This window comes from Coregonus lavaretus (assembly GCF_964263955.1).
Source record: "Coregonus lavaretus genome assembly, chromosome: 15".
Classification (NCBI taxonomy): Eukaryota; Metazoa; Chordata; class Actinopteri; order Salmoniformes; family Salmonidae; genus Coregonus; species Coregonus lavaretus.
Window position 1 is genome coordinate 34,196,625 of NC_140002.1, and position 121,896 is coordinate 34,318,520.

The window sequence follows — 121,896 nt, forward strand, 5'->3', positions numbered from 1 at the left end:
TGCAGGTTGACTGTAGTAAACCAGTCGCCTGGACGAATAAAGCGAGACAGCACATTGTGCGTGAGCACACGAAACATATATTTTCTCAAATAACTGTTGAGGACCCTTAGATCCAGAATGGGACGCTTTCTTTGGGACCGGGAAATACCATGAGTAGAACAATAGTTGGCTCTCTCAACTCGGTTTTTCCCCGATAGCCACTTTGCTCAATAGAGATTTCTCGTTCTCTAGTATTTGAGCTGAGACGCCACTGGCTATTAAAACCCCAATTTAAATTGAGTGGTTTTATAGCGAATTGAAGCCAGTAATCCCTTGTGACTGTGGACAAGATGTAGGGATGAACTGTGCATGCGAGACAGTTTTCTGCTTTTGAGGCAAGTTTTTCCACAGGTTTGATGACTCACACTCATCAGAGGTGCCATAATGCTAGGGCTGGGCAATATATATAATTAATTCAAATAATTTGAATATACAGTACCAGTCAAAAGTTAATTTTACTATTTACTACATTGTATGAAATAATAATAATAATAATAATAATAAGCCATTTAGCAGACGCTTTTATCCAAAGCGACTTACAGTCATGCGTGCATACATTTTTGTGTATGGGTGGTCCCGGGGATCGAACCCACTACCTTGGCGTTACAAGCGCCGTGCTCTACCAGCTGAGCTACAGAGGACCAAATAACACATATGGAATCATGTATTAACCAAAAAAGTGTTAAACAAATCAAAGAGATTCTTCAAATAGCCACCCTTTGCCTTGATGACAGCTTTGCACACTCTTGGCATTCTCTCAACCAGCTTCATGAGGTAGTCACCTGGAATGCATTTCAATTAACAGGTGTGCCTTCTTAATGCGTTTGAGCCAATCAGTTGTGTTGTGACAAGGTAGGGGGGGGTATACAGAAGATAGCCCTATTTGGTAAAAGACCAAGTCCATATTATGTCAAGAACAGCTCCAATAAGCAAAGAGAAACAACAGTCCCTCATTACTTTAAGACATGAAGGTCAGTCAATCCGGAAAAAGTCAAGAACTTTGAAAGTTTCTTCAAGTGCAGTCACAAAAACCTTCAAGCGCTATGATGAAACTGGCTCTCATGAGGACCGCCACAAGATTGGAAGACCCAGAGATACCTCTGCTGCAGAGGATAAATTCATTAGAGTTACCAGCCTCAGAAATTGCAGCCTGAATAATTGCTTCACAGAGTTCAAGTAACAGACACATCTCAACATCAACTGTTCAAAGGAGACTGTGTGAATCAGGCCTTCATGGTTGAATTGCTGCAAAGAAACCACTACTAAAGGACACCAGTAAGAAGAAAAGACTGGCTTGGGCCAAGAAACACGAGCAATGGACATTAGACCAGTGGAAATTTGTCCAAATTTGAGATTTTTGGTTCCAACCGCCGTGTCTTTATGAGACGCGGTGTGGGTGAACGGATGATCTCCGCGTGTGTATTTCCCACCGTAAAGCGTGGAGGAGGAGGTGTTATGGTGTGGGGTACAAAATGTTCTCAAATTTATTTAAAAAAAAATACTTAAATACCTTATTTACATAAGTATTCAGACCCTTGGCTATGAGACGCAAAATTGAGCTCAGGTGCATCCTGTTTCCATTGATCATCTTTGAGATGTTTCTACAACTTGATTGGAGTCCACCTGTGGTAAATTCAATTGATTGGACATGATTTTGAAAGGCACACACCTGTCTATATAAAGGTCCCACGGTTGACAGTGCATGTCAGAGCAAAAACCAAGCCATGAGGTCAAAGGAATTGTCAGTAGAGCTCCGAGAAAGGTTTGTGTCGAGGCACAGATCTGGGGAAGGGTACCAAAAAATTTCTGCAGCATTGACAGTCCCCAAGAACACATTGGCCTCAATCATTCTTAAATGAAAGAAGTTTGGAACCACCAAGACTCTTCCTAGAGCTGGCCGCCTGGCCAAACTGAGCAATCGGGGGAGAAGGGCCTTGGTCAGGGAGGTGACAAAGAACCCAATGGTTACTCTGAGAGACCTCCAGAGTTCCTCTGTGGAGATGGGAGAACCTTCCAGAAGGACAATTATCTCTGCAGCACTCCACCAATCAGGCCTTTACAGTAGAGTGGCCAGACAGAAGCCATTCCTCAGTAAAAGGCACATGACAGCCCAATTGGAGACTCTCAGACCATGAGAAACAAGATTCTCTTGTCTGATGAAACCAAGATTGAAGTCATTGGCCTGAATGCCAATTGTCACGTCTGGAGGAAACCTGCCACCATCTCTACGGTGAAGCATGGTGGTGGCAGCATCCTGATGTGGGGATGTTCTTCAGCGGCAGGGACTGGGAGACTAGTCAGGATCAAGGGAAAGATGAACCCGATCGAACATCTCTGGAGAGACCTGAAAATAGCTGTGCAGCAACGCTCCCCATCCAACCTGACAGAGCTTGAGAGGATCTGCAGAGAAAAATGGGAGAAACTCCCCAAATACAGGTGTGCCAAGCTTGTAGCGTCATATCCAAGAAGACTCGAGGCTGTAATCACTGCCAAAGGTGCTTCAACAAAATACTGAGTAAAGTGTCTGAATATTTATGTAAATGTGATATTACCGTTTTCTTTTTTTTTATACATTTGCAAACATTTATAAAAACCTGTTTTTGTTTTGTCATTATGGGGTATTCTGTGTAGATTGATGAGGGGAAACAAATATTTAATCCATTTTTGAATAAGGCTGTAACAAAATGTGGAAAAAGTCAAGGGGTCTGAATACTTTCCGAATGCACTGTATATAGAGAATTAATAGTACAGATTATTGTATGGGACAATATACAAACGTTTTTGAAAAATAATATGAGTGAAGAAAAATATAAACGCACCATGTAAAGTGTTGGTACCATGTTTCATGAGCTGAAATAAAAGATCCAAGAAATGTTCAATACGCACGAAAATTGTATTTCTCTTAAATTTTTTCACAAATTTGTTTACATCCGTGTTAGTTAGCATTTCTCCTTTGCCAAGATAATCCATCCACCTGACAGGTGTGGCATATCAAGAAGCTGATTAAACAGCATGATCATTACACAGGTGCACCTTGTTCAGGAGGCGCAACTTTGGTTTTTATAAGTGGGGGAGGGGGGGGAAGCTAATTTCCTGCATTTTTACTAGGCCTTTCCCCGACTAAAAAAAGTATTGGTCCACCAAGCGTAGTCTTTTCTTTTGACCAATTGATTGGTTGAAATGTTAAAACATCTATTTCTCCATTGACCTATATAGACACACCCTATGTGTTTGAACTTTTACTGAACTTGTCTGATGCTTTAAGCACGCTGTTTGATTAAATAATGAAGACACACTAATGACTCGAGGGAGCCAGAGATCAAGATAGCCTATCCAGAAGAAAAAACCTGTTCCCGACCCGTCTTTTCCCACTGCTGCTGGCCTGCCATTATGCTCCTGAAGTTGCTACACCAGCGGTCGGCAATCTTTTCCATTTGGAGTGCCAATTTATCTTACCATTTCTACCAATCTGCATGCCAGTAATGATTTTCATATGCACATTTTCATTGAACAGTTTCATTTCATTTGTAGAAATCTTTGTATGTCTCAAAATCATTGTCTGTGGTTAATCTACATTCTATCTAAATCTAAATGAAAATTATACAAATCTAAAAGTAACTTGTATTGCCATTGCCAACTATGAAATAATATCCTACATAAAGCCAACACAAAAACATTGCATCCTGCAGGTAGAAAATATCCGGATAAAAATAAATATCCTATAAATCACATTGGCTACGCATGGCCTGTCTGCAACGATCTTGAAACATTGTATCAACTATCAACTGGGTCGCCACAAAACTTGCGCTAGCAAACTTGAAACATTGTATTGAATATTCTGTGGAAGGGATAAGAAGTAATGAGGTATTTTATGACGTTTCCACTGGATCAGAGCATTACATTTTTCCCTTTCATGCCGAGTGGTTATCGAAAGGGAGAGAGCTGGAAATGTTGTTCAAATACTTTGAGGAACTATTATAATTCTTAATTGATTCTAAAAACAGACTTTGTTTACTTGATGTTTGGGGTGAAGATGAATTACTTTGAGAAGCTCAACAGCTCATTAGTGGTGGTGAGTTAAGACAATCAGAAATACTATCAGACATCCCCAAATGGGGACATTTCATAGGCCTACATTTGCGCGCAGACCAGGTAGACTAGTCCTGCTTCTGTATGCGTAATCAGGTGCGCATACTTACTCAACATCGACAGGAGCGTTTAAAACAAAAGACGATCAATAAATTGATAAAACTCTGACATAACTCGTAAATGGAATGAAATAAAAAACAATTTGTTTTTCACACGTGTAGCATAGGTTGTGAGTTCTGTAAAACACATGTCCACTCTGACAATGAGAATGGTCAATTATTGTAATAATAATATATTGAATGCATTAACAGAAATTACCATAACCAAACAAACATTGCAGATTAGAAATTATGGGAATTAATGGATAAATGTAGGCTACTACTGGTGATACAGTTGAAGTCGGAAGTTTCCATACACCTTAACCAAATACATTTAAACTCAGTTTTTCACAATTCCTGACATTTAATCCTAGTAATAATTCCCTGTTTTAGGTCAGTTAGGATCACCACTTTATTTTAAGAATGTGAAATGTCAGAATAATAGTAGAGAGAATGATTTATTTCAGCTTTTATTTCTTTCATCACATTCCCAGTGGGTCAGAAGTTTACATACACTCAATTCGTATTTGGTAGCATTGCCTTTAAATTGTTTAACTTGGGTCAAACGTTTCGGGTAACCTTCCACAAGCTTCCCACAATAAGTTGGGTGAATTTTGGCCCATTCCTCCTGACATAGCTTGTGTAACTGAATCAGGTTTGTAGGCCTCCTTTCTCGGACACACTTTTTCAGTTCTGCCCACACATTTTCTATAGGATTGAGGTCAGGGCTTTGTGATGGCCGCTCCAATACCTTGACTTTGTTGTCCTTAGCCATTTTGCCACAACTTTGGAAGTATGCTTGGGGATATTGTCCATTTGGAAGACCCATTTGCAACCAAGCTTTAACTTCCTCACTGATGTCTTGAGATGTTGCTTCAATATATCCACATAATTTTCCTTCCTCATCATGCCATCTATTGTGTGAAGTGCACCAGTCCCTCCTGCAGCAAAGCACCCCCACAGCATGATGCTGCCACCTCCGTTCTTCACGGTTGGGATGGTGTTCTTTGGCTTGCAAGCAACCCCCTTTTTCCTCCAAACATAAAGATGGTCATTATGGCCAAACAGTTCTATTTTTGTTTCATCAGACCAGAGGACATTTCTCCAAAAAGTACGATCTTTGTCCCCATGTGCAGTTGCAAACCGTAGTCTGGCTTTTTTATGGCGGTTTTGGAGCAGTGGCTTCTTCCTTGCTGAGCGGCCTTTCAGGTTATGTCGATATAGGACTTGTTTTACTGTGGATATAGATACTTTTGTACCTGTTTCCTCCAGCATCTTCACAAGGTCCTTTGCTTTTGTTCTGGGATTGATTTGCACTTTTCGCACCAAAGTACGTTCATCTCTAGGAGACAGAATGTGTCTCCTTCCTTAGTGGTATGACGGCTGTGTGGTCCCATGGTGTTTATACTTGCGTACTATTGTTTGTACAGATGAACGTGGTACCTTCAGGCGTTTGGAAATTGCTCCCAAGGATGAACCAGACTTGTGGAGGTCTACAATCTTTTTTCTGAGGTCTTGGCTGATTTATTTTGATTTTCCCATGATGTCAAGCAAAGAGGCACTGAGTTTGAAGGTAGGCCTTGAAATACATCCACCATTACACCTCCAATTGACTAAAATGATGTCAATTAGCCGTGACATCATTTTCTGGAATTTTCCAAGCTGTTTAAAGGCACAGTCAACTTAGTGTATGTAAACTTCTGACCCACTGGAATTGTGATACAGTGAATTATAAGTGAAATAATCTGTCTTTAAACAATTGTTGGAAAAATTACTTGTGTCATGCAAAAAGTAAATGTCTTAACCGACTTGCCAAAACTATAGTTTGTTAACAAGAAATTTGTGGAGTGGTTGAAAAACGAGTTTTAATGACTCCAACCTAAGTGTATGTAAACTTCCAACTTCAACTGTATCTAATGGGGAATTGATAGACACAGTAAACAATGCACACAATGAAGTTATGAAACAATGAATACACACAAAATGGCGGGAGAGAGCGCATTCTGGAGAGAGACGTGCCTTATGCATCTGAGCCACAATCCCCATATTTTTGGACCATGGCACCCCACGGTCTCCTCAATGGATTAGTCCACTGAGACAGGCGCAAACCACACAGGTGTCTCGTGTGCCATGAAAAAAAAAACATTTCTACATTGCGCTGTCAAAATATATCTGTTTTCATCGTTTGATTCAGGTCTACTGTAGTGTGATTAAGGCAAAAATAATTTTAGTGAGTGAGCTAGCTAGCTAACGTTAGCCAACTTTTGGCTAGCTCTAATGGTAGGTACATCAACTGGCGAAAACTAGCCAAGTTAATTTACTTCTGTTGAAATGGGATGAAAAGGCTACAAAACATTTCCATACACACAACAGCTGTTAGATACTGCTATCTGACAGATACAGTGGGGAAAAAAAGTATTTAGTCAGCCACCAATTGTGCAAGTTCTCCCACTTAAAAAGATGAGAGAGGCCTGTAATTTTCATCATAGGTACACGTCAACTATGACAGACAACTTGAGAAAAAAATATCCAGAAAATCACAATGTAGAATTTTAAATGAATTTATTTGCAAATTATGGTGGAAAATAAGTATTTGGTCAATAACAAAAGTTTCTCAATACTTTGTTATATACCCTTTGTTGGCAATGACACAGGTCAAACGTTTTCTGTAAGTCTTCACAAGGTTTTCACACACTGTTGCTGGTATTTTGGCCCATTCCTCCATGCAGATCTCCTCTAGAGCAGTGATATTTTGGGGCTGTCGCTGGGCAACACGGACTTTCAACTCCCTCCAAAGATTTTCTATGGGGTTGAGATCTGGAGACTGGCTAGGCCACTCCAGGACCTTGAAATGCTTCTTACGAAGCCACTCCTTCGTTGCCCGGGCGGTGTGTTTGGGATCATTGTCATGCTGAAAGACCCAGCCACGTTTCATCTTCAATGCCCTTGCTGATGGAAGGAGGTTTTCACTCAAAATCTCACGATACATGGCCCCATTCATTCTTTCCTTTACACGGATCAGTCGTCCTGGTCCCTTTGCAGAAAAACAGCCCCAAAGCATGATGTTTCCACCCCCATTCTTCACAGTAGGTATGGTGTTCTTTGGATGCAACTCAGCATTCTTTGTCCTCCAAACACGACGAGTTGAGTTTTTAACAAAAAGTTCTATTTTGGTTTCATCTGACTACATGACATTCTCCCAATCCTCTTCTGGATCATCCAAATGCACTCTAGCAAACTTCAGACGGGCCTGGACATGTACTGGCTTAAGCAGGGGGACACGTCTTGCACTGCAGGATTTGAGTCCCTGGCGGCGTAGTGTGTTACTGATGGTAGGCTTTGTTACTTTGGTCCCAGCTCTCTGCAGGTTCATTCACTAGGTCCCCCCGTGTGTTTCTGGGATTTTTGCTCACCGTTCTTGTGATCATTTTGACCCCACGGGGTGAGATCTTGCGTGGAGCCCCAGATCGAGGGAGATTATCAGTGGTCTTGTATGTCTTCCATTTCCTAATAATTGCTCCCACAGTTGATTTCTTCAAACCAAGCTGCTTACCTATTGCAGATTCAGTCTTCCCAGCCTGGTGCAGGTCTACAATTTTGTTTCTGGTGTCCTTTGACAGCTCTTTGGTCTTGGCCATAGGGGAGTTTGGAGTGTGACTGTTTGAGGTTGTGGACAGGTGTCTTTTATACTGATAACAAGTTCAAACAGGTACCATTAATACAGGTAACGAGTGGAGGACAGAGGAGCCTCTTAAAGAAGAAGTTACAGGTCTGTGAGAGCCAGACATCTTGCTTGTTTGTAGGTGACCAAATACTTTTTTTCCACCATAATTTGCAAATAAATTCATAAAAAATCCTACAATGTGATTTTCTGGATTTTTTTCTTCTCAATTTGTATGTCATAGTTGACGTGTACCTATGATGAAAATTACAGGCCTCTCTCATCTTTTTAAGTGGGAGAACTTGCACAATTGGTGGCTGACTAAATACTTTTTTCCCCCACTGTAGCTAGAGCTGAACTGGCTGTGGTAGCTAGTAGCTAGCTAGCTAGTTCATTCTCATCAGACAGAACTTCAGTTGAGAGGAGATTAAACATTAGTTAACGTTACATGTCAGTTACACTACTAGCTCAGCACTGGGAATAAATATAATTTTTTCTGTTAAGTCAAACAGCAGTTACCTTGCCAGCTACATCAGTCAAATAAAGAGTAGCCAGAAAGATATGGCATATAGAAGCAAACCGGATGGACATCATGAAAATGATCTGAGAGGTTGAGTGTAGAAGAAGTTCAGGAGAAAGAACAAACAAAATGTATTTACTGTAAAATTGACTGTGTCCAAAATGTAGATAGTGGGTATGGGCTGGAAGTAGAGGCCTAGGCGTTGTTGTTCACTAGTTTACTCCAAGTGAGGAAATGGTGGCGGGGTTGGAAAGTAATAAAGGGGAATATATATATTTTTTTAAAGGATATGTATGTGTGTATATGTGTGTATGTGTATGTATATATATATATATATATATATATATATATATATATATATATATATATATATATATATATATATATATAACATGGGGGATTGGAAGTGATGCAGACAATTACATTGATGGAAGTTACAATCTATCTGCAATATTAAGCTGATCTACAGACAACAGCTGCAGACAGCAGCACCGTGCTGGTCAGAAGCTTTGCCTTCACACAGCCTGTCCGCATGCTCTGTAGTGTCCCAGCAGTCCTAAATCCAGCCGGCTGAAACCACCAAACAGCCTACCCGACCGCTTTGAGGCGTCCGCATGGACCTAAAGCAAACCGATGCTGCTTTTTTTGTATCACAGTGCAATTATAAAACTGGTGGGGACAAAAATGCAATTTAGAATGTGGGGGGGTCATGTCCTCCCCGTCCCCAGTGAAAGTTGAGCCCCTGAAAAAAGTTAACTTCTCTACCATAAGCCGCCTCCAACGTCGTTTTAGAGAATTTGGGAGTATGTCCAACTGGCCTCACAAACGCAGACCATGTGTAACAATGCCAGCCCTGGACCGCTGGAGAAGTGTGCTCTTCACAAATCAATCCCGGTTTCAACTGCACCGGGCAGACAGCGGTTTGCTGATGTCAACGTTGCGAACAGAGCACCCTATGGTGGCGGTGGGGTTATGGTACGGACAACGAACTCAATTGCATTTTATCGATGGCAATTTGAATGCACAGAGATACCGTGGCGAGATCCTGAGGCCCATTGTTGTGCCATTCATCCGCCGCCATCACCTCATGTTTCAGTATGATAATGCACAGCCCCATGTCGCAAGGATCTGTACACAATTCCTGGTAGCTGAAAATGTCCCAGTTCTTCCATGGCCTGCATACTCACCAGACATGTCACCCATTGAGCATGTTCGGGATGCTCTGGATCGACGTGTACGACAGCATGTTCCAGTATCCAGCAACTTCGCACAGCCATTGAAGAAGAGTGGGACAACATTCCACAGGCCACAATCAATAGCCTGATCAACTCTATGCGAAGGAGATGTGTAGCGCTGCATGAGGTAAATGGTGGTCACACCAGATACTGACTGGTTTTCTGATCCACGCCCCTACTTCTTTTAAGGTGTCTGTGACCAACAGATGCATATCTGTATTCCCAGTCATGTGAAATCCATAGATTTGGGCTGATTGATTGATTTCCTTATATGAACTGTTACTCAGTAAAATCTTTGAAATTGTTATGTTTTGTTCAGTGTCTTCATTGGTTTCTTTTCACTTTGATAAGAGATTAAAATGTTATTTGTTGATGTAAAAATCGAAATGTACTGATTTGAAGGTTCTGTCATTAGATATGGGGTGGGGTTGCATGAAATTCTTGGGGAAAAACATGGGGTCCCCGTAGAAAAAGTATGAATACCACTGGTGTAAGAGCTTTTTGAAAACAAAACCTTGAATTTGAGCCTGTTCTGGTGGGGGGGTTTGGCATGACAGAACCTGATCTGATTATACTGAACATTAACCAATCACCTTTTATTTGCATATGTATCCTCCTACTTTGAAGGGGTAAGTGGGGTAGGCTCTAGAGTCTAGATGATCCTATCCGCCAATCAGGGCTGTGTATATATATTTACATTTGTATCAACACGCCCACACAATCAGACTGAGTATTTCAATGGCAAAAGGAGGCTCGGAAATAAATGATACAAATATATTTGGAGTTATTTTCATGAAATAAACACACACACTGATTTATTAGACATACTGTGATGATTTCAAAATACAATTAAAAAGACTGCATGGGGGCTTTAACAAGAACTTCCTACAACAACAGATGTTTAGTGGACTTGATGCACCATGTTATTATCAACATCAGGGCTTTTCCTGAAACCTAGCTATCTCCCTCTCTAGCTACATGTTATTGTGCATGGAAATATCTGATGAAAGCCTATTTTGAAATAACACTGATACTTCTAAAGCACATTAATTACCAGTTCATTACAAACAATACACTCTGAAGAAAATATTATTTTCCTGGAAGCACTGTAAAAAGGGATAGCACTATTGCAAGCAGACAAAAGAGAAAGCAGAGAAACGACCCCTGTCTCTGTGTTCACACTTCTGCCCATCACTCTGAGTGAGTCATCTATTGGCAACTGACAAACCAACAAGGAAGAGACAGGGCAAAACTAAGGCATCTGTTGCTCTTAATCTTATCTGTCTCTCTACTCTGGCTGCTGACTGGAAACCTCTCAATCAGGAACGATTGAGCACTGCATTATCCTGTAAGACTACTCAGGTAGTATAGTCATGCAGAGGGGGGGAATTTATCACCTAATGTTATAATGTTCAAGATCATCTAAATGCCACACAACATGATCTTGTGATCATTTAAATCAGAGAAGTTGACCCATCAGAAGGTCCTGATCAATTTATCTGGCTCATGCCAGTTATTCGCTTTTCAACAATAAGGTGTTCCTTGGACTCCAGTGAGACTTGGTCTCTCTGATTAAGCAGATGTGAAATGTTTAAGACAGCTGTATACTGGGCCATTTCCACCCCATTTATACATGGTTAATTGCTTCACCTCACTATTACTCAGAAGGAGCCCTGCAGTTGCAAAAGAGCTGCAGGGTAGGCCCATTGTCACCTCACCCCTTTAGCCATGAGAATAGATTTGAGAGAGAGAGAGAGCGAGAGAGAGAGAGAGCTCTTATAGCAGGACCTTCTATCCCCCCCAGTGATGAGAACTTATTTGGGAAAGAGAGAGCTCTTATAGTCTTCAATAATATATTACTATATCATACAGTATAGCCTTTTGTCCCAAAAGGGACTATATGGGGTAGCTAAGTGGATTCTAGATTCACTATAGGTCAGAAATACTGGAAAACAGATCTACTAAAGCTACTGCTGGACAGTACTGCGCCATAATATACTTGACGATATCGCTTGTCGATGTCTCAACTGTGTTGGACTGAAACTGGACTATATTTTGTACCAACTGAGTGTGATCTGAGGAATTTATTTGACTTATCTGTGGTTCAGATAAGCAACCTCCCCTTAGCAACAAGCTATACCTATTGCTTTCCACCTGGCTACCCCTACCCCGGCCACCAGCTCTGCACCCTCCGCTGCAACTTGCCCATGCCCCCCCGCTTCTCCTTCACCCAAATTCAGACAGCTGATGTTCTGAAAGAGCTGCAAAATCTGGACCCCTACAAATCAGCTGGGCTAGACAATCTGGACCCTTTCTTTCTAAAATTAGCCGCCGAAATTGTCGCAATCCTATTACTAGCCTGTTCAACCTCTCTTTCGTATCGTCTGAGATCCCCAGAGATTTGAAAGCTTCCGCGGTCATCTCTCTCTTCAAAGGGTGTGACACTCTAGATTCAAACTGTTACAGACCTATATCCATCCTGCCCTGCCTTTCGAAAGTATTTGAAAGCAAAGTTAACAAACAGATCACCGACCATTTCGAATCCCACCGTACCTTCTCTGCTATGCAATCTGGTTTCCGAGCTGGTCATGGGTGCACCTCAGCCACGCTCAAGGTCCTAAACGATATTATAACCGCGATCGATAAAAGACAGTACTGTGCAGCCGTCTTCATCGACCTGGCCAAGGCTTTCGACTCTGTCAATCACCGCATTCTTATTGGCAGACTAAATAGCCTTGGTTTCTCAAATGACTGCCTCGCCTGGTTCACCAACTACTTCTCAGATAGAGTTCAATGTGTCAAATCGGAGGGCCTGTTGTCTTTACCTCTGGCAGTCTCTATGGGGGTGCCACAGGGTTCAATTATCGGGCAGACTCTTTTCTCTGTGTATATCAATGATGTCGCTCTTTCTGCTGGTGACTCTCAGATCCACCTCTAAACAGACGACACCATTTTGTATACATCTGGCCCTTCATTGGACACTGTGTTAACAAACCTCCAAACGAGCTTCAATGCCATACAACACTCCTTCCGTAGCCTCCAACTGCTCTTAAACACTAGTAAAACTAAATGCATGCTCTTCAATCGAACGCTGCTTGCACTCGCCCGCCCGACTAGAATCACTACTCTCGGGGGTCTGACTTAGAATATGTGGACAACTACAAATACCTAGGTGTCTGGTTAGACCGTAAACTCTCCTTCCAGACTCACATTAAGCATTACCAATCCAAAGTTAAATCTAGAATCGGCTTCTTATTTCGCAACAAAGCCTCCTTCACTCATGCTGCCAAACATGCCCTTGTAAAACTGACTATCCTACCGATGTCATTTACAAAATAGCCTCCAACACTCTACTCAGCAAATTGGATGTAGTCTATCACAGTGCCATCCGTTTTGTCACCAAAGCCCCATATACTACCCACCATTGCGACCTGTACGCCATAGTCCCGTGTAGCTCAGTTGGTAGAGCATGGCGATTGCAATGCCAGGGTTGTGGGTTCGATTCCACGGGGACCAGTATGAAAATGTATGCACTCACTAACTGTAAGTCGCTCTGGATAAGAGCGTCTGCTAAATGACTAAAATGTAAATGTAAATGTACGCTCTCGTTGGCTGGCCCTCACTACACTACATAGCAACACCCACCCGTAGTATGCGCTCCAGCAGGTATATCTCACTGGTCATCCCCAAAGCCAACACCTCCATTGGCCGCCATTCCTTCCAGTTCTCTGCTGCCAAGGACTGGAATGAACTGCAAATATCTCTGAAGCTGGAGACTCTTATCTCCCTCACTAACTTCAAGCATCAGTTGTCAGAGCAGCTTACCGATCACTGCACCTGTACACAGCCCATCTGTAATTAGCCCACCCAACTACCTCATCCCCATATTGTTATTTATTTTTCTCATTTGCACCCCAGTATCTCTATTTGCACATCATCTTCTGCACATCTATCACTCCAGTGTTAATACTAAATTGTAATTATTTTGCACTATGGCCTATTTATTGCCTTACCTCCATAACTTACTACATTTGCACACACTGTATATAGATTTTCTATTGTGTTATTGACTGTACGTTTTGTTTATCCCATATGTAACTCTGTGTTGTTGTTGTTTTTATAGCAACAAGCTATACCTATTGATTAAACAGCAAGCTAGGTGCACCACAGACAAGTGATATGCATTTTTTTCTCATAGCTAAAAGGATAGGAAAAATAAAATAGTAGAAGATTGAATAGGCAATACTATAATAAGCTGTATGTAACTTGAATACAACACACTCACAATGCTAGGAATTTCAAAACTTGTTTCGGCAACTCCAAGCAAACCTTTGAGGCTTATGCTGTTAACTTGCTCTCTGCTCTTTTCCTGAGCTGTGCATAATGACAGGTTTTACTGTGTAGTGGCGGGAGTGGAGAGGAGAGGCACTCATACTGGTTCTTTCACAGAGATGAATTAGCATGACCACTGCATATGTTTGAAGAAAATAAATGAGTCATGAGTTGTATGATTGAAATTGACTAAATTAAAGACCCCTAGAGTAAATTTCCACTCCCGTGCGGAAACTAATTAGCATAATAAAAAAATCCCCATCAAAATCCATCTGTTTAAGCTATAGATGTATGTTTGCTACAGCGGTGTTTGTCAGACCAGAAAACATCTGTAGCGTCTGAACAGTTTGGGCTACACACTAATTGTCACGTTCGTTGAATGACGGGTCAGACCAAGGCGCAGCGTGATAAGCATACATGTTTATTTTAACTATTAAACACCACGACAAAACAATAAACGAAACGTGAAGTCCAAGGTAGCACACACAACATACCTTACAAGGAACAAGATCCCACAACTAGACAGTGCCAATAGGCTGCTTAAGTATGGTCCCCAATCAGAGACAACGAGCGACAGCTGCCTCTGATTGGGAACCACACTGGCCAACATAGAACTAGACATACTAGATCCTAAACATAGACAAAGCACAACAAGGAATATACACACCCTGACTCAACATATAAGCGTCCCCTGAATCAGGGCGTGACACTAATATCGAAAGGTGAGACTCTAACAAACACATACATGTCAGTTGTTTCACTCTAGGACGCCCACAAGCCTCACAAGACTTGTCTGAAAGTAGCCCGGTAAAAAAAAATTAAAATATGGAAGTATGCACCGAGTGCACAAAACATTAAGAACACCTTCCTATTTTCAGTTGCACCCCTCCTTTTGCCCTCAGAACAGCCCCAATTAATCAGGGCATGGACTCTACAAAGTGTCGAAAGTATTCCACAGTGCTGTTGGCCCATGTTGACTCCAATGCTTCCCACAGTTGTGTCAAGTTGGCTGGATGTCCTTTGGGTGGTGGGCCATTCTTGATAAACACAGGAAACTGTTGAGCGTGAAAAACCCAGCAGCTTTGCAGTTCTTGACACAAACCTGGCACCATACCCCGTTCAAAGGCACTTCAATATTTTGTCTTGCCCATTCACCCTCTGAATGGCACACATACACAATCCATGTCTCAATTGTCTCAATGCTTAAAAATACTTATTTAACCTGTCTCTTTCCCTTCATCTACACTGATTGAAGTGGATTTAACAATTGACATCAATAAGGGATCATAGATTTAATCTGGATTCACCTGGTCAGTCTATGTCATGGAAAGAGATCTTTCTAATATCGCTCAGATATAGGACTGACACTTCAAAACTATATATTTTGCCATGTATGAATATATTATTAAATGGGCTAATAGCAGTAAGGCCAAATACACCCCCCCCCCCCCCCCCCCCCCCTGAAAGGCTTAGACTTTTAGGGTTAAAAGTTACTGAATGTGAAAGGGTGTCACGCCCTGGCTCTGGGGACTTGTATATGTTGAGCCAGGGTGTTAGTTTCTATGTGTTCGTTTCTGGGTGTTAGGTTCTATGTTTCGTTTTCTATGTTCTTGTTCTAGTTGATGTGTTTCTATGTTGGCCGGGGTGGTTCCCAATTAGAGACAGCTGTGGCTCGTTGTCTCTGATTGGGAACCATACTTAGGCAGCCTGTTGTGCACTTGTCTTTTGTGGGATCTTGTTCCGTGTAGGTTTGTGTTTATGACCGAGGACTTCACGTTTCGTTTTGTTGTTTTGTATTTGTGTAAGTACTCATTAAAAGATGTACGCATTTCACGCTGAGCCTTGGTCCACTCATTACGACGATCGTGACAGAAGATCCCACCATACAAGGACCAAGCAGCGTGTGCAGGAGCAAACGCCAGGTAAGGAGCTGGAGAGGTTGGCGATGGCCCAGGTGGGCCAATGGTGGTCCTGGGAGGACATGTTCGCGGGCAAAGGGCCATGGGCTAAAGTTAAAGCCCTGGCGAGAGAGGAGGTACGGCGCCAACAGTGTCGTCGTCGGACAGGCGAGAGGCAACCCCAATACATTTTTTGGGGGGGGCACACGGCATGGACGACGGGGCTGCTGGAGGCAGCTACAGGGCGAGATTGTGGACTAGGAGAGAAGGCCACCAGGTTACGGGGGCCATTGGTCATTAGAGGGAAGGAGAGTGTAGAGGCACGGCGAGAGGTACTGGGGTGTGTTACCAGTCCGGTCCGGCCCGTTCCTGATCCCCGCACAAGGCCAGTGGTGTGTGTTCCCAGTACGGCCCGGCCTGTTCCTGCCCCTCGCACCAAGCCTGTGGTTCGCGTCGCCAGCCCGGCCCGGCCTGTTCCTGCCCCTCGCACCAAGCCTGGGGTGCGTGTCGCCAGCCCGGCCCGGCTTGTTCCTGCCCCTCGCACCAAGCCTGGGGTGCGCGTCGCCAGCCCGGCCCGGCCTGTTCCTGCCCCTCGCACCAAGCCTGTGGTGCGCGTCGCCAGCCCGGCCCGGCCTGTTCCTGTCCCTCGCACCAAGACTGTGGTGCGCGTCGCCTGCCCGGCCCGGCCTGTTCCTCCCCCTCGCACCAAGCCTGTGGTGCGCGTCGCCAGCCCGGCCCGGCCTGTTCCTGTCCCTCGCACCAAGCCTGTGGTGCGCGTCGTCAGCCCGGTCCGGCCTGTTCCTGCTCCCCGCACCAAGCCAGTGGTGCGCGTCGCCAGCCCAGTCCGGCCTGTCCTGCTCCCCGCACCAAGCCTGTGGTGCGCGTCGCCAGCCCGGCCCGGCCTGTTCCTGTCCCTCGCACCAAGCCTGTGGTGCGCGTCGTCAGCCCGGTCCGGCCTGTTCCTGCTCCCCGCACCAAGCCAGTGGTGCGCGTCGTCAGCCCGGTCCGGCCCGTTCCTGCTCCCCGCACCAAGCCAGTGGTGCGCGTCGTCAGCCTGGTCCGACCCGTTCCTGCTCCCCGCACCAAGCCAGTGGTGCGCGTCGTCACCCCGGTCCGGCCCGTTCCTGCGCCCCGCACCAAGCCAGTGGTGCGCGTCGCCAGCCCGGTCCGGCTTGTTCCTGCTCCCCGCACCAAGCCAGTGGTGCGCGTCGTCAGTCCGGCACAGCCCGTGCCTGCTCCACCGGTGCCTGGTCATGCACCGCTCAGCTGCTCCACACCGGAGCCTGAGCAATCTGCTCCACCGGTGTCCAGTCCAGCTCCGGCCAGCGGGGTCCGGACCAGACCAGGGGCGCTAAGGGGGGTTAGTTAGAGGGTGGTGGTCATGCCCGGAGCCGGATCCGCCTCCGAGGCGGAATGCCCACCCGGCCCCTCCCCTGTTGGGTTTAGTTGGCGCGGTCGCAGTCCGCGCCTTTGGGGGGGGTACTGTCACGCCCTGGCTCTGGGTACTTTTATATGTTGAGCCAGGGTGTTAGTTTCTATGTGTTAGTTTCTGGGTGTTAGGTTCTATGTTTCGTTTTCTATGTTCTTGTTCTAGTTGATGGGTTTCTATGTTGGCCGGGGTGGTTCCCAATTAGAGACAGCTGTGGCTCGTTGTCTCTGATTGGGAACCATACTTAGGCAGCCTGTTGTGCACTTGTCTTTTGTGGGATCTTGTTCCGTGTAGGTTTGTGTTTATGACCGAGGACTTCACGTTTCGTTTTGTTGTTTTGTATTTGTGTAAGTACTCATTAAAAGATGTACGCATTTCACGCTGCGCCTTGATCCACTCATTACGACGATCGTGACAAAGGGCATGTTTTGCTTTGCCTTGCTGTGACCTGTTTATTCCAGCATTGAGGTATAGTTTTGGTCTTATCTTGGGAAGAAATTATTGCAAATCACATCTGCTCTGAGAGATGTTAAGGCTGGCTGCTGAATGTATTTATTTGTATTTAATGGATCCCCATTAGCTGCTGCCAAGGCAGCAGCTACTCTTTCTGGGGTCCAGCAACATTAAAGCAGTTATACAATTTAAAATATTACATGACATTACATTTCATAACACTTTTCACAACACATTGTGTGTGCACTCAGGCCACTACTCTACTATCACATATTTACAATACAACATCCATGTGTACGTGTGTGTGGAGTGGTTGTCTTACCATGTGAATGTGTGTCTGTGTGTGTGTCTCTTCACAGACCCCGCTGTTCCATAAGGTGTATTTTTTATCCGTTTTTCTTATCTGATTCTACTGCTTGCATCAGTTACCTGATGTGGAATAAAGTTCCATGTAGCCATGGCTCTATGTAGTACTGTGTGCCTCCCATAGTCTGTTCTTAACTTGGGGATTGTGAAGAGACCTCTGGTGGCATGTCTTGTGGGGTATGCATGGGTGTCCGAGCTGTGTGCTAGTAGTTTAAACAGACACCTCGGTACATTCAGCATGTCAACACTTCTTACAAAAACAAGTAGTGATGAAGTCAATCTCTCCTCCACTTTAAGCCATGAGAGATTTACATGCATATTATTAATGTTAGCTCTCAGTGTACATTTAAGGGCCAGCCGTGCTACCCTGTTCTGAGCCAATTGTAATTTTCCAAGGTCCCTCCACCATAGACTGGCTCCACCATAGAACTAACTCTAATCTGATCTTTTTTCCCCATTGGTCTTTTGACCAATCTGATCTGAAAAATATCTGCTGTGATTTGTCAAAAGACCAATTAGTGGAAAGAATATCAGAATTTGGCTGTCTGTGTAAATGCAGCCTAAAAGGTTCATGGTTAGATACCTGCTTAACACCATACTTAACGAGGTGATTAAAACAGTGCAGACATACACTATATATACAAACGTATGTGGACACCCCTTCAAATTAGTGGATTTGGCTATTTCAGCCACACCTGTTGCTGACAGGTGTATAAAATCGAGCACACAGCCATGCAATCTCCATAGACAAAAATTGGTAGTAGAACGGCCTTACTGAAGAGCTTAGTGACTTTCAATGTGGCACCGTCATAGGATGCCACCTTTCCAACAAGTCAGTTCGTCAAATTTCTGCCCTGCTAGAGCTGCTCCGGTCAACTGTAAGTGCTGTTATTGTGAAGTGGAAATGTCTAGGAACAACAACGGCTCAGCCGCAAAGTGGTAGGCCACACAAGCTCACAGAACGGGACCGCCAAGTGCTGAAGCGCGTAGCACATAAAAATCGTCTGTCCTCTGTTGCAACACTCACTACCAAGTTCCGAACTGCCTCTGGAAGCAATGTCAGCACAAGAACGGTTAGTCGGGAGCTTCATGAAATGGGTTTCCATGGCCGAGCAGCCGCACACATTCCTAAAATCACCATGTGCAATGCCAAGCATCGGCTGGAGTGGTGTAAAGCTCGCCACCATTGGACTCTGGAGCAGTGGAACTCATTCTCTGGAGTGATGAATCACGCTTCACCATCTGGCAGTCCGACGGACGAATCTGGATTTGGCGGATGCCAGGAGAACGCCACCTGCCCGAATGCATAGTGCTAGCATAGTGCCAACTGTAAAGTTTTGTGGAGGAGGAATAATGGTCTGGGGCTGTTTTTCATGGTTGGGCTAGGCCCCTTAGTTCCAGTGAAGGGAAATCTTAGCGCTACAGCATACAATGACATTCTAGACGATTCTGTGCTTCTAACTTTGTGGCAACAGTTTGGGGAAGGCCCTTTCCTGTTTCAGCATGACAATGCCCCCGTGCACAAAGCGAGGTCCATACAGAAATGCTTTGTCGAGATTGGTGTGGAAGAACTAGACTGGCCTGCGCAGAGCCCTGACCTTAACCCCATCCCCATGGGATGAATTGAACATAGACTGCGAGCCAGGCCTAATCGCCCAACATCAGTGCCCGTCCTCACTAATGCTCTTGTGGCTGAATGGAAGCAAGTCCCCTCAGTTATGTCCCGACATCTAGTGGAAAGCCTTCCCAGAAAAGTGGAGGCTGTTATAGCAGCAAAGAGGGGACCAACTCCATATTAATGCCCATGATTTTGGAACGAGATGTTCGACTAGTAGGTGTCCACATACTTTTGGTCCTGTTGTGTATTTTGCTTTAATTTAATCTGCTCTGGATGCTTTTCTCCAGCATCACTTTAAGTCCTGGCCGAATATAGGACCTGCAGCAGACAGCGTCAATATGACTCATTACATTCTACCTCCACCTTTACATACTAGAAGCTTGCTGCATACGCAAGACCGCCATGACACATTCTTAATGGGCTAACATTAAACACTATGTACATGTACAAGAAGCCTACTACGACATCATGAGAAGTACTGTAGGACTGGTAGAGGGCTTCTTTTCACTGTGTCTCTTATGACTTTCTATTGCGCTCTTGAAGCATCAGTGATCTCATGCAGTTGACTGTCTCCAGCCTGTTCAAGTTGCCCTGTGCTGTACTGTGCTGTGTGTCTGTCTGCGGGGCCGGGCATCGAGCCAACTCATTGGTTAGCAGGCCCACATTCAGAGCCAGGCAAGCAGCTAACACTCCTTAGTCTGAGACCCACACAAAGCCAGGTTGTCAGGTTAGCACACTCTGCTCTCCTTGAGTCTTTCACAGAGCACATTCAAAGCCAAGCTAGCGTTTAGCACTTCTAGTAGACAGGCTATCACCTATATGTAGAACATAATTGTATGATTTGGGCTTTGGGTTTGTGGATCATAATGTACTCAATGTCTATTTGACCAAGAATTCAATAAATCTGATGCTGTCACTCGGGAAAGCCCTCTCAATTAATTACACTGCTCTATAACATTACTGATTGCTTTCTGACTATTACAACTGCTCACATCAAACTCACTAAAGATGGAGGTTGAAGAAAGTTTTATTTAAGGTAATTTATTATGATTAGAGAAAAAACATGGATTTGTGATTCTTCTCATTTCTAGGAATTATTTTAAATTATTGGATTGTAAACAGGAAATTATTTTTTATTGTCCTGAGAACCAGCAATTCATTTTTGTCCACTCTTATGGACATTGGTTTTTCGTCTGTATCTTTTGAAGCCATTCATGCCACTGTGGTAATTAATTCCTGTTGTGCCTTTGAGAGGACATTCTGGGCTTTTCAATGATATCATGTTTGAGGGTGTGACCTGGATAACTTTCTCTTCCTGGTTTTTCAGAATGGCTGCCAAACACAATTAGTACATTTTATGGTATGAGAAAGGTTAGTGTGTGTAATTGTGTAATTATAATTTTTGTTAAGTTTGATATTCAAATTGCTTCTAGTAAGTAAATATCTCATGAATAGTTTGGTGAGTTGTCAGATCAGTGTAATAATTTTTTCACATTAAATAAATAAGAACTTGTTTATAAATGTCCTCTGTAGTGGACATTAGGATGCGCCAACTATGGTTTTTACCTACTGAACCCATTTATTGTGATGTTATATTAAATGTTTCATATTTACTATCAACCGATTCCTACATACAATAAAAAATGTATACAAATATTTGTTCACATGTTTTTCTTTGTAAAATGTTTTTTTCACCCCAAACACTTATGTGATGTAAAACAAAGTAGTTACTTTTTTTTACTGGGTCTCAGGAGGATATGACAACTAACAGCCATGCTGTATGCCAGGGTTCTTCAATTCCAGTCCTGGAGGGCCGAAACACTTCTGTTTTTTATTTCTACCTGGTAGTTAATTGCACTCACCTGGTGTCCCAGGTCTGAATTAGCCCCTGATTAGAAGGAGAGGATGAAAAACAGAGGTGTCTCGGCCCTCCAGGACCGGAATTGAAGAACCCTGCTGTATGCGATTTATGGAGACGCAAAACATGGTTTCAGTGTAGCAGTGAGGACATCTGCTGGTGAAAAGAATACTACAGACAACTTTTGCTTTGACTAAAAGACTACTGCAGTGTGTCCAACTACAGTGTGCCTAAAGCAGTGCCCAAAGAAGTCAAATCAAAACACACATTTTATAGAACTTCCCATGTCACACCGTGTGGTCTCTAACTGTGGAGAGGATAGCCGTGTGGAAGACAGGCTCGGTTTTAACTGTGTTGTCGACTGACTGGGGATGCCCAGGGCTGACTTTTTAATAGGCCTCATGAAAGGAAGACAGACCCATGATGTCATGAGAAAATCCATGGAAAGGTCGTTAAAAAGCAGGCATTTCCTTTGTCTTCTCTGCATCATTATACCCATATTCCTACAGAAGAGTAAAGATATTAGCTAGAAAAGTAGACTTCATCCAACTGTGTGCAGCACTTAAAGTTGATTCTGTTGTGTTTTTGTTCTCTGTGCAGTTTGTTTGGAGCCCACTGAAAATAGGTCTATGGCGGCATCAATCAAACTGGCCTAGACACAGTGTTGGCAGTGATCTCAGTGGTGGACATAGGTGGCCTTTAAAGTTTACTGTATGTCTCAGTTTATCATTGTGAAGTCAACTTACCCTTGCTAGATTGAAGTTTTCCAGATGCATCATCCAACATCTCCAAGTGCTAAAATGCTCCAGACGTTTATCCACGTTGAAAAGATAAACGTGTCTTGCGGTCGGGGAGGCAGGCATGGATAGGCTAAGGATAAGAAGAGGAAAAATATGTGATTTCATTCACAAATCAAATTGATGGTAGAGGTGGTTAGAATAAATATAATGTCAGCAAAATAAATCAAATCAAATTGTATTGGTCACGTACACATATTTTGCAGATGTTATCGCAGGTGCAGTGAAATGCGTATGTTTCTAGCTCCAACAGTGGAGTAATACCTAACAGTACAAAACAATACACAGAAATCCAAAAACAATAAAAATTAAGAATTTAAGAAATAAGCTAAAGTACTTATAAAAACAAACAAACGATGAACCCCATTTGACAGGATCAAAGATATCAAAATCTAATCTAAAATAATCCATACTGATTGCTGTATTTTATTTTGGGTAAAACAATTTGTACAGTTTAAAGGTAGAGTCAGCGAAATTACGTTGCATGAGCAGCACCACAGATATTGCGATGAGTAAGATGCTAAACTTCGCTCTCACACGGTCACACATAGTATCTGCGCATGTGCATGGGTTCGCTTCATGCTCTTGCAATGTGGTAGCCACGGAACCAAAACAGTGGAGAAGTTTAGCCTCGCGCTCCAACGCTCTTAGTTGTTGCGGAAATTGACCCTCTATGCTGTTTACTTTTGCATTTAAGTCAGAGGTACTCAACTACTATTTGAGAAGGTCCGGTCACACACATTTCCTAGGTGGCAAATGTCCGGAGGGATATTGTCATTTATCAGCATAGTACATAGAGATAGATAGAGAACTCATCTTTGTATCTGTGCTATTATAGCATCTATGACAGCCTCAATGGCGCTCTGGTACCGCTTGCGTGCGGTAGCAAAGAGAACAGTCTATGACTAGGGTGGTTGGAGTCTTTGACAATTTTTAGGGCCTTCCTCTGACACCGCCTGGTATAGAGGTCCTGGATGGTAGGAAGCTTGGCCCCAGTGATGTACTGGGCCGTACGCACTACCCTCTGTAGTGCTTTGCGGTCGGAGGCCGAGCAGTTGCCATACCAGGCGGTGATGCAACCAGTCAGGATGCTCTCGATGGTGCAGCTGTAGAACTTTTTGAAGATCTGAGGACCCATGCCAAATCTTTTCAGTCTCCTGAGGGGGAATAGGCTTTGTCGTGCCCTCTTCACGACTGTCTTGGTGTGTTTGGACCATGATAGTTTGTTGGTGATGTGGACACCAAGGAACTTGAAGCGCTCAACCTATTCCACTACAGCCCCGTCGATGAGAATGGGGGCGTGCTCAGTCCTCTTTTTTTTCCTGTAGTCCACAATCATCTCCTTTGTCTTGATCACGTTGAGGGAGAGGTTGTTATCCTGGTACCACACGGCCAGGTCTCTGACCTCCTCCCTTAGGCTGTCTCATCGTTGTCGGTGATCAGGCCTACCACTGTTGTGTCGTCGGCAAACTTAATGATGGTGTTGGAGTCGTGCCTGGCCATGCAGTCATGGGTGAACAGGGAGTACAGGAGGGGACTGAGCACGCACCCGAGGGAGCCCCGTGTTGAGGATCAGCGTGGCAGATGTGTTGTTACCTACCCTTACCACCTGGGGGCGACCCGTCAGGAAGTCCAGGATCCAGTTGCAGAGGGAGGTGTTTAGTCCCAGGGTCCTTAGCTTAGTGATGAGCTTTGAGGGCACTATGGTGTTGAACGCTGAGCTGTAGTCAATGAATAGCATTCTCACGTAGGTGTTCCTCTTGTCCAGGTGGGAAAGGGCAGTGTGGAGTGCAATAGAGATTGCATCATCTGTGGATCTGTTGGGGCGGTATGCAAATTGGAGTGGGTCTAGGGTTTCTGGGATAATGGTGTTGATGTGAGCCATGACCAAACTTTCAAAGCACTTCATGGCTACAGACGTGAGTGCTACGGGTCGGTAAAGGTGGTCTAGAGTTTTTTTCCTCTGGTTGTACATTTAACATGCTGGTAGAAATTAGGTAAAACTGATTTAAGTTTCCCTGCGTTAAAGTCCCCAGCCACTAGGAGCGCTGCCTCTGGATGAGCGTTTTCCTGTTTGCTTATGGCCTTAAACAGCTCACTGAGTGCAATCTTAATGTCTGCATTGGTTTGTGGTGGTAAATACAGCTACGAAAAATATAGATGAAAACTCTCTTGGTAAATAGTGTGGTCTACAGCTTATCATGAGATACTCTACCTCAGGCGAGCAAAACTTTGAGACTTCTTTAGTATTAGATTTCGTGCACCAGCTGTTGTTTACAAATGTACACAGACCGCCACCCCTTGTCTTACCGGAGTCAGCCGTTCTTTCCTGCCGATGTAGCGTATATCCCGCCAGCTGTATGTTATCCATGTCATCATTCAGCCACGACTCAGTGAAACATAAGATATTACAGTTTTTAATATCCCGTTGGTAGGATATTCTTGATCTTAGGTTGTCCATTTTGTTTTCCAATGATTGTACGTTGGCTAATAAGATTGATGGAAGAGGCAGATTACTCACTCGCCATCGGATCCTTACAAGGCACCCCGACCTACGTCCACGATACATCCGTCTCTTTCTTATGCGAATGACGGGGATTTGGGCCTTGTCGGGTGTCTGTAGAATGTTCTTCGCGTCTGACTCGTTGAAGAAAAAATCTTTGTTCAATACGAGGTGAGTAATCGCTGTCCTGATATCCAGAAGCTCTTTTTGGTCATAGGAGACGGTGGCAGAAACATTATGTACAGAATAAATGACAAATAATGCGAAAAAACACACATAATAGCACAATTGGTTAGGGGGCCGTAAAACGGCAGCCATCTCCTCCGGTGCCATTTTCTATACAATTTGTATACATTTTTTTATTTCACCTTTATTTAACCAGGTAAGCCAGTTGAGAACAAGTTCTCATTTACAACTGCGACCTGGCCAAGATAAAGCAAAGCAGTGCGATAAAAAACAACAACACAGAGTTACATATGGGGTAAAACAAAACATTGATTTTTGCAATTCGTTCCAGTCATTGGCAGCAGATAACTGGAAGGAATGGCGGCCTAAGGAGGTGTTGGCTTTGGGGATGACCAGTGAGAGATACCTGCTGGAACGCATACTACGGGTGGGTGTTGCAATGGTGACCAATGAGCTAAAATAAGGCGGGGATTTGCCTAGCAGTGATTTATAGATGGCCTGGAGCCAGTGGGTTTGGCGACGAATATGTAGTGAGGACCAGCCAACAAGAGCGTACAGATCACAGTGTTGGGTAGTATATGGGGCTTTGGTGACAAAATGGATGGCACTGTGATGGACTACATCCAATTTGCTGAGTAGAGTGTTGGAGGCTATTTTGTAAATGACATCGCCGAAGTCAAGGATCGGTAGGATAGTCAGTTTTACGAGGGCATGTTTGGCAGCATGAGTGAAGGAGGCTTTGTTGCGAAATAGGAAGCCGATTCTAGATTTAACTTTGGATTGGAGATGCTTAATGTGAGTCTGGAAGGAGAGTTTACAGTCTAACCAGACACCTAGGTATTTGTAGTTGTCCACATACTCTAGGTCAGACCCGTCGAGAGTAGTGATTCTAGTCGGGTGGGCGGGTGCCAGCAGCGTTCGATTGAAGCATTATGTTTGGTACAAATTCGACACCACACATCACTGAGTACCACTCTTCATATTTTAATCCATGGTGGTGACTGCGTTATGTCAGGGGTATGCTTGTCATCTACAAGGACTAGGGGGAGTTTTTTAAATAATAAAAATAAACAGAATAGAGCTAAGCACAGGCTAAATCCTAGAGGAAAACCTGGTTCAGTCTGCTTTCCAACAGACACTGCGAGACAAATACATCTTCCAGCAGGACAATAACCTAAAACACAAGGTCAAATATACACTGGAATTGCTTACCAAGACGACATTGAATGTTCTTGAGTGGCGTAATTACAGTTTTGACTTAAAATCGGCTTGAGAATCTATGGCAAGACTTGAAAATGGTTGTCTAGCAATGATCAACAACCAACTTGACAGAGCTTGTGCAAATATTGTACATTCCAGATTTGCAAAGTTCTTAGACTTACCCAGGAAGACTCACCCCTGTAATCGCTGCCAAAGGTGATTCTAACATGTATTGACTCAGGGGGTTGAATACTTATGTAATCAAGATATATTAGTGTTTTATTTTTCATAATTTTTCACAAACTTTAGAAATTCTCTTCACTTTGACATTAAATAGTATTTTGTGTAGACCATTGACAAAAAATTACAATTAAATTCATTTGAATCCCACTTTGTACCACAACAAAATGTGGAAAAAGTCAAGGGGTGTGAATACTTTCTGAAGGAAATGTAGCAGACTCTTTTCCAAAGTGATTTACAGTCATGTGTGCATACATTTTACTTACGGGTGGTCCCAAGGATCAAACCTACTATCCTGCCGTTGCAAGCGCCATGCTCTACCAACTGAGCTACAGAGGACTACTACACGCACACTGTTACCCTGTGCTTTTTAGTAACATTCCATGCTAAACATGTCAGATACTAATGTTGGAATATTATTCATGATTTCTTCCTTAGAGGAAGAAAGTAGGCCTACTGTTGAAAATTGGGTAAGAATGGATTAGATATCTTGTGCAGTAGGCTACACCATTATTATTCTATTCACTGATCTAATCGCCTCATCTCTTTTAAGTATTTTATTTTGTATTGCAGGATTAATATTGTGTTGCAATAGGTTGTACATACAAAACAGCCTCTAGCTCTTTTTTATTTTCTTACTCTGCTCAAGTGTCTTGTAAAACATGATGTTTGATAACATCTTATGTTACAGAGTCACCTTCTGTGGTTTTAAGTTATTTAATCAGATGGGTTCAGTTCTCTAAGGCCCCTTGTTCATGTGGATGTTGCTGAGTTCCTTGATGGACTTTGTCATTCTGGAAACACAATTCCAGCAACATACTGCAGGTTAATGTGTATGGAAATGTAGTCAGGGAGTTCCTCTCTCATCTCTGTCTCTCTCAGGAGTGAGTGAGGTTTGTAATTGAAAGGTGAACAGAGAAAGCACGCAGAGGGAGACACAGAACATTGGACAAAGTTGTAATATACTGTAGTGTGTAATGTAGTGTGTTGTAATTGTGCAAGAAAATAATTGAGTATCTGTACTTGTTGCAGCAGACATCCTCCTTCTTTACAATGTTTACTTTTGGTGGGGCTGACTCGTTTTTAGAATTGTATTATCATTATTATGTTTTACGATGTAAGTTGATTGAGAACACATTCTCATTTACAGCAACGACCTGGGGAATAGTTACAGAGGAGAGGAGGGGGATGAATGAGCTAATTAGAAACTGGTGATAGTTAGGTGGCCATGATGGTATGAGGGACAGAAATTTAGCCAGGACATCAGGTTTAACACTCTTACTCATACGATAAGTGCCATGGGATCTTTAGTGACAACAGAGAGTCAGGACACCCGTTTTAACGTCCCATCCGAAAGACGGCACCCTACACAGGGCAATGTCTCCCATCACTGCCCTGGGGCATTGGGATATTTATTTTAGAGCAGAGGAAAGAGTGCCTCCTACTAGCCCTCCAACACTACTCCCAGCAGCATCTAGTCTCCCATCCAGGGACCGACCAGTACCTACCCTTATCCTGTTGTGAATAGAGCAAAGACGGGTTGTAGTGTTGTGTGTAGTGATGGGAGGCTGACCACATGATAAATCTAATGGCTATGAAAGTCTCTCATCCTGCTGCCATGACAGCAGTAGCCTTTGGCTCCACAGCAGAGCGAGGTGAAGAAACTGCTGTGTTCCTCTGTCTACATCACTGCTGCCCTGTTTCCTGTGCCTCTGTCTGTGGAGGGCTGCTGCTGCTGCCTTGCTCATATTAACAGCTATATTTATCTCTCTTACTTAATCAAACACAGGGCCTGGTGGAGAGCTTCCTGAGTAGGATGAAGATATAGTCCCGTGTAGCTCAGTTGGTAGAGCATGGCGCTTGCAACGCCAGGGTTGTGGGTTTGATTCCCACGGGGGACCAGTATGAAAAAATATATGCACTCACTAACTGTAAGTCGCTCTGGATAAGAGCGTCTGCTAAATGACTAAAATGTCAATGTAAGATATACCCTGGCTCTCCTTTCGCTACATTGTACTGTACTCCAGTTCACTGGTCCCAGTGCTTGTCTTACAGTGATTTATTGTGCATTACCACAGTGGCTGACTCAGTCAATTTTACTATAGGGTTCCATGGCTATAGCCCTGAATAAAATCAAAGTTTATTGGTTGCATACAGATTTGCAGGTGTTATAGCAGCTGCAGCGAAATACTTGTTACTAGCTCCAACAGTGCAGTAGAATGTCTCGCAAATAAAATACAAATACACAATAATCAAAACAAGAAATCAAGAAATGACAGAACGAGTCCAGGTAACAATCCAGAGTAGATTGTATTAGTAAGCATGTGTCAGAAAGAATCCAGAATATAAATATGTGGTGTGTATAGACAGTATATAATTTGGAAAGAAAATTGTATGTACAGTATTAGGTACCCTACCAGTCAAAAGTTTGGACACACCTACTCATTCAAGGGTTTTTCTTAATTTTTACTATTTTCTACATTGTAGAATAATAGTGAAGACATCAAAACTATGAAATAACACATATGGAATCATGTAGTAACCAAAAAAGTGTTAAACAAATCAAAATATATTTTATATTTGAGATTCTTCAAATAGCCACCCTTTGCCTTGATGACAGCTTTGCACACTCTTGGCATTCTCTCAACCAGCTTCATGAGGTAGTCATCTAGAATGCATTTCAATTAACAGGTGTGCCTTCTTAAAAGTGAATGTGTTTGAGCCAATCAGTTGTGTTGTGACAAGGTAGGGGGGTATACAGAAGATAGCCCTATTTGGTAGAAGACCAAGTCCATATTATGGCAAGGACAGCTCAAATAAGCAAAGAGAAACAACAGTCCATCATTACTTTAAGACATGAAGGTCAGTCAATCCGGAAAATGTCAACAACTTTGAACGTTTCAAGTGCTGTCGCAAAAACCATCAAGCCCTGTGATGACACTGGCTCTCATGAGGACCGCCACAGGAAAGGAAGACCCAGAGTTACCTCTGCTGCTGAGGATAAGTTCATTAGAGTTACCAGCCTCAGAAATTGCAGCACAAATAAATGATTCACAGAGTTCAAGTAACAGACACATCTCAACATCAACTGTTCAGAGGTGACTACGTGAATCAGGCCTTCATGGACAAATTGCTGCAAAGAAACCACTCCTAAAGGACACCAATAAGAAGAAGAGACTTGCTTGGGCCAAGAAACATGAGCAATGGACATTAGACTGGTGGAAATCTGTCCTTTGGTCTGAGGAGTCCAAATTTGAGATGTTTGGTTTCAACCCGTGTCTTTGTGAGACGCAGAGTAGGTGAGCGGATGATCTCTGCATGTGTGGTTCCCACCGTCAGTCAATACAAAAAAGTTCAAGAACCATCAAGCGCTATAATGAAACTGGCTCTCATTAGGACCGACACAGGAATGGAAGACCCAGAGTTACCTCTGCTGCAGAGGATAAGTTCATTAGAGTTACCAGCTTCAGTTTCTTGCCAATTTCTCGCATTGAATAGCCTTCATTTCTCAGAACAAGAATAGACTGACGAGTTTTAGAAGAAAGTTATTTGTTTCTGGCCATTTTGAGCCTGTAATCAAACCCACAATTGCTGATGCTCCAGATACTCAACTAGTCTCAAGAAAGCCAGTTGTATTGCTTTTTTAATCAGCACAACAGTTTTCAGCTGTGCTAACATAATTGCAAAAGGGTTTTCTAATGATCAATTAGCCTTTTAAAATGATAAACTTGGATTAGCAAACACAACGTGCCATTGAAACACAGGACTGATGGTTGCTGATAATGGGTCTCTGTACGCTTATGTACAATAGCCATTTACAACATTAACAATGTCTACACTGTATTTCTGAACAATTTGATGTTATTTTAATGGACAACAAAAGTGCTTTTCTTTCGAAAACAAGGACATTTCTAAGTGACCCCAAACTTTTGAACGGTAGTGTATATTTATATTAGGATGAGCTATCTCGAGAATACAGTATATACATACACACATACGGTGAGTAAACAACAGTATATAAACAGAATATGAGGTGACCAGCGTTCAATGACTATATACATGGGGTATTAGTATCAAGGCGTAGGACTTTGTTTTGACAAAGTTTTCTATCACTGTAGTCAGCCCAATTTGTATCATCTGTCTCCTTATAGAGTATTCACTATAGCTACCTATTGCCACCTCAGCAGAAAATAGTAGATGTCTGTAGTAGCTGCTGCCCTAATACTGTAGAAATTGTGTTAATGTCCATCAATTAGCCTCAATTACAGCAACTATCACCTCTGACACTGCAATGACAAAAACCTGCTGTGTGTGAAAGCCTCCAGGCGCTGTGCTCTTGTCTTGCAGTCAGTCTACAAAGCCTGGTTATGCTCAGAATACTTCAACGCCACCCAGAGCCAGTGTCACCACAGGATTCCCTGCAAGCAATATTGTCTGGAGGTCCAGACCATGTGCCCCTTTGTGTTACCAGACAATGATGACTTGGTCTACGGAGGACTATCCAGTTTCATCTGTACAGGTACAGTATGATTGGTGCCTTGAGTGACATTTAGTTGTTTTTGTTGTTACCGTTTTTCTCTCAAGCTCATGTATTTTCACAGAAACTGTGGGGCGATTCCACGCCAGGAAGGCCCGAAAATATTTAGGATATCTCAGATATTGGCAATTCTGACATAGAAACTTCATTGGGAGGAAGGATGTTTGTTATGCTTTATTTTTTTTATAAAATCATGACGAAAGTAGCCATTTTAGGCACTTTTTAGACTTATACATGCCTCATGTAAGACCCTATGATCCGCAAACCGTTCATGATACAGACAACATCTTGATGTCATTATACTCCGTATAGTGTGCTCCAAAATATGGAGTATGTCACATGAATCTATTCAACATAAAAAATATGAATATGAATATCTCAAAAGTACCCTTTTTGATTGTGTTTTAGACATATTGTTTTAACAGTGGCTATTGGACCTAAGCCTTCAATGGGGGAACATTTCTTCCAAAACGTTGTACCAAACTCAAAAATCAAGAAAAACACAGAGACAGTACTCGCACTAATGTTACCAGCAACAACAAACACACTGCTTACAAAACCTATGGTAGCCTAACGCCATCACTATCACACTATCACCAAAAGTGACACATCAAAGGATGTGAGTTTGACAGGCTCTTGATGTTGAAAGGACAGCGACCATAATACCTGCACTCTCCATGTAGGAGAGCAGACTTCGTAAAACACATAGGCCGATAGAAAGACAGCAGTCACACACAGCATGATATTAAAGAATAAGCAGCCCTAATAAACCTGTAGGTCCCAATCATAAGAATACAAAAACAACACCATTAGGCTAAGAATTTCCTAATCGAAATGTACAACTATTACTTCCCATTGCAAACATTGTTATCACATTCAGCACACAAAGTAACCAGTGATCGACAGTTTAAATGCAACAATGTTTCACATGCATAATGCATTATTTTCAAAGAGATAGTGAACAACAGCAAGCAAGCTGCAATAAAAAAAAACAGTTCCACTCACCAGATGATGATCATTTGAAACATAACTTCTTGTCGAAAGTTAATCTTGAAAAGGGCGAAGTTAACAAATTAGCATCCTCTTCCATAACATCTGCTACTGCAGCCGCCACCTACAACAAAAACTAATTTGCGTAGACCGTGGGAAAACTACATCTCGCTATAGGCCTTGTTCTTCTTCTATGGTATATTGGCGATCGCACAACATTCCGCCACCTACTGTGTGGGAAGGAAACAGGATTCCCCAAAATGGAACAAAATACCAAGAAAACTACCAAACTACCCCCCAAAAAAATAAAAAATAAAAATCTAACAACCTTTCTTTAAGAAAATATATATATAAATAAATCTGATCCCTACACAGGTTCTAAGGGAACCTGGGAGGGCTGGTCTTCCGGCGCCAGTACCCCTTGCAAGTCTTCAGATGTAAAATCCTTCAGTCCCGAAAACGTTTCTGCCGCAGCCACAATAATGTCCAGTTTCTTAGATTTCTTTGAGACTTGAGCCGTACAGTTTATAACTGTGGCAATGAACGCCACAAAATCCAACTTTTTAACACACAGGGTATCTTTTGACTGGCAGCAAACATTTACTACAGGCTGTGGTGCGTCCACTACCATATTTTCACTAGCATACAGTGGGGAGAACAAGTATTTGATACACTGCCGATTTTGCAGGTTTTCCTACTTACAAAGCATGTAGAGGTCTGAAATTTTTATCATAGGTACACTTCAACTGTGAGAGACGGAATCTAAAACAAAAATCCAGAAAATCACAATGCATGATTTTTAAGTAATTCATTTGCATTTTATTGCATGACATAAGTATTTGAGTACAGACCTCTACACGCTTTGTAAGTAGGAAAACCTGCAAAATCGGCAGTGTATCAAATACTTGTTCTCCCCACTGTAACTTGTTTTCTCAATTATTTTAATCGCCTCCGCATATGAGATTTGATTGACCGCTCTAACTTTTGCCACCTCAATCTCCTTCACCCGTACAGGGCACTCCAGGAACTCGGGATCATGATCCCCACCACAATTGCAACACTGTCGTCCTTCTACACACCGTTCTTCAATATACTCTGTCCGTCTGCACACACTTGAAACATGGCCAAATCCTTTACAATTTTTACACTGCAATGGTTTGGGGACGAAAGCTCTTACAGCGTATCTTACATAACCAAGCTTCACATGCGTAGTTATTTGCTCTTTATAAAAAAACAACAGGACCGACAGACTTTCTTATTTTTCTCCATTCGCTCAGCGGGTCAGACACCGGGCACCAACCACACCAGGAATTCTCTTCAGGGATTCAACCTGAACATCCGTCGTCACCCCTGAGATGACTCCTTTGACGGGTGCTGTACTCCGAAATTCAAAACACAAAACTTCTGTTATCCAGATTATTTTGAGGCTCACTGCAATCTTCCTCTGTTCTTCAGAAATACAATTAATCAAAATAAGACCACTCCTGGTCACTCTGACAGACTCCACTTTTCCCAGTGCATACTTCTCAATTTTCGACACCTCAAATGGGTCTCCCACATATGCATCCTTACTCAACAAACGCATCCCAACAAGAAGCGATTCATTAGCATTCATACACATATCCTCCACTCCAATTTTAGACAATTTCCTTTTTGTTCCAGTTTCGATACTACTGTTGTCCATTCAGAACATTTGTTTTCACCAACTTTGCTCGACGCGCTGCTTGATTCAAACTTATCATCCACTTCCACCATCTTTCCCAAGCACCACCCCGCTATAGACATTTCTCTCACGTGTGGGGGAAGTAATGGCAGCTGCTGTCCACTACGGGCACAGATAGAACAAGGAGCTAGTTATAAAAATCTTTGCTACAGGTGCATCAAAAGTAATTATCCGGTAAAAAATAAACGTAAGTCTTTCTTCTAGATTAAGCTAGAGCTGTTTTTACGGCCATTTTTCTATTGCCTACACTTGATGCTAGCTAGCTAACCTAACGTTTGCAAAGCTAGCTAGTTAGGTAGGTAGCTAAATATTATAACTAAAAAAGCTTAGCTGCTGCCAAATAGCTTGCTAAGACTATGTATTTACAGTTGAAGTCGGAAGTTTAGATACACTTAGGTTGGAGTCATTAAAACTCGTTTTTTCAACCACTCCACAAATTTCTTGTTAACAAACTATAGTTTTGGCAAGTCAGTTAGGACATCTACTTTGTGCATGACACAAGTAATTTTTCCAACAATTGTTTACAGACAGATTATTTCACTTATAATTCACTGTATCACAATTCCAGTGGGTCAGAAGTTGACCAACACCTAGTTGACTGTGCATTTAAACAGCTTGGAAAATTCCAGACAATGATGTCATGGCTTTAGAAGCTTCTGATAGGCTAATTGACATCATTTGAGTCAATTGGAGGTGTATCTGTGGATGTATTTCAAGGCCTACCTTCAAACTCAGTGCCTCTTTGCTTGACATCATGGGAAAATCAAAATTCAGCCAAGACCTCAGAAAAGAAATTGTAGACCTCCACACGCCTGAAGGTACCACGTTCATCTGTACAAACAATAGTACGCAAGTATAAACACCATGGGACCACGCAGCCGTCATACCACTCAGGAAGGAGACTCGTTCTGTCTCCTGGAGATGAACGTACTTTGGTGCGAAAAGTGCAAATCAATCCCCCCAATCCTTGTGAAGATGCTGGAGGAAACAGATACAGAAATATCTATACCACAGTAAAACGAGTCCTATATCGGCATAACCTGAAAGGCCGCTCAGCAAGGAAGAAGCCACTGCTCCAAAACCGCCATAAAAAAAGCCAGACTACAGTTTGCAACAGCACATGGGGACAAAGATCGTACTTTTTGGAGAAATGTCCTCTGGTCTGATGAAACAAAAATAGAACTGTTTGGCCATAATGACCATCGTTATGTTTGGAGGAAAAAGGGGAAGGCTTGCAAGCCTAAGAACACCATCCCAACCGTGAAGCACGGGGGTGGGAGCATCATGCTGTGGGGGTGCTTTGCTGCAGGAGGGACTGGTGCACTTCACAAAATAGATGGCATCATGAGGAAGGAAAATTATGTGGATATATTGAAGCAACATCTCAAGACATCAGTCAGGAAGTTAATGCTTGGTCGCAAATGGGTCTTCCAAATGGAAAATGACCCCAAGCATATTTCCAAACTTGTGGCAAAATGGCTTAAGGAAAACAAAGTCAAGGTATTGGAGTGGCCATCACAAAGCCCTGACCTCAATCCTATAGAAAATTTGTGGGCAGAACTGAAAAGCTTGTGTGAGCAAGGAGGCCTACAAACCTGACGCAGTTACTTTTTTTTATTTTATTTCACCTTTATTTAACCAGGTAAGCCAGTTGAGAACAGGTTCTCATTTACAACTGCGACCTGGCCAAGATAAAGCAAAGCAGTGCAATAAAAACAACACAGAGTTACATATGGGGTAAAAAACATAAAGTCAAAAATACAACAGAAAATATATATACAGTGTGTGCAAATGTAGCAAGTTATGGAGGTAAGGCAATAAATAGGCTATAGTGCAAAATAATTACAATAGTATTAACACTGGAATGCTAGATGTGCAAGAGATTATGTGCAAATAGAGATACTGGGGTGCAAAAGAGCAAAATAAATAACAATATAGGGATGAGGTAGTTGGGTGGAGGAATGGGCCAAAATTCACCCAACTTATTGTGGGAAGCTTGTGGAAGGCTACCCAAAAAGTTTGACCCAAGTTAAACAATTTAAAGGCAATGCTACCAAATACTAATTGAGTGTATGTAAACTTCTGGCCCGCTGGGAATGTGATGAAGGAAATAAAAGCTGAAATAAATAATTCTCTCTACTATTATTCTGACATTTCACATTCTTAAAATGAAGTGGTGATCCTAACTGACCTAAGACATGGATTTTTTACTAGGATTAAATGTCAGAAATTGTGAAAAACTGAGTTTAATTGTGTTTGGCTAAGGTGTATGTAAACTTCCAACTTCAACTGTAAGTGATAATGCCAGAGAAGTTGGTGTTTCAAATCAAATGATATTTGTCACATGCGTCGAATACAACAGGTGTAGACCTTACAGTGAAATGTTTACTTACAAGCCCTTAACCAACAATGTCGTTTTAAGAAATACAGTGGGGAAAAAAAGTATTTAGTCAGCCACCAATTGTGCAAGTTCTCCCACTTAAAAAGACGAGAGAGGCCTGTAATTTTCATCATAGGTACACGTCAACTATGACAGACAAAATGAGAAAAAAAATCCAGAAAATCACATTGTAGGATTTTTTTTGAATTTATTTGCAAATTATGGTGGAAAATAAGTATTTGGTCAATAACAAAAGTTTCTCAATACTTTGTTATATACCCTTTGTTGGCAATGACACAGGTCAAACGTTTTCTGTAAGTCTTCACAAGGTTTTCACAAACTGTTGCTGGAATTTTGGCCCATTCCTCCATGCAGATCTCCTCTAGAGCAGTGATGTTTTGGGGCTGTCGCTGGGCAACACAGACTTTCAACTCCCTCCAAAGATTTTCTATGGGGTTGAGATCTGGAGACTGGCTAGGCCACTCCAGGACCTTGAAATGCTTCTTACGAAGCCACTCCTTCGTTGCCCGGGCGGTGTGTTTGGGATCTTTGTCATGCTGAAAGACCCAGCCACGTTTCATCTTCAATGCCCTTGCTGATGGAAGGAGGTTTTCACTCAAAATCTCACGATACATGGCCCCATTCATTCTTTCCTTTACACGGATCAGTCGTCCTGGTCCCTTTGCAGAAAAACAGCCCCAAAGCATGATGTTTCCACCCCCATGCTTCACAGTAGGTATGGTGTTCTTTGGATGCAACTCAGCATTCTTTGTCCTCCAAACACAACGAGTTGAGTTTTTACCAAAAAGTTATATTTTGGTTTCATCTGACCATATGACATTCTCCCAATCCTCTTCTGGATCATCCAAATGCACTCTAGCAAACTTCAGACGGGCCTGGACATGTACTGGGGGACACGTCTGGCACTGAAGGATTTCAGTCCCTGGCGGTGTAGTGTGTTACTGATGGTAGCCTTTGTTACTTTGGTCCCAGCTCTCTGCAGGTCATTCACTAGGTCCCCCCGTGTGGTTCTGGGATTTTTGCTCACCGTTCTTGTGATAATTTTGACCCCACAGGGTGAGATCTTGCGTGGAGCCCCAGATCGAGGGAGATTATCAGTGGTCTTGTATGTCTTCCATTTCATAATAATTGCTCCCACAGTTGATTTCTTCAAACCAAGCTGCTTACCTATTGCAGATTCAGTCTTCCCAGCCTGGTGCAGGTCTACAATTTTGTTTCTGGTGTCCTTTGACAGCTCTTTGGTCTTGGACATAGTGGAGTTTGGAGTGTGACTGTTTGAGGTTGTGGACAGGTGTCTTTTATACTGATAACAAGTTCAAACAGGTGCCATTAATACAGGTAACGAGTGAAGGACAGAGGAGCCTCTTAAAGAAGAAGTTACAGGTCTGTGAGAGCCAGAAATCTTGCTTGTTTGTAGGTGACCAAATACTTATTTTCCACCATAATTTGCAAATAAATTCATAAAAAATCCTACAATGTGACTTTCTGCATTTTTTTTCCTAAATTTGTCTGTCATAGTTGACGTGTACCTATGATGAAAATTACAGGCCTCTCTCATCTTTTTAAGTGGGAGAACATGCACAATTGGTGGCTGACTAAATACTTTTTTTCCCCACTGTATAAGTGTTAAGTAAAAAATAGATAAGTAAAAAAGAAAAAGAAAAAGAAAAAACAAATAATTAAAGATCAACAGTAAAATAACAGTAGCCAGGCTATATACAGGGGGCACCGTTACAGAGTCAATGTGCGGGGGCACAGGTTAGTTGAGAGGTTGTTATCCTGGCACCACACGGCCAGGTCTCTGACCTCCTCCCTATAGGCTGTCTCATCGTTGTCGGTGATCAGGCCTACCACTGTTGTGTCGTCGGCAAACGTAATGATAGTGTTGGAGTCGTGCCTGGCCATGCAGTCATGGGTGAACAGGGAGTACAGGAGGGGACTGAGAAAGTACCCCTGAGGGGCCCCCGTGTTGAAGATCAGCGTGGCAGATGTGTTGTTACCTACACTTACCACCTGTGGGCGACCCGCCAGGAAGACCAGGATCCAGTTGCAGAGGGAGGTGTTTAGTCCCAGGGTCCTTAGCTTAGTGATGAGCTTTGATGGCACTATGGTGTTGAACGCTGAGCTGTAGTCAATGAATAGCATTCTCACGTAGATGTTATTTTTGTCCAGGTGGGAAAGGGCAGTGTGGAGTTCAATAGAGATTGCAGATCTGTGGATCTGTTGGGGCGGTATGCAAATTGGAGTGGGTCTAGGGTTTCTGGGATAATGGTGTTGATGTGAGCCATGACCAGCCTTTCAAAGCACTTCATGGCTACAGACGTGAGTGCTACGGGTCTGTAGTCATTTAGGCAGGTTACCTTAGTGCTCTTGGGCACAGGGACTATGGTGGTCTGCTTGAAACATGTTGGTATTACATCCTCAGTCAGGGACAGGTTGAAAATGTCAGTGAAGACACTTGCAAGTTGGTCAGTGCATGCTCAGAGTACACGTCCTGGTAATCCGTCTGTCCCTGCGGCCTTGTGAATGTTGACCTGTTTTTAAAGGTCTTACTCACAACGGCTATGGAGAGCGTGCTCACACAGTCGTCCAGAACAGCTCATGCTCTCATGCATGCTTCAGTGTTGCTTGCCTCGAAGCGAGAATATAAGTAATTTAGCTCGTTTGGTAGGCTCGTGTCACTGGGCAGCTCGCGGCTGTGCTTCCCTTTGTAGTCTGTAATAGTTTGCAAGCCCTGCCACATCTGACGAGTGTCGGAGCCGGTGTAGTACGATTCAATCTTAGTCTTGTGTTGACGCTTTGCCTGTTTGATGGTTCATGAGCTGAAATAAAAGATCCCAGAAATGTCCATACATACAAAAATCTTATTTTTGTCAAATGTTGTGCACAGATTAATTTACATTCCTGTTAGTGACCATTTCTCCTTTGCCAAGATAATCCATCGACCTGACAGGTGTGGCATATCAAGAAGCTGATTAAACAGCATGATCATTACACAGGTGCACCTTGTGCTGGGGACAATAAAAGGCCACTCTAAAATGTGCAGTTTTGTCACACAACACAATGCTACAGATGTGCAATTGAAATGCTGACTGCAGTAATGTCCACCAGAGCTGTTGCCAGAGAATGTTCATTTCTCTACCATAAGCCGCCTCCAGCGTTGTTTTAGAGAATTTGGCAGTACGTCCAACCTGCCTCACAAACGCAGACCACGTGCATGGTGTCGTGTGGGCGAGCGGTTTTGTCAGGGTGTCAAATGTGCAGCGGTAGGACGGAGTCAGGCGCAGGACACAGAACTGAGTACACAACGTACTTTACTCAGGAAAAACAAACACTAATTTCCACGCAGGGAAAACACACCAGCTCACAAAAGCGTATGACACAACACAACAAACAAACACGCACAAAACCATGTGGGAACCAGAGGGTTAAATAGGGAAATAATCATCATACAATGGGAACCAGGTGTGTACAAACAAGACAAAACAAATGGAAAACAGAAACGTAGATCAGTGGGATCTAGAAAGCCGGTGACGACGACCGCCGATAGCCGCCCGCACAAGGAGAAGCACAAACTTCGGCGGAAGTCATGACAGGTTTGCTGATGTCAACATTGTGAACAGAGTGACCCACGGTGGCGGTGGGGTTATGATATGGGCAGGCATAAGCTACTGACAACGAACACAATTGCATTTTATCGATGGCAATTTGAATGCACAGAAATACTGTGACGAGATCCTGAGGCCCATTGTGAGGCCCATTTTCTTAAGGTATCTGTGACCAACAGATTCATATCTGGATTCCCAGTCATGTGAAATCCATAGATTAGGGCCTAATTTACTTATTTCAATTGACTGATTTCCTCATATGAACTGTAACTCAGTAAAATCTTTGAAGTTGTTGTATGTGGCATTTATATTTTTGTTCAGCATACATTAAGGTATAGCCTACAAATAGCTATTCCACGTAGTCGTAGGCCTATAGGCTATAGGCCTACTGCAAATTATTGTTGTTTGTTCCTGAACTGGCCGAATTGCAGAGCTATCCTTCAGCACCACAAGTTGGTTCAACTTCTTTAACATCATTGCATGGTCCTGGCGCTGTCCTTTCAGCGCCACGAAGTGTGCTCAAATCATTTAAAATGACATTTCATCAAAATCTGTTGCCTACGCCTAATAGTCATACTCATCACATATTATTGTTATTACAAATAGAAGATTGCTAAACAAGCACCATTGTGAGATGTGATAAAGTTAGATCAAAGCGGAATCAATGTCTCGCAAGATCACATAATGATTCATTTGCATATTACATAACAGAACTGAATATAGTACCATAGCATAGTAGGCCTATAACGTTACTGTTAATCAAAAACACTTCCTCATTTCTAATGAGACTTTAGGATGCTTAGCTGGTTAGTCAAAAAAATATGATAACGCGCTAAAACTCAACAGAGCGCGCCACTAGGCAGGATATATGCTTTGATTGAAACACAATACAAGAAAAGCTAATAGTTTGTTAACATCATCTGGTCTAATTCGCTCACGAAACAGTAATTCAAGAAGATCTAAATGCATACAGTGGCTTGCGAAAGTATTCACCCCCCTTGGCATTTTTACTATTTTGTTGCCTTACAACCTGGAATTACAATTTTTGGGGGGTTTGTATCATTTGATTTACACAACATGCCTACCACTTTGAAGATGCAAAATATTTTTTATTGTGAAACAAACAAGAAATAAGACCAAAAAAAAGAAAACTTGACCGTGCATAACTATTCACCCCCCCAAAGTCAATACTTTGTAGAGCCACCTTTTGCAGCAATTACAGCTGCAAGTCTCTTGGAATATGTCTCTATAAACTTGGCACATCTAGCCACTGGGAATATTGCCCATTCTTCAAGGCAAAACTGCTCCAGCTCCTTCAAGTTGGATGGGTTCCGCTGGTGTACAGCAATCTTTAAGTCATACCACAGATTCTCAATTGGATTGAGGTCTGGGCTTTGACTAGGCCATTCCAAGACATTTCCCCTTAAACCACTCGAGTGTTGCTTTAGCAGTATGCTTAGGGTCATTGTCCTGCTGGAAAGTGAACCTCCGTCCCAGTCTCAAATCTCTGGAAGACTGAAACAGGTTTCCCCTCAAGAATTTCCCTGTATTTAGCGCCATCCATCATTCCTTCAATTCTGACCAGTTTCCCAGTCCCTGCCGATGAAAAACATCCCCACAGCATGATGCTGCCACCACCATGCTTCACTGTGGGGATGGTGTTCTCGGGGTGATAAGAGGTGTTGGGTTTGCGCCAGACATAGCGTTTTCCTTAATGGCCAAAAAGCTCAATTTTAGTCTCATCTGACCAGAGTACCTTCTTCCATATGTTTGGGGATGCTCCCACATGCCTTTTGGCGAACACCAAACGTGTTTGCTTATTTTTTTCTCTAAGCAATGGCTTTTTTCTGGCCACTCTTCCGTAAAGCCCAGCTCTGTGGAGTGTACGGCTTAAAGTGGTCCTATAGACAGATACTCCAATCTCTGCTGTGGAGCTTTGCAGCTCCTTCAGGGTTATCTTCGGTATCTTTGTTGCCTCTCTGATTAATGCCCTCCTTGCCTGGTCCGTGTGTTTTGGTGGGCAGCCCTCTCTTGGCAGGTTGGTTGTGGTGCCATATTCTTTCCATTTTCTAATAATGGATTTAATGGTGCTCTGTGGGATGTTCAAAGTTTCTGATATTCTTTTATAACCCAATCCTGATCTGTACTTCTCCACAACTTTGTCCCTGACCTGTTTGGAGAGCTCCTTGATCTCCATGGTGCCGCTTGCTTGGTGGTGCCCCTTGCTTAGTGGTGTTGCAGACTCTGGGGCCTTTCAGAACAGGTGTATAAATACTGAGATCATGTGACAGATCATGTGACACTTAAAATGCACACAGGTGGAATTTATTTGACTAATTATGTGACTTCTGAAGGTAATTGGTTGCACCAGATCTTATGTAGGGGCTTCATAGCAAAGGGGGTGAATATTTCTTATTTTTTATAATTTTTTGAAAAAAGTTATTTTTTTAATTTCACTTCACCAATTTGGACTATTTTGTGTATGTCCATTACATTAAATAAATCCAAATAAAAATCAATTTAAATTACAGGTTGTAATGCAACAAAATAGGAAAAACACCAAGGGGGATGAATACTTTTGCAAGGCACTGTATTCCCATGAAAATTATTCAGATCAATCAAATGATTAGCATGGAGATGCAGTTTGGACGTTTCACCAGAAAAACATGAAAAATGATGAATAAGAATGATGATGGCCTATTTTGAATTTAGGTAGACTACTTTTTAAGTTATGATCAATTTTATGAGCACCACCAACACAATTAATGGAAAAATGGATTCAAAGGTAACTCCCTCTGCTGGTGATTTGCTGAATGTGCAATTCTAAAGTAGGGCTATATTATGATTGGTTAATGACCTATAATGTCAATGTACACTGAGTGTACAAAACATTAAGGACACCTTCCTAATATTGAGTTGCACCCCCCCCTTTTGACCTCAGAACAGCCTCAATTCGTCGGGACATGGACTCTATAAGGTGTCGAAAGCATTCCACAGGGATGCTGGCCCATGTTGTCTCCAATGCTTCCCACATTGTGTCAAGTTGGCTGGATGTCCTTTGGGTGGTGGACCATTCTTTATACACATGGGAAACTGTTGAGCTTGAAAAACCCAGCAGCATTGCAGTTCTTGACCCAATCCAGTGTGCCTGAAACCTACTACCATACCCCATTCAAAGGCACTTAAATATTTTGTCATGCCCATTCACCCGCTGAATGGCACACATAAACAATCCATGTCTCAATTGTCTCAAGGCTTAAAAATCCTTCTTTAACATGTCTCCTCCCCTTCATCTACACTGATTGAAGTGGATTTAACTATTTAAATCAATAAGGGATCATAGCTTTCACCTGGAATCGCCTGGTCAGTCTATGTCATGGAAAGCGCAGGTGTCCTTAATGTTTTGTGCGCTTAGTGTATATGTATAAAATGGGTAATATCTTCAAAAGTACCACTCAAAAAATGTGACGTGATTGAAGAGTATTGTTTTCCAAACTAAAAATAAGCTAAATCCTTTTGAGATATTCATATTTGTAATGTTGAATAAATTCATGTGAAAAATTGTGTTTCAGAATCTAGACATACTTTAGAAACCAATATGTTTCTGTTTGACGTACGGAACGTAGGTTCTTAGGCCTACAGGAGGCATGTACAGTGCCTTCAAAAAGTGTTCACACCCCTTGACTTTTGGCAGATTTTTTTTGCCGTTACAACCAGAATTTAAAATGTATTAATTTATATTTTTTGGCACTGGCCGCCACACAATACCTCATAATGTCAAAGTGGAATTACAGTTGAAGTCGGAAGTTTACATACACTTAGGTTGGAGTCATTAAAACTCGTTTTTCAACCACTCCACAAATGTATTGTTAACAAACTATAGTTTTGGCAAGTCGGTTAGGACATCTACTTTGTGCATGACACAAGTAATTTTTCCAACAATTGTTTACAGACAGATTATTTCACTTATAATTCACAATTCCAGTGGGTCAGAAGTTTACATACACTATGTTGACTGCCTTTAAACAGCTTGGAAAATTCCAGAAAATGATGTTATGGCTTTAGAAGCTTCTGATAGGCTAATTGACATAATTTGATTCAATTGGAGGTGTACCTGTGGATGTATTTCAAGGCCTACCTTCAAACTCAGTGCTTCTTTGCTTGACAAAATTGTAGACCTCCACAAGTCTGCTTCATCCTTGGGAGCAATTTCCAAACGCCTGAAGGTACCACGTTCATCTGTACAAACAATAGTACACAAGTATAAACACCATGGGACCACGCAGCCGTCATACCGCTCAGGAAGGAGACGCGTACTATGGTGCGAAAAGTGCAAATCAATTCCAGAACAACAGCAAGGCACCATGTGAAGTTGCTGGAGGAAACAGGTACAAAGGTATCTATATCCAGAGTAAAACGAGTCCTATATCGACATAACCTGAAAGGCCACTCAGCAAGGAAGAAGCCACTGCTCCAAAACCGCCATAAAAAAGCCAGACTAAGGTTTGCAACTGCACATGGTGACAAAGATCGTAATTTTTGGAAAAATGTCTTCTGGTCTGATGAAACAAAAACAGAACGGTTTGGCCATAATGACCATCGTTATGTTTGGAGGAAAAAGTGGAACGCTTGCAAGCCGAAGAACACCATCCCAACCGTGAAGCACGGGGGTGGCAGCATCATGCTGTGGGGGTGCTTTGCTGCAGGAGGGACTGATGCACTTCACAAAATAGATTGCATCATGAGGAAGGAAAATTATGTGGATATATTGAAGCAACATCTCAAGACATCAGTCAGGAAGTTAAAGCTTGGTCGCAAATGGGTCTTTCAAATGGACAATGACCCCAAGCATACTTCCAAACTTGTGGCAAAATGGCTTAAGTGACAAAAAAAGACAAAAAATGACAAAATGACAAAGTCAAGGTATTGGAGTGTCCATCACAAATCCATGACCTCAATCCTATAGAAAATGTGTGGGCAGAACTGAAAAAACGTGTGCGAGCAAAGAGGCCTACAAACCTGACTCAGTTACACCAGCTCTGTCAGGAAGAATGGGCCAAAATTCACCCTACTTATTGTGGGAAGCTTGTGGGAGACTACCTGAAACGTTTGCCCCAAGTTAAACAATTTAAAGGCAATGCTACCAAATACTAATTGAGTGTATGTAAACTTCTGACCCACTGGAAATGTGATGAAAGAAATAAAAGCAGAAAATAAATCATTCTCTCTACTATTATTCTGACATTTCACATTCTTAAAATAAAGTGGTGATCCTAACTGACCTAAGACAGGGAATTTTTACTAGGATTAAATGTCAGGAATTGTGAAAAACTGAGTTTAAATGTATTTGGCTAAGGTGTATGTAAACTTCCGACTTCAACTGTATGTTTTTCTAAGTGTTTACTGATTTAAAAAGCTGAAATGTCTTGAGTCAATAAGTATTCAACTCCTTTGTTATGGCAAGCCTAAATAAGTTCAGAAATACACATTTGCTTAATAAGTCACATAATAAGTTGCATGGACTCACTATGTGTGCAATAATTGTGATGAACATGATTTTTGAATGACTACCTGATCTCTGTGCACCACACAAACAATTATCTGTAAGGTCCCTCAGTCGGGCAGTGAATTTCAAACATACAGTTCATTATGAAAGTATTCAGACCCCTTGACTTTTTCCACATTTTGTTACGTTACAGCCTTATTCTAAAATTGATCAAATACCCCATGATGACAAATCAAAAACAGGTTTGTAGAATATTGTGCAAATTTATAAAATAAAATAAAACTGAAATATCACATTTACATAAGTATTCAGACCCTTTACTCAGAACTTTGTTGAAGCACCTTTGGCAGCGATTACAGCCTAGAGTCTTCTTGGGTATGACACTACAAGCTTGGCACACCTGTATTTGGGGAGTTTCTCCCATTCTTCTCTGCAGATACTCTCAAGCTCTGTCAGGTTGGATGGGGAGCATCGCTGCACAGTTATTCTCAGGTCTCTCCAGAGATGTTCGATCGGGTTCAAGTCCGGGCTCTGGCTGGGCCACTCAAGGACATTCAGAGACTTGTCCCGAAGACACTCCTGTGTTGTCTTGGCTGTGTGCTTAGGGTCATTGTCTTGTTGGAAGGTGAACCTTCGCCCCAGTCTGAGGTCCTGAGAGCTCTGGAGCAGTTTTTCATCAAGGTTCTCTCTGTACCGTTAATCTTTCCCTCGATCCTGACTAGTCTCCCAGTCCCTGCCGCTGAAAAACATCCCTGCTCTGACATACACTGTCAACTGTGGGATCTTATATAGACAGGTGTGTGCCTTTCCAAATCATGTCCAATCAATTGAATTTACCACAGGTGGACTCCAATCAAGTTGTAAAAACATCTCAAGGATGATCAATGGAAACAGGATGCACATGAGCTCAATTTCGGGTCTCATAGCAAAGGGTCTTAATACTTATGTAATTAAGGTATATTTTACATTTGCAAAAATTTCTACAAACCTGTTTTCGCTTTGACATTATGGTATATTGTGTGTAGATGGGTGAGATTTTTTATTTTATTTAATCAGTTTGGAATTCAGGCTGTAAAACAACAAAATGTGGAATAAGTCAAGGGGTATGAATACTTTCTGAAGGCCCTGTATAGGTCTAGAAAGGGCCTAAAATGGCCACTTTCATCATTATTTTCAACAACAAAAAATGGTGATACAAATGTGAAAAGCAGGTCAAACATCCTTCCTCCCAATGAAGTGTCTATGTGAGAATTTCCAGAACAATCTGAGATACCCAAAATACTTTTGGGCCTTCCTGGGGTGGTGTCTTGTTGTTTGTTGTCATCTGATAAACTAATCTGGATCTGAAATCAGTTTGTTCTCTGTGTGTGATGCAGGGCTACTAGAAAACCATTTAACCAATGCAGACCCAGAGTGTTGTGATGTCAGATGGAGTGGCTGCGACCCCTCTGTGGGGGCGGCGTGTGCCCTGACCCAGCTTCCAGCGTCATCGTCGTGGCAGCGGCACAGCTCCCCGCCCATGTCAGCTGCATCGCGGTTGTGCAGCAGCAGACTAAGACTGTGTGTTCTGGTCCTCATCCTGCTGCACACTGTCGTCTCCTTCTCCACCATCCAGAGCAGTGGCGCTGTGGGCCTGGAGGCCATGGTACCCCTGCCCCTGGAGGAGAGCTCTGCCCGAGAGGAGTGACTGATTATGAACAAGAGGTTCTACTGTTCCCTGCCTCCAGTCTACAGAGACCCCCTTCCTTCACAGTACCTGAGGAGTGAGGCGTTTATAACCCTCTCTCTCCATCCAGTCCCGTCCACAGGACATCAGGAATGAGGAGGTTATACACCGCTCCAGGGTAGGCTACAGGTCGGTATACCTCCTCACCCTCCACCACACTGGAGGAGTGGAGAAGCACGGGCAATCCCCTACCTCGACACAGAGAGGTATGGAGGTAGATGAAGCTTTGAAACTGAGAACCAGACATGTAAGGAGGACATGAAAGGGCATAGGGAAAGAGAGGCGGGTCTCCCATCATGCCGGAGCCCAGAGGAAGGGTCGATTTTATAACTGAAAGAGGTACTGTATGCTGTTTCTGAGAAGGGTTTGGGTACAAATGGCCTTTTTCAGATTTTATCACTACTCTATTTAATGAGTTATGTGATGGTTTTTGGGATTTACGTACGAGGTTGGGTGTTGAGTTTATGTGAACTGCACAGTGGGGAAAAGTAGGAGTTGCAAGCTCATATGCTATTTTTTTGTATTATTATTTTGGATCAGGTGTGTGTGTGTGTGTGTGTGTGTGTGTGTGTGTGTGTGTGAATACAGTGTACAAGTCAGCAATATAATGTATATGACCCAACACAAATCAGATGATCGTTACATCTTCCAAGCTAACAGTATACGCACAAGAAATACTTTGTTTGGCTTAGAGTAAATATTATTCTTATTCTCAGTATTACTACCCTCATTATCATACACCAAGTAGAATTAGTTCATGCAAGTATTGTATTACAGAACCTAATCGAAGGTAAACCATGTTGTTTTTTATAGATGTCAGAAGTACACTACTAATGCTTTGGAGGAACATGTGTTTATGCAAAGCTGATTGAAACAAGTTGAAACCCCCACTGGGTCTCTAATCGCTTACAGAAGGCACATGATTGTTCCATGGAAGACTGTCTGGGTTATAACTACACCAATCCTTTCTTACTCATAAAACAGACAATTTACCACATATTACATATAACAAAAACCCAAAGTGCTAATCGGAGCAGAACGTTATCATGGCTGAATGTTTAAGAAATGTTCAAGATGTGAATGCATCGCGTCATCAAAAAACTATTCCTGCCACAGTAGAGATTTAGGGCGTGTCTATGCCCTCTATGTCTCCTTGTGTGTTCATTACATTCATGGAGAAATACAGTGATGACATTATTTGGAAAGCACCAAAAAGTTATAAATATACTTCTAAATATCAGAGATATAGAAAAAGATCCACCTTGATTTATTCATAGGCCATCTGTTGGCAAAAGGTGGTATTGTTATGTGTGAAGACAAGCTAGAACATGATTATATAAATGGTTCTCATGTGTTTCTGGTTTCTTGGATTTAATTCTTCTGACCTCTCTTTTCCTGGCATAATTTGTGTATTATTCTTAAAAATAGTTGGTTAAATTTAGGCTTGTCTTTGGGAAGCTGAAATAAAATAACTGTCTTCCAATGTGACAAATTGATTCACAAATAGGAATTGTGTCAGATATATTAATATTATATAATTTTTTATCTTACAAAGTATCCCTGGGTTCACCTCCCAAACACATACTGTATGTGACCTTGGTCTACCACAATACAGGCATATTGTTTATGTCCTAACAAAACTATCTTAACTATTTTACTATTGAAAAACGATATCATAGCACAGGTTTTTACAGAATATAGTATACAGTATGTATATGAATTTAACTTGGATTTGGATATCTGAGCATTTAAATAATATAAACAAATCAGAGATATATGAGATGCATGAGATTCAGATTATTTATTTATCTAAAATGAAATATATTATAAACAGGGTGGTTCAAGCCCTGAATGCTGATTGTCTGAAAGCCGTGGTATATCAGACCGTATACCACAGGTATGCCCCAAAGAATATTTGTACTGTTCTAATTACGTTGGTAACCTGTTTATAATAGCAATAAGGCAACTCTGGGGTTTGTGGTATATGGCCAATGTACCATGGCTAACGGCTGTATCCAGGCATTCTGTGTTGTGTTGTGCTTTAGAACAGCCCTTAGCTGTGGTATATTGGCTATATACCACACCCCCTCATGCCTTATTGCTTAATTATATCACTGTAGCCTTTAATGCCCACAACGAATTAGTAAGAACTAATCTCATGTCGGTCTGATGAACTGCTAGTTTCTTTAGTTTATTTTGCTAAAAGTGAAATGTTTTGTTACGACAGCCTGTGTTGTTTCATCTAATATCTAACGGACATTGTTGATATGCTGATTATAAACTGGTTTAAGATGCCAAACACTGTAAAAGAGACAACCATGTTGATAACTGCAATTTGGGATTGGAAATATTGCCTGCCTTATATGACTAACGTGTGTAACATTCCAAAAAGGTCACTTGTACCCTTCTCTTTCCTATGTCAGTCATGGCTGTTGCTCATCCTATAGAATGTAAAGGAATCGTACCTCAATCAGAGAAGGGAAAAGGGGTATAAATCTACACTTGTGTCCCAAGCCTGTATGCTGTGAGGAGAATACTTCTTATGCCATTTTATACACTGTGCTTTAATGTTTAGAACTTTTTGCACTCGTTCTAATAACATTTTTTTTCTGAGATTTGTTTTAAAACTGTGCTTACTAATTCTGTTCTAAAACAAATATTATCCCATATCTGTGTTTCTAGTTGTATATGTATATGTAATCTGTTTTCTGTTTCTATTGTATTTTGGGCGGAGCAGTGCCTGCTCACTGTTAAAGCCCAATAAAGTAATAGAATTGTTCATTAACAGACTCTCTTTTTGTGAGGGGTAAATAAAATATTTAGCTGTTTGTCATTTTACAATATTATGCATCCCGAATGTATTTTCAGTTAGACACATTTAGAATGAAGGTGAGCACTACCCTTGTAATCATGCAGAGAAATATATCAGTTGGGAGGTCACATAACAAGTCATAGAATCTGTGTTACTCTGTATCACCAGTAGGGAGAGCCATTGTTAAGTGAGAAGTGTGAGAGAAAGTATGCTGTATATTTGTGAGAGAACTGTCTGCAGCACCATACTATTCCTACATCAAAATCAGTGAAAAGGTTTTATACTGATTACTGTGAAACAAAATTATTTAACTTCCATATATGTTATATGATCAGAGTCCCAAATTCCTGGAACAACAACAAATAGACACCAAATTGGATTTGCAGTCGGCCCTAATCACATTTTAAATTTGATGTGTATCAATATTCATTAACAAGCAAATTGCCTAAGAAAACTAAATCTGATGTGTGTATAAGTATGTGACCTATGTTCTTAACAAAGCAACCTATTTTAACATTTATATTTTCATTTCACTTTCAAACACTGGAGTGAGCAACTACATTAGGATGGTCAAGTGTTACATAAATGGTATGCCTTTTGAATATTCATGTCCTTGTGAATTATGCATAGTATCTGCTGAAGTAGTCTCCAACATTATTTGGTGGTACTGTATACAGCATATCCACTTTGGCAGCAGTTGTGTCTGATTGATTTAGCAATAATGTTGTTCTATTTCTCTTCAAACAGTACAGTATGTGGGCCTGGTCTCTCTAGTACATCTGTTCTGTTGACGTCTGTCAGATGTTGAGAGAATTAATGGATCACAGCAAATTTTCACATCAGAACGGGGCAGCGGCCCAGTGCTCTGTTGTATTGATGTTCAAAACTCATTCTGAACATTGGATCTAATAAAGTTACTCTAAAAGCATGATCCATTCCCAATGCTGGAAAGTGATGAAAGGCACATTTATATTAAGCTTGTTTTAATGCTCTTTGAATGGTGCTGCTGCTACAGAAAGTCCTCTCTAAAGTTAATACTTTCAGAAAAAGACATGGCCCATGGAATATATAGGGGTACATCTGTGGGACAGCCCCCTTCGTTCTGGGACAGGGACAAAGGAGCTAATTTAAAGTCTTTTCCCCACTGTTTTACTTTGTCACTGTATTACCTATTTTTACATTTACATTTTAGTCATTTAGCAGACGCTCTTATCCAGAGCGCCTTACAGTTAGTGAGTGCATACATTTTCATACCTTCCCATCTGCCACTGTCATGTCTACAAATATGGATCACTATGTAGAAACATGAAAACATCTATTATTATTATAGTTATTCTTGGGCACATTGAATAGAAAGATTCTGGGTCAGTGATGGCTTTGCCTGGATTTACAGTTGACGTCGGAAGTTTACATACACTTAGGTTGGGGTCATTAAAACTCGTTTTTCAACCACTCCACAAATTTCTTGTTAACAAACTATAGTTTTGGCAAGTCGGTTAGGACATCTACTTTGTGCATGACACAAGTAACTTTTCCAACAATTGTTTACAGACAGATTATTTCACTTATAATTCACAATTCCAGTGGGTCAGAAGTTTACATACACTAAGTTGACTGTGCCTTTAAACAGCTTAGAAAATTCCAGAAAATGATGTCATGGCTTTAGAAGCTTCTGATAGGCTAATTGACATCATTTGAGTCAATTGGAGGTGTACCTGTGGATGTATTTCAAGGCCTACCTTCAAACACAGTGCCTCTTTGATTGACATCATGGGAAAATCAAAAGAAATCAGCCAAGAATTGTAGACCTCCACAAGTCTGGTTCATCCTTGGGAGCAATTTCCAAACGCCTGAAGGTACCACGTTCATCTGTACAAACAATAGTACACGAGTATAAACACCATGGGACCACGCAGCCGTCATACCGCTCAGGAAGGAGACGCGTTCTGTCTCCTAGAGATGAACGTACTTTGGTGCGAAAAGTGTAAATTAATCCCAGAACAACAGCAAAGGACCTTGTGAAGATGCTGGAGGAAACAGGTACAAAAGTATCGATATCCACAGTAAAACGAGTCCTATATCCACATAACCTGAAAGGCCGCTCAGCAAGGAAGAAGCCACTGCTCCAAAACCCCCATAAAAAAAGCCAGACTACGGTTTGCAACTGCACATGAGGACAAAAATCGTACTTTTTGGAGAAATGTCCTCTGGTCTGATAACAAAAATAGAATGGTTTGGCCATAATGATCATCGTTATGTTTTGAGGAAAAAGGGGGACAGCTTGCAAGCCGAAGAATACCATCCCAACCGTGAAGCACGGGGGTGGCAGCATCATGCTGTGGGGGTGCTTTGCTGCAGGAGGGACTGGTGCACTTCACAAAATAGATGGCATCATGAGGAAGGAAAATTATGTGGATATATTGAAGCAACATCTCAAGACATCAGTCAGGAAGTTAAAGCTTGGTCGCAAATGGGTCTTCCAAATGGACAATGACCCCAAGCATACTTCCAAACTTGTGGCAAAATGGCTTAAGGAGAACAAAGTCAAGGTATTGGAGTGGCCATCACAAAGCCCTGACCTCAATCCTATAGAACATTTGTGGGCAGAACTGAAAAAGCGTGTGCGAGCAAGGAGGCCTACAAACCTGACTCAGTTACACCAGCTCTGTCAGGCGGAATGAGCCAAAATTCAACCAATTTATTGTGGGAAGCTTGTGGAAGGCTACCCGAAACGTTTGACCCAAGTTAAACAATTTAAAGACAATGCTACCAAATACTAATTGAGTGTATGTAAACTTCTGACCCACTGGTAATGTGATGAAAGAACTAAAAGCTTAAATAAATCATTCTCTCTACTATTATTCTGACATTTCACATTCTTAAAATAAAGTGGTGATCCTAACTGACCTAAGACAGGACATTTTTACTTGGATTAAATGTCAGGAATTGTGAAAAACAGAGTTTAAATGTATTTGGCTAAGGTGTATGTAAACTTCCGACTTCAACTGTACATAGCACCACTGAATGTTAGTGGGTGATAGACAAGGGTTGTCTATGGGATTCTATGCTGGAATCACTGCTTTACTATTTTATGACAGTGATGGGCAATCCTTACCCTTAGGGGCCTTGGTGTCTGCATGCTCATGAGGTTGCCTACAAATCCACAACAGATCTAGACTTGGAAAACCAGATGGAGTCACTTACTGCCTATTGTGCCGAAACAATGACAAAACAGAAACCAGCTAATCCTGAAGCTTTCCTGTGGTTTTCCAGGTTGGCCAACTACAGTGCCTTGCAAAAGTATTCATCCCCCTTGGCATTTTTCCTATTTTGTTGCATTACAACATGTAATTTAACTGGATTTTTATTTGGATTTTATGTAATGGACATACACAAAATAGTCCAAATTGGTGAAGTGAAATTTAAAAAATAACTTGTTTCAAACAATTCAAAATAATAAATAACGGAAAAGTGGTGCGTGCATATGTATTCACCCCCTTTGCTATGAAGCCCCTAAATAAGATCTGGTGCAACCAATTACCTTCAGAAGTCACATAATTAGTTAAATAAAGTTTACCTGTGCGCAATCTAAGTGTCACATGATCTGTCACATGATCTCAGTATATATACACCTGTTCTGAAAGGCCCCAGAGTATGCAACACCACTAAGCAAGGGGCACCACCAAGCAAGCGGCACCATGAAGACCAAGGAGCTCTCCAAACAGGTCAGGGACAAAGTTGTGGAGAAGTACAGATCAGGGTTGGGTTATAAAAAAATATCTGAAACTTTCAACATCCCACGGAGCACCATTAAATCCATTATAAAAAAATTGAAAGAATATGGCACCACAACAAACCTGCCAAGAGTGGGCCGCCCACCAAACCTCACGGACCAGGCAAGGAGGGCATTAATCAGAGAGGCAACAAAGAGACCAAAGATAACCCTGAAGGAGCTGCAAAGCTCCACAGCGGGGAGTATCTGTCTATAGGACCACTTTAAGCCGTACACTCCATAGAGCTGGGCTTTACGGAAGAGTGGCCAGAAAAAAGCCATTGCTTAAAGAAAAAAATAAGCAAACACGTTTGGTGTTCGCCAAAAGGCATGTGGGAGACTCCCCAAACATATGGAAGAAGGTACTCTGGTCAGATGAGACTAAAATTGAGCTTTTTGGCCATCAAGGAAAACGCTATGTCTGGCGCAAACCCAACACCTCTCATCACCCCGAGAACACCATCCCCACAGTGAAGCATGGAGGTGGCAGCATCATGCTGTGGTGATGTTTTTCATCGGCAGGGACTGGGAAACTGGTCAGAATTGAAGGAATGATGGATGGTGCTAAATACAGGGAAATTCTTGAGGAAAACTTGTTTCAGTCTTCCAGAGATTTGAGACTGGGACGGAGGTTCACATTCCAGCAGGACAAAGCATACTGCTAAAGCAACACTCGAGTGGTTTAAGGGGAAACATTTAAATGTCTTGGAATGGCCTAGTCAAAGCCCAGACCTCAGTCCATTTGAGAATCTGTGGTATAACTTGAAGATTGCTGTACACCAGCGGAACCCATCCAACTTGAAGGAGCTGGAGCAGTTTTGCCTTGAAGAATGAGCAAAAATCCCAGTGGCTAGATGTGCCAAGCCCAATAGACTTGCAGCTGTAATTGCTGCAAAAGGTGGCTCTACAAACTATTGACTTTGGGGGGCTGAATAGTTATGCACGCTCAAGATTTCTTTCACAATAAAAAATATTTTGCATCATCAAAGTGGTAGGCATGTTGTGTCAATTAAATTATACAAACCCCAAAAAAATCAATTTTAATTCCAGGTTGTAAGGCAACAAAATAGGAAAAATGCCAAGGGGGGTGAATACTTTCGCAAGCCACTGTATTCGGTTTAAATTTGTAACTAAGGAAAAAGTGTTTTAAGTATTTTACACAAATAACAGTGTTTAGAAGGAGCAATTGATAGGAAGCCATCATGGCTTTCCATTGCCATTTTTACATAAATGATCATCACTACAGTATATCTAACTGTATCCCACATCAACATAAGCAGTGCCCTGTCATGGAACCGACATGTATACCTCTATCCAATACGTACATACAGTAGATGAATAAGGTCATAGATCTAGTCATAGAACCTCATGGCTGTTGACAGGATGTGCTTCACGTGACAATGGGCAATGGCCATCAGTCACAGTGAAAAAATTGCTGAATTTATTGGCAGATAAACAGAATTGTATTACATTTAAGTCATTTAGCAGACTCTCTTATCCAGTGTGACTTACAGTCAGTGAGTGCATACATAATTTTTATTATTTTTTCGAACCCACAACCCTGGCGTTGCAAACGCCAGGCTCTACCAACTGAGCTACATCCCTGCCATGGGTCTCCCGGTCGCGGCCGGCTACGACAGAGCCTGGATTCAAACCAGGATCTCTAGTGGCACAGCTAGCACTGCGATGCAGTGCCTTAGACCACTGCGCCGAGTGGGTATGAGTATGTTTATTATTCAAATGTATTTGACATATGAATCTCACAAGTCCTTTCCTTCTAAGTGCCAGGCTTGAAGGGATGGAAATATATTGCTCTACATATTAAGTGCCAGGCTTGAAGGGATGGAAATATATTGCTCTACATATTTACTATTACGCCTTTTTTTCTAACATGTTAAAGAGGTTAGCTCCATGCTTTGAGAAGGCCTGGTATTTCTTCAGCTGTTGATATTGTCATAATGTTGGGGGTATGAGTAAACAATAAGGCTGTGGGCATATGCTCAGAATAGAGATGTCAGCAATATAATTGACATTGCATGACTCCAAGGTTGTTGAAACACCAGTAGTGTGACAGCATAAGATCCATAGTTTTGGTCCATATTTCTTAGGGGACCCTAATTAGTAGCGAACATGTGAAATGTATAAAAGCATCCCTTAGTCATTTTCAAATGAGAGCCTTTGTCCAGAAGGTCCATACTGTACGACAGGAGGTTGGTGGCACCTTAATTGGGGAGAACGGGCTCATGGTAATGACTGGAGCGGAATCGTGGAATGGCATCAAATAGATCAAACATATGGTTTCCAGGTGTTTGATGCCATTCCATTTGCGTCGTTCCGGACATTATTATGAGCCGTTCTCCCCTCAGCAGCCTCCACTGTACTGTACGTAGTGAAACGTATGATTATGGATCGTGGTTAAGCATTCAGAATGTGTCTTTGAAATACACGTATTATGTGTGGTCTCAGGTAAGCCATAATATTGACCTCTAACAGGTTACATTATAATGAACAGATAGCTCTCTCTCTCCCTTCTCTCTCTCTCTCTCTCTGTCTCTCTCTGCAGCATGTAAAAAGATACATCCCACCGGGCATGTAGGTTGTTTCAACGTAATTTGTCAACGTATTGTGAAGTGGAATCTACGTGGATTTAAAAAAAGTAATCAACGTAAACTGTTGTTTTGAGGGTGAAATTTCAACCACAGGATTATGTCATCATGGCAACCAATTCTTGTATGAAATATGTTGAATTTATACCTTTGAAACAACTTCAGATCTTCAACGTTATATCCACTATCAGAAAATAACTATAGGCTGGGCAGCACCTCCTACTGGAGAGTTGATCTATCTACAACTATACATTTGGTCATCCAGGGTTTTACCAGGCCCTGCTTAGCTTTGATATTTGTCACTACCAATGTGCTATCGTGACAATGATTATTGACTGATCTCTTAACTGTTGCTATCGAAGTCATTCCAAAGGGTAGGTTTAACAGAGCAAGAACCCGATGGTCACTCTGACAGAGCTCCAGAGTTCCTCTGTGGAGATGGGAGAACCTTCCAGAAGGACAACCATCTCTGCGGCACTCCACCATCAGGCCTTTATGGTTGAGTGGCCAGACGGAAGCCACTCCTCAGTAAAAGGCACGACAGCCCAATTGGAGTTTGCCAAAAGGCACCTAAAGACTCTCAGACCATGAGAAACAAGATTCTCTGGTCTGATGAAACCAAGATTGAACTCTTTGGCTTGAATGCCAAGCGTCACGTCCGGAGGAAATCTGGAACCATCCCTACGGTGAAGCATGGTGGTGGCAGCATCATGCTTTGGGGATGTTTTTCAGCGGCAGGGACTGGGAGACTAGTCAGGATCGAGGGAAAGATGAACGGAGCAAAGTGCAGAGAGATCCTTGATGAAAACCTGCTCCAGAGCGCTCAGGACCTCCGACTGGGGGGCGAAGGTTCACCTTCCAACAGGACAACGACCCTAAGCACACAGCCAAGACAATGCAGGAGTGGCTTCGGGACAAGTCTCTGAATGTCCTTGAGCAGCCCAGCCTGAGCCCGGACTTGAACCCGGTCGAGATAGGTTCCCAATCTCATAATTTCATAACCAGCTACAAAAAAGCCATTTCAGTCTATCAATCAAATTAGAGTAGCTATCTTAGCTGTCATGCCTGCTGGTAAGGTTGGTAGACTTTAGAAAAGCAAGCCATTACTAAATGTATTGAATAAGACTCACATTCCTTTAAATATTTTACCCAGATTTTAGCAAAGATACAGAGAAGCATATTTCATTAAAAAAATAACAAATACAGTCAGGAAGATACAGACAGCTCAAGAGGTATGCTTAGATATGGAAAAAAAAATACACATTTTAAAATAGAATTAAGTATAATGATTATTGCTCTACATTGCACGAAAAAGCAGTTTCAGGAGTTTGAAAAATGCTAAATTGTCGAACTTCCAGACTGGGGTCCGGACCACCCAGCCATCCTCACGTACTTTGTGCCCCTTCAGATTTATTGGGTGCATGATGCCCCTGATAACACATTAAGGGCTCTATTCAATCCATATGGAGGACATTCTGCGTTACAGAGTGATTGACATTTAAAAGCAATGTTCCCTCAGTGCATTCACGGTAAATGCTGCATATGTCGGCTCAATTGGAAATTACCTTTACATTCATATTGAGCAATCTGTAACACTTCAGCTATACAGATTGAATAGAGCCCTAAATTGTTGTATAAATACAAAATATCAGACATATTCCCATTTGAACTTTGTTGTGCTTTTAAATGGTTGAAAGCACAGTGATAACACATTTAGATGACAACTAAACCAAAAATCTGACATTGTTTTTCCATTGGAATGTGTTTGCGCTTTTAGATGGTTGAAAGCATAGTGATAAAACATTAGGAATTCAACAAACTTATGTCTGTCCTTTATGAGTGTAAAATAAAGGTTGAAATCACATTGATCAACATCTCAACCAAATATTACCCACATGTCCACGTTGAAATGACGTGGTGTGGCCAGTGGGATGTTCTGGTTTTGGCTGATCTATCAAGCCATACGACCTGGACACCATTCATCACTGGAGTTAGATCTTCGAGGAGGTTTTCAATGGAGTGACGCGTAATACGCGCAGCCCAATCAGATACAAGAGGGGCGGATCTTTCGAACAGGACTGCTTTATGTTACGTTATCAGCGTGGGTTACCGTACCGTCCCCCTGACTAGATGTGGATGGAGAAAACTGTCGATGTGCAAACGTGTGTGCATCAGACAGCTCAGGTTAGGGCCATACTATCATAGACAAACGCCTAGTATGCTGAAATAGCAACGACTGAAAGTATTTAGACATGGCACCTAAATCTATGTCTGAAAAGTTTGCATACTTAGAGGAGAGTGACTTAAAAGAATCTACCTGCATTTGCAGGAAACATTGTAATAACTGTACAATCTTCCTGGGATTCTTCGTCTTATCCCTTTCATTGCATCTAGTAACGCTTTTCTGTTATTTGGACCTGAGATCCGAGGTGAAACGCGAGATTCTCCAGAAGAACAGAGAGAAGACAGTGTCATCGGCCGCAGACGATATGAGTGACCGATATTATCCAGTATTCCAGATGTTGGATATCAGCTACCCAACTGATCTACAGCCACAGGTAGGTTCATTATCGTCACTTTAATAGCGTAATAACACTAAACATATATTTACGTTTTGTTAAAAAATATTTTAAATACACATAAGAGGACCAAGGTGTCGCCTACACCAAATGATTTGAGAAATAATATTAATAACTTGTTATAATTAGAAATAACTGTATTTATAGGCCTAAGTTCAATATTGACATAACGTTTGGTCATTAAAAATCTTTCAAATCCTTGCATTTCTGTTTTTTTATTCTGTGTAACCTAATTGTGAATTGAACCTAAATGAACAGACCAGATGAAGAAATGGCCCACTGATGATACATTATATGATGTCTAGAACGTGGGGGAGCTCATGCAGAGATATTTTCCTACCAGGGTGTTTTGCATAAAGTGCCTGGAATGATCACATGGTTAACATATTTTTTAACTTGTGGGATGTTGAAACAACATGTGGCGATTTCTGTCAATTCCGATGAATGGATGTGTATGATGAATATTTACTGTCATCAGTTAGAACCTTTAATTTGTCCTTGATCAGATACAATAATACAGTATATTGGTCAGTGGTTCTCAGATAAGGACTACTTAGGCTTTGTTTTATTATGATACATTCTAGTTGCATGTTGGCAGTATAGCTATAGAGAGCATAGTGTCACAGTTGAGGTGCCCAATGGTTTATTGTTGCTTGAGATTGATAATGCTTAATAATGCTTTTGGTGAAAGTATTTTTTCGAAAGTGGTTTGGTGAGGATTTGAATAGTGAGTGTATGGTTTAAGTGACCTGATGGTGCATGTTGAGACGAGCAGACATCTACAATAGAGAATACTGCCTGCATGCCATCAGCATGTGGCACAGTAAGATTCCACCCATCCCCTCCAAGTATTAACAAGCCACTCTCACATTTTTATGCATTGGCATATTATAATGGCCTACGATTTCGTCATGAGTGCAGAAAAAACCTGGGGCCATTTGAGTTGTTACTGGAATCAAATCATAAAAGGCGCTAAAGTTATCTTGTCAGCTATTCTTTAAGCCTGTGGATTGACAGCATGGGAGAGAGAATGCCCCCACCTGTCTGTGAGGCTGGCGTGTAAGATGGCTCTGCCAAACGTGCTTGGTTTAGAAAATATCCTTTCACAGAATCATGGTCAGCCATGTTAAAAATACTACTGCACAGAAACATAATGGAAGTAAGATGAGACTAAGTGGATGCCTTTCAATTACACATAAATTACACAGAAACTTCTGCAATGTTAAGATCCATCTATGTTATAATCAGATAAAATGAGAAATCCAGAATCCACATTGTTGTCTTTGACTTTGCTACGAGCTGCAAAAGTACTACACAGCGCAACTGGTTGCTCATATCTAAAGATTACCATAGTACAAAAAAAAATCCTCAGCTTTTAAGTTCAGTCAATATGTTTTTTGTAGGCCTATGGGTGGTTTGTTCATAGAGGTTTATTTTGAGAAAAACACTTCAGAAAGCCCAAATGTGACTGTAAATTAACTAAAGCAGGTAAATGACCCCCCGCGTCGTCATTTCAACTTCCCCAGGCATTGTGGCTTGTCTCCAGAGCTCAGTGTGAAATATCTGACTAGCACAGTTAGCTCCACAAAAAGTTCCGGTGCCAACCCTCAACATCACTATTAAATCAGACTGTGTGCTCTGTTGGAGTATGAGATTTCTTACAGGATATCACCTTAATAGCAACATTGTGCATGCAAGTAATAACATCGACACAATTACTCAACTCCATTAAAACGTAGAATTGTGGGAGAATGTACACATGGCAGTAAATGTTAATTGATACAGGCAAATATTTGAAGTGAGAGACCTTTAGAGTTGATTTAGGCACCATATTTGGAAATATCTGTGAAAGATGTGATTATTGTTTCTGTTGTTTCTATCTGTCTGTAGTGTAAATTGCATTGGGTCCTTATTACCATAGATTCAAGCAAAGTCCCAACCTGAACCAAATAACCTTCCAGAGGGGATATGGTCAGGGTTCAATCTGAGGGCTGTAGTTATAGAGGTTAGGGTTAGGGACTGTCATTTTACATAATATTTTGTAATAACCATCATTCAAGCTCATAAAACATAAGTAAACATCCCTGATGATGAACTGTAGATGTGTGGTCAAGAACGATGTGCTTATTTTAGCTGTAGGTTTTAATAGATTTATTTGGAATGATTTCAAAGGAACAGTGGGCCTCGGGCCATATTTGTTACTGGGGACAGGTGTCAAGACTATTACAAGTTTTGTTCGGCATGCATTGTCGATGATGTTTGCCATGATATGCACCAGCTTCTATTTAGATTAACTTGAGGGTGTAGCTTGTGGTTACACAAATGTTCTCTTTTGTCTTATGGGAAGCAATCCATACAAACAAAACACTTTGTGTCTTTCGGTATGTTTAGAAAACAGAGGAGAGACTAAGAGTTACTGCTAACTAAATAAATAAGTCAAGAAAACCTAAAAAGTTTCCTGTTGAGGATAATTTTGAAGGTGAAAGCTTTTTATATCATAAAGGGATTTACCTCTTGCATGAGACTGGACACAATAACTAATGTTCATTGCTTCTCCCTCTTGGAGCTACTAATTAGTTAGACCAATCCGTTTCTAACCAGAGTCGTGACTCAAGACCATGTTAGCCCACAGAGCTAAAGTCTAGGCAATCGTATTAGCTTTGGGAACTAACACAAGTCTCCAGGTCTCAGGCAAGGTTACTCATCATATCAGGGTAATTCACAGAACCACCACTGCAACACTTCAACCCCATTCGATCTCCTTCTCCTCTCCACCAGCAGCTAATATACATCAACTGTGTGTTCCAAATCAGATGCAATTATTTTCGAAGGAGACAAATATTGAACAATCATATAGCAGTGAATGGATGGCTTTCTCATAGAATTCTATTCAACATTTTGGGACAATGTAGCCCCCCTATTTACACAAATGACAACACATGTCACTCAGTTCAGTACTTCCTAGTTCCATGTATCAAACAGTTATTTCAGTTATATTAAAACCAGAAAAATCTGGAGAGTCCCCTGCTAATTATAGACCCATAGGTTTAATAAATTGTGACAATAAAATAATAACAAAGCTTATAAGCAATAGAATGGCAAAAGTCTTACCAGATTTGATACATATCAATGAAACAGGGTTTATTAAAAATAGACACTTACAAACAAATACCAGAATATGTTTCAGTTTAATACAATACGCAAAAAAAAACAAGATATAGATTAATCAATAATGGCTGTTAATGCCGAAAAGGCTTTTGACCGTCATGAATGGCCTTTTCTATTCAAAACATTGGAAGCTTTCAACTTTTCAGCTGAAATAATAAATGTAATACAAATATTGTATGCAGTGCATTCGGAAAGTATTCAGACCCCTTGACATTTTCCACATTTTGTTATGTTACAGCCTTATTCTGAAATGGATTAAATAGTTTTTTTTCCTCTCATCAATCTACACACAATACTCCATAATGATAAAGCTAAAACAGGTTTTTCGAAATTTTTTGCAAATGTCTATTTAAAAAATACCCAGAAATATCACATTTCCATAACTATTCAGACCCTTTACTGACTGCTTTGTTGAAGCACCTTTGGCAACGATTACAGCCTCGAGTCTTCTTGGGTATGACGCTACAAGCCTGGCACACCTGTATTTGGGGAGTTTAACCCATTCTTCTCTGCAGATCCTCTCAAGCTCTATCAGGTTGGATGGGGAGTGTCGCTGCACAGCTATTTTCAGGTCTCTCCAGAGATGTTAGATCGGGTTCAAGTCCGGGCTCTGGCTGGGCCACTCAAGGACATTCAGAGACTTGTCCTGAAGCCACTTCTGCGTTGTCTTGGCTGTGTGCTTAGGGTCGTTGTCCTGTTGGAAGGTAAACCTTCGCCCCAGTCTGAGATCCTGAGCGCTCTGGAGCAGGTTTTCATCAAGGATCTCTCTTTGCTCCGTTCATCTTTCCCTCGATCCTGACTAGTCTCTCAGTCCCTGCAGCTGAAAAACATGCCCACAGCATGATGCTGCCACCACCATGCGTCACTATGGGGATGGTGACAGGTTTCCTCCAGACGTGACGCTTGGCATTCAGGCCAAAGAGTTCAATCTTGGTTTCATCAGACCAGAGAATCTTGTTTCTCATGGTCTGAGAGTCTATAGGTGTATTTTGGCAAACTCCAAGCTTTTACTGAGGAGTGGCTTCCGTCTGGCCACTCTACCATAAAGTCCTGATTGGTGGAGTGCTGCAGAGATGGTTGTCCTTCTGAAACATTCTCCGATCTCCACAGAGGAACTCTGGAGCTCTGTCAGAGTAACCATCGGGTTCTTGGTCACCTCCCTGACCAAGGCCCTTCTCCCCCGATTGCTCAGTTTGGCCGGGCGGCCAGCTCTAGGAAGAGTCTTGGTGGTTCCAAACTTCTTCCATTTAAGAATGATGCCACTGTGTTCTTGGGGACCTTCAATACTGCAGAAATGTTTTGGTACCCTTCCCCAGATCTGTGCCTCGACACAATCCTGTCTCTGAGCTCTACGGACAATTCCTTTGAGCTCATGCCTTGGTTTTTGCTCTGACATGCACTTTCAACTGATGGACCTTATATAGACAGGTGTGTGCCATTCCAAATCATGTCCAATTAATTGAATTTACCACAGGTGGACTCCAATCAAGTTGTAGAATCATCTCAAGGATGATCAATGGAAACAGGATGCACCTGAGCTCAATTTCGAGTCTCATAGTAAAGGGTCTGAATACTGAAAATAAGGTATTTCTGTTTTTTACTTTTAATACATTTGCGAACATTTCTAAAAACCTGTTTTTGCTTTGTCATTATGGGGTATTGTGTGTAGATTGATGAGGGAAACAAATAATTTAATAAATTTTAGAGTAAGGCTGTAACGTAACAAAATGTGGAAAAGGTCAAGGGGTCTGAATACTTTCTGAATGCACTGTAAATGTCCTAAAGCAAAAAATTTACATTATCTGATGAAATTGCTTTAGAGTACAAGACAGGGATGTCCCCTCTCCTGTTTGCACTGTCAGTTGAACCCAAACGTAACATTTTAGTCATTTAGCAGATGCTCTTATCCAGAGCGACTTACATGAGCAATTAGGGTTAAGTGCCTTGCTCAAGGGCACATCGACAGATTTTTCCCCTAGTCGGCTCGGGGATTAGAACCTGCGACCTTTCGGTTACTGGCACAACGCTCTTAACCACTAAGCTACCTGCCGCCCGTAACAGGTATCAGTATTGGTAAACATTAATATAAACTAAACTTATTTATAGATGCTCTCCTGATATACCTGGCCAATATTGAAAACTCAATGCCCCCTTTGCTAAAACTATTTTCATAAAAGTAAAACATCTCAAGATATAAAAAAAGGAAAAAAAGGAAATAATGGCAATAGGAAAAAGAAAGAGAATAACTCATGATCTTCAGCAATCCTTTAAGTGGACCACAAAAAAATATTAAATTTTACCCCACAGAAAACATTCTTTAAAAAAGTAAACTCAGTCATATCAGACTTTATATGGGCAAATAAAAAATAGAATAAAAAGGAAAGTTTTAACATCTTCTTAAGTCTGAGGGTGGGTTTAACCTTCCAGACATGGAATTGTATCAACTCGCTACCCAAGGCTTTTACTTACGACATGTAGTTAAATGCATTAAAGAGGAACAATGGGTGCGTATTGAAGATGCATATGCTTATCCCCAGAACCTTTTTAGGTGTCTATTTTCAAAGGATAAATCTAAGAACATTAACAATTTCATAGTTAAGAACACTATAACAATATGGAAGAAAATGAAACATATTCTACAATACCAATATCACTCCCTAAAAACACAACCTTATGGAACAATCCTTGGATAGCTTTTCAGAATTCACCGATAAATTGGCCCACATGGAAGACTAAAGGCATGGAAACCGTAAATGACTTGGTAACAGGAAATAAAGATATTTCCATGACAGAATAAAAAAGTAATTTTGTACTGACCAATGTAGATAGTTTCAAATACATGCAACTTAAGAGTTACATATCATGACATTTTGATTTTAAATCTTTTGGACATCAGAGCAACATTGAGGGAATCTTATTTGAGTCAGAAAAATATGTTTATATGATAGGTAAGATATACAAAACCTTGCAGAGAGCCTATCCAACAGACATACTCTTAGAAAAAAATATAAACTATTGGAACCAAGACTTAAAAAGAACTGATGTTGGCACAAGATGGAGGGAAAGTATAACTAACAAAATTACAGTTAACGAAAATATACACTTAATCCAGTATAAACTAATGTATAGAATGTATTATACAAGAGACAAAATTCACAAATTCTACAACACAATGGTAGATTATTGTCTAAAGTGTCAAACTAATAACGACTCAATAATCCATGCTTTCTGGGAATGCTATAAAGTCCGGAAGTTTTGGGCGGAGCTAGAAAGTTGGCTGTCAGAAGTATTAGAATGTAACCTTATTTTAATCCGTCTGTCTGCATATTTCAAGACATGGCATAAGGGGGTGTAGTGAGATACCCAATGGGCTGGACGATTCTCTTCTCATCACTCATCTTGAAAAAACTTATACTAAAAATGTGGAAATCAATCAATCCGCCATCATTAACACAATGGAAAAATCGGATGCTTTATTATTGAAATATTGAAATAGCATGGACGACCGAGAAAAACAAATTGATACAATTGAAGGACAAGTGGCAAACAATAATGCAGGCACTAGGGATGGAGGTGTGAGTATGTGGGCACTAGGGATGGAGGTGTGAGCATGCGGGCACTAGGGATGGAGGTGTGAGCATGCGGGCACTAGGGATGGAGGTGTGAGCATGCGGGCACTAGGGATGGAGGTGTGAGCATGTGGGCACTAGGGATGGAGGTGTGAGCATGCGGGCACTAGGGATGGAGGTGTGAGCATGTGGGCACTAGGGATGGAGGTGTGAGCATGCGGGCACTAGGGATGGAGGTGTGAGCATGTGGGCACTAGGGATGGAGGTGTGAGCATGTGGGCACTAGGGATGGAGGTGTGAGCCTGCGGGTTTGGGAAGATGAGATGTAGTCATTGTTTGTGTGTGTCTGTAAGTTGTTTTTCGTATAAATTTATATAAATATATAAAAATATTATTTTTAAAATATATAGCAGTGAATTAACAGTTTAACAATATCTACACTGAACAAAAAATATAAACGCAACATGCAACAATTTCAAAGGTTTTACTGAGCTACAGTTCATATAAGGAAATCAGTCAATTGAAATGAATTCATTAGACCCTAATCTATGGATTTCACATGAGTGGGAATACAGATATGCATCTATTGGTCACAGATACCTTTTTAAAAAATGGTAGGGGCGTGGATCAGAAAACCAGTCAGTATCTGATGTGACCGCCATTTGGCTCATGCAACACGACACATCTCCTTCGCATAGAGTTGATCAGGCTGTTGATTGTGGCCTGTGGAATGTTGTCCCACTCCTCTTCAATGACTGTGCGAAGTTGCTGGATATTGGCGGGAACTAGAACATGCAGTGGTACACGTCGATCCAGAGCATCCAAAACATAGTCATTGGGTGACATGTCTGGTGAGTATGCAGGCCATGGAAGAACTGAGACATTTTCAGCTTCCAGGAATTGTGTATTATGCTGAAACATGAGGTGATGGCGGCGGATGAATGGCACGACAATGGGCCTCATGATCTCATGACGGTATCTCTGTGCATTCAAATGCCATCGATAAAATGCATTTGTGTTAGTTGTCCGTAGCTTATGCCTGTCCATACCATAACCCCACCGCCCCCATGGGGCACTCTGTTCACAATGTTGACATCAGCAAACTGCTCGCCCACACAACGCTATACACGCTGTCTGCTATCTGCCCGGTACAGTTGAAACCGGGATTTAGCCGTGAAGAGCACACTTCTCCAGCATGCCAGTGGTCATCGAAGGTGAGCATTTGCCCACTGAAGTTGGTTACGACGCCAAACTGCAGTCAGGTCAAGACCCTGGTGAGGACGACGAGCGCGCAGATGAGACGGTTTCTGACAGTTTGTGTAGAAATTATTCGGTTGTGCAAACCCACAGTTTCATCAGCTGCCCAGGTGGCTGGTCTCAGATGATCCCGCAGGTGAAGAAGCTGGACGTGGGAGTCCTGGGCTGGCGTGGTTACACGTAGTCTGTGGTTGTGAGGCCGGTTGGACGTACTGCCAAATTCTCTAAAACGACGTTGGAGGCAGCTTATGGTAGAGAAATGAACATTCAATTATTTGGCAACAGCTCTGAAGGACATTCCTGCAGTCAGCATGCCAATTGCATGCTCCCTCAAAAACGGAGGCATCTGTGGCATTGTGTTGTGTGACAAAACGGCACATTTTAGAGTGGCCTTTAATTGTCCCCAGCACAAGGTGCACCTGTGTAATGATCATGCTATTTAATCAGGTTCTTGATATACCACACCTGTCAGGGGGATGGATTATCTTGGCAAAGGAGAAATGCTCACTAACAGGGATGTAAACTAATTTGTGCACAGAATTTGAGAGAAATAAGATTTTTGTGCATATGGAACATTTCTGGGATCTTTCATTCAGCTCATGAAACATGGGACCAACACTTTACATGTTGCGTTTATATTTCTGTTCAGTGTATTTACTTATGTACCAGAATTAATGTATTGTCTTGACCACTACTCTGTAAGGTAAACCACTACCCTGAAGTGACCTTGACACACACTGTATGTCCATATGATATTACCTATTATATAGTCTTTAGTCAGCTTTTGCAGAAATATGGTGCTCAGTTGTGGAGCCAAAGTACTTTGGAGTGGTTTATTTCAAAGAAAAATCTGAGAGATCAGTAATCACACAACTGTTCAACCCCTTCACTATGAAACCCAAGACAGCATTGGTTTGAGGTTCACAAAAAGATGTGTCTTCAAAGTAGCCTCAATTCCCAGTTATATTATCTGTGACTCTACAAGTTTGTCGTTTAAACTTAGAGAGGTATGTTAACTTGAGTACTATATTGAACATAGGCCTATTGCGCCATATTGTAGGTTATCAAAGAGGGCTGCATGCGCCAGTGACCTTTTCACTCATCCAGTCGTTACATAAGATCAGGCTTCATAATGATAGTGATAGTAGCTCAGTTAGTATTAGATAGTTAGAACATTTGACCTTCATTTCCTAGTAGTCCTGGAGGGCTATGAACCTCCATTACATAGAACAGTTAGAGACCAAGGTGCAGCAGCTTTCTACATGAATTGTGGCGCCTGCAGATAGACCAGCCAAGAGGGAGTTACAGTTCAGTTTAGGAAGTACTAAGCTTTGACACAAACTCGTTCAACTAAAAATAATTCATTGTCAATTTGTCATATTATCAACAGGCAAACAGTAGAACAGTATAGTAGTGTTTGTGGTTTATGGCTAGCCACAATTTGTCCTTTATTTTCACACTTGTATTTTCAGACCATGCATTAATGTTTTATTATTGCTCTTCTCTGTGAAGTTCCATTTGTGTGGGTAATCCCAGACATTTTTGGTGGAGCAGTTTGTGCAATTACTTGAGAGAGGAATTCTCGTAAAACTGTTGTCTCTTTGTCCTCTGAACGGAGACCACAGCCCCTTTATGACAGTGTTTGTACAAAAGGCAGGATTACATTTCTTTAAGTTTAGAAGAGCAATAGGATGGCATTCTGGATTTTGTCCTTTTGGTGGGTAAATCAATTTGTTGGCTAACTAGAACACATCCTTCAAAATAATCTCCTTAAGTATTATGGCAGGACTGTGCATTATAAACTAATACCACCTGAGAGATACAAATGTGAGCCTTATACTGACTTGAGGTCTGTGCATGTACACTCTTAGAAAAAAGGTTACGGTTAGGGTACAGTATTGTTCCCTGGGGTACAGAAATATCAAAATACACATACTGTAATGTACCTTCAGAGTTACACATACAGGATGATCTCACATGGTATTGTTCAGTACCTTTTAGGATACATGTGCGGATAATCTATATTTTAAACCAAAATGTTGAATATAAAGGTAAAATCATTGGAGGCGTGGCTTAGTGGCTTTCAGATAGTTATTTTTTGCTACCCGTGAGTGGAAGTGTTGTACCAGTTTAAGTGGTCTATGGTTATGTTAATTCAAGTTTGAGCATGTCCACTACCAGTTCTGAAGTCTTTATAAAGGCTTACATAAGAGCATGTGCCAATTAAGAGCTGTAATTAATATTGTAGCAACCTTAACCCAACCCTACATGTGAGGGACATGGTATAGAGAAGTGGTACATTTTGGCCACTTAAAAGAAAAATGTCTGTCACTGGTGGTACCCTAAAAAGGCACAGTTGTACATTTTGGCTATTTTAAGGTACAAACTGCAAGGGTACAATCAACGTACCTTACAGGGTACGACTGGTCAATCTCCAAGGCAATCCTAGTTGATCACCAAACATTTCTGTAAAAAAACACAATGATAAAGCCTTGCGTTCCTATTTCTATTTATTCATCTCATACTGTTGGTGGTAGGTGCACCCAATTCAGCTGCCCTGCGTGCCGGGTAGGCAAAGTTTTCCCATTTTGAACCATTTCATATGTCTGAAGGTACAAACTCTGCCTTCCCGGCAGGTCCGTAGAGCAAATCAAGTGCATTATAGGCCTACCGCTGGCCAATCGAATGGCTCAGATTACCATGTCTGCAGTTACGTAGCAGGCATAAAAGAAAGCTAAAGCAAAGTTGATACTGTGAGATTTCTAAACTTTTAAAACCATGACTAGCGAGACTGTCAACGAATACAGCAAAGAGCTGCTGTTTTTATGAGTGAGTTCATGTTTAAGTTTTTACTCAGCACTGTCAAAACTTTTTATTAAACACTTTTATAAGCCATAAAATGCGCGTTCTTACTTCCACTCGCACTACAACCAGCACTGCAGCTGTAATGAATGAGTAGGAAAGTGTATCGATAGGCTTGTGTTGTTATTATTAGCGGCTTGGGTCTTTTTTAATATCAAAGAATATTTCACTTTCTCTGTTCATAGGAGTACGAAAATGAATTTGTGCATGAGGCAGAAATAATGTGGTGCGACTCGAGTTTTGCTGTCAGCTGTCGCTTTTTGGTCAGTGTCAGTGGAGGAAAGGGAGAGCGGAGGGATGTTGAGAGGTGGACCCTCAGTCTGCTGCTCTCTCCCGCAGCTGAGACTGACCATCAGATGCAGGCTCCAGCAGCCCAGTAAAATAAAATAAAAAGCTAATTATTTAAATGTATGCTTACTCAGCTGTGCCTCCCAAGTAATACAACAACTCATCTATTACCGGTGTGATCATATGGCCTACCTCAAATACTGAAATATATTTTTTTTAAATGGGCTGAACAACAATGCATTGGAAGGGCAATTTAAGTAAAGCCAACATGCGGTGATAATGTATTGGGCCTATAGCCTACTGCACAAACCTTATTGCTACACTACTGTCTTTTATAGGCTCATGTTGCTTAAGGTTTTTAAGTAATGTTCCAAAATATGAATCTGAGCGATAGATCTCGGCTTGCATTTTGATTCAGAAAGTGATCTTGACTCAGAAAAGGTTGGTGACCACTGCACTACAGTGACAAGCATTTGCACCGCTTTAAGTACAATTCGGTACCTATTTTTCTGAGACTGTTGCCTAGTCTGAGACTGTTGCCTAGTCTGAGCCGAAGGAAATTAGAAAGTGATTATACAGTATTTTCTCTGAAAGGCCTTATTTTTCTGGACGTTCACGTGTATGAGCCTCCCAAATTCTTAACAATATTATGGAGGTGATTGTTCAAAACAAAATGTATCTCATTCTCACAAGACCATCACGAATATGTAATACATGAATTATTTGTAATTAGTTAAAACATTTCCTCAATTTCTCCCCTTCTACCCTCCCTCCACATCCCTCTCAGATAGTGATCATAGCTGGACCTACATCCAACCTACGGCACTGTATAGCATGTATTATAAACCTTAACTGCACTTTAATGTCTATTAGCGTATTAATTGCATTACCCATTGATGCTCATGTAATGGAAAACATTGAATGGCCCCAACACTTATTACAAACGCTAAAGTTTATCTTTGATTAATATATATTTGCATACATTAAATAACAATGTACTAAAGCCTAAATTTAAATTATGAACACTGATATTAGATCAATCAAATAAATAATATACATATTGTCTACTATTTCTCAGCATAGATCATTGTGGTGGTTTGAGTTTGGAAAGAGACTACAGATGTAGGATCTTAATTTGCTACAGCTGGAACATAATCCTATAGCAACAGGAAATGTGAATTATTATGTGGATTATAATTAATGGACATTTTTGTAGGGGTTAATAAATTTTTCTGAAAATCAAGTCTGACATTTCTAAGTGGAACTTACAAACTTCAGAAGCCTTTTTAAACCTCAAATTCAGTCCTGCATTGCAGGAAGGTTCTCTGTCACGACTTCGGCCGAGGCTGCCTCCCCTCCTTGTTCAGGCAGGCTTCCGCGTTCGTCATCACCGGAGTACTAACCACTGCCGCCCCAATCATCATCACAATTGTCTTGTCTCGTTATCACACACACCTGGTTCTAATCCCCTAATTAGTCTGTGTATACGTGTTCCCTCTGCCCCCTTGTCCTTGTGGGTGATTGTTTATTGTGAAGATTAGTGAAGCTCGGTGGAGCTCGTGTATTTTGTTCGACGGGAGTATTTTCCTGTGTGCCTTGTATTTTCCAGTGCACCTGTTTTGTGCCCTGGAGTGTGTTTGACGCAGTTCTGCGTAAACCTGTATTTTGCGGTTTAAGCCTGTTTTTCTGTGATTTACCCTCCTGCGCCTGACTCCTTCAACACCACCACATCACAGAATCACCCACCCGAAATATGGAGTCAGAGGGAGAAGAGCGCATGCCTGGAGTCATGGCACGGGTCCAGGAGCATTCCACGATCCTGGCCAGCTTGTCGAGACCAGCTGGCCAACCGGATCCAGCCACCTACACCCCAGCACCCGGAGGGATCAAGATATCCCAACCACGGGGCGTTTGATGGGACAACGGCGCTGTGCCAGGGATTCCTCCTCCAATTGGAGCTTTACTTTGCCAGCATCAGGCCGGAACCATCGGAGCGGGAGAAGTGTCCGTCCTCGTTTCCTGCCTCTGTAGGAAAGCCCTGGAGTGGGCCAACGCGGTGTGGAACGAGGGAGGAGCCGCGTTGGAGGACTACAGGGAGTTCGCTCGCCTCTTTCGGTCTCTCTTCCGAGGGTAGAGAGGCGGATGAGCGACTGGTCCATCTGAGGTAGGGGACGAGGACCGCACAGGACTTCGCGTTGGAGATTCGGACGCTGGCAGCGGGGTCCGGGTGGAATGAGCGGGCCCTGATCGACCATTTCTGGTGCCATCTGCGGGAGGATGTCCGATGGGAGCTAGCCTTTCGAGACACCATGTTGTCCTTCAACAAACTGGTGGACATGGCCATTCGTTTGGACAACCTGCTGGCAGCCAGAGGACGTCCTGGTAGGGGTCTGCCCGTTTCCACCCTGGACGACTCAGATCCCGAGCCAATGGAGCTGGGTGGAGCCACCGGCCGAGAGAGCGGAGGAGGACAGCGACAGTGCCATTCTGGTGACACGAAGGGACAATACACCACACGTCGTAGTCAACTTTATTTTGGGCCGGGAGGGGGCAGGCAGGGCACTCACGCATCACCCCAGGTATCGAACACCCACACTTGTTCAGAGCCCTCTGCTGCGCACTGTACCCTACCTATCCACTTTCCCGATCTCATGGTTGTTCCCCAGTGTAAGGCGCTAGTCGATTCAGGTGCAGCTGGGAACTTTATGGACAGGGCATTCGCACGCCGTCAAGGTATAACATTGGTTCCCCTATCCATTTCACTCCCCATCAGAGCACTCTATAGTCGACCAATGGGGTCCGGGTTTGTTACGGAAGTCACGATACCAGTCACCATGATCACCCAGGAAACTCATTTTGAGCAGGTTATTTTTTCGATTATTGAATCTCCTGCTTTCCCTGTGGTATTAGGTATCCCTTGGCTAGCACTCCACAACCCCACCTTCTCATGGCCGCAGAGGGCTCTCACGGGGTGGTCGAGAGAGTGTCAGGGTAGGTGTCTAGATGTTTCCGTTGGTGCAACCACGGTGGAAAGACCAGACAGTACCCTCCACCGTGCACATTCCCCCTGAATACCTCGATCTGGCGCAAGCGTTCTATAAAACGCAGGCGACTAAATTACCACTTCATCGGGCGGGGGATTGCGCGATAAACCTCTGGGTAGACGCTGTACCTCCCAGGAGTCATATATACCCCCTGTCACAGGCTGAAATGGTGGCTATGGAAACCTATGTCACAGAGTCCCTGCACTTCACCCGCCTCCTCGAGTTTAATCTTTGTGAAGAAGAAGGACGGAGGTCTGCGCCCGTGCATTGATTATCGACCACTGAACAGGGAGACGATAAGATTTACAGTGGGGAGAACAAGTATTTGATACACTGCCAATTTTGCAGGTTTTCCTACTTACAAAGCATGTAGAGGTCTGCAATTTTTTATCATAGGTACACTTCAACTGCGAGAGACAGAATCTAAAACAAAAATCCAGAAAATCACATTGCATGATTTTTAAGTAATTCATTTGCATTTTATTGCATGACATAAGTATTTGATACATCAGAAAAGCAGAACTTAATATTTGGTACAGAAACCTTTGTTTGCAATTGCAGAGATCATACTTTTCCTGTAGGTCTTGACCAGGTTTGCACACACCGCAGCAGGGATTTTGGCCCACTCCTCCATACAGACCTTCACCAGATCCTTCAGGTTTCGGGGCTGTCTCTGGGCAATATGGAGTTTCAGCTCCCTCCAAAGATTTTCTATTGGGTTCAGGTCTGGAGAATGGCTAGGCCACTTCAGGACCTTGAGATGCTTCTTGCGGAGCCAGTCCTTAGTTGCCCTGGCTGTGTGTTTTCGGGTCGTTGTCATGCTGGAAGACCCAGCCACGACCCATCTTCAATGCTCTTACTGAGGGAAGAAGGTTGTTGGCCAAGATCTCGCGATACATGGCCCCATCCATCCTACCCTCAATACGGTGCAGTCGTCCTGTCCCCTTTGCAGAAAAGCATCCCCAAAGAATGATGTTTCCACCTCCATGCTTCACGGTTGGGATGGTGTTCTTGGGGTTGTTCTCATCCTTCTTCTTCCTCCAAACACGGCGAGTGGAGTTTAGACCAAAAAGCTCTATTTTTGTCTCATCAGACCACATGACCTTCTCCCATTCCTCCTCTGGATCATCCAGATGGTCATTGGCAAACTTCAGACGGGCCTGGACATGCGCTGGCTTGAGCAGGGGGACCTTGCGTGCGCTGCAGGATTTTAATCCATGACGGCGTAGTGTGTTACTAATGGTTTTCTTTGAGACTGTGGTCCCAGCTCTCTTCAGGTCATTGACCAGGTCCTGCCGTGTAGTTCTGGGCTGATCCCTCACCTTCCTCTTGTTCATTGATGCCCCACGAGGTGAGATCTTGCATGGAGCCCCAGACCGAGGGTGATTGACCGTCATCTTGAACTTCTTCCATTTTCTAATAATTGCGCCAACAGTTGTTGCCTTCTCTCCAAGCTGCTTGCCTATCGTCCTGTAGCCCATCCCAGCCTTGTGCAGGTCTACAATTTTATCCCTGATGTCCTTACACAGCTCTCTGGTCTTGGCCATTGTGGAGAGGTTGGAGTCTGTTTGATTCAGTGTGTGGACAGGTGTCTTTTATACAGGTAACGAGTTCAAACAGGTGCAGTTAATACAGGTAATGAGTGGAGAACAGGAGGGCTTCTTAAAGAAAAACTAACAAGTCTGTGACAGCCGGAATTCTTACTGGTTGGTAGGTGATCAAATACTTATGTCATGCAATAAAATGCAAATTAATTACTTAAAAATCATACAATGTGAGATTCCGTCTCTCACAGTTGAAGTGTACCTATGATAAAAATTACAGACCTCTACATGCTTTGTAAAGTAGGAAAACCTGCAAAATCGGCAGTGTATCAAATACTTGTTCTCCCCACTGTAGTTATCCTCTCCCCCTCATTCCTTTGGTGATTGAATCAATGCATGGGGTGCGCTTCTTCACCAAATTAGATCTCAGGAGTGCGTACAACCTGGTGCGTATCCGAGAGGGAGATGAGTGGAAGACAGCATTCAGCACAACCACGGGGCATTATGAATACCTGGTGATGCCCTATGGTTTGATGAATGCTCCCTAAGTTTTCCAGTCCTTTGTGAACGAGGTGTTTCGGGACATGCTTGGTCGCGTGTAGTGGTCTACATCGATGACATCCTGGTGTATTCCGCTACGCGCGCCGAGCATGTGTCCCTGGTTCGCAAGGTGCTGGCCCGACTGTTGGAAAATGACCTTTATGCTAAGGCAGAGAAGTGTATGTTTTTCCAGCAGTCCGTCTCCTTCCTTGGATACCGCATTTCCACCTCAGGTGTGGAGATGGAGGGAGATCGCATTTCAGCCATTCGTAATTGGCCGACTCCAACCACGGTTAAGGAGGTGCAGTCCTTCCTTGGCTTTGCCAACTACTATCTGAGGTTTATCCGGGGCTTTGGCAAGGTCGCAGCTCCCATTACCTCCCTGTTGAAGGGTGGGCCGTCCTGGCTCCGCTGGTCTGCTGAGGCTGACCTGGCCTTCAGCAAACTGCGGGGTCTGTTCACCTCAGCCCCAGTACTGGCCCACCCCGATTCATCACTACCGTTCATAGTGGAGGTGGATGCGTCCGAGGTTGGGATAGGAGCTGTCCTGTCTCAACGCTCGGGTACACCACCCAAGCTCCGCCCCTGTGCCTTCTTCTCTAAGAAGCTCAGGAGCTCGGGAGCTGTTGGCTGTTGTCCGAGCCTTGACCGTGTGGAGGCATTGGCTCGAAGGGGCGAAACACCCTTTCCTCGTCTGGACGGACCATCGTAACCTGGAGTACATCCGGGCAACGAGGAGGCTGAATCCTCGCCAGGTCAGGTGGGCCCTATTCTTCACCCGGTTTGATTTTACACTATCATACATTCCGGGTACGAAGAACATGAAGGCAGACGCACTGTCCCGGCTGTATGACACAGAGGAGAGGCCCAGAGACAACACCCTCATACTCCCGGCCTCCAGCATTGTGGCGCCGGTAGTATGGGCGATGGATGCGGATATAGAGCAGGCATTACGCACAGATCCATCTCCGCCGCAGTGTCCAGCTGGGCTACGGTACGTGCCTGCTCTTATCCGTGATCGTCTGATCTTCTGGGCACACACGTCACCTTCCTCTGGTCACCCAGGTATCGGCCGTACAGTGCGCTGCTTGAGCAGAAAGTACTGGTGGCCTACCTTGGCTAAGGATGTGAGGGTGTACGTCTCCTCCTGCTCGGTGTGCGTCCAGAGTAAGGCACCTAGGCATCTCCCAACGGGTAAGCTATAACCATTACCAGTTCCACAACGATCATGGTCTCATCTTAGTATTGATTTTCTGACTGATCTTCCCCTCTCCCATGGTAACACCACCATCCTGGTCGTTGTGGACTGCTTCTCCAAGTCCTGCCGCCTCCTTCCTCTGCCCGGTCTCCCCACGGCCCTGCAGACTGCGGAGGCCCTGTTTACTCACGTCTTCCGGCACTACGGGGTGTCAGAGGATATCGTGTCCGACCGAGGTCCCCAGTTCACGTCCAAGGTTTGGAGGGCATTCATGGAACGTCTGGGGGTCTCGGTCAGCCTGACCTCTGGGTTCCACCCCGAGTCAAATGGGCAGGTGGAACGAGTAAATCAGGATGTGGGTAGGTTCCTGCGGTCCTACTGCCAGGACTGGCCGGGGGAGTGGTCGGTGTTCTTGCCATGGGCAGAATATGCCCAGAACTCTCTCCGCCACTGCTCTACTAACCTAACACCATTCCAATGTGTTTTGGGTTACCAACCGGTTCTGGCACCGTGGCACCAGAGCCAGAACGAGGCGCCTGCGGTGGATGACTGGTTTCGGCACGCGGAGGAGACGTGGGACGCTGCCCACATTCACCTCCAGTGCGTCGTCAGAAGGCCAACGCTGACCGTCACCGCAGTGAGGCCCCGGTTTTCGTACCGGGGGATCGGGTCTGGCTCTCGACCCGGAATCTGCCCCTCCGCCTGCCCTGCCGGAAGCTGAGCCTGCGGTTTGTGGGGCCGTTCAAAGTCCTGAGGAGAATCAATGAGGTTACGGATTGGTTGTTACTTCCCCCTGATTACCGTATTAACCCCTCATTTCATGTGTCTCTCCTCAGGCCGGTGGTGGTTGGTCCGCTCCAGGAGTCTGAGGTGCGGGAGGTTCCTCCACCTCCTCTGGACATCGAGGGGGCCCCGGCGTACTCTGTCCGGGCCATCCTGGATTTGAGGCGTCGGGTGGGGGGCCTTCGGTACCTCGTGGAGTGGGAGGGGTACGGTCCGGAGGAACGGTGCTGGTTCCCGGTGAGGGATATCCTAGATCCCTCCCTGTTGCGGGATTTCCACCGTCGCCATCCGGCTCGCCCTGCTCCGCGTCCTCCTGGCCGTCCCCGAGGCCGGGGTCGACGCGCTGCTGGAGCTGTGCATCGTGGGGGGGTACTGTCACGAGTTCGGTCGAGGCTGCCTCCCCTCCTTGTTCGGGCAGACATTCGGCATTCGGAGTACTGGAGTACTAACCACTGCTGCCCCAATCATCATCACAATTGTCTTGTCTCGTTATCACACACACCTGGTTCTAATCCCCTAATTAGTCTGTGTATAAGTGTTCCCTCTGCCCCCTTGTCCTTGTGGTTGATTGTTTTTTGTGAAGGTTAGTGAAGCTCGGTGGAGCTCGTGTATTTTGTTCGATGGGAGTATTTTCCCGTGTGCCTTGTATTTTCCAGTGCACCTGTTTTGTGCCCTGGAGTGTGTTTGACGCAGTTCTGCGTAAACCTGTATTTTGCGGATTAAAGCCTGTTTTTCTGTGATTTACCCTCCTGCGCCTGACTCCTTCAACACCACCACATCACATTCTCCTGCAACAGGGTGATCAAATTAAGATCCTACATCTGTATGAAAAATAGAGGAATAGTGAAAGCATGTTGTCAACCTTGCTGCTGAACAGATGTGGGGCCACATTTACGAAACATGTTTCATGTGGTTTTCTGGTTGTCCCAAATTGGAATTGTTTAAAGCCACAACACACAGAAACTGTCCCAGGAGGAAGGGTAGGGTGAGCACTTGGAAGAACAGTGGGGGGGAAACGAGGTAGCAGGTGGAAAAACATATTTGCCAAATTGCTGACAGGTGCTCCACAGCCTTGGTTAGAAGGTTCAAATAGAAAACACAGCATGGGGAATTGAACAAGCTTTCAGAATTTGGCTAAGAGCCACTCAAAGCAAGATGTGACCTTTTTAGCTACCTAGTACCAAGTTGTTGGGATATTTGTTGGGATTTTCTTTTAAATTTATTTAAACCCAATCACGTGCCTTGCAAGAATACGTGTGAGAGCTACAGTTTTTAGGTTCAATGGCAATTATTTGGTTGCTGTTCATACTGTAGTTTGGTACAGAAGAATGTTAAGTGCATTGAGCTAAACATATTGTGGGGTTTCATGATAGGTACTGATCTGAGCATGAATGTGTTACCTCAGCTGACTACTAGATCAAACTTTAGCCTTACATATGAGGTCATGTCAAGCAATGCCACTTGTTCACCACAGGAGATCAACATGCACCAGCTAGGGCTTGACTTGAGATTTGATCATGGGTTCATGTTAGGGTTGAATAATTTCCTGGTATTTTACAAATGTTCCATCCCGAGAATAAATCACTTTTCTCCCCGGTAACCCAGTATTTCCCGCCAAAACCGGAAGTGTCATTCTAAAGCATATAAAGCATATACATATGTGTGGATTTGATTAGAGCTTTGATCGGCATGAAAGTTCAATCCTGATGCTACCTGAGCCTGATGAGGCATACATTAAATACATTTTATGAGCCCTACATTAAAGACATTTTATGATCCCAAGCCCAAAAAAGCCCAAATGATTGTGCCATTATCCAATACATAGCCTATGATATATAGGCTACCGCACATTACGCCTGACAGAAAAACAGAAAAGCCCATAGATGTAGCTATGCTCTCTTGGGTAAGTAAAGGAAACAAGCTCCAGTAGGCTAATCTTTTTGAGTGTGGACTGTAGCCTATTACTGTACTGTATTGTATTATACTGTATTATATGGACTGGAATTACGGACCTCGTTCAAACCATGAAGCTGAGAGAGAACATGCGATGCTGGTGCAGGACATGCGGCCTACAAACGCACAATTATAGGCTAGCGAATTTGATTTTAATTTTGAAATGTAATAGGGTCTATTTTAAATTTTTATCATTAGTAGGCTGACGGAAATATAGGCTACTTTTAATAATATTTCCCCTAATGTTGTGTGACGTGCGTATTATCCTACCTCCTCTTTCTCTCTCTATTGTTGCTTCATTCCTTCCTCGCTTTCAACAGTTAAATGAAAGTTTTGTTTTCCTTATCTTCATCATTGTAATGAAATGCTTGAATAATATACGACTAGAATTAGATGCAGAAGGCTGACACTTTTCTTCATGAAGATTGAATGGTTATGGGTCTGAATAAATAACTGCTATAGCCTACCGCCATCGCACGTTCTCTCTTCTTTCAAACTACCCGTGAGTTCTATTGGCTGCTGTATTTAACATTCAGCAAACAAGAGCTTGCATCCCTCTTCGAAGTCTTTTAGTATAAGAAATGCTTTTTAAAAAATTCCAGCAAGCTATTTCTAGTCTAGCTTTTCCTGGGACAGCAAGAGCTAAGGGGCGGTTTTTAAGGAGAGAGGCTAGCGGGGCGCAGGTGCGTATTGTACAAGAGACAGAGACTATAAGTTAGAAGCTAAATATAAGGCTAATACTGCATTGAATGTATTACCTGAAAGAGGTAGGCTAGGACATCTATATATCTTGAACAGGATTAGGCCTATCTATTTTGGATTAAATTGGAATGGAATTGAAGGAGAGAGAGAAAGACTGTGAGAGAGAGTGAAAGACTGTGAGAGAGAGTGCTCGCGTGTGCACTGATTTAAAGCAACGATATTCGAGTGATAGGCTGTTTTAAAACTGCAGCTGCAATTTAAAAAATGCATCTTTACAATGAAAAAATAAGGTGATCCCGAAAGCCAGATGGAGATGGGTAAATTAGATGTGCATTCAGTCTTTATATTACTGTAGCATAGGCTATGCTGCAGCAAATGTAGACCTACCTGTCACAAGAAAAAAAGTTACCATGATGAGATAATACATACATACAGATAGCAGAGTAACCTGAGGGCCCGTAGAGAAGCCAGATTTAGACATTGCATATAATTTAACAGTTCCATTTAACGTCATGCTGTTCATATAAATAATTTATTATAATTTACCAGTTTCTCTGAGTTATTTATCCCAGGAAAAGGAGTGGGTTTGGGTGGTAAATCTTGGTTAGCCGGTTCAAGCTATTCAACCCTAGTTCATGTTCAAAGTGATCAATCTGGAACTTTGTGTAATGATGACCTACGCTCACTTAATGCTCATATTTAAGCGTCATCTTTTTTATAAATGAAGGCCATGTCCTTAAGGCACTCATGCTTCTACTGTATCTTTAATCCTTAAAAGCCTGTGCCTTCAAAATAATGTGTATTTTGGAGGGGGAGGGTTACTTTGAATGAACCCTGTGAAATCTGGTATTAAAAACTGAAACAAAAGAAACACTGGGCCAACAAAAAACATGATCCTGTGTTAAAGATGTTGAAAATATTCTAGGCTTTTGTTTGAAACAACTAGATGATCATATGCAGCTAGACTGCCTCTTAAAATATTACAGAACAGTTAGAAAACATTGTGTCATCTCCAGAATCTTCTTCTGTGAGGCTCTCTGTTGAGAGTGATTTGGGAAAGCTAATTGTCACAGATAACTGAGCTGTCTGATCTTTCAAAAACTAAAGTTTATGAAGTTGTTATGAATGAATTGTCTCATGGACCAGGATTATCTGAAAACCCAATGTTCTCTTTCCCAAAAGTAAACATCTGTAAATAAATCTCTTCTTTTGAGAAAAGTTAATGTTTTCCACAAATGTTATCTATTGCCCTCTTTGGTCTTTTGATGTCATAGAGACAGCAGATTATGACAGTGTCATTTGTGATGAGCCAGGATCTTCATTTCTCGCAGAGCAATGACCAAAGGCCTTCGTGACTGCCTTACTGAAAGCAGCTGTGAGATATTACTGGGACTAGATGAGATAAGGCGTGTCTGAGACGTCCCAGGCCCTTTGTTGATATGCAAAGTGTTTGATGTCAGTTTCAGTGCAGCTAGGCTTATTAAAAAAAACTAATTTGTCATGTTGGAAACCCTTATATGACTTATGCTTTACCGAGCACATCTCAGTTTGTCTTTCTTTGTGATTTAGTCCAATTTTAGAGAGCTATAAAACTAAATTACAGGGAACAGGGGGTTCCCTTTTTGATTTGTAGTATCTACAGAAGTATGACGTACAAGAGCTTTGCTAAAAAGGAGGGAGTTAAAGAACATACGAGAGACTATGCAGCATTGACATAGTGGAGGGCATATTCAGTGGCCATCTTGTGACCGACGCGTATTCAGAAGTCAAGAGCCAGCATTCCTGAGTTGTCAATCATTTACTTTTGACAGTGTCAGGAGTTTTAATCAAATCTACAGTACCAGTCAAAAGTGTGGACACACCTACTCATTCAAGGGTTTTTCTTTATTTTACTATTTTCTACATTGTAGAATAATAAGGAAGACATCAAAACTATGAAAAAACACAAGGAATCATGTAGTAATCAAAAAAGTGTTAAACAAATCAAAATATATTTTATATTTGAGATTCTTGAAATAGCTACCGTTTGCCTTTATGACAGCTTTGCGCACTCTTGGCATTCTCTCAACCAGCTTCACCTGGAATGCTTTTCCAACAGTCTTGAAGGAGTTCCCACATACAGAATGATGAGCACTTGTTGGCTGCTTTTCCTTCACTCTGCCGTCCGACTCATCCCAAACCATCTCAGTTGGGTTGAGGTCAGGGGATTGTGGAGGCCAGATCATCTGATGCAGCACTTCATCACTCTCTTTCTTGGTAAAATAGCCCTTACACAGCCTGAAGGTGTGTTGGGTCATTGTCCTGTTGAAAAACAAATGATAGTCCCACTAAGCCCAAACCAGATGGGATGGCGTATCGCTGCAGAATGCTGTGGTAGCCATGCTGGTTAAGTGTACCTTGAATTCTAAATAAATCACAGACAGTGTCACCAGCAAAGCACCCCCATGCCATAACACCTCCTCCTCCATGCTTTACGGTGGGAACTACACATGCGGAGATCATCCGTTCACCCACACCGCGTCTCACAAAGACACGGCGATTGGAACCAAAAATCTCAAATTTGGACTCCAGACCAAAGGACACATTTCCACCGGTCTAATGTGCATTGCTCGTGTTTCTTGGCCCAAGCGGGTCTCTTCTTCTTGTTGGTGTCCTTTAGTAGTGGTTTCTTTGCAGTAATTCAACCATGAAGGCCTGTTTCACACAGTCCCCTCTGAACAGTTGATGTTGAGATGTGTCTGTGACTTGAACTCTGTGAAGCATTTATTTGGGCTGCAATTTCTGAGGCTGGTAACTCTAATGAACTTATCCTCTGCAGCAGAGGTAACTCTGGGTCTTCCATTCCTGTGGCGGTCCTCATGAGAGCCAGTTTCATCATAGCGCTTGATGTTTTTTGCGACTGCACTTGAAGAAACTTTCAAAGTTCTTGAAATGTTCCGTATAGACTGACCTTCATGTCTTAAAGTAATGATGGACTGTTGTTTCTCTTTGCTTATTTGAGCTGTTCTTGCCATAATATGGACTTGGTATTTTACCAAATAGGGATATCTTCTGTATACCCATTACATACAGATGTTGCACTGAAGTATCGTTTTATTTCAGGAAAAGCGAAGGCACAAGATAAAGAAATTCAATATTACTTCAACAGATATTTGTATTATCTTTTAAATCTCATCATCAATCAGATTATTTTCAAACTGACTCTCACCATGCATCGCCCATGTAGGCTACCCTTCAACACGAATACCATATGCTAAGATTATAATATTGGCTGATATTACTTTTGCTGTGCCAATTATTCTAATAATTTTTCTATGATAAATCTGTTAGTTCCCAGTTCGCAGGTAGGTGCAGGTGCACACTTGATGACGATTTGCCTTGCATATTGGATTGTGATATGGCAGCTGAAATTAGTTGTTTAAATATATTGGGAGTTATTAAAGAGTTACTGCCAGTGACCATATTTTACCATTGATTCAATTTGCCAACCTGCCAAAACATTGGCTTCTATAAAGCTGCAGCTTTAGCTGCCAGTCACTATTCTGTGGGCAGGTGAATGTGTAAATAGCCAGTACCTCTGAAAGTGTCAAGCTTTGGCTTTCTTTCTGGTTGTTGCTCCCTGCTATTTCACCGTGATCAGCGTGGCAACTATAAACTCACACCATTGCGATCATCCACGGCCAAGACCTAGAGTCTGCATGAGGATGACCAAATTACTTGGAATTAGTGATTAAAATAGAAAAACTGAGAGCTTCAAACTTGCATTAACATTTCTCTTGAGAGGTCAAGAATGTGGTGGTCTTGAACTGTATGTTTGGGGGCTTCAAGGTAAAAGCTGAAAGAGAACATGCTTTTCCCCCTGGTATATTAATGTATTCTTAAACTCAGTGACACATAATCCTAGTTTATTATATAATATTTCTGGCCTTATATACTCATTTATATTTGATTCTCCATGTAATATGTGAATTGGCTGGCTACATCCTAGAGTATTGCATGTCTATTTGATTTATTACTTATCCACTTAATGGAGTGTTGTTTTATTAACTTCCCCCATGTGTATGGGTCCTTAAGCCCAAATTCAAAATCTGTTATCAAACCATCTATAGAACAAAGTGCAGCTGATTGCCAATCTTGCAGTTATTTTAGGTTTATTCCATTGCTTAGTCAATAAGGTAATTCTGGTTTCTAGGTTTATTCCATTGCTTAGTCAATAAGGTAATTCTGGTTTCTGGCCTTTTGTGGGAACAATTTGAGCTTGGGAGTAGTTAGAATAACATTTTCGCAATATACATTTTCATAGTTTGAAGAAAGAGACCAATAAGTCGTATGACAGGCATCTTGGCTATTGTTTAAAGAGGCTAGATACTGTTTGTTGTGTTCAGACAGAGGAAAACCCAGTACTTAAGAACATTTCTTCTCATAACTCTTGCTGAAAGGGCCCAGTCTTTGTTTGAAGTCTTCTTGGAGTGTGTTGGCATGGCTATAGTAACACTGATTCCCAAAGCTGCACTGGATGGTCTCGTTCAATCAGATTACATTATAACAATGAAGGCTAGTCACTCACAACTTTCATAAAGTCACAATTAAGACTTCCCAATGAAAACAATTTCAAGTTGACCATGACGAACTGAACGGAAAAAGATTGAGAATCACTGTGAATGTTGTTTGTTACTCTGAATCACAATGGACTAGATCCAAAATATTTACATTGTGTGGTTCAGTAACTGTGAAGACCTCACACTAATCTGTCACATAGCTGGTTCATGTTTTTCAAAATGTTCATCAGGGGTTTGATCCAGTACATTTTGTATATAATTGTCAAGACTACTTTCTCTTCTTTTGAGGTTTTCTCATGGTTAGTTGCAGCTTTTACATTTTATATAAAGCTAATTATATTGGTTTGAAGAAGGCATAGCTGCTGGGTCTCAACCCAGTTCAGGCTCATGCCCCACATGCTTTTAGTCAAACCCTATTCATTTCCTATGCCAAAAAATTGACGGCTTTTGAAACTTGTCGTGGCACAACAGTGTGTTTATTAAGTGTAACCAAATCCTGTTTCTTGTAAAGAGGGCAAATCCGCAAGAGAGTCACAAACAGATACAGATGAGTTTTTCAAAGCTGTGGCTTTTGCTACTGCGATGACAAGTGAGCGTGTAGTTCCTCCACATCGGCCGGCGGTGCAGTTGAACTGATGTGGCAGAACAGAGACAGAGATGGGTTATCTCCATTATCTCACCATGGCACTGCCACAGTCACACACATAGCCTCCCAACAGATGCTGTCTATCATCTTGTCTATCTCCAATGACTTTTTCACACAGAAAAAGATTGTAACGTCATCACTTGTGGTGTGAATTTGAGTTGGTCTATGCAGGATTCTCTCATCATGCAGACAGTATAGTCTTTGAATTCTAACACTGCTAAACATACAATAGGGAAAAGAACCCCATCCACCACCCCTGTGTTGCACAGACCTTGGTGATGCATAGCTGTTATTTTGGGTAGGAATGCCAAAATGTTTACTCATAGAGGCTTTCGGCTCGCCATGGTTGTCATTGTGAGGATAGTTTACTGCTCAAAATCTATTGTTTGATTTTAGAATATTTTTTGCAGTACATTCCCATCATATCTGACTGTTTTAATCACAGCTGTTTGGTTTCTGGAGGACAAAGATGTATTCATTGATTCTTGTTGTTTCTGACCAAGTGACTATTGGGCAATCATGGCTCATTGGCCTAAAGACCCTCTCATGTTGTTGGTAGGCTCTTGATATTGAGGCCATTAGTAGACTAGAGATGCATCAGCCTTCAGTAAACTATTACTTCCCACGGGGGGCTAGTATGAAAAAAATAAAAAAATAAAAAAAATAATGTATGCACTCACTAACTGTAAGTCGCTCTGGATAAGAGCGTCTGCTAAATGACTAAAATGTAAATGTAAATGTAATATCAATAAGATATTCATAAATATCTGATTTTGTTGTCATTTCTCATCTCGTTGTGCACTGTTCATCATGTTTCATGTTCCATGATCTTTCAGTGAAAGCAATGTCAAATATGCATGTGTTGGGACCAGATGGCAATACTTGGGGTGAAAACACTTGTGCAGCTGTAAATGTTTTACTACACACTTATTTGCACAGATGGCAGTATTAAACAATCCTGATTATGGGTTCAGGTGGATTGCCCTCTCCGTTGAACTCCAGGGGACTATCATTGAACTTTATCATGAGTGATGCTTTAAATTAAATCATCATCATGCACTTTTAGAGAAAGAAAAGCTGCTATCTAGAACCTAAAATGTTTATTCGGCCTTCCCCATAAGATAACCCTTTGAATAACCCTTTTTGGTTCCAGGTAGAATCCTTTTGGTTCCAGGTAGAACTCTTTTGGGTTCCATGTAGAACTCTTTCCACAGAGGGTTCTACCTGGAACCCAAAAGGGTTATTCAAAAGGTTATCCTATGGGGACAGCCGAAGAACCCTTTTGGAACCCTTTTTTCTAAGAGTGTGGGTAATGTCCCATACAACTCCAGATTGTCGAATACTGTTCTCTGACGTTGTTGTTTTACACCCTATTCCTACTGTATGATAGTATTTTCTAGGAGCAAAAATGTACAATACTTTGTTGGTATTCTGTAAATTGTTGAGGAGAAGGAGCACAGTTCATAGTGGGTGAGTGTGTATGAAATCTGTAGACTGCATGTAATGGATGATGGTTGGTTTTCTGTGCTGTGATGTAGACTAGCATTGCAGTACAGCTGTGTCCCATCTGGCCAGGGCTGCAGACTGGTGCAACATCTGGAGCTCTGTGGACAGACAAGTCTCTCTCTCTCTCTCTTTCCTCCACTGGACTTTATCTAGGCTAATACTGGGCTTATGAGGTGAGAACATGTTCACGTCTGGTCCGAGACAAGTGCTCTAGCTGTAACCTCTCATCCAGCTTGAGCCTCGGTTGGTGATGACTGTCATTATGCCACTGAGCACACACAACCACCAGGTTCGCTTCTCTTATAAGTCCCTGGGAAATGGATATGATTGGCTGGATAAGAACTCTCATAAACTCAAGGTTAAAGGGTGGATTATGAATACAATGTTAAAAAGGAAAGCCAAGAATAGAGCTTCTTAGACCATATCAAGTGAGGCCATGGTGATCACATAATGATAACATCATTGTTCACATATATCTCCGGTGTCGCCTGGATTTTCTCTCTGCAGAGTTACCGAACCGTGAGTCATCATTATTGTTGCTACATAGAAACGTTGCGTGCTTTGCTTAACTTGGCGGCGTGGTGAACAGGAATCTGCATACTATTAGAAGTGGCTGGAGTCAGTGCATGATCTGGATGAAGGATGAAAGGAGAACAATGTCCAAACCTCTTCTGTGGTTCTTCTTTGAATGTCTCTGTGTAAATCTGACCAGACTCATGTCTAAGGAATCATAATAACACTGATGTGATGCAAGATTCTGACAGTATGTGTGATTAATGTAGTCTGGGGAATGCCCTTTAAGAGAAGTGGCCCAGATCTCCTCTGATTGCCAATTAAAACCTTTACCATTACTTTGTCACTGATGTCTTTTGGATAGTCAGACTTGTTGGGCCGATACTGGACATGGTGGCTCAATTGCATTGTATAGTAGTTTTCACTTGATTTAAGAATGTACAATATATAGCGCCCAATACCCAACACATGTTGTTGTATTCAGTTTGTTCCATACTGTATATGAGGGGTACAGTGCTCTCTACTCATGTAGACGGTAGACTCCACTTGAGCTTCCCGTCTGCACTGTTGTTCTTTATATGTCTGATGGCATTCCTACTGATAGCTAGAGAGGTGATGAATACTGAAGTCTGTTGACTCCTAAGTACAAAGCCTGTAATACGCTGTGGGACTTTCTCATTGTGCTTACACTGTTCAATCTCCAGAAGCTTGTAACATGACTTTAATTCCGGCTTTATAGTGAGATAATCAGTAAGGTTTGTCTGTGATGTACCATGACAGTTTCTGACATCTCAGTCGGTCTGGTTAGTTGCCTGTGGTGCTGAAATGACATAATGACACACAAAAGCAGAAGATGTTGCACTGGTTTATGTCCTGGAATTAATATAAAGAGAGTCGCTCTCCTCAACCCCAGTCACTTACTTATTGATGGGCTTACTCACCCGTTCTCCATGGAAGTGACAAACTTCATGAGAACACTCCACACTGTGGAATATTTTTTGAGGCACTGAACTGTAGCTACTGCAAGCATGGTTACGATGATTGAGTCTCTGAATACAAATGCATCTCAGTGCAACCCCTGATGCGCCTCCCTTCATGGCTCACTCTCCCTCCTCCACCCTACACATCACTCATGATGCTCAGACATCTGCACACGCCGTTCCAAAGTTATGGGTTAAAACTATGCTTGAATCAGTTGTGATCTGAAATAGTGCCCATCCACAGTGTTTCTTGACTGAGTCAATATACCACTCTGTGTCTGTGCCAAATGCTATACTCTATACAGTTTGCCAATAGGGCTGCCACGCATATTGGTTGTAGTATAACTGTTAGCTATGAACTAGTAGTTACTAGATATGTCAAGTGATTTAAGTTCACCCCCTTTGAAATGTGATGTTTCATAGTCATGTTGTTGATTTTATGAAATGTTTGAAATTACATGAGCAATAGTGTGCCAGAAATGATTTCCTATGATTGACAGCTCGCTAACATGAGAGCACTTGGACAAGGGTGAATGCTGTTAACACTCACACATTTGGCCTTACATGGACCCAGTGCCCAGTTCAAACATGGGCCTCTGAGAATGGTGTCTGCAGCCTGGTTCATGCAAGGCAGTGGGCTTCAAGACATGTTTCATTCCCCTTCTTTACAACAGTCATTAACATCTCCATTCTCTCTATATATACAATAGATTCTGTGCAGTATAAACAATAGCAGTTGTGTTTATTCTTTAAATCATTCATGCGTAAGGTCATGAAATGTTCCACACATTCATTGCGGGTGTTTTTATGGGCTGTTCACAACATAATGACTAACTACATTTTTCATGATATAAAAACACTACTCATGAAGACACACTTGGGTTTGTACGAGAAGTGAAAATAAATATGAAGGCAGAGGAAGCTACTGTGAAACATGCCCACACATACAGGGTAATCATTCTCCCTCTCAGTCCCAGTGTTCCAAGCAGTGCTAAACATATCGGCCAAAGAAACATCTTTGTAATAAATGATGAACATGTTTTTCTTTCATTTAACTCAAACTACCAACCATACAGTAGGCCTTCTACCTCTCCAAAAGCTTTTCATCAGAATCATCTTGTGGTGTCTAAACATTTGACCAAACACCAGCATTGCTGAAAACGAGATCCTTCTTGATCCTATTCCAGCAATAACAAACAAGCAACCTTGCATACATATACTGTAATTTTGGAAAAATCTAGTTGTCTTCAGTTTCCATGTATTATGAATGAGTACAGCTGCTATCCAACATGTATCTGATAACTGAAAATCTGTGGACCAGCGTGGCACGCATAACAGATAGACTATGAATCAATAAAGCAGTAGCCCTGGGCTCTAGTGTTCCTCCCATGGCTCCTCTTCCCCAAAAGCATTCCCAAATGTGATAGCACTACCTGCTGTGCCAAAAATGCTTGACGTGTCACTGCAGGACTGAATTTAGGACGATTTTGGAATCAGTCGTGTGTTTTTTTCCCATATGTACATACTTTTCCACTCCAATGTCACATAATCATTCAGTCTGACCCCTCAGCAACGACACATGCTGGTTAGACAGAGAGAGGGGGAAAACATTTTTCACACTCCACACACCAACATCCTTCATCAAGGATAAGACTCTGGGTGGTCTGTTTGCAGCAGTGATGAGGAATAAGTCAAATTTCTCGTATTTTTCTACCAACTGTCTCTCCGGTCCGCTCAGAGGTTGGCGTGTTGTGGGCTCCCTTTTGGGCTTGGCCCCTCAGCAGAACACGTATCTGACAGAGGAGCCGTTAAATCAAGCCCCAGACCCAAGTGCATGACCCACTCTAGGGACAACACACAGGAGACATGCTGACGTGACCTCAGGCTCCAGATGTGGACTTGTTGTAACCTTATGATCCAGGCATCATTCAATGTCTTTCAATCACTGCAACATTTTCTCTCAGCCTCATGGCAAAATGTGTAGAATAGCATGAGATTAGCTATAAAATTACAAATGTTTATTTTTGCCACATGGCAAAATATGTAGAATTTTAGAAATGTGCTGTTTTCCCCCAAAAAAAAATCCCTTGCATGGGGGTCCCGCGAAACTGCGGTACGCCACTGCTTTCAATCCTGGTTCATGCAGGGAAGAATATCAGACTAATTAAAGTTGTTATAAATAATAATGATACTGAAATTATGTATGCATGCTTGCTTGCCCATGTAGGCACAGCAAGTCTGCATTTGTTTGATACTCTACGTGTTGCCAAACACAAAACCGAGGTTATAGCAGGCAGTGACTCACATTGGAAACATGCTACTCAGCTTGTCCCAGTATCAGGCATCATACGCAAAGAAGTGCTAAACAAAGTATGGTAAACACCCCTTGTTATGCTAAGAGACCTTCCTGGTCTCTTGACTGTTTTGAGTTCAGTTGAGTACATCATCCTGGTCTCAGTCCCAGCTGCACTACTAGAAATAGGGTCAAAGGTCTGTAAAAGAAAGTATGGTCCAAAGATCTCATTGAATCTGAACAACCCTTTAACTGGAACAGAATATGGAAAAATATGAACATGGCATCCTGTAATCGGCACCATCAACTTATACCGTACATTGTAAGTTTGTTCACAGACTGTATTCAGTGGTGGAAAAGGTACCCAATTGTCATACTTGAGTAAAAGTAAAGATACATTAATTGAAAATGACTCAAGTAAAAGTGAAAGTCACCCAGTAAAATCCTACTTGAGTAAAAGTCTAAAAGTATTTGGTTTTAAATATACTTAAGTATCAAAAGTAAATGTAATTGCTAAAATATACTTAAGTATCAAAAGTAAAAGTAAAAGTAAAAGTATAAATCATTTCAAATTCCTTATATGAAGCAAACCAGACAGCACCATTTTCTTTTTTTTTCTTTTTTATTTACGGATAGCCAGGGGCAATCTCCAACACTCATTTTCAAATGCAGCATGTGTTTAGTGAGTCCGCCAGATCAGCTGCAGTAGGGATGACCAGGGATGTTCTCTTGATAGGTGTGTGAATTAGAACATTTTCTGTCCTGCTAAGCATTCAAAATGTAACGAGTACTTTCGGGTGTCAGGGAAAATATATGGAGTAAAAAGTACATAATATTCTTTAGGAATGTAGTGAAGTAAAAGTAAAAGTTGTCAAAAATATAAATAGTAAAGTACAGATACCCCAAAAAACTACTTAAGTAGTACTTTCAAGTATTTGTACTTAAGTACTTTACACCACAAACTGTATTTAACACAAGGATACGTTTTACAATGAAATTAGCCCCAACTCCCAACTGTTCACTGTGTCCCCTACATCAGGTAGGCACATTACTTCATGTGATGTGGTAGTGCCCTGCAGTTAAATGATGCTGAGACAAAGTTACAAAATTAATTGTGAAGCGCATGAATGTAAATAGTCAATGCTTTACATCTATTATGTTACTTAACGATAATAGCTCCTTGAATCTCTCAATCAGAGACGATTACTGCTGGCAGGCAGCGCTGCCACAAAAAATATGTTGGCTTTTAGATGACAGTCACCTCACTCTCTCCCAATTCGCCAGTGGATACAGTTACTATTAGAAGTTATAACATTAGAATTATCGACAGCGAGAATTAATGGTACTAGTCAAGGAACAATTGAGGCCTGGACAAATATACTTGACTCTGTAAAAAATAATCTCAGCTAAAGCCCAACACATACAAATAAACAATCCATAAAGCCCAAAACATACAGTACATTCAAACAAAATATATATATACAGTGGTCCTCTGTAGCTCAGCTGGTAGAGCACTGCGCTTGTAACGCCAGGGTAGTGGGTTTGATCCCCGGGACCACCCATACATGAAAATGTATGCACGCATGACTGTAAGTCGCTTTCGATATCTGGCATATTATTATACATGTATATACCTCTTTTAATATTTTTTTTACTTTCTTTGCTTTCAGGCCCACGGGAAGGGGTGGTATGGGGAGGGTTTTCTCTGGTCGCTGGGTGGGGGGTCTGTGGGGTTGACTGACGAGCAACCCTAGTTGCTAGGGGGGGTAGGAAGGGGTGGGAAACATGGTTTCCGGAATGGGGGTGGGGGGTGATGGAGACATGTTGGCTGGGTGGGGTTGGGGGAATGGGATGGGATGGGAGGTTGGGGGTTGAGGTCCACTTTTTTCTAAATACTGAATGTCTTATTACCTAAACCCCTGTATGTATTTCTTACTTTTATTTTTATTTTGAGGGGCAGCCTATGGGTAGATGTCTTCTAAACTTATACATTGAAATGGATAATGTATATGTAACCCCCTAACAACAAAAATGACACAAAAAAAACAAATGTGGTCAAAAAAAAGAAGAAAAAAAGGTATGTACTCTGATCTCCCCTATTACAGCGCGATGAATGAGATGGCAATGTCCGCCATCAGTATAAAAGGTGCAATTTAAAACGCACCTGGAAACGCCACCTGTATAGAAATGCTCCATGTCTCACGGCAGACTCATGTTGCATAGTCTAGACAATGCGTCTCTCCAGCCTTTCAGAGCACCGGCGCATTAGGTTAGCATTTGGCAGGTCAGCATCTATTCTGGTGGTGGTGATACTCCTCACTCCTTCCCACACCGCCCCAGCCCACACTGGGTTCCTCTAATATTGGATGTTCCCCTTGCTCGACCAGGGCACCTCTCTCTCTCCCTCTCTCTCTCTCTCTCTCTCTCTCTCTCTCTCTCTCTCTCTCTCTCTCTCTCTCTCTCTCTCTGCTACCTTCCATCCTCTCTCCTGTCTGATTTACTTTGAGCCTCTTCACACTTACTACACTTTTCGTAAAAATACCTTCAGCTACACATATTACTACAATGTAAACTTGTGTACTTGCTACGTCTCGGCCGCTACCTCCAGAGGTAGAGCACAACACTCGCCCGACAGTTGCCCCCCTTGAGGCAGGGCAGTGTCAACAGAATTGTAACACTCCTACAGTATAAATGGTAATAGCAGAGCAATGTTTCTGAAACAGCTGAAATGTATAGACATTTCCCTCATATTTGAGACTTGTGAGTTTTTACCTGAAAATGCAGTAACAGCCTGTTACATTCTGAAATTGTCTCAGTAGCTGCCGGCTGCACTGAGCCACGTAAAACTACGGAAGCCCATCATACAAATAGGATATGTTTATTCATTTGTAACATTGTGTGCTGATTTCAGAGGTTGCACCACAGGTCCCAGAGTGGTGGTGGGGGGGAATTGTTTTCCTGGGGCCCAGAATGTTTTTTTTTTTACTCCTGGAAAAAACCCTGGCCCTAGGGAGGATGAAAACATTAAAACCCTTTACACAGACAAAGAGACAACAACTGCGATTGGACAATAAAACTAAAAAGGCTGAGCTCGCTGTATGCAGGGTTGCAACATGTAGGCCTTTGGATCTGTAATAAAATAAATATTCATACAGTATGTCATCACTATTGTGTTGATTGATTAATTCCAGTCAATCATTTTGGATTAAAAAGGTCTATGTAGCCTAGCCACCCGAAGTGTGAATATAAACCACATTTTATCACATTCACATTTTCTCAGAACACAAATAAATTGGCCTATTTTAGGCTATAAAAACATGACGTTACGTTTCCCCTGGCTGGGCCCAGATGGGATCAGAGCAAACAGGCTTCTCTAGGCTACCTGCAGCTGTGGTTGTTATCAGTAGTCTACAGTTGATCAGACTGAAGCACATAATAATTGTGCACGTTGACAAAACATTTTGGTGGCAGGTATGGGCTTCTATATAAAACAGCTCTTCGCAAATCTGCAGTGAATTAACTTATACCCACATTTTCAGTCGCAATTTGCTTATACCACATGATTTGCATGATATGAAGCCTGGTTTGTTGTAAAGTTGTAAGGTAGGCCTACTGTAGGCTACTTTACTATTCGTATGAGGAGGTTAATCGTTCATTTTTGATAGGCTAACGTTACTTGATGAGCACATGCTGTTAGCAACTCTGTGCTTTTGTCTTTAAACTCAAACGTAACGAGTGTAGCTTACAGACGAGAAAATAAACCCTTTAAATGTCTGCACATACTTGTGAATTGTTGCATTATTCAAGAGTGTAAAATGTTTTAAAAGAAATGTTTTGGTCATTGTTTAATAGTTTGTGCTAACTGGCTAGCAGCTACTGTGCTATTTACGGTCAATTTGAGCTGCGGACGAAGAATGTTGCGTTGCCAGCCACAATAAAAGGTAAGGCAAGGATGTAATGTGAATTGAAAAGTAGAAATCTCTTTTGCAACTGCGCTCCTTAGACTCTCCTTCATATCTAGTAGTGGGAATAGGGCCTAAGCCTCTGTTCCCCTGTTGCTTTACACAGTCTCTCCCCCACATCTCATTCTGTAGGCCTATGATCTTCTTTTGCACCTGTCTAATGAAACAAGACAGTAGATTGTGTGTCACAGTGAGTACAGTTTGATTTGCCTATTCTTCTGAATTTCTCCTGGGGGGGTTTCATAACAGAACTCTAAGTACATATTTGTAATTTTCGTGCCTTGGGTCATCACATTTGGTTTTCACATGTATTTATGCAACCTGAATATGACAACTGCTGTAGAATGGTATGAACACAGTTTACCTAACAGCAGATTGTTAGTTTTACCCATCCCACTGAAAGACAATATCTGCTCGGAGAGCATGTACTCCTGTCAAATGTTGAGACCTTAATTCTTAAACCTGAAGTGTGCAACCCAATACCTTTAAGGACTGCTGCTTGTGTGATCGTTTTAAGACCTCAAATTACTTTTCATTAATAATCTTGTCCAACAACATTGTGTTTTTTCTCACTACTGGCTTTGTTTGCTGATATCTTGTTTCAGATGTGCATATATGTTTGATTGACATGAAGATAAAGCTCAGTGAATGGCAGGATGTAGTGATCGTCTGTTGGGGGGAATCATATAACATTACATCATAGTGCTTGCCATCCCATACTTATCATTTATCTTGGACTGAGGATATCCTCTGTAATCATTGGATGGAAGCCACTTGTTAGATTTATATTTGGCTGGAATTCTAGTTGTGCAGGGACAGCTAATGACTAACACTCACCCACATCGTCTGTAGTGGGTGTTGTAAGGCACACATTTACTCTTCATTTTTATAACATTCTATTATGTATATACACTGAGTGTACATGACATAGACTGACCAGGTGAATCCAGGTGAAAGCTATGATCCCTTATTGATGTCACCTGTTAAATCCACTTCAATCAGTGTAGATGAAGGGGAGGAGACAATTGAAATAAGGATTTTAAGCCTTGAGACAATTGAGACATGGATTGTGTATGTGTGCCATTCAGAAGGTGAATGGGCAAGACAAAATATTTAAGTGCCTTTGAATGTGATATGGTAGTAGGTGCCAGGCACACTGCTTTGTATGTGTCAAGAACTGCAACGCTGCTGGGTTTTTCACGCTCAACAGTTTCTCGTGTGTATCAAGAATGGTGCACCACCCAAAGGACATCCAGCCAACTTGAAACAACTGTGGGAAGCATTGGAGTCAACATGAGCCAGCATCCCTGTGGAACGCTTTCGACACCTTGTAGAGTCCATGCCCCAACGAATTTAGGCTGTTTTGAGGGCAAAAAGGGTTTCATCTCAATATTTGTACAGTGTTCCTAATGTTTTGTACACTCAGTGTAGAATTTAAATCATAAAGGTGAGCAACAGCATATGGAAAAGTACTTAGCGAGAGTCATGTTGACGCAAAGCTGAGGTACAGAGGTCTTTTCTCAGGCTCTACAGACTGTAATGAGTGCCTGTCAGGTTAGCTGAAGTTTTGGCCGTCCGCTCCCTTTACGGGCTGGCTGGGATATCAAAGGCCCCACTGATAAACAAAATAAACTCCCAGCACTGCTTTCACCCTTTATTGTCCTGCCTGGTTTTAATGTCGGCCAGGTGCAGAGTTAAGCACAAACTCCAGCATTTTTTAAGCTGGCATGCAAAGAGCAGAGCATCCATAGAAGCCTGTCTGTTGTTGGAATCACTCAGCTACAGAGCATCCTCATTATATACAGAAAACTTGAGCGTGCATAACTATTCACCCCCCCAAAGTCAATTCTTTGTTGAGCCATCTTTTGCAGCAATTACAGCTGCAAGTCTCTTGGGGTATGTCTCTATAAGCTTGGCACATCTAGCCACTGGGATTTTTGCCCATTCTTCAAGGCAAAACTGCTCCAGCACCTTCAAGTTGGATGGGTTCCGCTGGTGTACAGCAATCTTACCACAGATTCTCAATTGGATTGAGGTCTGGGCTTTGACTAGGCCATTCCAAGACATTTAAATGTTTCCCCTTAAACCACTCGAGTGTTGCTTTATCAGTATACTTAGGGTCATTGTCCTGCTGGAAGGTGAACCTCTGTCCCAGTCTCAAATCTCTGGAAGATTGAAACAGATTTCCCTCAAGAATTTCCCTGTATTTAGCGCCATCCATCATTCCTTCAATTCTGACCAGTTTCCCAGTCCCTGCCGATGAAAAACATGGTGTTCTCAGGGTGATGAGAGGTGTTGGGTTTGCGCCAGACATAGCGTTTTCCTTGATGGCCAAAAAGCTCAATTTTAGTCTCATCTGACCAGAGTACCTTCTTCCATATGTTTGGGGAGTCTCCCACATGCCTTTTGGCAAACACCAAACGTGTTTGCTTATTTTTTTCTTTAAGCAATGGCTTTTCTCTGGCCACTCTTCTGTAAAGCCCAGCTCTGTGGAGTGTAAGGCTTAAAGTGGTCCTATGGACAGATACTCCAATCTCCGCTGTGGAGCTTTGCAGCTCCTTCAGGGTTATCTTTGGTCTCTTTGTCGCCTCTCTGATTAATGCCCTCCTTGCCTGGTCCGTGAGTTTTGGTGGGCGGCCCTCTCTTGGCAGGTTTGTTGTGGTGCCATAATGGATTTCATGGTGCTCCGTGGGATGTTCAAAGTTTCTGATATTTTTTTTATAACCCAACCCTGATCTATACTTCTCCACAACTTTGTCCCTGACCTGTTTGGAGAGCTCCTTGGTCTTCATGGTGCCGCTTGCTTGGTGGTGCCCCTTGCTTAGTGGTGTTGCAGACTCTGGGGCCTTTCAGAACAGGTGTAAAAATACTGAGATCATGAGACAGATCATGTGACACTGAGATTGCACACAGGTGGACTTTATTTAACTAATTATGTGACTTCTGAAGGTAATTGGTTGCACCAGATCTTATTTAGGGGCTTCATAGCAAAGGGGGTGAATACATATGCACGCACCACTTTTCCGTTATTTGTTTTGTATAATTTATTGAAACAAGTTATTTTTTTAATTCCACTTCACCAATTTGGACTATTTTGTGTATGTCAATTACATGAAATCCAAATAAAAATCCATTTAAATTAAAGGTTGTAATGCAACAAAATAGGAAAAACGCCAAGGGGGATGAATACTTTTGCAAGGCACTGCAAGTACCCTGATATCAGTGCAGTATCCATATAGAACTGAAAGTACTCTATAAACATTGACGTATTCCAACACATGAGACTCACCTCTGGAGAGTATAATGATAGTTGGTGGAAGTGGACAATCACCCCAAAGGAATGCAGAGGGGCCATAAAATGAAACAATTGGCTGGGAGTCATGTGAGGTAATGCTCATTGTTCACGTTTGGCAAGCCCTAGTCTCTCTGGCCAATTTTCACATAATTTTACAGGTACGGTATTGCCTTTATCAGCATCACTCTTTTATGTAGGACTTTTTAAACAGTAGTTTGAAGACACGTTTATGGAAGACTGAACTAGTGAAAAGTGAACTATAGTGCCCTCTAATATTTTGGGGGCAGAACTCCCTATAACTGTTTGCCCAGGCTTTATCTCAGCAGGCTAACACATTCTTGTGGCACGCAGATGACCCATGTTCAAACCCAGTCAAAAGTAACGTTTCTTTGCCTGCCCTAAGGTTATTGGTGGAATTGATGGTTACTGCTTTCTATTGTCTAAAATTTGTTATTTTCAATGAGTAATCAATACCACACTATCAAGTAGGAGCCATGGAAATGAGCGGCCTGCGCTGCATAGGGCAGCGTTGTGAGCCCAACATCTGATTGTCTACTATCCATCAGACTGAGACTCTGCCTGGGTTTGGTTTTCTGCATCTTGTACCATTCACACAAGCCTGATGCCTTCCATCAATGGAATCATGTTTTCAAATTGTTTCCCCTGGAGTTGGGCATGCGCTGAAACTGTCATCTTTTGCCCCCTTTCTCCCTCTCCCCTTTTCCCTATCCCCTCTTCTTAGTATCTGTAGAGAGGAACTCTGCTGATCGCGTTGCAGTTTGGTCTAATTTATGTTCCACAGGTGCAGGTCTCATAAATACTCAAAGTGAACAAAGCCAAGTAATTCAATCCTGTGTCAACAAAGGCCAAAAAACAGACACAAATCTAATCCATCCCAGCAGGGTTCCAGTCTGGATATGAAATATCAGTTGAAAGAACATCAAGTTTTTCTCCTTTTCCACACATTGCCCCTGATTTCCATAAATATTATAAGATAATATGAACACACTTCGTATATCTTATGCAAGTTCTCATGACTGGCTAGTTAGAGATCCTATGGAGGCTTGAAATTATAAAGATTCCATTGCAAACTACAGTTCTATTTCAATTTTACAGCACTTTTTTTGTATCCCTCACTGACCAACAGACTAGATTGCCTCTGGGGAACAGTGAAGAAAACTCTCACCTCACAGAAGACAGAGAAAAGGCCGTCCATCGCACCAAAAGGAGCCAGCAGAATAAACGACTTGATTCAGGTATGGATTCTTTCTCAGAACAATGATTTCATAACATTCAGAGAATGCCTAATTAGTTCTAATTAGTTTTATGGCTGGACGGATGGGTATACATCAAAGTTTTTCCTCCAGGGAAAAGACTCATGTAAAAATCAAGACAGCAGGGACAGAGCAGGTCTGAACCCTGTATGCTGCAAGGTTCATGGTTGGAGTGGTATTTCTTGTAACGCCAGCAATGTTTAGTTGTGTTTACAGAGGCTGGATCTGTGCACTTTTGGAGGGAAACGTTGTTCCCCACTTTTATGCTGTTGGTATGAAACCAGACCTTAAGTAATTATTTTTGCGGCCATTCTCCTGGTTTCTTGGTTTGACAGAGGTGAGCACTGGGTTTTTTGATGTGGTGTTCAATTCAAAGCCTGAGCTGCATTGCATGTGTACATTTACAATGCAGTAATTAGTTTGGGCGCTCTGTCATTAGAGAGGGTTTTAGTCTCTCTTCTCTCTCTCCCTCTCTCTCCCTGTCTCACTCACTCACTCTCTCTCTTTCATTCCTCATTCGATTGTGGGCTACTGCTGCTTAGATATCAGTTGAAGTGAGTCTACATACCTCAGCTTCACACACAATAAGGTTGGAAAGATCCTGCCAGGAACAGGTTTGGCTAGTGAGGCAATGTTCCTTTCCTCTGATTACCTCCAGTAAGGGAAGGCTGAGGAGATGATTGACATGTGTTTTGAAAGCCGCCCCTTTCTGCTCTGAGGATTTATTTAAATGTTAATGTGGTGCAGTTCCAATATTGTGTTTTCAGTGGAGAAATACTGTAGGGAAGAAATGGTGCCGTGATCCCAGATGGAGAGCTGCTCTTTTAGCTTAATGCTGAGGAGCTCCCCTTATGGACACTAATGATGTGTCAGTCACCAAGCACATTTAGGGAATAGGATATTAGGGGCTCTATTTTAACAAACAAATCTAATCGCTGGCAGTAGCACTATAGGTCTGGAGGTATGTCCGATTTTTTTTGTTGCTATTTTCATAGCTGGGGCGGCAGGTAGGTAGCCTAGTGGTTAAAAGTGTTGGGCCAGTAAGTGAAAGGTAACTGGTTCCAATCCCTGAGCTGACTATTTGAAAAATCTGTCGATGTGCCCTTGAGCAAGGCACTTATCCCTAATTTCTACTGTAAGTTGCTCTGGATAAGAGCGTCTGCTAAATGTACATGTATGTTTTAGGATGTGCAGTATATTTTCAATTCAAAACAACGCATTGCTGTTGAACCAGCCATAGTAGCCTAGGCCTAAGGTAAGGTTAGCCTATAGAGGGCTTGATAGAAAATGGAAAACAAGCAATCTGTTTTTTAGAACAACAATAATATTTCTAAAGAGGATGGGGTCAGAAGCATGATATCATAAATCGCTTCTCTCATTCCATGGCATTGTGTGCACACGTCCCAGCTAGCACATCGGAGAACCATATGTTTCTTACAGCTTGGTGAGAGCGTGGTTGTCCCATGGTTATTTTGCATACAATCTTCCCACAACGTTCTGGGAATGGTGCAGGATAATTTATTGGCTTTGGAACATTCTCAGCACATTTAAGGAACTTGACAAAATAACGTTATGTTCTTGGTATTTCATTACTTTAACAGAATGTTTTGTAAAAGTTCAAACATGGTTACATTTAATTACATTTTTGGTAATGTTCTAGGAATGTTCTCTAAAGGCGTCAGCATGCTTCAGTTCGGCTGGCGGCTGACCGAAGTCGGCTAGCCGAATAAACGAGTGTGCTCGCATACTCCCTTAAAAGACCTTTGCTTGAAAAACAAGAAAAAAGCGGCAAAAGTACATTTTGTCCATTTTGAGACACTGTAGCCAGTATACACTTCCTCAAAATAATCTAAGATAATTTAAGAAATCTGTAATTCATTTTGACGGTTTTGCAGAGGAGATCTTAGTTGCACAATTTTACATCTAACTAAGATGTTTGGTGCAGTATTTCTCAATGAAAAGGTTTGTATGAAAATGAGTCATCTCTCATGGAATGACAACAAAGACTTTATTGAAGAATCCCTAATGCTGACCAATCACCGACGAAGGGGCGTAGACTTCGGCTCCGAACATCAGCTTGCCTCCGTAAAAAAAAATGGTGTGCCCAAACAGCCAAAGAAACCCTCACCGAAGTCCAAAATGAACAAAAACTTTGTAATATATGTACAAACTCTTCCGGCTGGGAAGCATGCGGATGCCTTAACTAGTTTGACATTGGGAATCTTCTCAAATAGTTCAGAGAATGTTAAGAACCAACATTCTCCTGTGGGAATTTTAATACTTCAGCATAACATTTCCACCTGGTTTTATTTACATTTTAGTCATTTAGCAGACGCTCTTATCCAGAGTGACTTACAGTTGGTGAGTGCATACATAAAACATTTTTTCATACTGGCCCCCTGTGGGAATCAAACCCACAACCCTGGCGTTGCAAACGCCATGCTCTACATCCCTGCCGGCCATTCCCTCCCCTCCCCTGGATGACACTGGGCCAATTGTGCACCGCCCCATGGGTCTCCTGGTCGCAGCCTGCTACAGAACCTGGATTCGAACCATCTGGCACAGCTAGCACTGCGATGCAGTGCCTTAGACCACTGCGCCACTCGGGAGGTTAAAGTAATGTTAAAGTAATGTTCTCAAATTGTTCCGAAAACATTAAGAAACAATGTTCTTCTGTGGGAATTTCAGTACTTCAGCATAAGTTTTCTGCAGCTTTCCTCATGGTTTTATTTAAAGTAATGTTCTCAGAAAACATTAGTATTGTTCAAACATATACATTATTATTATTTATTATTATTATTATTATTTATTCCGTTCCGTCAACAAAACCTAAGAAAACATTTGAAAACTTTCCATAAAAACCATAAGAAAACTTTAGTAACGTTCAGAGAATGTTCTAAGAATGTTATTTAAAAACATATACATTCCGTTCTCAGCATCAACAAAACTCTATACTCTATCTTGTTAAGTGTGTTCAGGTGTGTTGGCCGCCCCCACTAATTGGCCACACCTGATCTTAATGAGTGCTTGTTTCCTTTGAAATGGGGTCTGTTTGAATAGACTAAAACAGCTTTGTATGAGTTTAAAAAAACATGACATGTTAGCTCCATCCTGGTGGTGCAGTGGACTAATCCCATGGATTAACCACAGAAGATCATAGGTTGAAATCTCAATGACGCTGTGCAACATTAAAAAATATATATATGTTTGCTTGATTAATGCCTAAGCAACTTCATTTCTATCTGTGCTTGGAGTTCTAAGCAGTTCAACTACGCTAGCAGTCTTATTAAAAGTCTTATTGAAACGTTTAAGGAAGCTATTCAAAACATCATAATAACCTATAATTTCCATTCTCAGAACATTAATAGAACCTCCCAGGAAAGCTTTCAGGGAACCATAGTAAAACATTCTCAGAACCTCTCAGAACAGACAACATTTTCACTTCCATTCTCAAAACATAAAAAAAAACGTTAGGTTTTACCGGTCAGGAAACGTATGGCTTTGTTCCCAGAACCAATGGGAAACCAAAAACGTATGTTCCCAAAACTTCCAAGGAACCAAACGTGCTAGCTGGGGTATGCATAAATGTCTTTACCATAACATTTGCACTTCTATACATAATACTAGGCTCCTGTCAATTGTATCATTGCCTATGTGCAAGGCAGATTCTCAAAAACAATCTGCCATTGACATGGCATTATAGGAGGCCTGAATAGTTTGGAGGAGCGCATCATTGGTAATCGGACGAGGGAAGCTATTTCAAAATGAGGATGGATAGCCTCCCACTGGGCACACACTGGTTGAATCAATGTTGTTTCAACGTAATTTCTATGAAATTACATTCAACCAACGTGGAATCGACGTTGAATTGACGTCTGTGTCCAGTGGGCAACTTGAACAAGATAAATTAAGTATGCAGGTATGTAAATTGTGAATAATGAAAACGCATGGGGGCAAAAGCCTAATATTTCAAAGCACTCTCAGTAGACCATTTAAACCCCCTTTATTTATAGGCTACATAGCTAATGGCCAGGATATAAAGACACACCTATGCGTTGCTGCTAACCCAGCATTGATTAAGGGGAGGGAAGGGTAGGCTATGCTTGGCTTTTAATCAAATTAAACGGAAAACCAATAGTTTTTCTAAATACGAGATTCACTAGCACAAAAGGCATATCTCTCTTCCATGGGCACTGTGTTTCCACTCTCAAAATCCATGCCATTATCAGCTGCGTTACCGTTAAGACCTGCTTTTTGTGGGTTTTAAAACGTTCCATTAGCGCTGCATGTCACTTTTGCGCTTGTTTTTAAGGACACACCTATAATATTGTAACCCCTCCCACCTCAGTGCAAGTGAGCTGATGTTAGGCAGGTAAATTGCCAAACCTGGCGTTAGTGTTGGAAAATGCCAGTGTGCCAGTTTTTACATAAGGAAATTGCAAACTAACATGCGTTTGACACTAGAGCCCTAGGAGTTAGAAAGTAGTATGTTAGATTGGTGCCAGTAAAGGTTTCCACTGGTGATAAAGATACACGCAAGCACAAAGGTGCTGCATGCCAGAGAGGCATTGGCAGAGCCCAGAAATGCCAGGGTCTTTGGCTGCCTCAGGAATGCCTGCCTGGCCTTGAACTACGCTCATTCCCAAGATCAGCATGAAAAAGTGACTCCCCTATAAACATCCAAGGAAAAAGCCAGGGAGAAAGTACTGTATGGAGGGAAAGGCCTTTCCAAAAGCCCCCAAAAAGATGTGGAAAGGATAGGCATTATGGAGGGTTAGATCAACTGTAAATGTATATTTTCACTGAACTGAAATGACACCAGACTGTCCATGTATGATCACACGGCTCAGGCTTAGGGCACTTCCGCCTACATCAAAACCAGACGAGATGCTCGTGCGGTGAACAAACCATCTGTGACACCTGATCTGTTTTGGTCTCTATCACCTTTGGTTTAAGAGACAAAGCAGGATGAAGGGAGGGAACCCAACCCCTTCTGTGTTTTCTCCATGGGGAACTTAAGCAATGTATTGAGGGTGGCATTGATCTTTACAAGCACAAAATGTTTGTGATTTTTCACCTGCACAAAGAGTGCGGGGTCACCGCTGTAACAGGTAGAAGTGGGATCGCTGGGAGACATGCCCCTACACAGATGGCTGCTGCTGTTGAAAGGAAAAGCTTAATGTTCACATGTCGTTCCTCCTCATTATCATCACCTAATGGTGTCACTGAATTTAATCACAGAGATGTATTCACACCGCAAAACCCATCTGTCTTCACTTCACAGTCAAATGTCATCAAGGTTAACATAATTTTTTATTCCAAGGTGTTTATTCATTCTTTCTGGAGTGTACAGTTTGTGTTTGCATTGGAAATGGATTGTGAGAATGATTCCTTGTATGCTCTGTGTACCATAGCGTAAACTGGAACACTCAGCATGGGGACTGTCAGAATAAGATATGTAGACATTCCATTAGTCTTCAGAGTATGTCCGTTTCGTGCACTGGAAATGCCCCCTCTCTGTCTCACTGCAAAGTGAAGTTATCAGTTTTATAGGGGATATCTTTAAACACAGACAGATCTGAGGACAGAGACTGCAGTGTTACTAAATCAGAGGCCAATTATGTCAAATAATTGTCTGTTTTGTTGCCAAGTCCTCTCTCATAGTTATACTGTTATTTATCATTGCTGTATGTGGTTCATCACAGTACACCTCTAATATAACTGCCAACTTGGTCTGGTCCTCTGCACATACAGTATATCATGTGTGGAGAATATATTGTACTGTGCCTTCAGAAAGTATTCATACCCCTTGACTTATTCCACATTTTGTTGTGTTACAGTCTGAACTCAAAATGGATTCAATAGATTTTTTCCCTCATCAATCTACACACAATACCCCATAATGACAAAGTCAAAATATGTTTTTAGACATTTTTGCAAATGTATTGAAAATGAAATACAGAAATATCTCATTTACATAAGTATTCACACCCCTGAGTCAATATTTTGTAGAAGCATCTTTGGCAGCGATTATAGCTGTGAGTCTTTCTGGGTAAGTCTCTAAGAGCTTTCCACACCTGGATTGTGCAACATTTGTCCATAATTTATTTCTAAATACTTAAAGCTCTATCAAATTGGTTGTTGATCATTGCTAGACAACCATTTTCAGGTCTTGCCATAGATTTTCAAGCCAATTTAAGTCAAAACTGTATCTCGGTCACTCAGGAACATTCTTCTTGGTAAGCAACTTCAGTGTAGATTTAGCCTTATGTTTTAGGTTATTGTCCTGCTGAAAGGTGAATTAATCTCCCATTGTCTGGTGGAAAGCAGACTGAACCAGGTTTTCCTCGAGGATTTTGCCTGTGCTTACTTCCGTTCCATTTCTTTTTTATCCTGAAAAACTCCCTAGTCCTTAACGATTACAAGCATACCCATAACATGATGCAGCCACCATTATGCTTGAAAATTTGGAGAGTGGTACTCAGTAATATGTTGTATTGGATTTGCCCCAAACATAACACTTTGTATTCAGAACGAAAAGTTCATTTCTTTGCCACATTTTTTGCAGTTTTACTTTAATGTCTTATAGCAAACAGGATGCATGTTTTGGAATGTTTGTATTCTGTACAGGCTTTCTTCTTTTCACTCTATCAATTAAGTTAGTATTGTGGAGTAACGACAATGTAGTTGATCCATCTTCAGTTTTAAAGTCACTATTGGCCTTATGGCTGAAAATACAATAAAGGAGCTTGACAGGTCTCCCAGTGTCATTTGAATACTGCTGTGTAATGGCCCGCAACCGATCAGGCCTCCTACTGTGAGACCTGTCCAAATTGCAATAATAAGCTGCTGGCTAACTTCACTCTTTTTAAATCAAATTAGCCAGAGAGATGGCAGATTGAACAATTGGCTCATCTCCTTGTTCTCCCCCTCCCCTCTCTGCTTGTGTTAGATTCCCCTGGGTCACCCCTGTACTCAAACAGCATTACATGACAAGGCCTTTGACAGGACTGGGAGCACCAACTCACTACATTAGATAATGCTGTTTTTTTCCTTCGCATGGAGCAGGGGAGAGCAGAGCTCATTTTCAGATGTGACCATTGGCTGACTCATTGTCTTGAAAAACAGCCATTTATAATTCAATTAGATTTAAACTTAATATCCATTACATTTCTTGTACATTACTTTAACGGATCAAGCAGCCCCGGTCTAAAGGTCTTTCCAAATTAGGCAACAAGACAGACAACGTTATCAAACACTCTGAGGATGGTTTTATTGTCCTGTTACACAAGTATGTAATATAATTGTTATTTTTTTGCATATCCCAACTCCCCCTGAGACACCTGCAGGGAGTGCGGTCACAATTATACAGCACCCCTAGAGCAATTAGGGTTAAGGACCATGCTCAAGGGCACAGTGACAGATTTGTAACTTTTTAACCTTAGGAATGAATGTTAACAATTTCCCCCCCCCCTGCTTTCTGACAGGTCTGTCCTTCTTTCATTTTGATTCAAATGAAAAAAGACCATGTATTAGAATCCCATGCCATGAATCACAGTCTGAGCTCAGAGGTTAGAGCTGCACTGTACAGGATCCATGCAGTATGAGATTACACAAAGCCGATCCTATTCCATTTGGACAACTGGTGAGGGCTTCTTGGCAGTCAGAGCGATTTTTGTGCCATGCCAAGGTTTACTTTGTGCCTTTAATTTGACATTTTTTGTGGAAAGGCATGTTGCCATGTGTACGGTATGTACTTACAGAAGAAACACAAAGCTAAAATCTTTTCTCAACATCAGGCTATTTTGGAGTAGTAGCTACATTGAGCAAGCATGAATACACCCAACCCAGAGTATTTGACACATTGAGTGTTTTCACACATTGACACCCTTTATGTTCTCCTTTTGATCCATTTGATCACCATAATATCTGGTTTCTGTTCTCTCACTGCTAGATTTCAATTCACTAATGACACAGTGATGAAATTAGTGAGAGACTGGTATGTATCTACAATTGAGTGTATCCCAATGTGTTTGTTTGACACATCCCAGCTAGCACATTTGTTTCCTTGAAAGTTGTGGGAACATACGTTTTTGGTTTCCCCATTAGTTCTGGGAATGAAGCCATAAGTTTCCTGACCGGTAAAACTGAATGTTTTTTAAACGTTCTGAGAATGGATGTGAACATTTCGCCTGTTCTGGGAACGTTCATTTTTAGGTTGCAGGGAGGTTCTGAGAACATTTTACTATGGTTCACCAAATGTTTTCCTGGGAAGTTGTATTAACGTTCTGAGAACGTTAGGTAATTAAAAAACATTCTGAGAACATGTTTCAATAAGACTGCTAGCTTAGGTTAACTGTTTTGAACTCCAAGCACAGATAGGACACATTTAAATGTATTTGCTTAGGCATTAATCATGCAAACACATTTATTTTTTATTGTGGCACGCCATCAGTGAGATTCAAACCTATGATCTTCTGTTCTTTATCCATGGAATTAGTCTACTGTGCCACCAGGATGGAGCTAGCATGCCAAGTTTTTTTTTACTCATACGAAGCTGTTCATTTTAGTCTATTCAAAATTACTCCATTTCAAAGGAAACAAGCACTAATTAAGATCAGGTGCGGCAAATTAGTGGGCTTGGCCAGCACACCTAAACACACTCAATAAGATAGAGGATAGAGTTTTGTTGACTCTGAGAATGGAATGTATATGTTTTTAAATAACATTCTTAGAACGTTCTCTGAACGTTACTAAAGTTTTCTTGTGTTTTTTATGGAAAGTTTTCTTAATGTTCTCTGAACAATTTGAGGACATGACTTGAAATAGAACCATAAGGAAACCTGTAGGAAACGTTATGCTGAAGTACTGAAATTCCAACATAAGAGCATTGTTTCTTAATGTTTTCTGAAATATTTGAGAACATTCCCAACATCAAAGAAGTTGGAGAAAGTTCCTAGAACATTACCAAAAATGTAATTAAATGGAACCATGTTTGAAATTTTAGGAAACGTTCTGTTAAAGTAATGAAATACCAAGAAGAAAAAAAATGTTTGTCCAGTTCCTTAAATGTGCTGAGAATGTTCCAAAGCCAAGCAACAATCCTGCACCATTCCCAGAAAGTTGTGGGAAGGTTGTATACAAAATAACCATAGGACAACCACTCTCTCACCAAGCTCTAAGAAACATATGGTTCTCAGAACGTTATGTGCTAGCTGGGATGCTAACAAACATCATAGCTAAATATGCTTTTGGCAGTGTGATGTGACATCTGACATATGCCAGACTGTGCAAAGTGCTAGGAAGAACAGTGTCTGTCATATGTAACCAACATAACTGAGGTTACCCCAGTGCAAATGTTTTGTATTGATTCCAAATGGTAGACCGACCTAAGGACCATCTGTATCTTTTGACTGTAACAGTTAACACTACAGTGTGGGATACAGCAGTCCTCAGCTGTTTAGTCATGACTGGATGTGTTAATGATGGAAGTCAATCAGCTAGCCCTGGGAGAGGACTTGAAAGAGCCCTCTGCGTTATCAGACCAAAGGAGCTGGTACTGAAGCATTTGCCAAAATAATAATTTCTCTTTCATGTCAGATGCACTTTGCCTTCATAAATATGCAGTTTGCCTTTGCAAGCCATTTCACAGCAGATGTGTTTTTGTAGTACGTGTTGTGAAAATGTGTTTTCAATGTTGGCCCTCTTTGATGCTAATTTGTTCCATTCATTAAAGCATTTTACCACTTTTTTGTCACAATCTGTTTACAGATGGGGATCCTTTTCAGAAATCAATTCTCATGACTGTACGGCCATTAGAGCTGTGTCACACTGGGGACAGCCTTGCTCTCTCTCTTTGTTGTTCTGTTCCCCTGCCTCTCCATAACACATTGACCAGTATTTATTACCCATATCCCCAGCCATAAAACTCCTTGTGCACCTCTAGAGGCTGTGCTGAGCCATTTGCCTAAGTGGGGACACCTGTTGTAAAAACAGCTGAGTAATGAGCATTGTGTCTGTGTGTGTGTGTGTGTGTGTGTGTGTGTGTGTGTGTGTGTGTGTGTGTGTGTGTGTGTGTGTGTGTGTGTGTGTGTGTGTGTGTGTGTGTGTGTGTGTGTGTGTGTGTGTGTGTGTGTGTGTGTGTGTGTGTGTGTGTGTAATGGAGCTCATCTGGCCCAGGACCCGTCCTCTGTACCAGGGTGATGGGTTGGAGTGACCACGATTTCTCCAGCAACATGCACCGCTAGTCTATTGTCAAGGCTGGGTGTGTTCAATGCTGTGGAAATGTTGATATTTGGTGCCAACATTTCGTGACTGACAACCTGAACATAAAACGTACTTATGGCTGTAGAGTAGAAGGGCTTAAGCTTTACTGCAACTATTTATCTACTGGTAACAAAACTGTCCGTGTTGACTGATATAGTACGACCATGAGAGTAAGCAGACACACTTGGGATGGAGGAGATATTGTGTTTTAAGTGTTTGTTATATCTAAACAAATCTCCTATCAAACTGGATTTGTTCAAGGCACAATGTCATCATAACTATCTTAGACAGGTGTTTATTCCGTTAAATTAGAAAGAGAGACTTTGCATCAGCGATTCCGTCTCACTCTCCAACTATTGCATGTTTCATCCAAACCAAGCAAAGGAGTGTTCACTCCTACATGATACACATATTACAATCTGTCAATATACACAGAACTTCTCAGTGAAAAGATAAATACTTTTGTACTTTCTCACATAGGGTCTATGTATCTGGTTATTTTGGTACTGATATAAAAATGTAGAGCACAAATCTTTTACCTGATTGATGATTAATTGACATATGGTTTGTTTCGAACTATCTGTATGCTGATGTAACAGTATTGCTTCCATCCCTCTCTTTGCCCCAACATGGGCTCAAACCAGGCACCCTCTGTACACATCAACAAGAGTCACCCACGAAGCATCGTTACCAATCGTTCCACAAAAGCCACAACCTTTGCAGTGCAAGGGAAACAACTACTTCCATGTTTTCAGAGCGAGTGACGTCACCGATTGAAACACTACTAGCGCACATCGCTAACTAGCGAGCCATTTCACACCGGTTACACTGTGAGGTTGCTGAAGGCTTTTTTAAAATCTCAAATCAAAGTTAATTGGTCGTGTACACAGATTTGCAGATGTTATCGAAGGTGCAGCGAAATGCTTACAGTGCAGTAATATCTAGCAATACAATAACAATAGAAATGTTTGCAAATGTATTGAAATTGAAATACAGAAATATCTCATTTACATAAGTATTCAGACCTTTGAGTCAATACATGTTAGAATCACCTTTGGCATCGATTACAGCTGTGAATCTTTCTGGGTAAGTCTCTAAGAACTTTGCACACCTGGATTGTACAATATTTGCACATTATTCTTTTTAAAATTCTTCAAGCTCTGTCAAGCTGGCTGTTGATCATTGCTAGACAGCCATTTTCAAGTCTTGCCATAGATTTTTAAGCTGATTTAAGTCAGAACTGTAACTAGGCCACTCAGGAACATTAAATGTTGTCTTGGTAAGCAACTCCAGTGTATTTGGCCTTGTGTTTTAGGTTATTGTCCTGCTGAAAGGTGAATTTGTCACCCAGTGTCTATTGGAAAGCAGACTGAACCAGGTTTTCCTCTAGGATTTTGCCTGTGCTTAGCTCTATTCCGTTTCTTTTTATCCTAAAAAACTCCCTAGTCCTTGCCGATGAAAAGCATACCCATAACATGATGCAGACACTACCATGCTTGAAAATATGAAGAGTGGTACTACTCAGTGATGTGTTGTGTTGGATTTGCCCCAAACATAACGCTTTGTATTCAGGACATAAAGTTAATTTCTTTGCCACATTTTTGCAGTTTTACTTTCATTCTTAATTGCAAATAGGATGCATGTTTTGGAATATTTGAATTCTGTACAGGCTTTCTTCTTTTCACTCTGTCATTTAGGTTAGTATTGTGGAGTAATTACAATGTTGTGAAATCCCTGAGCGGTTTCCTTCCTCTCCGGAAACTAAGTTAGGAAGGACGCCTGTATCTTTGTAGTGAATGGGTGTATTGATACACCATCCAAAGTGTAATTTATAACTTCACCATGCTCAAAGGGACATTATGTCTGCTTTTTCTTCCATCTACCAATAGGTGCCCTTCTTTGCGAGGCATTGGAAAAACTCCCTGGTCTTTGTGGTTGAATCTGTGTTTGACATTTACTGCTCGACTGAGGGACCTTACAGATAATTGCACGTGTGGGGTACAGAGATGAGGTAGTCATTCATAAATGATGTTAAACACTATTATACCATGGCATTGTTGAATACTTTTTTCTGATTGGCTTGAAGGGCATTCTAGAGCATGCATTATTTCCCTATAATACACAGTATATTTGTACAGTAGAATTGAATGGCTATATAGTGAGGGGAAAAATGTATTTGATCCCCTGCTGATTTTGTACGTTTGCCCACTGACAAAGACATGATCAGTCTATAATTTTAATGGTAGGTTTATTTGAACAGTGAGAGACAGAATAACAACAAAAAAATCCAGAAAAACGCATGTCAAAAATGTTATGAATTGATTTGCATTTTAATGAGGGAAATAAGTATTTGACCTCTCTGCAAAACATGATTTAGTACTTGGTGGCAAAACCCTTGTTGGCAATCACAGAGAAAATACGTTTCTTGTAGTTGGCCACCAGGTTTGCACACATCTCAGGAGGGATTTTGTTCCACTCCTCTTTGCAGATCTTCTCCAAGTCATTAAGGTTTCGAGGCTTACGTTTGGCAACTCGAACCTTCAGCTCCCTCCACAGATTTTCTATGGTATTAAGGTCTGGAGACTGGCTAGGCCACTCCAGGACCTTAATGTGCCTCTTCTTGAGCCACTCCTTTGTTGCCTTGGCTGTATGTTTTGGGTCATTGTCATGCTGGAATACCCATCCACGACCCATGTTCCATGCCCTGGGTGAGGGAAGGAGGTTCTCACCCAAGATTTGACGGTACATGGCCCCGTCCATCGTCCCTTTGATGCGGTGAAGTTGTCCTGTCCCCTTAGCAGAAAAACACCCCCAAAGCATAATGTTTCCACCTCCATGTTTGACGGTGGGGATGGTGTTCTTGGGGTCATAGGCAGCATTCCTCCTCCTCCAAACACGCCGAGTTGAGTTGATGCCAAAGAGCTCGATTTTGGTCTCATCTGACCACAACACTTTCACCCAGTTCTCCTCTGAATCATTCAGATGTTAATTGGCAAACTTCAGACGGGCCTGTATATGTGCTTTCTTGAGCAGGGGGACCTTGCGGGCGCTGCAGGATTTCAGTCCTTCATGGCGTAGTGTGTTATCAATTGTTTTCTTGGTGACTATGGTCCCAGCTGCCTTGAGATCATTGACAAGATCCTCCCGTGTAGTTCTGGGCTGATTCCTCACTGTTCTCATGATCATTGCAACTCCACGAGGTAAGATCTTGCATGGAGCCCCAGGCCGAGGGAAATTGACAGTTCTTTTGTGTTTCTTCCATTTGCGAATAATCGCACCAACTGTTGTCACCTTCTCACCAAGCTGCTTGGCGATGGTCTTGTAGCCCATTCCAGCCTTGTGTAGGTCTACAATCTTGTCCCTGACATCCTTGGAGAGCTCTTTGTTCTTGGCCATGGTGGAGAGTTTGGAATCTGATTGATTGATTGCTTCTGTGGATAGGTGTCTTTTATACAGGTAACAAGCTGAGATTAGGAGCTCCTAATCTCAGCTCGTTACCTGTATAAAAAGACACCTGGGAGCCAGAAATCTTTCTGATTGAGAGGGGGTCAAAAACGTATTTCCCTCATTAAAATGCAAATCAATTTATAACATTTTTGACATGCGTTTTTCTGGATTTTGTTGTTGTTATTCTGTCTCTCACTGTTCAAATAAACCTACCATTAAAATTATAGACTGATCATTTGTTTGTCAGTGGGCAAACGTACAAAATCAGCAGGGGATCAACGACTTTTTTCCCTCACTGTAGTTCATTCTTACATGTTCTATGTTTGAGCTGCTTTTGAACGCAAAAGTCGAATTGAAAATATTATTGGCATTGTTGAATTCAATTTTCTATAATGGCAAGCTAGGACTGATGGTTTGGTTAGCTACACTAGCAAGTCTCCCGAGTGGCGCAGCGGTCTAAGGCACTGCATTGCAGTGCTAGCAGTGCCACTATCCTGGTTCAAATCCAGTCTCTGTCGTAGCGACTGGGAGACCCATGGGGTGGTGCACAATTCGTCCAGGGTAGGGGAAGGAATGGCCGTCAGGGATGTAGCTCAGTTGGTAGAGCATGGTGTTTGCAACGCCAGTGTTGTGGGTTCGAATCCCACGTAGGGCAAGTATTAAAAAATAAAAATAATGTATGCGCTCACTAACTGTAAGTCGCTCTGGATAAGAGCGTCTGCTAAATGATGTAAAATGTTTGTTTGGTTACCACAGCAACTACTGTAGCTATCTGGTAAACTTGCTAGCTACTTCAGTGGATGTTGAACACATTTTTACCTGCAAATTAACACATTTAATAGCGGCAAATATGTTAAATTATAGCCATGGTATAAATGGGATAATCAACTCAGGGCTCTATGCGTTATATGGAAAAGAATGCAACTCCGTGAAAGGTCAGTTCCACTCCGCCAGCGCGTCGTGGAACACACCTTCCACGTCATTTATAATTTTTTACATAGAACACATAGCCCCTCGTTGATTATCCCTTACTTATTGAACACAGAGTGAATCCCTGCAACTTATTATGTGACTTGTTAAGCACATTTTTACTCCTGAATTTATTTAGGCTTGAATACTTATTGACACAAGACATTTCAGCTTTTCATTTGTAATGAATTAGTAAAAATTTAAAAAAAACATTATTCCTCTTTGACATTATGGGGAATTGTGTGGGGTATTGACACAAAATCGAAATTGAATCAATTTTAAATTCAGGATGTAACACAACAGAATGTGGGAAAGGTCAAGGGGTGTGAATACATTCTGAAGGCACTGTACATGGCACAGCAGTCTCTAAGGTGCAGGGGAGTACCAGGTGGTAGCGGGCTAGTGACAGTGTATAATGTGCCAGGCAGAGTACCAGGCGATGGCCGGCTAGTGAAGGCTGTTCAACTGTCTGATGGCCTGGAGATAGAAGCTGTTTTTTCAGTCTCTCTGTTCCGGCTTTGATACACCTGTACTGTCTCTGTCTGCTAGATGGTAGCAGAGTGAACAGACTGTGGCTCGGGTGCCTAAGGTCCTTGATGATCTTCTTGGCCTTCCTATGACACCAGGTGCTGTAGATGTCCTGGAGGGCAGGCAGTGTACCCCCTGGTGATGCGTTGGGCTGACCACACCACTCTCTGGAGAGCCATGCGGTTCCAGGCGGAGAAGTTGCAGTATCAGGCGGTGATGCAGCCCGAAAGAATGCTCTAGATTGTGCATCTGTAGAAGTTGGTGAAATCAACTGTTCTCCTAGCTTTCTATTCCTCTTTCCAGTAAAACAGTCATTTCCTAGATGGCTGCCAATGAAAACAAATTAAAAAGTGTTATCACTAATCCAACAGATTTATACGTTGTTTAATGAGTAATTCTCCTTTTGGCTCTTTTCTGGCTATGATCAATTCTGATAATTTTTGCTAGGGTTTTGTACAAATTAATTAGTGGGTGGTGCTGTAGGTGGACAGTTTCCCTTAATATGAAGAGCACTTCTATCTTCCTGATACAGTAAAGTTCCTGCGTGTAAAGTTTTTCATATTTTAGCACAGTTGGGCCTGTATGCACATTTGACAAACCAAAGGAAGAATTTGAATGTTTTGGAGTCTGTTTCGTGTGCTCTTAGTCTTGACACAGACAATTTTTTTAAATCTTCACTGTAGAGTTATTCACCATTTGGATGCATAGTTAGCCATGCAATACATTTACTTTGTTCATCAAAGAAACTATTGAACTCATTTGGAAAGAAAGTCATCTGGAATAAATACAGACTTGAAGCTAGTGTCTTAAGCTAATTGTTCTTCATACTTTTGATCTCTTTTGTTTTGAGAAAAATAAATAGATTGTGTGAGAAGACATCTAGACAACATTAAGAAACAATGGTAATTAAAACAGCAAAATTATGACATTTATTGAGAAAACAACTTCTAAGCTAAACAGGCATACAAAAGTATATCACAGGTCTTACAGTGTGATTGACAGTCTTCTTGCGTATTTTCACTTAGTTGCTGCACAGATGTTGTTTATATGAATTGAGCAAGGTTGTTAGGATATTATTTTCAAATTGTATAATTGCAGCGCTTTGGATGGGTCCATTCTTGCAATTCAACTACAAGAAACAATGTGTGCTGTGCAGTCATTACAGGCCATTTTACTTTGACCGTCCATCCCAGACTCTGATACGGGTCCAGTAACATCCAAGTGTTGTTGTTTTTGGAGTCCTGACATTAATTACATTGTGTTCAGCCAGTCCCATGCTTGCAGTACCTGGCAGCTATGAAAGCTGTGGTTAGGGAAGTTGTTTTCGGGAAACCCTAACACACTCTTATACAAAGAAACAGCTCCAAATATACCACAGAGCACAGCAGTGGGCACAGGGCACAGGATCTCTCACTATTAATTAATAACAAGTGTTTCAGATCAGGGCCCTCATGGGCTTGCCTGGCTACCCAGACTCCTTGCTCTGGCCAAACGCTACGCCCACAGAAGTTAGTTTCTTCTCCACAATGAGTCTGGATCTGAGTACCTCCCTGACCCTTCACCGAATGCGAACAAATTCAGGGCCGTCTGATTGGTCCAGAAACATTACATTACATTACATTTACGGTTGGGCCAGAGCCAGAACACACATGGTGAAGCAGCAGTTAGAAAATGTGTAATTGGCTTTGATACTCTGATTGGTTAGAGACGATCCAATCGCTGATGACTGTTTAGTTTTGTACAACGCCCCTCATGCTCCTTGTCACCAAAACCGACTTCAATGATGGCAGTCTCAAGCTAAAGTATGTAGCAAACGACAGAGCAGCGGAATAATTTAGTGTGAGTCGTCAGGCTACTTATGGCCTTCATGGGCACAGTGATTGGTGTCCACATCAGCAACAAACTATCATGGTCCAAACACACCAAGACAGTCGTGAAGAGGGCACGACAAAGCCTATTCCCCCTCAGGAGACTGAAAAGATTTGGCATGGGTCCTCAGATCCTCAAAAAGTTATACAGCTGCACCATCGAGAGCATCCTGACTGGTTGCATCACCGCCTGGTATGGCAACTGCTCGGCCTCCGACCGCAAGGCACTACAGAGGGTAGTGCGTACGGCCCAGTACATCACTGGGGCCAAGCTTCCTGCCATCCAGGACCTCTATACCAGGCGGTGTCAGAGGAAGGCCCTCAAAATTGTCAAAGACTCCAGCCACCCTAGTCATAGACTGTTCTCTCTGCTACCGCACGGCAAGCAGTACCGGAGCGCCAAGTCTAGGTCCAAAAGGCTTCTCAACAGCTTCTACCCCCAAGCCATAAGACTCCTGAACAGCTAATCATTGCTACGCGGACTATTTGCACTGCCCCCCCACCCCCACCCCATCTTTTTACGCTGCTGCTATTCTGTTAATTATTTATGCACAGTCACTTTAACTCTACCCACATGTACATATTACCTCAACCACCTCAACTAGCCGGTGCCCCCGCACATTGACTCTGCACCGGTACCCCCCTGTATATAGCCTCCCTACTGTTATTTTATTTTACTTCTGCTCTTTTTTTCTCAACACTTTTTTGTTGTTGTTGTTTTATTTTACTTTTTTATTAAGAAATAAATGCATTGTTGGTTAAGGGCTGTAAATAAGCATTTCACGGTAATGTCTACACCTGTTGTATTCGGCGCATGTGGCAAATAAAATGTATCATGATAATGATTTGATTGGGATTTTTGAACATCTCTGAAAGTAATTTCTTTCTGAAAGTCTGTTTGAAAATATTCCTCTAACTTTTGGAATGTGACATATCCTCAGTTTTGCTTTCTTGAAAGTTGTTTTTATGACGCATGTAACACACAATGCTCTCAGGTTCTTTTCATTCCATGTCAAAACTTGGAAGAGAAGCTTCTCAAAGGATGGCAAACTCAAACTCTCTAATTGTGTTGTTTGACATAGCCAACGCAACTGCAACTAGGGTTGGAAAGGGAGGGTATATTACTGGAAACTTTAGAAGTTTACCAGTAAACTACCAGAATTGTATTATCTTTCAAGGATTTTATGTAATCTATCACAAGACATCTAGTGGCCCTTTTGGGTACTTCAGATTATCACAGGTGTCTGTAATCATCTCTGGCCCTCTGTGTGGCCTTCTCACATGTAAAATATATGAAATAATTAAATAAGATGATTTTAAAATAAAAAATATAATGACAAAGCTGTAAAACATTATCCTAAATATAAACCATCAACTTAGTGAATACCATTGGTGTTTATTATGAGGGTTTCAGCATGAAACACACTTTTATTTATTTTAATATGTCAAGATGTATTTCTTGTCAATGTTTTGGCGTCAAACTGGTCAATAGTTAGAAGAGTTGCAGAGGTAGTTAAAAATAATGCCATTGTTGATTATCTTTTCATTAATTAGGCTATTTTCTCTTGAACCATATGGTCTAGAAACTCATGTAACAGATATAATAAATGAATGCTATATATAAATTTAAATAAATAAAGTTATTCAAGTATAAATTACCAAAGTTACGATAGATTGTCATATATTTTCTCTTCATTACCAAAATTACTGAAGATTCCGGTAACTTCGGTAAATTACCGGTAGCTTTGCAACCCTAACTGCAACATACAGCAGTATAAACAATGAAAACCACCTTTAGAGATATTTTCCTCAAATCAGTAAAATTCCTGAGTCTTTAAATGATAATTACTCCCAGATCGCCTCCTGCTCGCCTGTGATACACAGACAATTACTTTTGGCATTTCAGATGTTTCACTCCTAACGTGTTCCAGATTTTATATCACTCATTAAAGTTTTTTTAGGAGAAAATCTATTTATGTCTCAAGACGTTATCTTGATACAGTACATATACAAGGAATGGAGAGATAATGTCTGTCCTCGCAAAACTATGCCTTCTAATTTTATGGACAGACTATTTTTAAATTGTATTTGTTGAGAGTAAATCATATTAATTTCAAGACAATAGCATGCTGATTCCTTTTCATATCAGTTGGGTTGAGCTTGTGTTAGGCACAAACCACCTCACGCTATATCCAATAATTTGCTCCGCATGCTTCTACAGTAATATATGACTCATGGGTTATCTGTAATTATACAACGGGTGGATCTAATCCTGAATGCTGATTGGTTAAAACCACATTCCAGCCGGTGTCTATTCCACAAGTTACCACCGGCTAAATCTATGACGTTAAAATGCCTATTTACTCTGTTCCATCTGACTGCATAATCCACTGTCTCATCAGCCCAGCCAGGCAATTTATAAACTTGATCTCCACTATAAAAGCATCTAGACATTATCGCACATTTCTTTTAGATTAACATTTCATTTTCAACAGTGAAGACAGACAGGTAGGCAGCGTTTCTCAGCCAATCAAAACCATGAATCAGCTGGCATAATTTTTATGAAATTATACTAAGAAATGTAAATTGAAAAAAGTTCAAACGAAACTAAGTGCAGCTAGTTTGAAGTCTTTCCAGCTTCAGTTTGAAGTGATTGTGTTTGCTGTGTTGTTGGCTAGCTCCTCTGAACAACAGTGTCCTGACGAGAGAGCACATTTTCTATGCCAGGCAAAATCGCAACTTATGGATGTGTCCAAATAAATGTCACTAGAAAACAGCTTAAACAAATGCAAATGCAGCTACTGTTGTTATTCTAGGTTCACTGTTTGATGTGACTATAAGTTTGCCGTAGTTGGCTAGCTAGCAAGCAAGGGATAGGAACTTTGCCAGCCAGTATGGCAATGGAACATTTAGAACAAACGACTGGGTCCATAGATACAGAACAAAAAGACTGAACGACTGGGTTGCGTCTCTGGCAACCGAACCGATAGAACGAACAACCAGGCGGCATGGGTAGTAACCCTAGATTTGTGTCGGGACTATATCTTGTGGAAGGATGAAATAGTATGAATAAATTCATCAAAATAACATTTTTTTAATGAAATATGTCAATCATTATTTGAATATGTTGGTAACCAGTAATAATGCCCTCAAAGCCTGTGTTTGGAGGATATATTGGCACGGTTTGTTAACAACACCTGTGCCAATATATCCTTCAAACAAGCTTCTCTGGCTTTATCACTTAATTCTGCAATCTAGACAAGGGGAAAGATGAGATGGAAAGATGGAAAGCTTTAAAGACATATCTTTGCGAACAGAAGTGGCATATCTTGTGCCAGGGGTGGAGTGTTTTTAACCTGTATCGAACTGCATCTGCACATACCTCTACTTGTTTGACTCTAACTGTATGTACTATCTCTTTCAGAATCACATGGAAACAAACGGAAAGAAAGGAAAAAAGGTAAAGTTCACAAATTCTACCCTTAAAGGGAAAATTCTCTCAAAAACTATTTGTGTGTGTTTTTTTCATTAGTCCACTGATAATACAGTCCCAAAATATGTTGCATGTCAGCAGTCAAGTTTTCAAGATATTGGACTTTCAAGAAGCAAAGTGTCACCAGCAACATCATCATGATGATGCTAAATTTAAGTGAACGCTTCCATTGCTACAGGTGATGGTGCGGTGAGGAGGAGGTTGTTTGGATTTTCATTTATGTCATAGTATTCACTAATTCAGATTTCTTTCCATGTCTTATTTTTTTTAGGCAAGAAAGGCCCTCCGGGTGCACCTGGTCCCCCAGGCCCTCCAGGGCCACAGGGGCCACCAGGTATTCCTGGCATCCCAGGTATCCCTGGGAACAATGCCATGGGTCCCTCAGGACCACCCGGACCGCCAGGCCCTGCTGGACCCCCAGGGCCACAGGGACCCCCTGGTCTTCAAGGACCCTCAGGTACGGCCTCAGTTTCATTCCCTTTGGCCCAAATCCTGATTTGAGATGTATTTGTGTTTTTCAACCTTTCATTTAAAAAAACTGACAGTGTAATTGTTTTCTAATCTGCACAGGGGGCAGAGTCAGAGATAGCCAGGTATGTTAACCTTTCAATGTTTTGATAATTAATTGTATTTATGTATGTCCACTTTTCCAGGAATGTATTCTTTCTTGTTGTGTTACAGCCTGCTGTGGTACATCTCCAAGGCCAGGAAACAACAATACAGGTCAAAGAAGGTAAGAGTTAAATTTTAGACACTCTGGTCACATCACTTAATGGCTGAAAACAAGTCACATTTACAGTCAGAAATAATTCTTAAGAAGTATCTTCTTTGTTATTAGTTCTTCTAAGAATAGATCTGAATAGAAGGTCACGAAAACTATGTGTGCGCATCGATGGGGCAGAAGTCTGTGTGTTGAAATGATTCTGGACAGTCAGATAGCTGTTTTGCTCCACAGTTGCGCACACATTGGTTTTGTTGCTAAACAGCCCACCCGTCTATAAGTTAAAACATGAATTCACTGCATTTACTGTAGTTTCTTTTTTGACAATGCAACAATGAAGAACCCTGTCTGTAATTGTATGGCAACGACGGATGTTAAGTGACTGCCCTTTTCTCACGCTGAGATCTTTCAGAAGGCGTACTGAGAAACTGGAAAATGATATCCATGCATCACAAGGTGTTCAAGATGCACTCGCGGTCTGGGGAGCTAGAGGTGCTGGTAGATGGCACCTACTTCATCTATAGTCAGGTAGAAGTGAGTATGGTCTTGGGCCTAACTCTTCCTATCGCCTGCATGTCACTCGTCCTTTCTCTCTGCAGTCCCAGTGGATTATGCTATCTCAATGGTTAGCAAGGTCAAAATATCTAAGTTGACTATGGTAAGGCCTAACATACTAAGGCATAATCTATAATGACTCCTTATCTTATAGTCTAAACTTTCTTATTCAGAAATCCAAATTAGATTTCCCCATGAAATGACTTTTGCAAGTATTTCATTGAAATTATCTGGCATACTGTAGGCTACATTTCTCAGAACCCAGTTGGTTGATTTTGCCAGTGCTCTTGGCTGCAGAGGGAAATGTCTGGATGAGTGAAGTAAATGTATTGCATGCCCTTCAAAGTGATCCACCTTGTACAAAGTGTATCATATTCTGTAGTAATTTGCCCAGTTTGCCTGCTATATCTCATTGTAAATAAGTTGTAAATAAGTTATATAAGTAGTCTGTATTATCTGCATGCTCACACTCTTACTTTGAACCAAAAAGGGTTCTTCAAAGGGTTCTCCTATGGGGACAGCTGAAGAACCCTTTTTGGTTCTAGATAGCACCTTTTTTCTAAGAGTGCATATTTGTGTTATTCCCTCAGAATTAAACACAATATTTATGGAATGTTTGTCTCCACATAACTTTTACTGCCAGGTTTACTACCTCAACTTCACTGACATTGCTAGCTACGAGGTGATGGTGGACAAGACGCCGTTCCTGCGCTGTACACGGAGCATCGAGACGGGACAGCGCAAGTTCAACACCTGCTACACGGCTGGGGTGTGTCTGCTACGTGCCCGGCAGAAGATCTCCATCAGGATGGTGTACGAGGACACCTCCATCAGCATGACCAACCACACCACCTTCCTGGGGAGCATCCGCCTCGGGGAGGCCCCCCCAGCCATCCACTCCTGAAGAGGCAGACACAGGCCCACCAAACTGCCTGTCAAACCAGGACCCAACCCTCAACCAGCCCCAACCCTCAACCAGCATATCCATATATGGCTTGGGGGAGACTCCACCGACTCTACTCTGCCTCTACAACCATCACCACCACCTATCACATATCGACCAATGAGGAGATGAGGAGGCCCACCTACTCCTGAGATGACATGTACAGTACATACAGTATCCACCCTCAGCCTGGGCCCCGCCCTCAGGCTACTACTGAGCTGATAAGCCCCACCCTACCTGATATTAGGGAGATGACCTGGTGTAATGATATTAACCCACTGCCTGTTATCTCTGAGTGGAAGATTCTTTCCAAAGAGCGATGATGATGACTCTGATCTTCGGTGCTGATGATGGACAAATATGCACCCAACTTGTCAAGCATTAAGAA

General features: G+C 41.9%; 2 protein-coding genes across 2 annotated transcripts in view; both read left to right on the forward strand.

The window, feature by feature from the left end:
• Positions 1 to 46,974, forward strand: part of LOC311142265 (NALCN channel auxiliary factor 2-like) — a gene marked incomplete at both ends in the record, with an annotated part of 99,249 nt that extends 52,275 nt beyond the window's left edge. Inside the window, 2 exons of the mRNA XM_084177886.1 lie at positions 30,870 to 31,041; positions 46,664 to 46,974. Coding sequence (XP_084034012.1) covers positions 30,870 to 31,041; positions 46,664 to 46,974 — 483 coding nt within the window. The remainder of the gene's footprint in view (positions 1 to 30,869; positions 31,042 to 46,663) is intronic.
• An 11,476-nt stretch (positions 46,975 to 58,450) lies between these two features.
• LOC311142565 (uncharacterized protein) lies at positions 58,451 to 121,469 on the forward strand (the record flags this gene model as incomplete). Its single annotated transcript, XM_084178241.1, has 8 exons — positions 58,451 to 58,761; positions 98,592 to 98,700; positions 119,221 to 119,256; positions 119,561 to 119,746; positions 119,860 to 119,882; positions 119,971 to 120,022; positions 120,414 to 120,544; positions 121,209 to 121,469. The coding sequence occupies exons 1-8, from the start codon at positions 58,456 to 58,458 to the stop codon at positions 121,467 to 121,469; spliced, it is 1,104 nt and encodes a 367-aa protein (XP_084034367.1). The 5' UTR covers positions 58,451 to 58,455.
• Positions 121,470 to 121,896: the final 427 nt, after the last annotated feature.